This window comes from Rana temporaria, chromosome 5 (assembly GCF_905171775.1).
Source record: "Rana temporaria chromosome 5, aRanTem1.1, whole genome shotgun sequence".
NCBI lineage: Eukaryota > Metazoa > Chordata > Amphibia > Anura > Ranidae > Rana > Rana temporaria.
The window spans coordinates 57,432,564-57,576,742 of record NC_053493.1 but is presented as its reverse complement, the minus strand read 5'-3'; the positions used below and the strand labels follow the sequence as shown (position 1 = coordinate 57,576,742).

The 144,179-nt window shown below is 45.8% G+C and overlaps 2 protein-coding genes across 2 annotated transcripts; both read left to right on the top strand.

The window, feature by feature from the left end:
* Nucleotides 1-56,497: 56,497 nt before the first annotated feature.
* MAP3K8 (mitogen-activated protein kinase kinase kinase 8) lies at nt 56,498-110,572 on the top strand. The gene is made up of 8 exons (XM_040352601.1): nt 56,498-56,841; nt 75,358-75,713; nt 89,910-90,077; nt 96,653-96,914; nt 100,355-100,461; nt 103,187-103,339; nt 104,905-105,148; nt 110,196-110,572. The coding sequence occupies exons 1-8, from the start codon at nt 56,817-56,819 to the stop codon at nt 110,324-110,326; spliced, it is 1,446 nt and encodes a 481-aa protein (XP_040208535.1). The 5' UTR covers nt 56,498-56,816; the 3' UTR covers nt 110,327-110,572.
* On the top strand, nt 80,414-85,755 carry LOC120940042. The gene is made up of 2 exons (XM_040352600.1): nt 80,414-81,677; nt 81,723-85,755. Exons 1-2 carry the CDS (start codon nt 81,051-81,053, stop codon nt 85,608-85,610), a joined length of 4,515 nt encoding a protein of 1,504 aa, XP_040208534.1. The 5' UTR covers nt 80,414-81,050; the 3' UTR covers nt 85,611-85,755.
* Nucleotides 110,573-144,179: the final 33,607 nt, after the last annotated feature.

Sequence of the window (144,179 nt, the reverse complement as noted above, 5' to 3'; positions counted from 1 at the left end):
TTCAAACGAACGCTGTCTAATGTTCCCCGCCGCTGTGATTAACGTGGCGGCGGCGGCTAATTCGGCGGCGGGGGTGGGCCGGATTAAAAGGTCCGCCGGGCCGTATACGGCCCGCGGGCCGTAGTTTGCCCAGGTCTGATATACAGTATATATAATATACATGTTCATATCTGTACACTAGGTGGTAGTATGGAGTATAAATCATTGCATGAAATTCCTGAAATCTCTTTGCAAAAGAGGGAGATGAAAATCAGTCTTTTCTGTGATGCCTCATACACGTGACCAGTTTTCCTGTCGGGAAAACTGCCATGACAGATTTTGGCTGGGAAAACCATTTTTCTATGGGGAAAGCCTGCGATGGACCATACACACAGCTGGGTTTCCCGGCCAAAGCTCTTATGACAGTTTTCCTGCTACCGAGCAGGTCCTCGGTTTTCCCCGCGGACTTTTTACCACCGGGAAAACCGATCGTGTGTACGGGGCATGAGTCTGTAAATATAACCTATTGGTAGTTTAACCACGTAAGACCCGGACCTTTAGGCAGCTAAAGGAACCGGCCAGGTTTTGCGATTCGGCACTGCGTCGCTTTAACAGACAATTGCGCGGTTGTGCGACGTGGCTCCCAAACAAAATTGGCGTCCTTTTTTTCCCACAAATAGAGCTTTCTTTTGGTGGTATTTTATCACCTCTGCGGTTTTTATTTCTTGCGCTATAAACAAAAATAGAACGACAATTTTGAAAAAAATTCAATATTTTTTACTTTTTGCTATAATAAATATCCCCCAAAAATATATAAAAAAAACTATTTATTTTTCCTCAGTTTAGGCTGATATGTATTCTTCTACCTATTTTTGGTAAAAAAATAGCAATAAGCGTTTATCGATTGGTTTCTGCAAAATGTATAGCGTTTACATAATAGGGGATAGTTTTATTGCATTTTTATTAATTATTTTTTTTCTACTACTAATGGCGGCAATCAGCGATTTTTTTTGTGACTGCGACATTATGGCGGACACATCGGGCAATTTTGACACATTTTTGGGACCATTGTCATTTTCACAGTAAAAAATGCATTACAAATGCATTGTTTACTGTGAAAATGACAATTGCAGTTTGGGAGTTAACCACAAGGGGGCGCTGAAGGGGTTATGTATGACCTAATATGTGTTTCTAACTGTAGGGGGGTGTGGCTGTAGGTGTGACGTCATTGATTGTGATTCCCTATATTAGCGATGACGGCGCCACAGTGAAGAACGGGGAAGCTGTGTTTACACACAGCTCTCCCCGCTCTTCAGCTCCGGGGACCGATCGCGGGACTTCAGCTGCGACCGGGTCCGCGAGTCCCACGGCCGCAGTCACGGAGATTCGGACCGGGTCGCGGACGCGTGCCCGCGACCCACGGCTGGAGATTTAACAATCACGTACAGGTACGTGATTGTACCCAGCCGTGCCATTCTGCCAACGTATATAGGCGTTAGGCGGTCCTTAACCTCCCTGGCGGTATGATTCTGTCAGAAAAAACATGCTAAAAGCGGTACCATTATTTGCAAGGAAATTTGGCGTTTTATATTGTAGGTCTGTAATTTTTAGAAATAACTCACTTAAATCTGACCAAACAAGATTCTAATAGGCATCCCAGGTATGACATTTTTTTAAAAACAAAATTATAATATAATAAATAATTATAAATAATTATAACAAATAATAATATAATTATAATAAAAATTATTCAATAATGTAATCAAATCAAAATCACTGAAATTTGCTCAGTTGCAGAATTGTTGCTGTCATTATTTTTTTTTTTTTATGACGAATTTCCCCACAAATCGCTATCGCACAATTCTGCAAGTGATTATAATTTATTATCGCTGTTTTTTAGCTGATCTAAAACTATTTTTGACATAAAGGGACACTTTTGGTTGCTATGGACAATCTACAGTTTGCAGGGAGAAAGAAACGTTTTTATTATATAAAATGACATGCATGACACAGGACAGACCACTAGGGACAGGGGGTGTGTGTTTTTTTTACATACAGTACTGTAATCTATAAGATTACAGTATACTGTATGTAAGGTGTTTGTTTACTTTTTTGAATTTGGCGCCGTTCTCCGTCCCCGTGCGTCGTAACGTCGCAGGGAACGGAGATCGGCGTCACACGGAGGCACTGTGTGAATCGAGCGAGGTCCCGCTCGCTCACACAGCGCGGTGGCATCGCTGGATCCAGGGACAAGGTAAGTAACTTGTGCCTGTGGATCTAGCGAGGCGATCCCGAGTCTGACTCGGGGTGTCCGCTCGCAGCAGGAAAATCCAACCCCGAGTCAGACTCGTGAAGACCGCCAGGCAGGTTAAGTGGTTAAAATACATGAAAGAACATTTGGAAAAAAAAAATGTTTTACTTACGAGAAATGGCTGTTGCCAGGCAGATAGTCCTAATCTGCCACTTCCTATACCGCAACACTCTTCATTCTTCTCCTCCTCACGTTGTCTTCTGGAAAATGTGGGTGCGCTGTCTACTATGTGTGTCCCAGAAGACAGCCGGCCATTCACAAAGCGCTGTGCGACTCGTGCATGCGCAGTAGGAAACGGGCAGTGAAGCCGCAAGGCTCCACTGCCTGTTTCCCTTAGTGAGGATGGCGGCGCCAGCACACGGTGCAAAGGACGGATCGGCCTCGGGGGGCCGACATCGCAGGCACCCTGGACAGGTAAGTGTCCTTATTAAAAGTCAGCAGCTACAGTGTTTGTAGCTGCTAACTTAAAAAAAAAAATTACGGCTGGAACACCGCTTTAAAAATAAATAAAACAAAGCTTTAAAATCTCTTTAATTTCCTGTTGTTGTTTAAAGAAAAGAGAAGTAAAAATGTCATAAAATATAAACACTTGTGACCAGAAATAACAGGAGATGTCACGTGGATTCCCAATGTCAACTGCATGCGGTGCATAGTGAAGAAGAGACCACTAGTGAAGGGCAATAGAAGCCCTTCTTCCTGGACGATGGTATGACTGTGGTACTGGGATGTCTTTTTGGTATATAAAATGTCTATGTTACATAATACCATCAAAAATAATACAAAATATGTATCCCTTTCTTTAAAATAATTTTATAATTGTCTTCTCATATGTGCCAGATGCAAGTTTAGAAATTTTAAGTTTTGATGCAGGTGACTTATTGATGATCACATGTAGACATCATCCAACCTGCATATGACAACCAATCATATGAGAACCAGGAGCCTGGAAAGCATTGCACCCATGATCAGTGGATCAGAAGTGCAATGTCAGGCTTCTGCAGACAAGTCCTGCAGCTTTCAGCACAGACCTTCCTGCGGGCTGACTGTTTGAAAGCTGCAGGGCTTGTGAATGAACCCCAATGGTGTCCATTCAGAACTACAAGCAATAGAAGCTCTTCTTCCTGGATGATGTATGACTCTGGCACAGTGTTGCCAACCCCCCGAAGTGATGTTTACTGGCAGGACGCCATCATTTACAAACGGCACCAACTTTTTTACTGGCAAAAATCATGAAATTTACTAATGGAGCCACATTTTTTACTGACACTGGGGGAAAAGTACCTACAATTACAGTTTTTAGTGCTAAACAGTACAAATATCAACATTTAAACTATAAACACATACCTAGTGCTATTAGCAATGTGTTTAAGTTGGGCAAAAGTCCAAAAACATATTTCTCCATTGACATGAAGGTCAGGTTACTATAACCCAGCTAGCACAGAGTCCCCCCTTACATCAGAGTCTGTAGGATTCCCCCTTACAGTGAAAGGGAACTCTTATGTAAAGGGGAACGCTGCAGATCATGATGTAAGGGGTAACGCTGATGTAAAGGGGGGCTCTGGTGACTAGAGACCACCTTCTGCAGAGTAAATACACTAAGGTAAGGGGGGTTACTAATATAGGGGGGAACCTTTATATCAGTGCCCCCTTACATTATTGTATTCACTCCCCCTTACATCAGCAACTCCCCCCCCCCCCCCAGACTGGCCTGGCGGCACTGTCACTGACCTCTTCTCAGGTGAACTGTGCAGGGCTCAGTCAGACAGCTCCAGCTTGGTGGCTCTCGTTTAATCCTATAGGGTCCTCTCCACAGTCCACACACATGTCTGACTCTTATAACCCCCATCCGGCGCTCTCCTCTCCAGACTCCCCTCAGAGACTGCAGATATGATAAAAAACAAGAGATGGTCAGAGGCTGCGGACATGATACAGGAGGTGAACAGAGGCTGCGGACATGATACAGGAAGTGGACAGAGGCTGTGGACAGGATACAGGAGGTGGACAGAGGCCGAGGACAGGATACAGGGGGTGGACAGAGGCTGCGGACAGGATACAGGAGGTGGACAGAGGCTGCGGACAAGATACAGGAAGTGGACAGAGGCTGCAGACAGGATACAGAGGTATGGTAGTGTCCTCATCACCCCCTCACAGTAGCTTTCTCCTCTGTCCATCTTTACCTCTCCACAGCAGTGTCCTCCCCTGTCCCCTGCACTAGTTCACCCCCCAGTAATATCCTCCTTTGACCCCTTTTTGCTATCCCCCACACACAGAGTTAGTGTCACTCTCCTTAATTCTCCTCGGCTCCTCCTCTGCTGACTGCTGTGGCTAGTGCACTAGGCACCGCCACAGCACCGCCAAGAAGGAGAGGACTGGCTTCTTTTAAAAAATGGCGCCAGGCAGCGCCATTACATTACTGTGCATGCGCCACCTGGCCGAGCGTGTATGAGCTTTCTTGAGCCTGGCTGGCTTTAAAACGGTGCATGCGCCGTTGCATGGTCGGCTTGTGGCTTGTGCCCATAACAGACATTTACGGGCAGCCCGAAAATGGCCTTGCATTTACGGGCTGCCTGTAAATTAACGGGCAGTTGGCAACACTTTCCTGGTACAGGAATGTTTTTTTTTTTGGTAGGTCTATAAGGTCTATGTTACATTATCCCATCATAAACAATACAAAAGATGTCTCCCTTTCTTTAAAATTATTTTATAGTTGTCTTTTCATATCTGCCAGATGCAAGTGCAGAAATTTAAAGTTTTGGTCCTGCATGTGACTTTTTGGTGATCACACACATCATCCAGCCTCCATATGACAACCAATCATATCAGAACCAGAATGAAAGGTTCAGCTCCCGTGATATATAGACAGCATTCCTGGCAAATGAACAATAGCAAAACTTCCCAGCATTCCCTCCCCATAGCCAATAACGAGAATCCAACCATTGTCTTTATCTAAAATTTAAAGTGATAGTAAAGGTATATATATTTTTTCATCAAATAATAAACATGTTATACTTGCCTGCTCTGTGTAATGGTATTGCACAGAGTGGCCACAAAGCTTCTCTTCTGGGGTTCCCTGAAGGCGCTCTTGGCTCCCTCTCTTCTCCTCTTCTGTATCTTCCCCCATAGCATGCATTTGCTATGGGGGCAGACGTGCAGGTTTGCTCCCAAGCCAGGCTATAGGTGGCTATAGATACATACATGGCACAGCCCCCTCTCACAGGATTTGATTGACAGCAGCAGGAACCAATGGCTCCTGATGCTTTGTCTGTGAGAAACAGGAGAGAGAGTAGCACTCATGCTGGTTCAAAATAGGACTCAGGTAAGTATTATGGGGGGCTGGGGGAAACAGATCATGGAATGTTTTTTACCTTATTGCAGAGAATGCATTAGGGCAAAAAAACGTTCATGCCTTTAAAACCACTTTAAAGTGGAGTTCCACCCATAAATATAACATTACATCAGTAGTTTTAAAAAAATGTCATTAGTCCTTTACGAATTTTTTTTTTTTTTTAGATGCCTTTAAAGTGTTGTTGCTAGGCAGAATAGTTAATCCTCCCACTTCCTGCACCTAGGTGCTTAATGCTTCCTAACCTACACCGCACAGACTCCTGGGAATGTAGTGGGAGTAACTTTCCAGGTGTCTGTGCACTCCCCAGTCTCAAAGAATCATGTGACTTGGACAGCACAGGTGCTGAAACCTGATCTGACACTGCTTGTGCAGCACTGAGCATGTGCGAGATCTGCAAGGCTGAAATCCAGGAAGTCATACAGTCTGGCTTCATGATGCCCACACTTAAGATGGCCCCAGTCAATTTCTATTTTATAAAGTGTCTAAATGCTGCAACAACCTAACAAAACGGACCTTCGTTTACAGACTAACTTTACTAGAATACATTAAGCTTGTGTATTACAGGGGTATTTATATTTAAAAAGTGAAATTGTGGCCGGAACTCCGCTTTAAGGTTGAACTCTATGCACATATAAACATATATTTAGTGTAGTAATTTATTCTTTGAGCGGCCTGATCGCTGCAGTGACGGGGACGAACACAGCAGCTCCAGCCACTGTCTTGGGCCCTCATTGAATATATTGATAGCAGCAGGAACTATTGACTCCTGCTGCTGTCGATCAAATCCAGTGACACGGGAGCCGGGCCAAGTCCTGCTGTCTGTGTCAATGGACACAGCAGCAGGACTCAGGAGCGTGCCCGGCTGCCCGCACATGTGCCCGCATGGAAAGCGGCTGTCTGTGGGGGCACTCGAGAAGAGTAGCCAGGAGTGCCGATGGGGGGACCCCAGAAAAGGAGGATCAGGGCCACTCTGTGCAAAACCCTTGCACAGAGGTGGTAAGTATGACATGTTTGTTATTAAAAACAAAAACAAAGCTTTACAATCACTTTATTTGTTTCATTTGTTTAAAGAAAAGAGAAGTAAAAATGTCATAAAATATAAACACTTGTGACCAGAAATCACAGGAGATTTCACGTCTGTTCCCAATGTCAACTGCATGCGGTGCATAGTGAAGAAGAGACCACTAGTGAAGGGCAATAGAAGCCCTTCTTCCTAGACGATGGTATGACTGTGGTACTGAGATGTTTTTTTGGTATATAAAATGTGTCTTACATTATCCCATCATAAACAATACAAAATACTGTATGTCTCCCTCTCTTTAAAATAATTTTGTAGTAGTCTTTTCGTATCTGCCAGATGCAAGTGCATATATTTTAAGTTTTGATCTTGCATGTGACTTATTGATGATCACATGTAGACATCATCCAACCTGCATATGACAACCAATCATATGAGAACCAGGAGCCTGGAAAGCATTGCACCCATGATCAGTGGATCAGAAGTGCAATGTCAGGCTTCTGCATACAAGCCCTGCAGCTTTCAGCCCATACCTTCCTGCGGCTGACTGTTTGAAAGCTGCAGGGCTTGTGAATGAACCCCAAGAGTGTCCATTCAGAACTACAAGCCGGACCACTAGTGAGTAGCAATAGAAGCCCTTCTTCCTGGATGATGTATGACACTGGCACAGTGTTGCCAACCCCCAAAATGAAGTTTACTGGCAGGACACCAAAATGTACAAACGGCACCAAGTTTTTTCCTGGCAAAAAATCATGAATAGTAATTTATTCTTTGAGTGCGGCTGGGTTTTGGGAACCGTAATCCACCGGACACATCGGTTACGGGAGCGGCGCACAGCACCAGTGCTCATGTGCAAAGAAATGTATGTATGTGTATATATATAATATATACAGAGCCAGATTCTCAGAGACTTACGTCGGCGTATCAGTAGATACGCCATCGTAAGTCCGAATCTGCGCCGTCGTGTATTTAAGCGTATTCTGGAAACCAGATACGCTAAAATTTGGCTAAGATACGAGCGGCGTAGGAGACTCCTACGCCGTCGTATCTTAGGGTGCATATTTACGCTGGCCGCTAGGTGCTGCTTCCGTTGTTTTCCGCGTCGAATATGCAAATGAGCAAGATACGCCGATTCACGAACGTACGTATGCCCGTCGCAATTAGTTACGCCGTTTACGTAAGACATATGCCGGCGTAAAGATAAAGCAGGTTTCTAGGTGGCGTAGCCCATGCAAAGTATGGACGTCTGAACAAGCGTATCTTTTTACGCCGTTTGCATAAGTCGTACGCGAATAGGACTGTGCGTAAGTTACGTTCACGTCATAGGCAGTGTTCGACGTATCTTAGGCATTCTATCTGACGCATGCGCACTGGGATACGTCCACGGACGGCGCATGCGCCGTAGGTTCAAAACGTCATTTACGTGGGGTCATGCTTTATTTGCATAAAACACGCCCACCTCTTACCAAATTGAATTAGGCGCGCTTACACCGGCACATTTACGCTACGCCGCCGTAACTTAGGACGCAAGTGCTTTGTGAATACAGCACTTGCCTCTCTAAGTTGCGGCGGCGTAGCGTAAATACGATACGCCCGCCCACACTTACGCCGGGGTACGTGAATCTAGGCCACAGTATATATATATATGTTGCTGAGCCTGCCTGTGCCGCCTGCCCACAGTAATTGTACTGTGGGCGGTCCTAAAGTGGTTAAAGAATACTGTATGTGTAGCACGCTTCTAGGTAGGTAGCAGGATTAGGTCAATTTCGCTCTGGCGCACTAATCAGTGTTGATTGTTTTGGCCTGTTCTATGTTTCAGTGGCTGCAGTATTAACTACTTCCTTCTGGTTGGTCCTCGAGTTCTGGAAATTAGTGAGCAGGAAGATTTTAACCACTTACAAACCGAAAGATTTCCCCCCCCTAATGACCAGGACATTTTTTGTGATAAGGCACTGCGTCACTTTAAGTGACAATTGCGCGGTTATGCAATGTTGTACCCAAACAAAATTGACGTCTTTTTTTCCCCACAAATAGAGCTTTATTTTGGTGGTATTTGATCACCTCTGCAGTTTAAATTTTTTGCACTATAAACAAAAAAAGTGCAACATTTTTGTAAAAAAATAATATTTTTTAATTTTTGCTATAATAAATATCCCCCAAAAATTATGTAAAAGAATACATTTCTTTATCAGTTTAGGTCGATATATATTGTTCTACATATTTAAAAAAAAAAAAAACGCAATAAGCGCATTTTGATTGGTTTGTGAAAAAGTTATAGGGGATAGATTTATGGCATTTTTATTATTATTTTTTTTACTAGTAATGGCTGCAATCTGCGATTCTTAGTAGGACTGCGACATTGCGGTGGACAGATCGGACACTTTTTTGGGACCATTGACATTTATACAGCAATCAGTGCTATAAAAATGCATGTATTACTGTATAAATGTCATTGACAGGGAAGGGGTTAACACTAGGGGGAGATCAAGGGGTTAAATATGTTCCCTCATGTGTGTTTCTAACAGTGGGGGGATGGGACTGACTGGAGGAGAAGACATATCGCTGTTCCTAATCACTAGGAACAGCAGATCTGCCTCTCCTCCCCTGTCAGAACGGGGATCTGTGTGATTTTACATACACACTTCCCTATTCTAGCTGTCTTGCACGCATCAGGTCCCCTGCTGCGTGTGCGCCTGCTATTAAGCCCTTAAAGGCTTAAAGGTGCCGACGTACACCTATGGCGATTTGTGGGATTGCGCCGAACTGCTGCAGTATAATGATGGCGGCTGGTCGGCAAGTGGTTAATCAGCACCTTAATATTAATGCAGCCATGGCCAATCCCTGGGGAAAAGTTGTCCAAATGGTAGCTGGGAGTCTGTATAAATACACCGAGACAGAGAGCAGCAGGGAAATCATAGCCTAAGGTGGGTGCTTCTCCCTTTAGGCAATCCTGCCATGTGCCTACAGGGTGGTGGGGCATTGACAGTGTCACAAGGATATTGGAAGGAGGCAACCAATTTACCAAGGACATTTGTGAGAGAGACTTTGGGCTGAGGCCATCCCTCGGGGGCTAGAGTCATCTGTGTGTGTACAGGGGACATAGGGGGTTATTTACTAAAGACAAATCCACTTTGCACTGCAAGTGCACTTGAAATTGCACTGAATGTGCACTTGGAAGTGCAGTCGCTGTAGTTTTGAGGGGAAGCTCTGCTGATTTTATCATCCAATCATGTGCAAGCTAAAATGCTGTTTTATATTTTTCTTACATGTCCCCCTCTGATCTACAGTGACTGCACTTTCAAATGCATTGGTAGTGCAAAGTGGATTTGTCTTTAGTAAATAACCACCCTAGTCCAATGCAAGTTTTAACCATTGATTCTAATGGTACAAACTTCCCCAAATAAATCCTTTTAAAGCAGAGCTGCACCCTAAAGTGGAACTTCTGCTCATCGGAACCCTCCCCCCCTCCGGTGTCACATTTGACACCTTTGAGGGGGGAGGGGGGTGCAGATACCTGTCTAAAGACAGGTATTTGCACCCACTTCCGGCCACACAGTCTGCGGGTAGACTGCGGGCAGGACGTCAGATAACGCCCGGCCGCCCCCCCCCCCCGTTGTATTCTGGGAAACACACAGCTCCCAGAACATAGCGGAAACCAGTCAGCACGGCGCAGCGCGACTCGTGCATGCGCCGTAGGGAACCAGGCAGTGAAGCTGGAGCGCTTCACTTCCTGGTTCCCTCACCAAGGATGGCGGTGGGGGCAGCAGAGTGACGAGCGATCGCTCGTCCTCTGCTGCCGACGGCGCTGGACTCCAGGACAGGTAAGTGTGCTAATATTAAAAGTCAGCAGCTGCAGTATTTGTAGCTACTGGCTTTTAACCTCCCTGGCGGTCTTCCCGAGACTGACACGGGGTTAGATTTTCTTGCTACTATCGGTAACCCCGTGTCAGTCACGGGCTTGCCTCGCTAGATCCACAGGCACTTTTTACTTACCTTGTCCCTGGATCCAGCGATGCCACCGCGCTGTGTGAGCGAGCGGGACCTCGCTCGATTCACATAGTGCCTCCGTGTGACGCCGATCTCAGTTCCCTGCGACGTTACGACGCACGGGGACGGAGAACGGCGCCAAATTCAAAAACTTAAACAAACACTATACACACAGTATACTGTAATCTTATAGATTACAGTACTGTATGTAAAAAAAACACACCCCCCTTGTCCCTAGTGGTCTGCCCAGTGTCCTGCATGTCATTTTATATAATAAAAACCTTTTTTTCTCCCTGCAAACTGTAGATTGTCCATAGCAACCAAAAGTGTCCCTTTATGTCAAAAATAGTTTTAGATCAGCTAGAAAACAGCGATAATAAATTATAATCACTTGCAGAATTGTGCGATAGCGATTTGTGGGGAAATTCGTCATAAAAAAATAAAAGTAATGACAGCGACAATTCTGCAACTGAGCAAATTTCAGTGATTTTGATTTGATTACATTATTGAATAATTTTTATTATAATTATATTATTATTTGTTATAATTATTTATTATATTATAATTTATAATTTTGTTTTTAAAAAAATGTAATACACGGGATGCCTATTAGAATCTTGTTTGGTCAGATTTAAGTGAGTTATTTCTAAAAATTACAGACTTACAATATAAAACACCAAATTTCCTTGCAAATAATGGTACCGCTTTCAGCATGTTTTTTCTGAAAGAATCATACCGCCAGGGAGGTTAATAAAAAAAAGTGTTGGCGGACATCCTCTTTAATGTTGAGATACAATATCTTTCCCTGAAATAAATTTTACTTTGCAACATTGTTGCTTCTATTTAATCTGTTTTGTTTTCAAGAATGCTAGAATGTTGTTGTTTTGATAAAAGATTTTTTTCTCCTTTCATTTGTTATTCTCCATCTCCAAACAATCTTTATCCAAACTGACACAATCCACAAGCAATACCATTGCTGATGCAAATTTAAAATGAGTCACAATTTTTTGTGCTTTTTATTATTTCCAAATAATCATAATTTAACCACTTGCTTACTGGGCACATAAACCCCCTTCGTGCCCAGGTGAAATTTCAGCTTCCGGCACTGCGTCACTTTAACTGCGCGGTCATGCGACGTGGCTCCCAAACAAAATTTACGTCCTTTTGGTTAAAGGAATATTTAATTTTTTTGTTTCACTTTAAGCATTATTAAAATCACTGCTCCTGAAAAAATGTCAGTTTTTAAAACTTTTTTTTGCATTGATACATGTGCCCTGGGGCAGGACCCGGGTCCCCAAACACTTTTTATGGCAATAACTTGCATATAAAACTTCAAAATTAGCACTTTTGATTGTTCATGTTCGTGTCCTATAGACTTTAACCATTTTTGGCCTGTTCGCAAGTTCTGGTGCGAACCGAACCAGGGGTGTTCGGCTCATCCCTACCCAATAGCCAGTGGGACACGAGCATGGTTGGTACCATAATATGAATGCCTCAAATTCAAAACCTTATTGTATAGAATGAAAATAATCAAACATTAGTAATAGTATTTTCTATGAATGATTGTGCTCAGCTCCATAATGTAGTGGTATGCCCTGCTACCTTCAAAGGTTCAAGCCATGGATTTGAATCTCACCAATGGTATCACCTCCTGAAACCGTGCATTGTACTCAGCAGCATAATTAGTGAATGCGCATCAGTTTGGTTTATTACATCATTGTAACTCTTTAAATGCATGCAATGGTATGTAATTATTCAATAATATTTATCCATCTATTCAAAAATCAAGGAAGAAAACAACGTAGGGTCCCCCCCCCCCCAGTGCATACCAGGCCCTTTGGATCTGGTATGGACTTGAAGGGGAACCCCACACCAAAATGTAAAAATAAAATTGACAGGGGGTCCCCCCCAAAATCCATATCAGGCCCTTCAGGTCTGGTATGGATTTTCAGGGGGAACCCTGTGCCAACATTTTTCAAAAAAAATGGCGCAGGGGGTACCACCAAAATCCATACCAGACCCTTATCCGAGCAAGCAGCCTGGCAGGTCGGGAAAGTGGGGGCGAGAGAGCGCCCCCCCCCCTGAACCATGCCAGGCCACATGCCCTCAACATGGGGAGGGTGCTTTGGGGTCCCCCCCAAAGCACCTTATCTCCATGTTGATGGGAACAAGGGCCTTATCCCCACAACCCTTGCCCGGTGGTTGTGGAGGTCTGCGGGCGTGCAAGGCTCTTGCATAGCTCCCAACTGTCCCTGATTTCGAGGGACTGTCCCTGATTTGGAGAAATGTCCCTCTGTCCCTCTTTCCCCCTCATTTGTCCCTCATTGTATTCTAATCAATATAGTTGTATATAAAATGCACTTTTTATCTTTCAAAAAATGTTTCCCAGTGCTAAACCTTTCATCCAATTTCTAAATTGCTGCATTTGTACATTTTAAAAGTCAATATAAAAGGAATAATAGTGGTAAAACAAAAAGTCCTTGTGGATTTAATTAACTTTTTTTGGTTAATTCTCCTTTAAGGGGGTGTGGCAGGGGCGTGTCCTATGCTACATACATTTTTTAGTAGGTGTCCCTCATTCCCATCTCAAAATGTTGGGAGGTATGCTCTTGTGAGAGTTTGCCAGGAAGGGGGGGGGGTGAGTCATAAGAGGGCCAATAAGAGCTGGAGGTGTGCCTGTGACGGTATTGGTATGATATCCCCGTCAAACAGTCCCTTCTTCCCATAACAGAACATCACAGAATCATCCACACATGAGCCAAGGCTGAATGCTGGAACCAGACAGCTTTAATTTTAAAAAAACAGAGCTTATATGTAATTTACAAACTGTTACAATGACAAATCTCCGCCCCCTCAGACTGGGGCTTCCATACAGATCATGGGCAGACATTTCGGAGCCGATTCTGAAAACACATTTTCTTTAGATAATGACATCAGTGAAGGTAATTACTAGTTGTACAGAATACATTATCTAGACAGCCTGGCCCCGCATAGAAGCGATAATTACCACAATGAAGCAATCAGAATAATTAACATGAGCCCCTTCTAATAACAGTAAACAGTAACCACAGGGCTTCTTCACACAACACACTAGACCATTTACCCTTTGAACTAGGACTGGCTGAGGAAAGGTCATTACCATATCAACAGCCTGTTAGCCGAGGAATGAGTCACACCTGAAATCCTCTAACACACACACAGCATAACGAGCAGGGAGAATTAAACTGAAGCATCCTTCACAGTGCCTCTGTGTAAATCCAGGAAGTGAACAGGCAGCAACTTCAGCTGCCCACAGTTAAAATGATTGGAGCCAGACTTAGTGGAGGGAAATTTCTGCAGCATATTTGGCAAGTACAGAATCACAGTATATATAAAATATTATGCAAATTGTTTGGAGGGAAGCTTCAGAATGGCAAAGATGTTTTTATTACAAATTATGTGATCAGACTGCAGTTCCTCTTTAAACAGCCAATCATTTGGGATCTGGACTAGAGAGACCCCTGTGCAAGTACAAACCCCTTTAGTTGTGATTATAAGCAGTGCACACAGATGGGTGCGCATTGTGGTGAGTTCTATTGCTTAGAACCACTCTGCAGGGGAATCAGTAACATGCAAACTGAGACGACCGCTCACACTTGTGTATTACCAAGAAGAGTTTCCTGCTGGCTGTCCTGTTCACTGAACCTTCAACATTTACCAGCTGCTATGTGTTTTTCTGACCTTCTTCCCAGAAAGAACATTGAATCTCTGCTGCCCACGTCACTACAGCAGCTTTTGCAATGTTTTCCTTTCTCAGGGCACAAGCCTGCTGCCAATAAGAGTATAACTGGAGGAACAGGATTACTGGTAAACTCAAACATTGATTTTATTGCAGCTTATCTTATATGCAGGGGCTGCTTTATTTTCTTATCATTACATGTACTGTATATGTACACACAACTAATACAAGAATCTAAATCTGTCCTGATATCAGCCTACTCATATCCCCTGCAAGGCAGCATTCAAGTTGGGAGAGGGAGGGGGCAGCACTGAGAACCAATCAGGCTCTGCTGCATGCACAGAAAACATGCTGATAGGAGGAGAGATCAGAGTAAACAGGGTTGATACATTAGCAGAATGTTGCATTGTATGATCAGTAGGTTGGTGGCTGCAAAGTAACGCCATTGTATTTTAGATAAATGGTTGTCATTAGCAGGGCTTTTTTTCTCAGATAATAGGTGCAGGAACTCCACCATTTTAAAGTGGAAGTAAACCCTCCTATCGTTTTCAGCCAAGGAAGCGGCCATCTTGACCTCTGTTTAATCTGCAACTGCCATGATGCTGTACATGTGACCTGTTATGAAACCAGCCATGGGATGGTTTGGCAGTTTGGTTGAGAGCACAAACAAATGTGACAGCTAGCATTTCCGGCATGCCGTTAATGTTAACTGTTTTTGTAACTATGAAATTGAAGGGTTTACTTCCACTTTAAGTTACCCTTCTAGGTAGATTCAGGTACACTGGCATAAAGTTAGGGCGGCGTAGCGTAGCCTGTTTAGGCTACGCCGCCGTGAATTAGCTAGGCTAGTAATGACTCTCAATATACTTACCTGATAATTTACGGCGGCGTAGCCTAAAACAAGCGGGCGTAAGGGCGCCTAATTCAAATGGGTTGGGGGGGGGGGCGTGTTTCATGGTAATGAGGCTTGACCTCACGTTTTTGACGTTTTTTTTGTCACTGCGCATGCGCCGGGCGACTACATTTCCCAGTGTGCATTGCGGTTACGTACGCCGCACGGGCCTATTGATTTAGACGTGGACGTAAACGACGTAAATCCCGATTCGCTGATAAGCCGGCCTAACTCTTTCTGAATCTACCTATTCGTTTCTGCTCTTTACCCACCATTGAGCACCATTGAGCATTGTCCCTTGGTTCCACCTCCTACCCACCTCCCAGTACCAACCCTTTTAGAGAATACAGAACCAAGTATCACCTTGTGCTACTAAGTGATTTGCACGGAATTTGTTAATAACAAGAAAGACAGTAAAATAGAGTGCGGTAAGACCCCACGCCAGCAACAGTAGACCCCCAGCAAGAAAGACAGTAAAATAGAGTGTGGTAAGACCCCACCCCAGCAATGATAGACCTCACCCCAGCAACAATAGCTCAACCACACAACAATAGACCCCCCCAGCAACAATGGACCCCCTGCAACAAAATACCACCCCGCCAACAACAGACCCCCAGCAGCCAGCATCAATAGACCCTCCAGGATCCAGCAAAAATAGACCTCTCCCTCAACAGTAGATCCCTCCCAGTAACAATTGACCCCCCCCCCCCCCCCCAAGCAACATAACACTACCCATCAGCAACAATAAACCTACCCAGTAACAATAGACCTCCATGCAAAAATAGATTCCCCAGCAGCCCAGCATCAATAGACCCTCCAGCACACCCCAGGACTCCTTGCTATTACATACATTCATTGCTGAAGGTGCCGGAACTGCGTTCCCCTGCGTTCCCCCAGAAAAAAAGCCCTGGTCATTAGGGATGAGCTGAACACCCCCCGTTTTGGTTCGCACCAGAACAGACCAAAAGTTTGTGTGAACTTTAGAACCCCATTAAAGTCTATGGGACTCGAATGTTTGAAATCTAAAGTGCTAATTTTAAAGGCTAATATGCAAGTTATTGTCCTAAAAAGTGTTTGGGGACCCGGGTCCTGCCCCAGGGGACATGTATCAATGCAAAAAAAGTTTTAAAAACTTCAGTTTTTTCGCAGTGAGCAGTGATTTTAAATGACTTTTTATCCTTCAGAAATGACACTGTGCAGGGACAGTTCTAAGCATGGGAAACAAGCGCTGCTTTACAGGCATACTATAGACACCCCCCCGGTACAAAATTTAAAGGAATATTTCACTTTTATCGTTTCACTTTAAGCATTATTAAAATCACTGCTCCCGAAAAAAAAAAAATGTTTGCATTGATATATGTCCCCTGGGGCAGGACCCGGGTCCCCAAACACTTTTTATGACAATAACTTGCATATTAGCCTTTAAAATGAGCACTTTCGATTTCTCCCATATAGCTAGATTCAGGTACGATGGTGCAAACTTGCGGCGGCGTAGCTTAGCGTGTTTAGGCTACGCCGCCGTAAGTCAGCTAGGCAAGTACATGATTCACAATGTACTTGCCTGCTATCTTACGGCGGCGTAGCCTAAAGCGGGCGGGCGTAAGGGCGCCTAATTCAAATGTGTTTGAGGGGGCATGTTTTATGTTAATGAGGCTTGACCTCACGTTTTTACGTTTTTTCTTACTGCGCATGCGCCGGGCGCCTACATTTCCCAGCGTGCATTGCGGCTAAGTACGCTGCACGGGCCTATTGATTTTGACGTGGACGTAAACAACGTAAATCCCGATTCACGCAAACGACGTAAAAAAATCGAATTTTGACGTGGGAACGGCGGCCATACTTGACATTACTATTCCAATAGGGCCTAGCTCTAACTTTATGCAGCCTATCTCTTACGCAAACGGCGTAAAAGTACTGTGAAGAAGAAAAGGTACAGCGCAATAAAATAAAAAAATAAATAAAAAAATATAATAAAAATAAAAAATGTGAATTGAAAACCTGCACGGGAAGCGCAGGTTTATATAGGGGGTAATGAGATGATTGATTGAACACTGAAAACCAATCAACTAAATGTGATCAATGATAAAAGAATAGTATATGAAAGTTAAACCAATAGATTTAGCATATCATTAAAAACTCTTATAAAGTGCCAAGGTGAATTTCACAAACCAATGTGCAAAAAAATGATGTAAAAGTACTGCGTCGGCCGGGCGTACGTTCGTGAATCGGCGTATCTCCTCATTTACATATTCTACGCCGACCGCAATGGAAGCGCCACCTTTGCCACGAACACCCCAAATTGTTCGCTGTTCGGCGAACAGGCAATGTTCCAGTCGAACACGAGTTCAACTCGAACTCGAAGCTCATCCCTAGTTGTCATCATCCTGGCTGTACTGCCTTGCAGAGGTATATGAATTACAAATGCTCATAGGGAATATAATACACCTATGTGTATTTCGGCTGTGCGTTTTCTTTGTTCACCAAGCTTTAAGCCTTTTATATGAAGAGTTGACCACATAATTATACTCTAAACATTTTTTAGAGAAACAACAAGCATTTCTAGGAAAAAACACAACAAATTACTTTCAAATTCAGTCTCAGATCACAAAGCTGTAATGTGGTCTACAGAGACTGCTGACACTTCATGAACTGCTAATATGTAGTACCCGATGTGGCTGGGGAGGTCTGTTATGCTATAGTGAGATGACAGTTGCACCTTGTCCCTAAGCCTTCAATTATCACTCAGCCAGGTCACATATCAGGATCAGGTTTATACGTATTTATTATATCCATTTATCACTGTTTATGGGGTTCTGTGGGTAATCAGGGGCCTACTTGGAGTGAATACTTGGCCATGCGTGACTTCATTTAGTTATTACTGTAGGGCCTTTTACTAATTAAAGATGTTCACTGTATATTCTGCTGCCAGGATGCCTTGGAGTTAGGATAGGGTTGCCACCTGTCCAGGATTCACCCAGAGAGTTTGAGTTTGGAATCATGCGTCCGGGTTTCAGACTGCCTGAAACCCGGACACATTATTTAGACTGGACTATGGCTTCCCAGCGGGGTTGCTGCCTGCAGTTGTCTAAGCTGAGAGTGTCTGTAAGGCTGCTTTCACATTGCAGCGTCGAGCCGCGGTGACGGTATAGCCGCGCTATTTGTAGCGCGGCTATACAATCGTGTTTACCGTGATATTCGGGCGCTAGCGGTGAGGTTTTAACCCCCGCTAGCGGCCAAAAAAGGGTTAATACCGCCCGCGTTTGCGGGCGGTATTACCGCGCTTTTCCATTGATTTCAATGAGAAGGCGCGGTATAGGAGCGGTAAACACACCGCTCCTATACCGCGGTAAAGATGCGGCTAGCAGGACTTTTGGAGCGTTCCTGCTAGCGCAATGCTTCAGTGTGAAAGCCTTCGGGCTTTCACATTGAAGACTACAGGGCATGATTTTTCATGCGGTATAGCAGCGCTATTTTTAGCGCTGTACCGCATGAAAAACGCCCCAATGTGAAAGGGGCCTTACTCTCTTTCACACTGCCCAAAGCCAGCACTAACAATACCCCCACCCCAAACACCCCTACCCATCTGTGTCTGCCCACACTCCAATCCCCGGCACTGTGCCTCAGAAAAAGAAAGTTGGGGCCAGAAATTTGAAGTCTAGCAGCCTCAGATACATCTAGATGAGAGGTACTGACTGCCAAGGGGTGAGTGAGCTCACCATCCATCCCTGTCTATCACTAAAGTCTCCCCCCTTCTCTCTCCTGCCTCTGAGTAAGTACACTAAGGTAGATCAGAGTACTCAGAGCACCCCTTACATCAGAGTTCCACTTTACACCAGAGGCCACAGTGTTACCCTTTACATCAGAGTCTTCTCCGTACATCAGAGTTCTCAGTGTTCCCCCTCAAATCAGGGTTCCCGGAGCATCCCTTATGTTACAGTCCCCAGAGTTCTCCCTTACATCAGAGTCTGCAGATCCCCCCTTACAGTGAAAGGGAATTTTGTGGACTCTGATGTAAAGGGGGACTCTTGGTATTAGCTTTTTATATGATTAAAAATGTTATTTTAGTGCAAAATATATGTATAGTTTATACTATAAAAAAGAAAAATTGCTGTGCGCCGCTAAAGTGTTCGGGTTTGACGTAAAGAAAATGTGGCAACTCTAAGGCTGCATTCACATCTGAGCGACAGCTGCGTTCGCGTGTAGCGGCGTATTTTGCCGCGAGTACAAAACTTTCACTTTTTTTTTTCTCAAAGTCTTCCCATTGCTGTCAATGGGAAAACGCCTATGTCGCCTGAAAAAAAGGGTCCGGGACTTTTTTTCAGGCGACAGGCGTTCGGCGTCTATGAGATGTGAACCATCTCCATAGACAGCAATGGGAATTCTCCCCTCGAGCGACAGAAGCGTCCGGCGTCGGGCGTTTTGACGCTCAGGTGTGAATGGGGTCTAAGTTAGGAAGGGTTAATGTTGTCAGCTCCCGGGTATTCATAGCACTGCCCCCTTGTGGCGGGCTATAAATTCAGTGCAGGTAACCTTGCTGGGTCTTTAGGAAATTGCATGGAGGAATGCCGAAACATGCAGAACTGTTCTTGCTATTGGGCATATAAATGCAATATATTAACCAATGAGGTTGTGCCGAGTAAATAGATACCCAGCATGTCAAGTCTTAAAATTGCACTGTGAAAAAAGGCTGTTTGATCCTGCCTTCTCTGATCCTCCCCTTCTTTAACTGTCCCCAATCGATCTCTAATAGTACAGAGTCATAGCGGGCATTCTCAGTTTGGTGTGTGTTGCTAGAGAGTGTTTTTTTATGGGAGGGTGCATGTGATCAGCACAGGGCCAATCAGCACTGTCCAGACAGAGGGTCAGAAGTCATGCAGCCTCATAGGACAGTCAGAGGAGAATGAAAACTCCTCCTACAAGCTTTAACCAGACACTGATAGAAGTCACAAGGCTGCTATATACTGCTGAGAAAGGTGTTTATCAGTTTATATTTACTAAAATGATTGTATTTCCATGTTCTGTGTACTGTGTGAGACCAGATAAAGTGAATGCAGGGCTCCGGGTTTAGTAACACTTTAATGCAAGGAATGCATTAAGGTAAAAAATGTTTAGGCTTTAGAACCACTTTAAGCTCTGGCCTTCCAGTCTCATGGGTTACGATAAACAGCATTTATTTATCAAAATCCTGACAATCACAATTTTGAGCTCCTCATAGATTTGACCTGCAGTCCTGCAATGTCTGTAAATTATGTGTTCAGTGATTGTCTATGGAGCCAAAGGTCAGATCAGGTTAGTGGGGTCTTCACTCTGCCCCACAGTGATGGTGCGTCCATAGAGGGCCGCCCCCTCTTGCTCCTGCACCGCCACCGAATACAATACATCGATTCATACATTGCATGAATCGATGTATTGTCGCTGCCGCCCACTATTCAGATGGCCGGCCCCCTGGTGAGCACCATCTGAATAATGGCAGCTGGTTGGCTTTGGAAGTGCCTATCAGAGCCATCGGGCTGTAATCGGCTTCCAAATAGTTAACCAGGGGACGCACCGGGTGTGCGTTCCCCGGTTAACACTGACAGGCGTCTCAGCCAATCAGGTTCACCGGTTCTGGTTACCGCTAACCTGATTGGCTGAAGCGTCATTGAGGGCGGGAGAAGACATCGAGGGATTGATGGCACAGTGGCTGCGTTTGATGGCATGGCACAGTGGTAACAATTGATGGGCACAGTGGCGATAAATGATGGCACAGTGGCTGCGTTTGATGGCATGGCACAGTGGCTACATTTGATGGCATTGCACAGTGGCGACAATTGATGGCACAGTGGCGAAAATTGATGGCATGGCACAGTGGTGACAATTGATGGCACAGTGGTGACAATTGATGGAACAGTGGCGACAATTGATGGCACAGTGGCTGCGATTGATGGCATGGCACAGTGGCTACATTTGATGGCATTGCACAGTGGCGACAATTGATGGCACAGTGGCGAAAATTGATGGCATGGCACAGTGGCGACAATTGATAGCATAGTGGCTGCATTTGATGGCACAGTGGCTGCGTCTGATGGGCACAGTGGCTGCATTTGATGGGCACAGTGGCTGCGTTTGATGGGCACAGTGGCTGCGTTTGGGCACAGTGAGGCTGCAATTGTTTTTTTTTTTTCGTTTGTTTGCGCGCCCCCCAAAAATTTTGAGCACCAGCCGCCACTGCTGCCACCATAAAATGGTCAGTATTATTCAAAAGAGAGAAGGAAGGGGAGATTGAGGCACCAAGCCGCCAATGGTGCAGTAGGATTTTATTGATAAATCGTGTAAAAACAAATAATTATGCACTCACAAACATCTCAGTGTGGTAGGTAATAAGAACAGCTCAGTCTTGAGCCGACAGGGAAACAGTCAAGTCCTGGCAGGAGCTGCTGGGATCGCTGAAGCATGGCAGAAGCCAACACAGGAATCCAGAGAGCCGCTGTGGAAGACTCAGAAGAGCTGTCAAGTGCCAGAGGACACTGCGATCAATGAGGAATGCGTTTCGGAGACGAATCCGCACCTCCATCAGCCTCCTGGATTTTGAGGATCCTGGAAGGGAAAAGGAGGCTCATAAGGACACTTATATTCCAGTTTTCATAAGTACTGTACTTAAAGATACTTGCAGGATTTGTTTCCTTCATTGTTTTCTCTGATGTATTTTAAGCATCCCTATTGGGAGCTGGACCTTCTACACATAGAGGGCTCATCTCCAGTGTCTTCTCTGGACCCCTATCCTTGACTTTTGTCTGCACCCTGCAAGAAGTGCACACAGTCACGGGGGGGTAATACAGCTGGCACTGAACCTTTGTACTGAGGCTGCAAGGCCGAGTGCTTCCCCTAAACCACCATGTAAGGTATTTACATTAATTATTTTCCAGAGACCTGTCACTGTAACGAGGGGGGAGTTGGCACTGTTGTTTAATGTTTGTAATAATCTCTTTGATCTGCAGCGGTAAATAAAGAGGAAGTTGACAAACCACCATCATGCTTCATTAACCTAGTGTGGGTCCTCCCTATGTTTGCTTCACTGGCCCAACCGTGAGTTCATCTACAATAAATTTCCTCTTTTTAAAAAAGATAATCTTGCCCCACAATGGCCCAGATTCAGATAGGAGATACGACGGCGTATCTCTAAGGCCGGCCGGTCGTATCTATGCGACTGATTCATAGAATCAGTTACGCATAGATATGCCGAAGATCCGACAGGTGTAAGTGACTTACACCGTCGGATCTTAGGCTGCAATCCCAGGCCGGCCGCTAGGTGGCGCTTCCGTGTCTTTTACGCGTCGAATATGCTAATGAGCATTTACGCCGATTCAGAAACGAACGCCCGCCCGTCGCTTTTTTTTTACGTTGCTTGCGTTCGGCTTTTTCCGGCGTATACTTACCCCTGCTATGTGAGGCATATCCTATGTTAAGTATGGCCGTCGTTCCTGCGCCGAGTTTTGAATTTTTACGTCGTTTGCGTAAGTCGGTCGCGAATACGGATGGACGTAATTTACGTTCACACCGAAACCACTGACATCCTAGCGACGTCATTGGGAGCAATGCACGCTGGGAAAATTTGCGGAAGGTGCATGCGCATTTAAATCGGCGCGGGGACGCACCTGATTTAAATACTACACTCCCCCTAGCCGCGGAATTTGAATTCCGCCAGGGGATTTACGATCCGCCGGCGCAAGTTTCGAGGTTAGTGCTTTCTGAATACTGCACTAGCCTCTCAAAATTGCGCCGCGGATCGTAAATCAGATAGATTACGCGGATCTAAAGATCCGCTAATCTATCTGAATCTACCCCATTAATTATTAGATCAAAATATATATTTTTTAAAACAATAAGCACAATCCTCATTTTGTCCTTGTTGGGACCTTGTTATTTGCTCTTGGCTTAATTAAAGTTCACCTGTCACTAAGCCTAGAAATGCATAATGGGCCTTAAAGCGGAGTTCAACCCTAAAAATTAACTTTCTATTAACAGCTTGCCTTTAATGTAAAAAAATAAATAAAATTCTACTCACTTCTTTCTGGCTGTTACTAGGCACATTTCGTAATCTGCCTAGTTCCTGGTTCTAGGTGGTTCAACTTCCTGTCCTAAGACCCCATTGCCTCCTGGGAAATGATGACACTCATTTCCCAGGAGTCTCTGGGCATTACTGTGCCTAGAAATCGCCCAGCATGCACCTCTCCCTGAAAACCAGGAAGAAAAAGGAACTGGGCTTCACATGCCCACACATATGATGGATACGACCACAACACGAGCTGGAGGATATAAGGCCAGTGTTTGCGATGATTTCTGGAACGATTGGGGAGCTATTAATATGTTTTAGAGACTATTTAATGTGATTAATTTTAGCGTGCACAAAAAAATAAAAATAAATTATGCCCGGAACCAACTGGTAATACTTACTGCAAAATCCAGGATTCATAAAATATGTCCCAAGTGCATTCTGGTAACTTATTAGTACCCTGGAACAGAGGTGGCTCTCTAATTAGGCAAATTAGGCGGTGGCCTTAGGCCCTGTACACACGACCGGTTCATCCGATGAGAATGGTCCGTTTTCATCGGTCCACTGCTGAAGTGGCCTGATGGTCTGATGTGTGTACACACCATCAGTTCAAAAACCGATCGGGTCAGAACGCGGTGACGTAAAACACACGACGTGCTGAAAACCAGATTCTGGTCCCTACAGGAGGGACAGGCTACTAGGGATGGAGAAGTTGAGCTGAGATGATGCCCATTGCTTGATTTTAACCTTTTCATGACAGACTCCACCACCTGCCTTCATTGCTACATAGATGCCCTTCCTCTCCAAAATATAGATAACAAGCTTAGAAGCACGAAGAGGGTCTCCAGGGCTGAAATGGGATATTCCACTGACATATTTGCAGGATGCAATGGATCTACTTGTAGGCAGGTGGCCTACTGTATTGCATGTTTAGTTAGATGGTCAGCTGTCCAGGTAATAGGAAGGGCTTAATGTTTCTTGCTGCCTTCCCTAAGTATGTTCGCAGGCTTTTTCTGGGGTCCAGCCTTCCTCCCATGTGAAGACAGGAAGGTTCTGGTCCTAACACTTGGCACTCAGGGACAGAAAGTGTAGGGAACATGTGCAGTGGCTTACTGGGACATGTGGCCCACCTTCAGAGTGCCAACTCATTGGGATATCCAAGAACATGCACATCCCCATTCCAATTTTGCCAAGTATGAATTTTTTTCCCTAAGGACTTCACCTGTGCAGGTATGCTCGGGGCAGCCATAGTTAGGTGTAGTTAGGAGAAAGACGTTTATACATGCTGTTTCAAGTTTTCAGTAAAAGTTGTTTCAACTGCTATTAGCCTGGTCTGAAGTTATTCAAGGGCTGCATGTTGGGTCTTGGCATATTCCTGAAAAACCTGGGTCTGCAATAGCACTATGGGGTATTTGTAACACCACTAGGTTAACCTGCAAGGCTAAGAAGAGAAGGTAGTTGCCATAGCCTAGGTAACCGCAATGAAGAGCAGCTATAGAAACCAGATATTGGCGTGGTACCTGGTTAGGTGACAGGTCCTATGGTAGCAAGGGTCGGGGCTCTGCCTTCCTCCATAGCTGTCTGTGTCCTTTGATCACCGGTAGCAGACTAGCGTTACTGGGGGGGCGGAGTCACACATGAGTCCTGTGCTAGGTGTCCTATGGGGTTTAATTCCGTTACTCGGAGTGAGGTAGTGGAGGTCCAGTTTCAGCGGACATGTTCGGTCGTGTGTACGAGGCCTAACAGACCCTCTAACAGAAGCCCCCTCTGTGTCCATCACAGAGGCCCTTCTCCAGGTCCCAATAAAGTACTTTGCTTCTCTTCCTGTATTTTGTTTATTGTTAAGAGATCATGTAAGTATCCCAGGTTAATGAAGACTTTGTGGGGGAGCATCTCTGTGGTTGAGTCATCGCCATAGAAACATTTGTAAAGGGGAGGAGTTAGTAAAAGGACGACGCCCATGTGGGGGCACCTAAAAAATATTTCTGAACCCAGGCGCCTGTGACCGCAGGATCGGCCCTGCATAACTCTTGGATTCGCTGTCCCCACATCGTGAACTTTGCTGGTTATAAGAAATTAAGCTTTTTAATAAATATGCTGTGGCTGTCATTTTTTTTGGTACAAAACAAACAAAATCCTTTCCCCCTTCATAATATTTGTTGCCAAGTTCTTTTTACAATAGGTGGATGGGAATATTTCATGTCCTTGTCTGATGGTCTCTTCTTGTTATTTTTGATGGATACATACATTGGCATACATTGATTTTTGTATAGAGCAGCAGAGTAATTTTATATATATAGATGTATATTCTGTTTTGAAATGAAACAGGATTTCACTTGGTATATAATTAACTGGGTGTTTCTGCCAATGTTAGGTTTCTATTGAAGAAATAGTCTCATCCTTGGAACAATAAGGGTTTAGTTGACTATCTTTGGATATTTTATAGTCTTTAGTTCAATCTTTCCTTTGGAGCTGTGATATCTTGATCTGGGTTTTCCTTAATCAAAGACTTTTATTTACTGACCTCAAACATCAGGTCCTCCCAGGATTGTCAACTGGGGTCGAGTAGTTGCGTAAATCTAACATTACATTTGAACTGATGAAATTTGGTTAACATGATTGTCTGAAGAACCAGTTCCTCGAGGCCATCCTTCTTGTCCTTGCCTTAAAATGGTTCATGAGAGGGGCGAATTTAGTTATTGCAAAGTCAAAGCTCATTATTTTTTATCATTTTATATAGAAATATCCTGACAGTGTCTTCTAAAGACCCTGTAGCTCATGTGGTGACTGCCGAACAGGTTTTAATGCTGGACGGGTCCAAATGGCTCCCAGGGTAACTCAGCTAAGCCTAGGTGAGGCTGAAAGGGTGTGAGGCTTCCTCTGCTGCGATTTCTCTCTCTTCCTCTCTGGCTCCTTCCTTCTGGCTCCCTCTTCCTGGAGGCAGAGCTCCCGAGTACAAATCACTGGACCCTGGACTCTGCTCCCACATGGCCAGGCTCCAGAATATTTATGGGCAGATCTCTCCACCTTCTGGGCCGTCCTCATGCAGGGATTGAAGGAGACGCCATAAATATTTAGGCCTCATATCTGCCCCTCCACCCTCTAAGTTCTAGAACTCTCCAGGAGCTTCTAGAAACCACGGGGAGGCAGCCGAGACTCATCACTTGGAGCTTTGCCAAACTAACTTTAACCACTTGATCACCGGGCCTATTTTGGCACTTTTCTCCTTCATGTAAAAACCACATTTTTTTTGCTAGAAAATTAATCAGAACCCCCAAACATTATATATTTTTTTTAGCAGACACCCTAGGGAATAAAATGGCGGTCATTGCAACTTTTTTTCTCGCACAGTATTTGTGCAATAATTTTTCAAACACCTTTTTTTAGGGGAAAAAACAGTTTCATGAATTAAAAAATAAAAAAACAGTAGTTAGCCCAATTTTTTTGTATAATGTGAAAGACGATGTTACGCAGAGTAAATAGATACCTAACATGTCACGCTTTAAAATTGCGCACACTCATGGAATGGCGCCAAACTTTGGTACTTAAAAATCTCTATAGCCGACGATTAATTTTTTTTTACAGATTACTATTTTCGAGTTATAGAGGAGTTCTAGTGCTATAATTGTTGCACATGCTCTAACGCACGCGATGATACCTCACATGTGGGGTTGGAACAGTGTTTACATATGTGGGCAGGACTTACATGCGTGTTCGCTTCTGCACGCGAGCTACCGGGACAGGGGCGTTTTTATTTTATTTTTATTTTACTTAATTTTTTTATTTTTACACTTTTTTTTTTTTTTTTTGATCACTTTTATTCCTATTACAAGGAATGTAAACATCCCTTGTAATAGGAATCACTGTGTCAGGTCCTCTTTATGGAGAGATGTGGGGTCAATAAGACCCCACATCTCTCCTCCAGGCTTACAAGCATGAAATCGGTGAAAACAAATTCACCGATCACATGCCCACAGCTGCGATTGCGGCTTTGTTTACTTCCAGATACCGGGCGTGACGTCATAAAGTCGCGCCCGGGCCTCCGATCGTCATAGAGATGACTGGTGACCATCTGATTTGGTGATCGTTTTTTTTCTATCGGTTAGGAATCCATCAGTTAAATTTAAAACAAGTTGGCTTTTTTTTAACCGATGGATAAATGACCGATGGCGCCCACACACGATCGGTTTGGACCGATGAAAACGGTCCATCAGACCATTCTCATCGTTTTAACCGATCGTGTGTACGCGGCGTGAGAGTGCTGAAAGCTGAACATTGGCGTGGGCAGGAAGGGGGTTTAAGTGCCCAGTAGGCAAGTGGTTAAAGTAGTGCAGTGCTAAATAGCAAAAAATGGTCTGGTCATGAAGGAGTGAAACCTTCCGAAGCTCAAGTGGTTAAGTTTTTATGATTTTAAATGTACATTAATAAAGTTTGTACTTTTTAATAGAAGATTATTGTGGCACTCATAAAGTCCATGGATTGCGGTCCAAAAAGGTTTTGCTTGCATATATTGAGTCTGTAGATTCCTATTAAAAAACTTCTGAAATCTATGCAGAGAACTGAGACTTATTTTTTTTACAGATGGAAAGCAAAACCTTGTGAAAATTCTTCAGAAATCTATACAGAGAACTGAAACCTGGGACAAAACTACTGTGCAATTTATTGTGCTACAGATTAGCAAAAATGATAGCGTGCTTTAGAAATTCCAATCAAATTGTTAACATAGTTTACAGCCTTCCGCATACATAAAGAGGAAAAGAGAAAAGTACAATAATTCAGCAACAAGGACTGATTGTATGGCTGAACTCTTGGATTGTCACAGCAGGAGTTTTTTTTTTGACTCTAGAATAAGGGTGTCAAACTCAATTTCATCGTGGGCCGCATCAGCATTATGATGGCCGACGAAAGGGCCGGTTGTATTTGTAAAATGAGATGTCCAGCGCATCCCCCCCTTACATTAGTTGTCAAGAGCCACCCCACCATCAGAAGTTGAGTCCCCCACTCTCCCTTACATCACAGTGCACCCCCCTTTCCTTATGCTGCTGCTGGGAAGAAGCTAAATGCATTGCTTGAAAGCAGAAAGTAAGGGCCAGATTCACAAATGAGATACGACGGCGTTTCTCCTGATACGCCGTCGTATCTCTGTTTCTATCTATGCGACTGATTCATAGAATCAGTTACGCATAGATATCCCTAAGATCCGACACGTGTAATTGTTTTACACTGTCGGATCTTAGGATGCAGTACCGCGGCCGCCGCTGGGGGGAGTTTGCGTCGTAAACCAGCGTCGGGTATGCAAATTAGGAGTTACGGCGGATCCACGGCGGTTTTTCGCGTTCGCTACATCGTCCGTAGTCGTTTCCCGTCGCAAATTTACACTTTTTTTTGGTGCCTTAACTTTAGTCAGCAAGTGTATTGCTGTCTAAAGTATGGCCGTCGTTCCCGCGTCGAAATTTAAAAATCAACGTCGTTTGCGTAAGCCGTCCGGGAATACAGTAGTACGCTACGCGCGTCGCCGTTAAAAAAAATGTCATCACGGCGCGCAAAGCACGGCGGGAGTTCGGAAACGGAGCATGCGCGGTAGGTCCGGCGAGGGAGCGCGCCTAATTTAAATGGCACACGCCCATTTAAATTGGCCCGCCTTACGCCGGAGGCCGCGGGCGTAGTTTTCATCGCAAGTGCTTGGTGAATCAGGCACTTGCGATGAAAAATTGCGGCGGTGTAACTTATCTAGGATAAGTTACGCTGCCGCGATTCTACGTGAATCTGCCCCATAGGGTCTGGAGGAGGACCAGAGGAGGGCTGAAGCTCTCTGGCAGCTGCAGAAGAGGTGCGAGGGCCACATGAAATGGCCTGAAGGGCCGGATTCGGCCCGCAGGCCTTGTGTTTGAAACCTGTGCTCTAGAACAAAAAATTCTAACTTAGATACTGTTCAAGTTATTGAGGTTCCCAGGAGTTTTCTGCTCATGAGTCGAAAATTGCCTTATCTACTGTATGTGTGACTAGGACTGGGAGTAAGGTTGCCACTTTTTCTTCAAGCCAAACCTGTACACTTTAGCAGCACGCTACATTTTAGTATACACTATAGGATAACAGACCTGGGACACCTTTGGGTTCTCCAAAGAGAATAATGATGCAGCATGCATAGTGCCCCCTCACCCCCTTGTCAGGCCCTGTTCTAAGCTACATTCATGTCTGAATAATGTGTCCGGGTTTTAAGGAGACTGCAATGATTCAAAACTCAGACTGTCCGGGCGAATCCTGGACAGGTAGCAACCCTAACTGGGAGAATAATAATAAGCTTATGTATTAAACAAATATAAAAATGTAAATAATAACGTAGGACACAAGCATATTATTATATGTCCAGCCACAGCTTTAGGCCTCTTACACATGGGGGGCTTATGGGGGGCCAACAGCCCACCTAAACTTCCTACTGTTTACCATACAGCTGGAATTCACAGCGATTGTGTCATGTCAAGTTAACAGGGGGCGGTACCTGTCATACTCGCCCAATTAAGTCAACATGGCCACATAGCACATTAGTCCCATGTAAAATTGCCATTTATCAAAAAAAATAGAAACAGAAGGGGACAGGATCACGTGACATTGGCTGCTTAGTCACACTTTGAAAAGGAATCCACCCCAGATCGCTTTTCAGAGAATGAACAATTTTAAACTCAGCCTTGTTGAATTTTTTTTAAAAGACACACAGTACCACACTGTAAGGTCGAGCTACAGCCAGGCTATAATCTTTACAATATTTATATATTCCAAACAAGTAGTAAATGAGCTTTAGGCGCTTTTCTACCAGGCCGATTTCTTATTTGCTCACATGTTAAAATCTGCATTGCTAGAAAATTACTATAAATCCCCAAACAATTATTATAATAAAATAATTTCTGAAAGCAGAGGTCCTGTAGAACAAAATGGTGGCAGTTGCAACGTTACACAATATTTGCGCAATTGTCTATCAAACACATTATGGCATAAAGCTGCAGGGGGCTTGGATGAAAAAAATTAAGATTTTACTACGACTTTAAAGCCTAAAAATATGAATGGAAAAATCAGCACAAGGGGCATAATTTACAGTTAGTACGATGTGTCTATTGTGTCAATTCTTCTTGTTTAAGGAGAAATCGTCATCTTTTTCTTTAGCTGTATTAATCTTCACCACACTGGAAGATTATGTTAAGAAAGATGAAGATTTCTCCTAAAACAAGAATCAACAAATCATACTAACTGTAAATTATGTCCCTTGTGCTGACTTTTCTCTTTGCGTTTTCAGCTAAACGTAGGCTTTATTATGAATATACCAGGTACATTTTACCCACTAGCTGACCATACGGCGGCAGGTCGGCTCGGCTGCGCGAGATCACGTAGCTATTCGTCATTTCGCATTGCAGCCAATAAGGGGCGCGCCCCCTGCTTGCCCCTGGTGCCGACTGGCGCGTGCCCAGCGATCGCGATCACCGCCGGGCACCCGCGATCGCTCGTTACAGAGCGAAAACTGGGAGCTGTGTATGTAAACACACAGCTCCCGGTCGTGTCAGGGGGAGAAATGACTGATCGCATGCTCATACAATGTATCAACAGCGATCTGTCATTTCCCCTAGTCAGTCCCACCCCCCTTCAGTTAGAACACACCCAGGGAACATGATTACCCCTTCCTCGCCCCCTAGTGTTAACCCCTTCCCTGCCAGTGGCATTTTTATAGTAATCAATGCATTTTTATAGCGCTGATCGCTACAAAAATGCCAATGGTCCCAAAAATGTGTCAAAAGTGTCCGAAGTGTCCGCCATAATGTCGCAGTATCGATAAAAATCACTGATCGCCGCCATTACTAGTAAAAAAAAAATATTAATAAAAATTCCATAAAACTATCCCCTATTTTGTAGACCTATAATTTTTCCGCAAACCAATCAATAAACGCTTATTGCGATTTTTTAACAAAAAATATGTAGAAGAATATGTATCGGCCCGGTCAGTTAAAGTGACGCAGTGCCGAATCGCAAAAAGTGGGACGGTCATTGACCAGCAAAATGGTCCGGGGCTGAAGTGGTTAATGGTTGTAGATATTTGCTAATATGAGGGCTCTTCAAAAAGTTTACATACTTTTTTTAACTCTGTTAAATATAAAAAAAATTGCGGAAATATTTTGAAGACCCCTTGTATATGGGAACATTTTAACTCCGGAAATTTTTTAGAACTTAAAACGAAAGAGAGAAATAGTTACAACTTGAATTCTATATCAGAAAACTGTATAAAAATATGAACCTTGCTATCTCAGCCAAAATAACGAGGTGACAGTTTGTGTTATATATCAATCTTTTTTTATACCTGGAAACAATCCGAGTGCTCTGTGACTATAAAGGAAAGCCCTCAGGCAGAGGTGTTCCCAGACATTCAGGATGTAACTGAAAAAATAATATTAATCCTCCACTTAGATCAGCATACATGTTTGTAATTATGAAGGATAATAACGTCAACTGGAAAGTGCAAATTTCATACATTTCCATCTCCATTCAAGGGGAAAGCACAAGGACTTTCTTCCAGAGATTCCCCTTCCTTCTGCTCATTTCCGGTCGGTTCACACCGGAGCCGCCGAGGTGCATTGAATGGCCCAAGGAAACCATAATGTATCATCATGGAAATAATATTGGCGCAAGTGGTGTCGTTCAGACTTATGCGCTACGTTGCCTTGCCTATGCATTCATAATTTTTGTGCAACAAAATACAGTACATCCCACTGCATTGCGATGACATTAACTCGGGGACAGACTTGGTCTGGGGACAGTGGGCCAGATTCTCGTAGATATCCGGCGGCGTAACGTATCTCCTTTACGTCACTCCGCCGCAAGTTTAACGGCCAGGTGCCTGATTCCCAAACCACTTACCTGTAAACTTGCGGCGGCGTAGCGTAAAGTCCACCCGCGCAAGCACTCCTAATTCAAATGATCCTGGTAGGGGGCGTGGATCATTTAAATTGGGCGCGCTCCCGCGCCGATCGTACTGCGCATGCTCTGTCGGGTAAATTACCCGACGTGCATTGCGCTAAATGACGTCTCACGGACGATAATGTAAATGGCGTCCAGCGCCATTCACAGACGACTTGCGCAAACGACGTTAAATTTTCAAATTGCGACGCGGGATTGACGGCCATACTTAACATTGAGTATGCCACCTAGGGGGCATGTTTATCTTTACGCCGCGTATCGCTTACGGAAACGACATAAAAACACTACGACGGGCAAGCGTACGTTCGTGAATCGGCGTGATTAGTCATTTGCATATTCTACGCTGACCGCAAAGGAAACGCCACCTAGCGGTCAGCGTAGATATTGCAGCCTAAGATACAACGGCGCTGGCCGTCGTATCTTAGGCATGTTTAAGTGTATCTCAGTTTGAGAATACACTTAAACATACGACGGCCTTAGATTCGGACTTACGTCGGCGTATCTGCTGATACGCCGGCGTAATTCTTTGAGAATATGGCCCAGTGTCCTTAATCCGGTGACTGTCCCTGGAAACCGGGGATGTCTGGTCACCCTATTGTAAGGGAAACCAGCAGTGAGGCCTTGCGTATGTGCCAAGCATGCTGCACTTTGTGAATGGCCCAGTGGCGGGGAAAGGCAAGGTCTCCTGGAAGTGGGGACAGGTACCTGTCAAAAACAGGCAACCCCCCAAAAGGTGCCAAATGTGGCAACGGAGGGGGGAGGAAGCAAGCAAGCAGAGCTTCCCCTTTTGGGTGGAGTTCTGCTTTACGTTTTGCTTTAAACCCATTGCTTTGATAGACATATGGAGCATTGGGGGCATGGTAAAGTGACTGTCAGTGGGCTTTCATAGAATAGGGTGACCAGACATCCCGGGTTCAGGGGACAGTCCCCAGATTAAGGACACTGTCCCCGGATCAAGTCTGTCCCCGATTTTGTCCCAGAATTGGATTTGAACAGGGGCTGGGGAAATTTTTAGACAGTTGGTGCACAATTAAAAAAACTAAATCTGAATTACACACCCCCGCTCCGCCGCTCCTACTAGCAATTTTTTTCCATTATCTGTGCCCCTTTCTTATAACCATGTACTGGTCGGAGCGGAGGGAATATTTCTTAACCACTTAAGCCCCGGACCTTTAGGCAGCTAAATGCCCAGGCCAGGTTTTGCGATTCGGTACTGCGCTGCTTTAACAGACAATTGCGCGGTCGTGAGACGTGGCTCCCAAACAAAATTGGCGTCCTTTTTTTCCCACAAATAGAGCTTTCTTTTGGTGGTATTTGATCACCTCTGCGGTTTTTATTTTTTGCGCTATAAACAAAAATAGAGCGACAATTTTGAAAAAAAATCAATATTTTTTACTTTTTGCTATAATAAATATCCCCCAAAAACATATATAAAAAAAAAATTGTCCCTCAGTTTAGGTCGATACGTATTCTTCTACCTATTTTAGGTAAAAAAAAACGCAATAGGCGTTTATCGATTGGTTTGCGCAAAATTTATAGCGTTTACAAAATAGGGAATAGTTTTATTGCATTTTTATTAATTTTTTTTTTTTACTACTAATGGCGGCGATCAGCGATTTTTTTCCGTGACTGCGACATTATGGCGGACACATCGGACAATTTTGACACTATTTTGGGACCATTGTCATTTTCACAGCAAAAAATGCATTTAAATTGCATTGTTTATTGTGAAAATGACAGTCGCAGTTTGGGAGTTAACCACAAGGGGGCGCTGTAGGAGTTAGTGTTCACTTAGTGTGTGTTTACATCTGTAGGGGTGTGTGGCTGTAGGACTGACGTCATCGATCGAGTCTCCCTATAAAAGGGATCACTCAATCGATGCAGCGCCATAGTGAAGCACGGGGAAGCCGTGTTTACATACGGCTCTCCCCGTTCTTCAGCTCCGGGGAGCGATCGCGACGGAGCGGCTATAAACGAATAGCCGCGCCGTCGTCCCGGATCGCTCCCCGCGGGAATCCGACCGCCGCATGTAGCCGGGGGGTCGGGATTGGACCCCCCACCCTCTAGAAGGCAAGGAAGTATATATACGCCCATTTGCCTGCACGTGCCATTCTGTGGGCGTACATATACATGCGGCGGTCGGGAAGTGGTTAAGTTTCGGTCGCATGTCCATTCATCTCCACTCGCATGTTCTTCTACCTTGGCTCAAGTCCCGGCCCGCCGCCTGCCTGCTTATCTCCTTGCCTTTCCTGGCAGAGTGATTTTCCTCCGCTCCCCACCCAATAGTAGCCGTGGCACGGAGAGTAAGACTTCGCAGGATGTGAGGCGGGCGGTGGCGGCGACGGGCAGAGAGTTGCTGATTCCCGCCATTGCTAGTAAAAAAATAATATGTCCCCGGATTTCATTTAAAAAATCTGGTCACCTTATCATAGAAACCTGGCACTTTGCCCTGTTAATAAAGTGACAGGTTCCCTTTAAATTCTCTTGTTCCTGTATGGTATGCCAACATGGCAGGCCTCTTTTATTTAGCAGCTAGACTGTGGAAACACAATTTACTAGAAATAAACCACGTACAGGTCCTGGAAGAGGCCGGTGAATGCTGGAAATGAATGTTGCAATTCTCCCATTATAAATATCTCAGGAAGATAATCTGACTGGAATCATAGACTCCTTGACTCCCATGAAGAGTGCACGTTTCTGTGGACACCTCCCCCAATGCTTTACATTCTAAATTTAGCCGTTATTAAGGAGGTTCAGTCATGTGTGACGCTAAATCATATTATTACACAGCATTGGGAAACCGTAGAAATCACTCTGACATTTTACTTCCATGTTGCCTTCAGCAGCGGAAAACCTGGCCTTTTTGCACCTTCTATTTAAAATTGGATTGCAGACAAACAATTACATGTTCTTCCTTTTGTGTAGCCAGTACTGTGATCCAGGAGGATGCAGATGGGCACAGTGAGACTGCAGATGGGCACAGTGAGGCTACAGATGGGCACAGTGAGACTGCAGATGGGCACAGTGAGGCTACAGATGGGCACAGTGAGGCTGCAAATGTGCACAGTGAGGCTGCAGATGGGCACAGTGAGGCTGCCGATGGGCATTGTGTACCCTAGGCTTATACTCGAGTCGATACGTTTTGTGGTAAAATATTTGGGTCAGTTTATATTCGAGTATATACAGTATTTATTAAAAAATGTTTAAAGTATAACTAAATGCAAAACTCTTTTTTTTAGTTTTGGATAGAGTGAGCACAGTGAGGCTAAAAATGGGCACAGTGAGGATGCAGATGGGCACAGTGAGGCTGCAGATGGGCACAGGGAGGTGGCAGATGGGCACAGTGAGGATGCAGATGGGCACAGGGAGGCTGCAAATGGGCACAGGGAGGCTGCAAATGGGCACAGTGATGCTGCAGATGGGTACATTGAGGGTGCCGATGGGCACAGTGAGGGTGCCGATGGGCACAGTGAGGATGCAGATGGGCACAGTGAGGATGCAGATGGGCACAGTGAGAATGCAGATGGGCACAAATGGGCATAGTGAGGCTGCAGATGGGCACAGTGAGGCTGCAGATGGGCACAGTGAGGCTGCAGATGGGCACAGTGATGCTGCAGATGGGCACAGTGAGGCTGCAGATAGGTACATTGTGGCTGCAGATGGGCACAGTGAGGCTGCAAATGGGCACAGTGAGGCTGCAGATGGGCACAGTGAGGCTGAAAATGGGCACAATGAGGCTGCAGATGGGCACAGTGAGGCTGAAAATGGGCACCGTGAGGCTGCAGATGGGCACCGTGAGGCTGCAGATGGCCACAGTGAGGCTTCAAATGGGCACAGTGAGGCTACAAATGGGCACAGCGAGGCTGCAGATGGGCACAGTGAGGCTGCCGATGGGCATTGTGTACCCTAGGCTTATACTCGAGTTGATACGTTTTGTGGTAAAATTAGGTGCCTTGGCTTATATTTGGGTCGGTTTATACTTGAGTATATACATGTAGCGCTACCCCCGAAGGAGCCGCTGATTGATTTGGGATCGGCCTATTAAGTTACCTTGGCGTTGTGTAGGGGTGCAATTGTAGAGACAAACAGTGAGCGAAGGTCCAGACAGTGAATAAAGGGTTTTTCCAATGCTTTATTTTTCCGGGCCAACACCAACATCAATTGGAAGGGCAAAGTTGATGAATAGAGAGAGAGGAAGAACCTTGCAGTATCAGGCCTGGATATTTAATAGAGCAGTCAGCACTGCTCTGCATAGTACCAATTTGTAACTCGTCGCCACTCCAACTGAGTGGGTAAAGTGCCCCCGGACAGACCCTTTTTTACAGGCCTGGCAGCCAAGATGTCACTTAGGATTTCTGGGAGGAACAGGCCTCTCTCACAGACCTGGCTCTGGGCCTCTGCCACAGGCCAATTACAGTAACTGAGCTAGATGGATAAATGGAGCGAATCCTCCCAGTAGATTTCTGCATCGGTCACCAGATGACAGCAAACATACCTGTCAGTACTCTGGTCACCAGATCCCCAATTGGTTTGTTCAGGCTCTGTTGGACGACCTGCCTCCGGGTCCCCCTCAAACCGACTCCCCAATAGAACGGCACCCAGCCTGGGATCCTTTCAATAGAACCGGGAACCCAGCAAGTCACTGGGGTCCCCTCTTACCTCCGGATGAGGTCCCAAGTAGTCTGCAACTATGGCCAGGTGGGCCAGGCCGGCGGGGTCCATGGATGTGCGCACCCTGAAGGTGGATGCCGCACCTGGAATGGGGACCCTGCAAAGATTTTAGAACACATGACACCTGTCACAGATATACTCCTCTCCAGCACGCCCTGTGAGGGAAAAAACTCCTCTGATTGGCTGCTGGAGAAACTTACTCCGCCAGAACCCCTCTGGCGCCAACTGCTGGCCAGGGATGACATTGCATCCCTGGACCACAGACTGACCCAGTGGACATTTCTGGAATGACAGAAGTCCCACAATTTGAACAAATAGTGAATGGGAGCAAGGTAACTCTCCCATTCCCCACTAACTTTAGTGTAGTGCCCATACTGAAAGTAAGGGGGCGCTACATACAGTGGCCCGGATTCAGATAGGAGTTACAATAGCGTATCTCCGGATACGCCGTTGTAACCCTGAGTGGCGGGGTCGTATCTATGCGACTGATTCGTAGAATCAGTTGTGCATAGATTTCCCTAAGATCCAACCGGCGTAAGTCTCTTACACCGTCGTATCTTAGGCTGCATATTTACGCTGGCCGCTAGGTGGCGCTTCCGTAGATTTACGTGAGGAATATGCAAATTAGGTAGATCCGCCGATTCAGAAACGTACGTCCGCCCGGCGCATTTTTTTACGTCGTTTGCGTAAGGCTTTTTCCGGCGTAAAGTTACCCCTCATAAAGCAGGGGTAAGTCATGTTAAGTATGGACGTCGGAAACACACGAACAGCGTCGTATTTTACGTTGTTTACGTAAGTCGTTCGCGAATACGGCTCTACGTAAGTTATGTTCACGTCGAAAGCATTGACAGTTTGCGGCGTAATTTGGAGCATGCGCACTTGGAAACGTTCACGGACGGCGCATGCGCCGTTCGTAAAAAACGTCAAATACGTGGGGTCACAATTAATTTATATAAAACACGCCCACATCAGCCACATTTGAATTAGGAGGGCTTACATCGACACATTTACACTACGCCACCGTAATTTTGGGCGCAAGTTCTTTCTGAATACGGAACTTGCGCGCTGTCAGTTTTTATTGCTGTCGGTGCCCCCGCTAGGGAGATTCGTCCTCTCTATTTGTCCTGTTTACCATTATCATTTGCAAGTGAAAGTAAAGGAAAATCCCAAATTTTGGGTTGTCCCCAGAAAAGTAATAAAGGGGAAATCTTCAAATGGGTCCCCAGGAAATGTCTTTAATTTACAGGGATTTCCTCTCACTTCCTGTTTGGCTATCGGACAGGAAGTGAAGGGAAGTCTGGACAATGGGACAGAGATGGCAAAAAAAATCTAAAAAATCTGATGGGGGATAACCCTTCCTTAGGCTGCCCATACATTATACAATTTTATTGTACAGTTTTCCTTTAGATTTACCAAAACCTTATAATATGAGGTCAAACCTAAACACTTTTCATTTGTATGCAATTTGGCAGGACTTTGCACGACATAGTTAAAGGTAAATCTATAGAAAATTGAATAAGAAAATTTTATAATGTATGGCCAGCCTTACGCTTTCCCCGACTTGTTCATTCCCCGACTTAGTTGGGGTAGGCGGTACACTTTGGTGGGGGTAGGTCAGCCACACCCTGTGACCTTTGACCTCTGGGAACCCACCTTTTGACCTTTGGGGGAGGTCCCTGTTCCAATTCCTGAGTCCTAGCCATATTCTTCAATGGGAAACCCTACCCCTACCTCTACCCCTAACCCCAACCCTAAACCCTAACCCTAAACCCTAACCCTAACCCCTAACACTAACCTTGTTCCAATTCCTGAGTCCTAGCCATATTCTTCAATGGGAAACCCTAACCCCAACCCTAACCCCAACCCTAACCCCTAACCCTAACCCGAACCCTAACCTTTGACCTATGAACTTTAACCCTAAGGGCATCTCCACTTAGTGATTCTCCCCACCCTAAACCCCTACCTTTCCCAGATCCCGCTAAGTTTGTTGGAAAAAAACATAAGTGCATCTCCACTTAGTTCTACTTTAAATTCCAACTCCATCATTGTTATTTGCAAGCCTTCTTTCCAGGTGGGTGCTAGACCAGGCTGTATGCTTTGCCATCTGCAGAGAGGTCTCTGGGAGTGCAGGACCTGGCTGTGTCGGCAGGAGTTCCAAGTCTTATAAATGATTCTGCAGAAATACTTTGCAAGGTAGAACAGTTTACATGGATGTATTTTAAGGCTGAACTCCAGGTATGATCTCTATTGCGTAGTTACGTGTAAATATGCATATTTCATGTCTGTTGGACCACTGGGGAAGTTGACAATCACTGTAGTAGTTGCCACTACTACAGGCATGTCCAAAGTCAGGCCCGGGGGCCAAATGCGGCCCCCCTGTTGATTTGATATGGCCCCCCTGGGGATTTGGATATATATATTGTTTGTGGCCCCCAGGGCCACAAAAGATATATACTGTATTTATTGGCGCTGCCTTGGAGGGGACAGGGAGGGGGCAGGACGAGCGCCGTCAGATTACATGAAGAGAATCTCCTGTTTACTCAGCAGTGTCTCTATTGGAAGTCCCGTCTCCTGGGATGCCATTGGACGACTGTTCTGTCTATCGTAGGAGGCAGGACTTTGTATTAAAGAGGCCACAGGGTAAACAAGACATTCTCCTGTTTGTAATCTGTCAGCACTCGTCCCACCCCCTCCCTCTGCCCTCCAAGGCTGCAGATGGGCATCGTTCAGGTGCACTGATGGCAATGGTAAGGCTGCATTTATGGCACATGTGAGGCTGCATTGGTTGCAATGGTGAGGTTGCAATGGTAAGGCTGCATTGGTTGCAATGGTAAGGCTGCATTCATGGCAATGGTAAGGCTGCATTCATGGCAATGGTAAGGCTGCATTCATGGCAATGGTAAGCCTGTGCGTGTTATACGCTGATAAATACGGTATATCCAAATAACACGTGCTCTGGGAGTCGTTGGGGCCACAAATAAAATATATACAGTATATCCAAATAACACACCCAAGCTCATCTCTTCACCACACACAGCCAAAAAAGGCAGAAGAATTCTTGTTGTGCCGTGTATTAGTTCTCAGACGAACACACTTAGACAGAATTTTAATGGTTCAAAGAATGTCAGGCAAAATAGTCGGCCCTCACGCATGTTCACTTAATCAAATCTGGCCCTCTTTGAAAAAAGTTTGGACACCCCTGCACTACTACAGTGATGGATATGATCTCCTGGGTCCAATGTCAAGCAGCTGTCCTTCTGCATATTGACCACAAGGGGTTGCTTTCTGGACACTGCCACCATATTGTTTTCAATACAAGACATTCTATGATTGGATGAGATGGGGTGGTGAGGTAGTGACATCACAATCTCCACCTTGTGCAATCAGAGAGCACCTTACATTCATTGGAATAAAAAAATAAAATACAAATGGCCGGATTCCGAAAGCCCGGCGTAACTTTGTGTGGGCGTAGCGTATCTCAGATACGCTACGCCGCCGTAACTTAGTGAGGCAGGTTCTGTATTCATAAAGAACCTGCGCCCTAAGTTACGGCGGCGTAGCGTATGTGGTCCGGCGTAAGCCCGCGTAATACAAATTATCCAGGCAGTGGGCATGTTGTATGTTAATGAATGGTGACCCCACATAAATGACGTTTTTTACTAACGGCGCATGCGCCGTCCGTGGATGTGTCCCAGTGCGCATGCTCCAAATTACGCCGCAAAGCCTCATTGGTTTCGACGTGAACGTAACTTACGCCCAGCCCCATTCACAGGCGACTTACGCAAACGACATAAACGACGCAAAATTCAACGCTGGCCCGACTTCCATACTTAACATTGGCTACGCCTCATATAGCAGGGGTAACTTTACGCTGGAAAAAGCCTTACGTAAACAACGTAAATCAATGCGCCGGGTGGACGTACGTTTCTGAATCGGCGTATCTCGCTAATTTGCATATTCGACGCGTAAATCTACGGAAGTGCCACCTAGCGGCCAGCGTAAATATGCAACTAAGATACGACGGCGTAGGAGACTTACATCAGTCGTATCTTAGCCAAATTTCGGCGTATCTTTCTTTCTGAATACAGAAAGAAGATACGCCGGCGCATCCTAGAATTTACGTTGTGTATCAAACGCCGACGTAAATTTTTTCTGAATCCGGCCCAGAGTGTCTTCTGAACTGCATTGTGGTGGTCACTATGCAGAAAGCCAGCCACTTGGCACAGTACCCAGAAGATTGCAGCAACCGCTATAGTAGTAGCTGCGACAAAGGGCCTGTTCACATCAGAAACGCATTCCAAATGCAATGACAATAAAAATGAGTGTTTCTCAATGAGTGTACAGTGGAACCTTGGTTTACAAGTAACGCGGTTAAAGAGCATTTTAAAAGACAAGCAACTTTAAAAAAAATCCTGACTCGGTTCACGAGAAGTGCAAGCCTCTGCGGTGTGCAGTACCGCATTTAACCAGAGGTACGTGAGTTTGGAGCCGCTTGAAAATACTCAGAATCACTCGGAAACACTTAGAAATACTCGGTTCCAGAGTGTTTCCGAGCCTTTCCGAGGGTTTCCGAGTTCAGCCGAGTGTTCTCAGAGTATTTACGAGTCTCTCCAGCGCCCCCCACTTCTGGCCACATGCGGTATTGCATGCAATTATCTTCGTTTCCATTGACTTCTATGGGGAAACATTATCCTGGAACAGATTATTCTCATAATCCAAGGCTCCACTGTACTTCACATCATTGTGTTGTGATTACATCTATTTAAATAAAGTAGGGCAGGCTGCATTTTTAATGCGAACACATGTAAAGGCAGCACATTAAAAAAAATGCAGATTCTGTTCAAATTAACCACTTAAGGACCCCTTCACGCCGATATACGTCGGCAGAATGGCGCGACCCGGTCCGAAGCTCCGTGACCGCGGGACCCGATCGCCGCTGGAGTCCCGCGATGGGTCCCCGGAGCTGAAGAACGGGGAGACCTGTGTGTAAACACGGCTTCCCCGTTCTTCACTGTGGCGGCGTCATCGATCGTGTGATCCCTTTTATAGGGGGACACAATCGATGACGTCACACCTACAGCCACCCCCCCTACAGTTGTAAACACACATGAGGTCACACATAACCCCATCAGCGCCCCCTGTGGTTAACTCCCAAACTACAATTGTAATTTTCACAATAAACAATGCATTTTAAATGCATTTTTTGCTGTGAAAATTACAATGGTCCCAAAAATGTGTCAAAATTGTCCGATGTGTCCGCCATAATGTCGCAGTCACAAAAAAAAATTGCTGATCGCCGTCATTAGTAGTAAAAAAAAATGTTTTTTATAAAAATGCAATAAAACTATCCCCTATTTTGTAAACGCTATAAATTTAGCGCAAACCAACCGATAAACGCTTATTGCGATTTTTTTTTACCAAAAATAGGTAGAAGAATACGTATCGGCCTAAACTGAGAAAAAAAAGTTTTTATATTTTTTTGGGGGATATTTATTATAGCAAAAAGTAAGAAATATTGAATTTTTTTCAAAATTGTCGCTCTATTTTTGTTTATAGCGCAAAAAATAAAAACCGCAGAGGTGATCAAATACCCCCAAAAGAAAGCTCTATTTGTGGGAAAAAAAGGACGCCAATTTTGTTTGGGAGCCACGTCGCACAACCGCGCAATTGTCAGTTAAAGCGACGCAGTGCCGAATCGCAAAAAGGGGCAAGGTCCTTTAGCTGCATTTTGGTCTGGGTCTTAAGTGGTTAATAGCAAAAAAAAAAAATTACCACACCCCCACTGCAAGTCAAGACAAAATGCCTTGTCTCTTATGTGGCCGGTTCACATCACTGTTTTTGTTTGCTTACGCTGAAAAATAAGTACTACACACAGCATTTCTTTCCAGAGCAACGCAGTCGCCGCATGCCGGACAATTGAACTCTATGAAATGTCACTATGTGACATTTCATTAAAGTTTGATTAAAAAAAGGTGAACAGTGTGATGCACTGGGATCAGCACTGCCTTCACTGCAATGCACACCAGTGACTACGTTGCAATGCAATGGCTGGTGTGAATGTATCTTTAGAGGGTGTCTATGGTCAAAATGTAAAATCACATATTAATTTCCACATTATATGGGAAGTTTGTAAACTTAGACTGGCCATACATTAATATTTTTTTTTTGATCCACCAGCTAGTTAGACAAATAAAAAAAAACAGATTCCCCCATCCAATACACGTGGGTTGGGGTAATACAGCCTCTGACCTATTGTATGATGAGGGGACTTCCCTGCCATCACAGATTAGTGCTGCTGGCTATAGCTGGCGGCACTGATTGTTCAGAAAAAAAAATGGCAGGCTAGTTGTACAGATGTCGATTGGTAGATCGACTTCTGTACAATCAGCCTGCCCATACATGGATGAAAATGTGTTTGGTCCCTACTTAACTGGCTGAATTGTGATGAGTAGACATTGCTGTGTCACACATTTCACAGAGCCTGCCTTCTGAACTTCAGAGGTGCTGAGAGGAGGAGTTTCAGGAGGCGGAGTCATTACAGGAATCACTGCTTGCAAGCAGCAAGGTACCATGGGATATATAGTCCTAAGGCATTGAAAGTAAACTATGGAGCAGGGAATCCAGGAAGTTGTGGAAAGAGATAGCCAGCAGACAGGCAGAACTCACAGCATGAAAGAAGATCTTTAACCAGTTCCTTACTGTGCTATAGACGAATGATGACTACAGCACGATTTCACATTGCTGGGAGGGCATCATATGACATCCTCCCATATCTGTGCTTCCCGGCGGATACAGCTGATCACAGAGCGGGGTAAAAAACGAATTCACATCGGCTCTTTACCACGTGATTAGCGATGTCCAATCACAGCTGACCACGATGTAAACACAAGCCGGTTATCGTCATTCCTTTACTCATGCTGATAGCCGGCTTCTGTGAAAGAGACATCAGTGTCCTAACAATCAGTGCTGCCAATTAGTGCCCATCAGTGCTGCATATCAGTGCCCACCAGTGCTGCATATCAGTGCAGCCTCATCAGTGCCTCCTCATCAGTGCCTCATCAGTGTCCACCAGTGCCACCTCATCAGTTCCCGTTAGTGCAGCATTTCATTGCCCATCAGTGCAGCCTCATCCGTTCAGCCTCATCAGCGCACATCAGTAAAGGAGAAAAATTACCTGTTTGCAAAATTTAAAATTAAAATATGAAAACTTTTTTTTTTCCTAAATGTTAATTCTTTTTTTGTTTATTTAGCTAAAAATAAGGGGCCAAATCCTCAAAAGGGATACGCAGGCGGAACTGCTGTTCAGCCTGCGTATCCCTGTGCCTATCTTTGGAACTGATCCTCAGAAGCAGTTTTCCAAAGATAGGCAGAAGATCTGACATCTGTAAGAGACTTACACTGTCAGATCTTAGGATGCAGTACCGCATCCGCCGCTGGGGGCATTTCGCGTTGAAATGCCGCTTTGCGTATGCAAATGAGGACTTACGGAGATGCACAAAGCTTTTCAGCTTTGTTTTTTCTGCGTAAGTTTACGTTTGCATACGTAAAATTAGGGCTGCTTTTACAAGGTGTAAACGGTTTACACCTTGTAAAAACAGACCTTTTTTTTCGATCGCCGCGATTTTTTTTTAAATTTGATTTTTTTTTTCCCGCCGTATCTTTTTTTTAACCCGGCGCGATCCTCAAAACTCGGCGTATCGTAAAAACACGCGATGCACGTCGGGAAAAATGACATCACGGGCATGCGCAGTACGTCCGGCGCGGGAGCGCGCCTCATTTAAATTGTAATCGCCCCCTGGAGAAGAGGACCGCCTTGCGCCGGGAGAATTTAAGTTACACGGCCTGAAATTTCTAGGTAAGTGCTTTGTGGATCGGGCACTTAGGTAGAAATTTTAAGGCAGTGTAACTTAAATGGGAAAAGATAAGTTAGGCAGGATCTTTGAGGATTTGGCCCAAAAAGCCCAGTGGTGATTACATGCCGCCAAAAGAATGCGCTATTTGTGTGAAAAAAAGTGCTAAAAAAAAATTGCAGAGCAATCTGGTGAGTGAGAGAAAGGGGGCGCTAGCAAGTGTTGACCTTCTATGTGTAAACAGATTGATATTTGTGTCAATAACAGTGATTCATATTCAGTGATGAGTAAATCCAAATGTACATATTAACAATGCCACAACAATACATAAATGTCCATGATTATTGAAAACTCCCAATTGGGAGGAAAATAATTAATAATTAATGTGCAGAAGAAAAGTCCATAAGTAGAAATAAATGAAAAACTTTCAGGATGATTCCACTTAGTTAATACAGGTTTCCACCTCCACCAGAAAAAGAGTAGATCACCGCAAAAGTGCACATGGATGGCACCTTACCGCAAGATGTTGGCCACCTCAATTAAAAGGGAGGTCAAATAAGGCATAAAATCAACCATGGATTCCAGGCTAACTTCTTGTTGTCTTGATACTGCCAATCTCCACACCACATGAAGTTTGTCAAAAAAAAGAAGAGGAAGATCGCCATAGAATATTACCTTTTATTTAAATGGATTAAGAACAAAACAACGCCAAGTGGCCTCTCACTTGAATAGTACCTATCCCCGGCACTGAGGTTGAATGGCATTGAGTGTAGATGGAGAGGCGGTCCACACTTGCTGGAGGCCTGAAGAGCGGTGTGCAGCGTGCGTATCAGCTCTCAAGGAAGGAGAGCCGGCGTGACCGAAGTACGTTGATCGTGCGTGACCAGTGCGCCTCAAATCTGGTGCTAACAGACACTGGCTGGGAGGGTCACAAACTGACACTGACTTTGCTAGTGACACTAATACAATGATCAGTGATGACACTATACACTGACATTGTACTAATGACACTAGGTAAGAAAGGGGTTAACATCAAGGGGTTAACGGTGTGCCTAACATGTGAAATGTGTGCTGCCTTTACTCACAGATCTGGCTGTTTTTTCTCCCTGTTTTTCTCTGTACACAGAGTTCTATTTGTTTGTAAACAGCTGGCAAACGCGTGCTGTGTCCAATCACAGCCTGGGTCGGCATGGGGCATGCGCATGGTCGGCCTAAACCAGGAAGCAAGCAAGCTAGTGACGTACATGTACCTTGCCTGTACCTGTCACCCCCGCTCGCAATATACAGTCCTGATCACAAGTTTAAGACCACTTGAAAAATGGCAAAAAAATCATATTTTACATTGTTGGATCTTAACCACCCTGGCGGTATGATTATTTCAGATTTTAGGTGCTGAAAGCGGTACCATTATTTGAAAGAAAATTTGTCGTTTTACATTGTAGGCCTGTCATTTTTAGGAATAACTCACTTAAATCTGACCAAACAAGAGTCTAGTAGGCATCCCGGGTATGAATTAAAAAAAAAAAACTAAATTATAAATGATAATACAATAAATAATTATAAATAATTATAACAAATAATAATATAATTATAATAAAAATTATTCAATAATGTAATCAACTCAAAATCACAGAAATTTGCTCAGTTATAGAATTGTCGCTGTCATTACTTTTATTTTTTTATGACGAATTTCCCCGCAAATCGCTATCGCACAATTCTGCAAGTGATTATAATTTATTATCGCTGTTTTCTAGCTGCTCTAAAACCATTTTTGACATAAAGGGACACTTTTGGTTGCTATGGACAATCTACAGTTTGCAGGCAGAAAGAACAGTTTTTATTATATAAAAGTACATGTAGGGCACTGGGCAGACCACTAGGGACAAGGGGGGTGTGTGTATTTTTTACATACAGTACTGTAATCTATAAGATTACAGTATACTGTATGTAAGGTGTTTGTTTACCTTTTTGAATTTGGTGCCGTTCTCCGCCCCCCGTGCGTCGTAACGTCGCAGGGAACGGAGATCGGCGGCACACAGAGGCACTGTGTGAATCGAGCGAGCGCTGCGATCGGTGATGCGGGGTTTCAGTCTGACACCCTGCATCTCCGATCTCGGTAAAGAGCCTCCGGCGGAGACTCTTTACCACGTGATCAGCCGCGTCCAACCACGGCTGATCACGATGTAAACAGGAAGAGCCGTTGATGGCTCTTCCTCACTCGCGTCTGAGAGACGCGAGTAGAGGAGAGCCGATCTGCGTCTCTCCTGACAGGGGGGGGTTCGCGCTGATTGTTTATCAGCGCAGCCCCCCCTCGGATCGCCACACTGGATCACCAGGGAAGGGCAAACAAAAAAAAAGGGGGCAAAAAAAAAAGTCTGGGAAAAAAAAAAGCATGAAAAAAAAAATTGGCACAAATGGGCACTGACTGGCATCATGGGTAAATCAGTGCCACCCCACAGTGTCCATCAGTGCCACCCCACAGTGTCCATCTGTGCCACCCCACAGTGCCCATCCATGCCCAGTGCACACCTATCAGTGCCCATCTGTGCCACCCATAAGTATCCATCAGTGCCACCCATAAGTGCCGCCCATGAGTGCCCACCTGTGCCGCCTATGAGTGCCCATCAGTGCCGACCATGAGTGCCCATCAGTGCCGCCCACGAGTGCCCATCAGTGCCGCCTATGTGTGCCCATCATTGCCGCCTATGTGTGCCCATCAGTGCCGCCTATGTGTGCCCATGAGTGCCGCCTATGAGTGCCCATGAGTGCCGCATACCAGCACCGCCAATCAGTGCCACCTCATCTGTGCCCATCAGTACTACCTCATCGATGTCCATCAGTGCCATCTCATCTGTGCCCATCAGTGCCGCCATATCAGTGCCTGTAATTGAAAGAGAAAACTTACTTATTTACTAAAAAATTAACAGAAAAAAATAAAAACTTAATTTTTTTTCAAAATTTTCAGTCTTTTTTTAGTTGTTGCGCAAAGAAAAAAAACGCAGAAGTGATCAAATACCACCAAAAGAAAGCTCTATTTGTGGGGAAAAAAGGACACCAATTTTGTTTGGGTACAGTGTAGCATGACTGCGCAATTGCCATTCAAAGTGCGACAGTGCTGAAAGCTGAAAATTGGCTTGGGCGAGAAGGTGCGTAAGTGCCTGGTATGGAAGTGGTTAAGAAACAATTCCTCCCAAATTTTGGATTGGGACAGGCAATGCCAAATGTAGTCGTTGGGAGGACCTGGGGGCACTTTAGGTCAGACGATGACCCGTCATACACAGGAATAAAAATGTATGGTATTTAAGTTACACAAGTCTGGTATTGCATGTCATTGGTAGTGACAAGTACACATAGTGAGTCATATATCTAAAGTCAACACCAGTATATATGTAAATACACGCCAGAAAAACTTCAATTAGATTTGTAGGTAAAACAGATTACAAAGAACAAATCTATGCTGCTATGTACTGATTGGTTTCCATAGATTACAATGGCTGACATAAATATTTACATAACAAAATATCTAGAATAGCAGGATTTGGTAGATGACATAACAAACATGACATAAGCAACACAACCTATGGATCTCCATCCACTGTCCACATAATTATAAAAAACACAATATAAAGGTTGGTCCAGTCTGGACCAAGGAGCTGGACAGATTTTTTTTGCGTCCAATCAGATGCAGCCGCTGTTCGGAAATTCTGACACCTGCTGGTGAGGGTTGTCAGAATACAACAGCCAGCACTTTTTTTTTTTGTGTTCAGGCTGAATGAAAAGAATCTAAAGCCAGGCATACATGGATCAAAATTCGGCCGGTACAGCAGGGACCAGCCAAGATTTGATCCATCTATGGCAGGCTGATTGTACCCCAAGATGATCTATCGATCGACTTGGATTTTGGATTTTTTTTACATGCGATTACTGCCGGCGGCTAAAGCCACTAGCAATAATCATTGTGTTCTGCCGGCCGGGAAGGCTCACCACTGAGGCCTTGGACACACGGTCGTTCCAAACCCATGAGAATGGTCCGACGGACCGTTTTCATCGGTTCACCGCTGAAGTGGCCTGATGGTCGGATGTGCGTACACACCATCGTTCCAAAAACCGATCGGGTCAGAACGCGGTGACGTCAAACACACGACGTGCTGAATAAAACGATGTTCAATGCTTCCAAGCATGCGTCGACTAGATTCTGAGCATGCGCGGGTTTTGAACCAATGCTTTTCTGTACTAACCATCGGTTTGGACCGATCAGGCAGCGGTCCATCGGTTCGGTTTTGAAGCATGTTTTAACATTTTGGACCGAAGGAAAACAGACCGATGGGCTATACACACGGTCGGTTTGGACTGATGAAACTGAACCTCGGTCCATTCTCATCGGTTTTGTCCGACCGTGTGTACGGGGCCTCACAGAATACAATAGCTCAGCGCGATTGATTCTTCCAATCACATCGAGTGTATGGATGGGGGAATCAGTTCATTTTTTTTTTCATTAAACCCGCTGGCTGAACAAAAAAAAAAAAAATCATGTATGGCCTCTGTGGTCACCTCTGTGGTTTTGATTTTTACCGCTATAAACAAAAAAAAAGACAGACAATTTTGAAAAAAAAATACAATGGGCCAGATTCTCAAAGGCGTTACGACGGCGCAAAGCCATTTGCGCCATCGTAAGTCCTAATCTGGCCCGGCCTATCTATGCGATAGATATCCCTTAGATCTGACAAGCGTAAGGCTCTTACGCTGTCAGATCTTAAATGCATTTTTTTTCCCGCCGCTAGGTGTCGCCGACGTTGTTTTCCCCGTCGCTTATGTAAATTAGCAATTTACGACGATTCTCGAACGTACGCGCGAACGACGCAGAGAATTTACGACGTTTACGTAAGTGTAAACTTGCCCCTGCTAATATGAGGGGTAAGTTTACGTAGGTCCGTCGTATGCCATGTTAAGTATGGCATCGGGTCAGCGTTGGCTTGTTCCATTGGTTACGTCGTTTTCCTAAGTTGTCCGCGAATACGATTTTACGTCAATGACGCCCACGTCGGCGTCATTGACGTTTTCCGTCGAGAACTGGAGCATGCGCACTGGGCTATTTTAAGCCCGGCGCATGCGCAGTTCGATCGGCGCGGGGGCGCGCTTAATTTAAATACAAGCCGCCCCCTTTGAATTACGCAGCCTTACGCCGGGCCAATTACACTACGCCGACGCAAATTACGGAGCAAGTGCTTGGAGAATACGGCACTTGCTCCAGTAAGTTGCGGCGGCGTAGTGTAAATGGCTTACGCGACGCCGCCGCAGATTCTACAAGAATCTGGCCCCATATGTTTTACTTTCTGCTATAAAACATATCCAATAATAAAAAATAAAAAAATCCAATTTCTTCATAAATTTAGGCCAATATCTGTTCTGCTATATATTTTTGGCAAAAAATAAATAAAAAATCCCAATAATGCCCTGTACAAACGATCGGTTCGTCTGATGAAAACGAACCGATGGATTTTTTCATCAGATATCCAATGAAGCTGACTTTCATCAGTCTTGCCTACACACCATCGGTTAAAAATCCGATCGCGTCCAACGCGGTGACGTAAAACACTACGACTTGCAGAGAAAAATGAAATTCAATGCTTCCGAGCATGCGTCGACTTGATTCTAAACATGCGTGGATTTTTTACCGATGGATTTCCCCACAGACGATCGTTTTTTTCTATCGGTTTTTTAACCATACGAAAAATTTAAAACGGGTTCTATTCTTTTTCACCGATGGGAAAAAAACTGATGGGGCCGACACACGATTGGTTTGTCCGATGAAAACAGTCCATCGGTCCGTTTTCATCAGACTAACCGATCGTGTGTACAGGGCATAAGCATATATTGATTGGTTTGTGCAAAAATTATAACATCTACAAACTATGGGCCAGATTCACAGCGGAGATACGACGGAGTATCTCAGATACTCCGTCGTATCTCTCAGAGTATCTATGCGACTGATTCATAGAATCAGTTACGCATAGATAGCCAGAAGATCCGACAGGTGTAATTGTTTTATACTGTCGGATCTTAGGATGCAGTACCACGGCCGCCGCTGGGGGGAGTTTGCGTCTTAAACCAGCGTCGGGTATGCAAATTAGGAGTTACGGCGATCCACGAAGATTTTTCCCGTCGTTACGTCGTCGCAAGTGTTAGATTTCCATCGCAAAGATAGGGCACCTTTAATATAGTGGAAAAGTACTCCACCATGTTAAAGTATGCCCGTCTTTCCCGCGTCGCTTTTGAATATTTTTTAAATTTTTTCTTTTTCCCGGCGTAAGTCATTTGATCACGTCCCGGACGTGTTTACGATACACCGCCGCAAATTTCCAGGTAAGTGCTTTGTGGATCAGGCACTAAATCGGAAAACTTGCGGCGGTGTAACGTAAATGGGTTACGTTACGCTGCGCCGCGGGTACGTGAATCTGGCCCTATGTGTTTTTACTGCTTATACTAGGGGTAGGGACACAAATTCCATCCCTTCTCTCCAGGCTGTCAGATCATCGTTTTGTCTCTGCCTGATGATCGGTGGGTGCTGGTGGACATTGAGTCTGTGGTACACGCTGATCAGCTCCCGCTGTGTGTAGTCACAGAAGGAGTGAGCCGCTGCTGTCACGCATGTGTGCCCCCTACCTGGAAGAGTTGGATCATGTATATACAGTATGTGTGTGTGTGTGTGTGTATATATACAGGTGAAACTCGAAAATTTGAATATTGTGCAAAAGTTAATTTATTTCACTAATGCAACTTAAAGGCGAACCTAATATATGAGATAGACTCATTACATGCAAAGCAAGATAGTTCAAGCCGTGATTTGTCATAATTGTGACGATTATGGATTACAGCTCATGAAAACCCCAAATCCACAATCTCTGAAAATTAGAATATTACCATATTTATCGGGGTATTGCGCGCTCCGTCGTATAGCGCGCACCCCTAAAGTGGACCCGCATTCCTGTAAAAATTTTTTTTTAGTACTTACAGTTTTGGTGTCTTGCGTGGCGTCCATCGGCGGCCTCGTCGGGTCCGGCGTCCGTCTGCGGCTTTGGTGGTGTCCTCCTCGTCGGGTCCGGCGTCCTTCTGCGGTGTCCTCCCCGCTCGATCCCCGCTTCCCGCGCTAAGTTTGAACCACTGCGCCGGCAAATATACCGAGCGCAGTACACTCGGGTATAGTCAGGCAGGCTCGGCTCCTCTCGCGGTCACGTCCTGTGCGTCCTGTACGTCCAGGACGTGACCGCGAGAGGAGCCGAGCCTGCCCGACTATACCCGAGTGTACTGCGCTCGGTATATGCCGGCGCAGTGGTTCAATCTCGGCGCGGGAAGCGGGTATTGGCTTATATCGCGCACCCACGATTTTGCCCTGATACGCTACGCCCGGCGCATTAATGCGCCGCGCTACGTGGATCTGCCCCTCTGTCTGTTTTTCTTTAGCCCAGGTAAGATGCTTCTGACGTTGTTTGTTGTTCAGGAGTGGCTTGACAAGAGGAATACGACATTTGAAGCCCATGTCCAGGATCCGTCTGTGTGGGGTGGCTCTTGATGCACTGACTCCAGCCTCAGTCCACTCCTTGTGAAAGTCCCCAAACACTTTTGAATGACCTTTTCCTGACAATCCTCTCCAGGCTGCGGTCATCCCTGCTACTTTTCTTCCACACTTTTCCCTTCCACATAACTTTCTATTAACCTCCCTGGCGGTATGATTCTGTCTGGAATTACGTACCAAAAGCGGTACAATTATTTTGCAAGGAAATTTGGTGTTTTATATTGTAGGCCTGTAATTTTTAGGAATAACTCACTTAAATCTGACCAAACAAGAGTCTTGTAGGCATCCCGGGTATGATTTTTTTTTTAAAAACAAAATTATAAATTATAATATAATAAATAATTATAAATAATTATAACAAATAATAATATAATTATAATAAAAATTATTCAATAATGTAATCAACTCAAAATCACTGAAATTTGCTCAGTTGCAGAATTGTCGCTGTCATTACTTTTATTTTTTTATGACGAATTTCCCCACAAATCGCTATCGCACATTTCTGCAAGTGATTATAATTTATTATCGCTGTTTTCTAGCTGATCTAAAACCATTTTTGACATAAAGGGACACTTTTGGACAATCTACAGTTTTCAGGCAGAAAGAAAGGTTTTTATTATATAAAAGTACATGTAGGGCACTGGGCAGACCACTAGGGACAAGGGGGTGTGTATTTTTTACATACAGTACTGTAATCTATAAGTATGTATTGTGTTTGTTTACTTTTTTGAATTTGGCTTTTGTACTCCGCCCCTGTGCATCGTAACATCGCAGGGAACGGAGATCGGCGGCACAGGAGGACGCTGTGAATCGAGCAAGGACCCGCTCGCTCACACAGTGGGGATGCATCGCAGGATCCAGGGACAAGGTAAGTAACTTGTCTGTGGATGCTGCGAAGGTAAGCCGTGCCGCTGCATACTCTGCACATCTACCCCGAGCGTGACTCGGGGATACCGATCCCAGCATGAAAAAAACACCCCGAGTCACGCTCGGGGATACCGCCAGGCAGGTTAAAGGGGTGTTCCAGTCATTTTTTATGTTTATTAAAAGTCAGCAGCTACAAAAAGTGTAGCTGCTGGCTTTTAATAAACACACACTCACCTGCTCCACGTTCCAGCGACGCGCCGGCTGGGGCTCCGCTCCTCTCCCCCCCTCTCCGGCCGGCGTTTTCATTCCAAGTGTGGGCACCCGGCCGTGACAGATTTCGGCTCTTACGCCGTCGTATTTTAGGGTGCATTCTCACGCTGGCCGCTAGGTGGCGCTTCTGTAGTTGTCAGCGTAGAGTATGCAAATTATATACTTACGCCGATTCACAAACGTACGTGCGCCCGGCGGTAGTTTTTTACGTTGTTTGCGTAAGTCGTTTTTGTCGTAACGTTGCTCCTGCTATCAGGAGGCGAAGCCAATGTTAAGTATGGAGGTCGTTCCCGCGTCGCGATTTGAAAATTTTACGTCATTTGCTTAAGTCGTCCGTGAATGGCGCTGGACGCCATTTACGTTCACGTCGAAACCAATGACGTCCTTGCGACGTCATTTATCGCAATGCGCGTCAGGAAATTTTAGGGATGGCGCATTCGCAGTACGTTCGGCGCGGGAACGCGCCTAATTTAAATGATCCACGCCACCTATCGGATCATTTGAATTACGCGTGTTTACGCCGGCCCCTTTTACGCTACGCCGCCGCAACTTTCGGAGCAAGTGCTTTCTGAATACAGCACTTGCTCCTGTAAGTTGCGGAGGCGTAGCGTGAATACACTATGCTGCACCGCTGTAACTTTAGGCGGAGATACCTGAATCTACCCCATTGTGTTTTTCAGTGCATTTTGCAGAAACGCACTACAGTCCATTTAACATGGTTTCCTATGGTACACGTTTGCATCTATGCGTTTTTCAGCCAGTGCGTTTTTGGAAAGGGTTTGGGACTTTTGTCCCGCAGCAGATTGCATTTTGCATGTAATAGACTTCAATGGACCTGCACCAAAAACACAAGTGTTGTGTTTTTACATGCGTTTTGCTTTTTTTTTTCTCCATAACAAACTGTGTAAAGCTGGGTGTAAAGGGTGGGCTGAGAAGCCGGCCGCCGCACCCTAAGCCCCCATTAACACCTAGGCGTTTTGTCGCCTGTAGTGTGACGCCGCAGCAGCCCCGAGACGCTGGAGGGATGAAAACACATTGCCCTCTATGGAGATGGTTCACATCTCCACGCCGAACGCCGAACGTTGTACGCCTGCCGCCTGAAAAAAAGTCCCGGACCTTTTTTTCAGGCGGCTTTCGGCGTTCGGCATAGGAGATGTGAACCATCTTCATAGAGGGGGTGAGGCTGCATTCACAATCGCAGCGTTTTGTCGCCGCAAATCGCGGTACAAAACGCCGCAATTTGTCGCCGCAATTCGCGGGACAAAACGCCGCGATTTTGTACTAGGGTTGTCCCAATACCACTTTTTTAGGACCGAGTTCGAGTACCGATACTTCTTTTTATGTACTCGCCGATACCGAATACCGATACTTTTTTTAAATGTGTCCCCAAATGCAGCCATGTCCCCCCACAAATGCAGCCATGTCCCCCCACAAATGCAGCCATGTCCCCCCACAAATGCAGCCATGTCCCCCACATATGCAGCCATGTCCCCCACATATGCAGCCATGTCCCCCCCATATGCAGCCATGTCCCCCACATATGCAGCCATGTCCTCAAACATATGCAGCCATGTCCCCAAACATATGCAGCCATGTCCCCCACATATATGCAGCCATGTCCCCCACATAAATGCAGCCATGTCCCCCCACATAAATGCAGCCATGTCCCCCCACATAAATGCAGCCATGTCCCCCCACATATATGCAGCCATGTCCCCCCATATATCCAGCCATGTCCCCCCATATATGCAGCCATGTCCCCCATACAGTATATGCAGCCATGTCCCCCATATATGCAGCCATGTCCCCCACATATATGCAGTCATGTCCCCCCCACAAATGCAGCCATGTCCCCCCCATATGCAGCCATGTCCCCCACATATGCAGCCATGTCCCCAAACATATGCAGCCATGTCCCCAAACATATGCAGCCATGTCCCCAAACATATATGCAGCCATGTCCCCCACATAAATGCAGCCATGTCCCCCCACATAAATGCAGCCATGTCCCCCCACATAAATGCAGCCATGTCCCCCCATATATCCAGCCATGTCCCCCCACATATATGCAGCCATGTCCCCCCATATATCCAGCCATGTCCCCCCATATATGCAGCCATGTCCCCCATACAGTATATGCAGCCATGTCCCCCACATATATGCAGTCATGTCCCCCATATATGCAGCCATGTCCCCCACATATATCCAGCGGCCATGTCCCCAAACATATGCAGCCATGTCCCCCATACCTGATCATGATGCCGATGCCGCCCCCCCCCCCCCCCCCGCGTTAATCATTGTGCGGCGAACATTACAGGCAGCTTTCGTTTCAATAGCTGTTTTCCCTGCCACGCCGTGTAAAGGACACTCCCCCTTGCTCGGTCCAAGGGGGAGTGTCTATACACGGCGGGCAAAACAGCTATTCAAACTAAAGGTGCCTGTAATGTACGCCGCACGGTGATTAGCGATATACGACGGCGGCGGCGCGGGGGGGGGGGGGAGTATTCTATTTAGGTATCGGGGGTATTTGCGGGAGTACGAGTACTCCCGCAAATACTCGGTATCGGTCCCGATACCGATACTGGTATCGGTATCGGGACAACCCTATTTTGTACGCCTAGGTGTGAATGCAGCCTAACAACAGGTTTAATATTCGACTAGCATGCAAAAAATAAATAAAAAAACGGGCGATCTGTCATCTGATTTTCAGATCGTGTGTACGGGGCATAATACAGGAGATGTGTTACCGGCCTGATCGCCAGGTGAAAAAATGCAGCCACCATATCTAATGATCGGTAAGCTGCAATATATGACATTTTTGGTTTAATCCTGTTTTAGCTTTTTCATCGTAACATAAATGCTGCTAACCTTTAGCCCTTACATTTCTGTGATAAAATGATGTCATCTTTTAGTCACACACAAGTCACGTATACCACAGAAATACCCTTTGCTGTGGCTCTAGTTTCCTTTCATCATGAGCTCTGGTTGTATGAATATGTAGATTGGGAAGCCCCTCCCCCTGCTTGTGTCATGAGAAGAGGGGGGTTTACTTCTGACTGTCTGGTGCTGCTGATCAGACCTGTTTTGTGTCTTGTAGGATGAGCACACTGTTCCCTTCGTCTCTGCACGCTTCATTGGGACTGGAGGGGTTAATCGTAGCTCCTGCTGCTTCATTCTCATCATTTCCTGGAAGAGTCCAGCCTGCTTCTCGAGAAAAACTTCCTGTCTGGACTTTCCAGCATTGAGCTGCTGGGAGCAGAACACAACACAGGACATGGGTGCTGCCTGCGCTGCCTATCCTGCTCTCCCCATGGGCAGCAAGTGACCCCCACACTGCCCCAGCCATGCCTGGAATGATGGAGTACGCAGGTAAGATGCAGCCCTGGGACGAAGAGCTTACAATCCTTACTTTCTAAATACAATCATTCTGCACAACAGATTTTTTTTTACAAAGGAACCACACTTTTCTTTTTCTTTATTTTATTGGTGAACTATTCCAAACTTAGCAACTTCCCGGAGAATTGTATCTTCCCTCGCCGCAAATTAAGGGTTGTGGCAGACTTGGCGCCCCCATTTGGTGCACATGGAACATACGTATATAAAGAGTAACATTGTCCCACTGGTGATGGTGGTAAAAGTTACCGTATTTATCTGCGTATACCGCGCACTTTTTTGCCCTGAAAATCAGGGAAAAATCGTGGGTGCACGATATACGCCGATACCAGCTTTCCCACACCGAGTTTGAATACTGCGCCGGCATATACCGAGCGCAGTACACTCGTGTATAGTGGGGCAGGCTCGGCTCCTCTCGCGCTCACGTCCTGGACGTACAGAACGTGAGCGCGAGAGTAGCCGAGCCTGCCCGACTATACACGAGTGTACTGCGCTCGGTATATGCCGGCGCAGTATTCAAACTCGGCACGGGAAAGCGGGGAGGACGCCGGACCCGACGAAGAGGACACCCGAAGCCGCAGACGGACGCCGGACCCGACAAGGCTGCCGATGGACGCCACGCAAGACACCAAAACTGTAAGTCCAAAAATCTTTTTTCCACAGGAATGCGGATCCACTTTAGGTGTGCGCGCTATACGGCGGAGCGCGCAATACCCCGATAAATACGGTATTCTTATATGGGATAATACTATCATAAGTGGGACTGTAGAGGAGCTGTTCTCAACCTTGTAACATGGAGGAATCATGGAGATAACTTTCCGGTCTCAGGGAAACCCCCGGCTAATAATGACTTTCTGCAGCTCATGTTACATTAGTGTAAAGCTGGCCATAGATAATATAATTTTCTTTCCTGCAATCACAGGTTGCAATAAAGAAAACGGCTTGATTCCCCATCAACACAGTCAGTGATGGTGGGGGTATGCCTCCTACGGAGTCATTGTGTTCTCCCAGGGAGCCGTCTCTGCCTGGAGATCACTGTGACGTTGATTTACTAAAGCTGGAGCACTCAGAATCTGGTGCAGCTGTGCATGGTGGCCGATCGACTTCTAATATCACATTGATCAATTAAGTTTTGGCAATAAAATCTGGAAGATGATTGGTTTCTATGCAGAGTTGCACCAGATATTACTCGCTTCTGTTTTAGTAAATAACCCCTATTAAGGTTGAGTTACTAAAGCTGGAGCACTCAGAATCTGGTGCAGCTGTGCATGGTGGCCGATCGACTTCTAATATCACATTGTTCAATTACGTTTTGACAATAAAACCTCAAAGCTGGTTTGTATGCAGAGTTGCACCAGATATTGCTCAGTTTTAATAAATAACCCCTATTGATTATTGCTAGCAGCTTGCAAAAATCCAGCATGCTTGTTGCACCCCAGTCGATCCATGGTACAATCAGCTTGCCCATACATGGTTTGAATCTAGGTTCCTGCTGCGCCGGCTGAAATTCAAACTGTCTATGGCTAATTTATGGTCAACACGAAAAATGGTCCTTACATTTGAGGTCATTGGGAAGAATCCCCTTTACAAAAATATCAATTGGTGTCAGTGGTTACTTATCTGAGGCCTCATACACACGTCCGAGGAACTCGACGGGCAAAACTCATAGTTTTGCTCGTCGAGTTCCTTGTGAAGCCGCCGAGGATCTCGGCGAGCCAACTTTCCTCATTGAACAACGAGGAAATAGAGAACATGCTCTCTATTTGGCTCGACGAGTTCCTCGTCGGCTTCGTCGGCCGAAAGTGTACACACCACCGGGTTTCTCGGCAGAATACGGCTCCGATCGAGTTTCTGGCTGAATTCTGCCGAGAAACTCGGTCGTGTGTACCGGGCCTCAGAGGCAGAAGTTGTCGTTTGCTCAAGGAACCCCTAACAACCTCTGGAATGCCGGTTGAGAAAGGCTGGTGTAGAGTATGCCCCAACCAAGGATTAGGACAGAACTGGCAACAATAGTAAAAGATGATCAATAGAAAGAACTATTTTACTGAAAGTTTAGTGGATGCTGAGAGGCAGAGAATCAATAAATGGTAAGTGGCATAGATCTGTTCTTATGCAAAAATGTTAAAAAAAAAATAGGCGGCAGACAACGTATGGACAACTTGATCTTCTCCTGCTGTGTTCTATGTTGGGTTGGATCTGGGCAAGAAGACCCTTGCCAGTTTAGGAGTGTTGGGGGAGACCCTTGCCAGTCAAGGAGTAGAAGAAGGGGGTCAAAGTTGGCCATTAGAACACAATTTCTGCTTTTTGTCTCTACTTTAGTATACCGTATTTATTGGGGTATAGCTCGCTCACGCGTATAGCGCGCACCCCTAAAGTTGCCTCGAAATTCCTGTGAAAAAAAGATTTTTGTACTTAAAGTTTGGTGTCTTGCACGGCGGCCTCGTCGGGTCCGGCGTCCGTCTGCGGCTTCGGGTGTCCTCTTCGTCGGGTCCGGCCTCCTTCTGCGGCGTCCTCCTCGCTAGTTTCCCGCTTTTCCGTGCCGAGTTTGAATACTGCGCCGGCATATACCGAGCGCAGTACACTCGCGTATAGTCGGCAATGCTCGCGCTGACGTCCTGGACATACAGGACGTGAGCGCGAGTGTAGCTGAGACTGCCTGACTATACACGAGTGTACTGCGCTCGGTATATGTCGGCGCAGTATTCAAACTCGGCGCGGGAAAGCGGGTATCGGCGTATATCGCGCACCCACGATTTTGCCCTGATTTTCAGGGCAAAATAGTGCGCGGTATACGCCGATAAATACGGTAATTAGTGAACTCAGGCTCATCTTTTATAAAGCTCCGTACACACAGGCAGAATGTTGGGAGACATTTGTCGGTACCCAAAATACCGGCCGACATTCTACCCGTGTGCATGTCAGTCTGTCCGACATGCGGCTGGCTTCCCGTCGAACGTGCATACTGGAAAACCAGCAGCAGACCGACTCCAGATCAGCACTCTCAGCCAATGGCAGAGAGTGCTGATCGAAGTGTTCTGGCAGGGGTGGGTTAGAGGCAGGGGGTCATCACCCTATCAGAACACAACAGCTCAGCGGGGGAGATCACTGGACTAACCTTGCATACACCCGAACTGTCAGTAGTGTGTACCTAACGGTCACTTTGCACAATAAACATTCATGCTCACAACACACGTTAGGCCCCGTACACACGACCAGTTTCCTCGGCAGAATTCAGCTTCCGACCGAGTTTCTGGCTGAATTCTGCCGAGGAAACTGGTCGTGTGTACACTTTCGGCCGAGGAAGCCGACGAGGAGCTTGACGAGGAAATAGAGAACATGTTCTCTATTTCCTCGTTGTTCTATGGGAGCTCTCGGCCCGCCGAGCTCCTCGGCGGCTTCAGGGCTGAACTGGCCGAGGAACTCGATGTGTTTGGCACGTCGAGTTCCTCGGCCGTGTGTACGAGGCCTCAGAGTTGGTTCACACTGGGGCAGCACGACTTCGGGGGCGACTCAGGCAAGGCATCCTGAAGACGACTTCAGAGGCGACTTGTAAAATGACTTCTGTATAGAAGCCAATGCAAGTCGCCCCGAGTCGCCCCCAAAGTTGTACAAGAACCTTGTCGCCTGACAAGTCGCCCCAGTGTGAACCGGCTCTTACCATCTGTTTGTACAATCTTCTTTAGATCTACCAATGTAGTACAAGGGCCTGTCTGATTCTAAATTGCTTGGCTAGTTTGAAGAAGTCCCCACATTTCGTAGTCTCAGTAGGTCTAAAGTTGATTGCTCAAATTGAATGCTCAGATTGTAACATGTATGGTGGTGAGCCTTAGCGAAGAGGCTTTACCTTTTTTGTAAAACCCCCCAGTGTCTTCAATAGCAGTAATTCTGCTTATACGTTTTGTACTGAGCTTTTTCCAGAAAATCCAGCTTGCCTCGCTTCAGGTTCCAGGAATGACATTTTCTTTAGGAATTGGCAGAATATGATATAATACTCACATTAATTTTTTTTCATACATAAAGATACATTCTTTTGGCCTGGAAAACACGTGTTCAATTACACTTAAAAACTGCAAACTGCACATAGTGACTCATTATAAAACACATTTCAAAAGGTAAATTAAAGAGTCATGTGTATTGTGCAGTGCTGGAAACGTGCCTTCAACGTTCAGATAAGTGTTATCAGAATTCCCATTACATGGTATAACCAGGAACAAAACCTATGAAGGTCCTGCATTGTGAACCTTATCTAACCAGGAATGGAGCAAAATGGAGAAGGGCCAAGTAGGTGTACACCAACATCTGTCAGTCCTTTCATTTCCAAACGAGAACGCATCATGCGTCATGGCAAGTTTATTAAAACGGGATACAAGTCATTTATCAATGGAAATACTAGTCGTCAATAAACTATAACTGATAAGCCCAGATAATCACTGGAAATTGTGTGTAATGAGTGATTGTTGCGAAAAGTTAGGCCCCGTACACACGTCCGAGAAACTCGACGGGAAAAACACATCGTTTTGCTCGTCGAGTTCCTTGTGAAGCTGCCGAGGATCTCGGCGAGCCAAGTTTCCTCATTGACTAACGAGGAAATAGAGAACATGTTCTCTATTTGGCCCGACGAGATCCTCGTCGGTTTCCTCGGCCAAAAGTGTACACATGACCGGGTTTCTCGGCAGAATACGGCTCCGATCCAGTTTCTGGCTGAATTCTGCCGAGAAACTCGATCGTGTGTATAGGGCCTAACTCAAATATGTTTGGGGATGATGATCCTTGGGGAAATTAGGACTCTCTCTTGGGACAGCTGATCACTATTCACTGGTCCTGGGTGCAGTCCAAGGACTGATCCATGTTATTGTCTCAGCTTCACATTGATTTAGGTCCCTTACCATTGCACAATGGGTACTGGCCCCTGGGCATCCAATCCTGGCATTGTAGTGTGCCCAGGAGGCAAAGGCGGAACTTCCAGCTGCACTACCTGAAGCCTGTTGTTAATGTCAGGCTGAAATATGTGGCTGGGCACTGTACTGAGTGAAACGCGTGTTTTGGACCCTATGCATTCAGGGACATACGCCTGGAGCGCAGAGTACCTGCATTCCAGGCATCTATCACTGAACGCATGTGGAGCTAATTTAGAGTAGCACTCAGTACATTGTTCAGCACCGGGGCAACGCATTTCAGCCTTCTGGGGCTGGATGCTGCACCTGTGCCTCCCGGAATTGGACACATATGGTCTTGATTTATTATTTCTCTACCTCTTATGCCGCGTACACACGACCGTTTTTCATGAAGTGAAAAATTGCATTTTTTAAAATGGTCATTAAAAATGATCGTGTGTGGGCTCCAGAGCATTTTTCTCGACGTGAAAAATGGACATTAAAAATTTAGAACATGCTCTAGATTTTCGCGTCGTTTTTCATGTTGTCGCTTTTCACGTTGTGAAAAACGGTCATGTGTAGGCTTTAACGACGGGAAAAAACGTGCATGCTCAGAAGCAAGATATGAGACTGGAGCACTCGTTCTGGTAAAACTAGCGTTTGTAATGGAGGTAACACATTTGTCACGCTGTAACAGACTGAAAAGCATGAATTGTCTCTCACCAAACTTTTACTAACACAAAATCAGCAAAAGCAACCCAAAGGGTGGCGCCATCCGAATGGAACTTCCCTTTATAGTGCCGTCGTACGCGTTGTATGTCACCGCGCTTTGCTCGAGAATTTTTTTTCACGATCGTGTGTATGCAAGGCAGGCTTGACGAGAATCACGTCGAGAAAAACGTTGTTTTTCTAGGATATTAAAAACGGTCGTGTGTACGCGGCATTAGGCCACTGAAGGACCAATCGAGTCTGCCTGAAAAACTGACAGGCAGACCCGATTGGACCTTTCATAGCTCTCTATGGAGTGGTGGATGTCAGTGGACATGTGTTCGCTAACACCCGCCCGGCATCCGATCCAGTCTGGGCCACCAACAACAGAAAAATGGGGATCCATTCCCCATCTGCCTAACGGATCGGATGACAGTCGATACATTTCCATCCTACTGTCCCATAGAGACTAGAAGGATGTGTCCATATCCATTCCGCATAGCAGAGCGGACATGGACCCGTCATCCGCCTGTTCAGCAGGGATCAGTGGCGAGATTCCTCACTGAGCAGGTGGATCCGTTTGACAGACTCTGCTCTGTTTGAAAGGGCCCCAAGTGTCAATTGATGTTCTGTGTACAGGCATTGCTTATGGTGACAATTTGTATCAAACGGTGATGTTCTCCCTCAGGGCTTGTTCAGATATGCATCCAAGAGGTAATAAAAGCAGGCAGTTGAGCATCAGTTTTACCACCTCTGCCCAAACCACCCACTTAAATAAGGGTATGTACACATGTTGTTCCAAAAATGTGACCCCTGCCCAACGATTGTGATTTGCGGTACTGCCCACCCAGGCCCGTCGCTACAGGACAGACAAAACAAACAATTGCTTGGGGCCCCCGAGCTGGCCTGGGGCCCCCAACTTCCCCTTCTCAGGCTGTAGCGTGGCCGAGCTCCTCTTCCTTCCACCTGGTGTCCTGTCAGTCTGACCGGGTACCGCGCGTGGTACAGGAGATTCAGTTTCCTGTTCCCGGCCGGACTGACAGGAAGTGCACACTGAGTGCTCACTTCCTTTCAGTCCGGCCGGGAAGACAGGAAACTGAATCTCCTGTACCATGTGCGTTACCCGGCACTATCTGATAGGGGACTGGGGAAGAGGCAGGGGGAGGAGGAGCTCGGCCACGCTACAGCGCCAGCCCACATGGAAGAACGGGAGGTAAGAAAAAAAGAAAAATAGAAAAAAAAAATTGTGTAGCGTTAACGTAGGCTTTGCATGCGGGGGGGGGGGGGTGCTTGGGGGCCCCCATTTTGCTTGGGTCCCCCAAATTCCTTCAAACGGCCCTGTGCCCACCCATCACAACTCATTCAAGTAAATGGGGTTCCTTCACAACTCCCTGCATCTGATGGCGATACAAGATGGCTATAAGTAGTATATATTACATCAAACATTTTTCCCAGACTGGAGTTTTTCCTGCTAGCTTGTAGAATAAACTCCATGTCTGCTCCTCCGTTGTCAAGTGAATGTGAGCACTAGGTGATCAAAGGAGCGCTGAATGATTGTATAGTTTACCCATGTAGTTCAGCTCTGGCAGGGAAATTATGGAGAGTTTATTTTAATATGAATGAATTCCTAGCCAGTGATGGCAGAATGTTGGAGGTGGCTGCACTTTGTATAAGATCCCGGAGGACCAGGCCGAGGCGTCTGGAGAGGTCTGTCACCTAGGAAACGACATCAACCCTCCCGGAGCTGCTATTTAATGCAGAGCCAGGCAGGGTGTTGTTGCCAGATGGAGAGGTTTGGATAGTAATTATTGGAGCATAAATAGCCGGGCCCTGGTACTAAGCATGAAGTTCAGGTCCTGGTGGCTGCAAGGTGGTCCAGCTCATCTGGTCTACTAATGGGCAAATATGGACAATCACATTTGTGGGATTCCATAGCTGGGAATGCAGAGCCATGAATGAATCCATGAGATCACCCGGTATCCTGGTGTTGTCTGCAAACAGTCCAAACTGCATAACAACTACATTCCAATCACCTAGTGTCATGAAGATAAGACGTCTGCAGAATAATGAGACTTGAAGGCTGCCATTGCTGACTTGGCTTCGGAGGTGAATGCTTTCTCCCTTTACTACTTACTGGGCTTTTGACCTGGACTAGGTGTGTCCATACCAGGTGTCCTGACATTTACTTATTTTGTAATTCTTCACAGTAATTCTAGAGACACTAAACTATGATATAAAGCTGTAGTAAAGTTTATAAGAAAAAAAAAATTCCTCCTGTAAGGTAATGTCATAATGTGCTAGTATGCATTGCTTACTAGCACATTGTGAAAGACTTACCTTGAAACAAAGCCAGTTGCGTCCTGTGACCGCTGACAGGGCTTCCATTTTCACCCGGTCTTCCTTCTGGGTTTGCAGGCTCTGGCCGCTTGAATGTCTGAGACGCAAAGACGTCGCTCCCGCGCATGTGTGTGGGAGTCACGGTCATGGCACAGGGCTCTGTTCCTTCAAAGAGCATGCACCACTTAAGGACCGCCTCCTGCAGATATACGTCGGCAGAATGGCACAGCTGGGCACAAGCACGTACCTGTACGCATAGGTGTGCGCAGCCTATTGCTTTAGGGATTGCACCCCAAACCTTCAACACATATGCGTTTGACATATTTACCAGCCTCTTCCCCACTCTCCATTCTGAAACAATGGGGGGAAGGGGGGAGCAAGGGAGCACATGGGGGACCCAGGCAACAGAAGGAAATGGAACAGGGAAAGGAGGGGTGCCATATTTTAGTACTGATCCCCTATATTTTCTTCCTGTGGCAGCTGAATGTTGACAAAAGGGAGAGGAGGAGAAGCCTACTTTTAGCTGCTGCAGGAGGAAAATACAGATCAGTTCTACTAAATTCCACTCCCACCACCCCTCCTGTCCAGGTTCTGAGGGTCGGCAAGGAAGGATTGTGGTTTACCTATCACCTGCCCACCAATGACAGGTTGCTAAACCCAGGATTAGGGTGTGCCCAGGCACACCCCTTGCGCACACCTATGCCTGTACGTCCGCTTTAAGTGCCCAACCGTGGGTCGCGGCGCACGCTCGCGACCCGGTCCGAAGCTCCATGGCTGCGGGACCCGATCGCCGCTGGAGTCCCACGATCGGTCCCCGGAGCTGAAGAACGGGGAGAGCTGTGTGTAAACACAGCTTCCCCGTTCTTCACTGTGGCGCTGTCATTGATCGTGTGTTCCCTGATATAGGGAAACACGATCCCCGCCCCCCTACAGTTAGAAATACAGATGAGGTCACACTTAACCCCTTCAGCGCCCCCTAGTGGTTAACTCCCAAACTGCAATTGTCATTTTCACAGTAAACAATGCATTTTTAATGCATTTTTTACTGTGAAAATTACAATGGTCCCAAAAATGTGTCAAAATTGTCCGATGTGTCCGCCATAATGTCGCAGTCACGAAAAAAATCGATGATTGCCGCCATTAGTAGTAAAAAAAAAAAATAATAAAAATGCAATAAAACTATCCCCTATTTTGTAAACGCTATAAATTTTGCGCAAACCAATCGATAAACGCTTATTGCGATTTTTTTTTTTACCAAAAATAGGTAGAAGAATATGTATCGGCCTAAACCGAGGAAAACATTTTTTTTATATATATTTTTGGGGGATATTTATTATAGCAAAAAGTAAAAAATATTGCATTTTTTTCAAAATTTCGCTCTATTTTTGGTTTATAGCGCAAAAACTAAAAACCGCAGAGGTGATCAAATACCACCAAAAGAAAGCTCTATTTGTGGGAAAAAAAGGACGCCAATTTTGTTTGGGAGCCACGTTGCACGACCACACAATTGTCAGTAAATACGACGCAGTGCCGAATCGCAAAAACTGGCCAGGTCCTTTACCTGCCTAAAAGTCTGGATCTTAAGTGGTTAAGTCAACGTCTACCAAACAAGTGAATATCTCCTAAGAGGTGCACGTTTACGATATATTCATTTTACTATAGGTAAGCTTTATTACAAGCTTACCTGCTTACCTGTAGGTAAAAATCTCAAAGTATTGTTTTTCTACCTCTTAAAAAAAAAAGTAGACGACTCAAGTATGTAGTGCTTGTAAACCCTATAAAAAAAAAAAAGTCCCTGCAAGACAAAGGCATAATGAGCTAGTATGCATAGCATACTAGCACATTACGAATTACTTACCTTAGATTGAAGCCCCCGCAGCGGTGCTCGTACTCCCCTCCGGCCGGTGACATGAATCCCGGTGGTTACTTCCAGGTATCTCACCTCCGGCGCTGTGATTGGCTGTGTAACCTGTGATTGACCAGTAACATAGCCTGTGATTGGCCAGTAACGGCACACTGACTGAAGCAACGACACATACGTGCCATTGCTTCAGTTTGCTCTAGTGCGCATGTGCCGATGACATTGGCACATGCAGGGGACAGAGGATATCTCCTAAACTGTGCAGGTTTAGGAGATATCCTGGGTAGCTACAGATAAGCCTTATTATAGGCTTACTTGTAGCATAAAGTGGTTGTAAAGGGTTTACAACCACTTTAACTAAAACAAAAAGTACCTTCTGTTTTTTTTCAACTTCTCCAAATTTCCAAATCCTTCCTTTTTTTTTTGTTTTTTAGCTATGCACAGCTGCACCAGATTCTGTGTGCTCCACTTTTAGTAAATCTCCCTCAATAAGAAGTCACTCCTTTTTTTTCAACTCTGTCCTGGGAAATGTACACACGAAGCTTGGATCACTATGTTATTTGCCAAAATTATTCTTTTCAGCCATGTGACATCTATTGGGTTTATAGCATAGTGAACTGAGCATGTGGACTCCGATTATCATGGTCACTTTTTCTTGTATTGGTTTCTACATATCAGCTCTGTTCCAAATTGCTGTACAAATAAAAAGAAAACAAATTCTGCAGTAGGGGAATAACCAGACTTTTCCCTTATGCAATGGGACTTTCCCTCTTGACCTTTAGTAATGTGTTTTTTTTTTCTTGTTTTTTTGTTTTTTTTAGCTGCAGGGTGAAGATAAGCTCTGCAAGGCATAGCAAGGCCAGGAGTAGTATTCAATACTAACCAATCATATTAATTTTTTTACTTAGGTTTCCATAACATATTGTACTTTATATATCTTTGCTGAGTTTTTTTTGCTGCTATTTTTATTTTATTTATTTATTGTTTACGTTTTTATTTCAAAACAAGTTGAAGTATACATGCGTTTAGGCAGACAGTCTTTGGTATTACAGTTTTTTTGTTTTTAACCACTTCAATACCTGGCTTTTATACCCACCTCAATACCGGGCCTATTCTGGCACTTCTCTCCTACATGTACAAATCATCATTCTTTTGCTAGAAAATTACTCAGAACCCCCAAAACATTATATATGTTTTTTTTAGCAGACACCCTAGGGAATAAAATGCCGGTCATTGCAACTTTTTATCTTGCACGGTATTTGCGCAATAATTTTTCAAACGCCTTTTTTGGGGGAAAAAATGGTTTTGTGAATTAAAAAACAAAACCGTAAAGTTAGCCCAATTTTTTTTTGTAAAATATGAAAGATGATGTTACGCCGAGTAAATAGATGCCTAACATGTCACGCTTTAAAATTGCGCACACTCGTGGAATGGCGCCAAACTTCGGTACTTAAAATTCTCCATAGGTGACGCTTTGAAAATTCTAACAGGTTACCAGTTTAGAGTTACAGAGGAGTTCTAGTGCTAGAATTATTGCTCTCAGAAAGAAAATAAATTAAAGCCACACATGCTCAATTCACACCTGTACAGTTTGCTTTTGATCCGTTTCTGCAGTGCTTTGTGCATACGAATTTTGATTCTTTTGCACTCCTATGCTTTTTTTATTTTTTTTGCACAATTTTTTAGACAGTTTAAAAAATGCAAATCACTGGAAAAACGTAGCTACTTGCTTTTTTGCAGCTTCTCCATTAAACTCTGTTGAACCAAAAATGCAATCGTTTGGCTTTAAAAAAAAGTCTCTGCCTCTTTTTCCAAAAATGCAACGACTGAAAAAAGCACAGATGTGAACGTGTCCCATAGGAAACCATGTTAAATGGACTGTAGTGTGTTTCTGCAAAAAGCAATAAAAAATGCACAGGTGTAAACCGAGCCTAGTAGGGATGGGGGCGAGTCTGCCCAGGATTAATTCACCAATGGTTTCATGAATTTTAAAATGAAGTAAACCAGAATTTACAGTAGAATCCTGCTGAAGTCCTTGGGGTGCGGATTTTGTTAAAGGGGAATTCCACCCACAATTTCACTTTTTAAATATAAATACCCCTGTAATACACAAGCTTAATGTAGTCTAGTAAAGTAAGTCTGTAAACTAAGGTCCGTTTTGTTAGGTTGTTAGAGCATTTAGTTAGTTTATAATCTAGAAATAGACCGTGGCCATCTTAAGTGTGGGCATCATGAAGCCAGACTGTATGACTTCCTGGATTTCAGCCTTGCAGATCTCGCACATGCTCAGTGCCTCACAAGCGATGTAATAGGTTTCAGTCAGGTTTCCATAGCAACGGGAGTGTCAGAGGAAGTTGCCGCCCATTCTCTATGCAAATAGGCTATTTGCAAGGACAACTGGGATACATGATGCCTATACCAGAAACCCTTGCGAATAGCCTTGTGACTTAATAGCCTAGGCTAATAAGGAGGAGGAAGTAATGAAGGACTGCAAAATAAAAGTATTTACAAGCAACAAAATAAATAAAAAGTGTCCATTCTGAACACTATGAGATTAGGGCATGCAGCACAGACAAACATTAAAAAATGGGTGGAATTCCACTTTAATTCTGGCCATTTTAGGGCTAATAGGCAAATTACTGTTAAATCAAATGGCATGGGAAGCTGCTCACTGATTTTGGAGACCTTTAACTTTTCCATTCCCCCCCCTTCCGGTGCCACATTTGCCACCTTTCAGGGGGGAGGGGGAACAGGTACCCGTTTTTGACAAGTACTGTTCCCCTCTCCCGCAAGTTCGGCCCCCTCCTCCGCCACCGGACCATTTAGAAGGCGCAGCACGCTTTGCGCAGCAGAGAACCAGCTGTGAAGCCAAAAGGCTTCACTGCCGGGTTCCCTTACCAGGAATGGCAGCGGCTGCACCTGACAGCCGATCCGAAGATCGGCTGGGGTGCCAACCTCGCTGTCTCCCTGGACAGGTAAGTGTCCATATATTAAAAGTCAGCAGCTGCAGTATTTGGAGCTGCTGAGTTTTTAATTTTTTTTGTGGGGAGCTGGACCTCCTCTTTAACTTTTATTTTATCTATGGGTATAGGGTGGTGTGGTGAATGTAATATCATTACGGTTGCACCTCTTTTTTTTTTTTTTTTTTCAATGCAGCATGCTTTGGACAAAAGGCAGCTCCAAGAACAGGTTAGGAACATGTGATTGCTCCACTTCGAGAATCCTAAACCTAAAAAAAAAAAAAAAAAAAAAAAGCCCCATAAACATTGCCTAAGACCTAAGCATGCAATGATGTCACTTCACAAGTCCATGAATAATTTCATTTAATTTTCTCTGGGTGGATTTGTGAGCCATTTTTCTGTTTATATACAGATGACACACTATTGAATGGGAGCGAATAAGCAGTAGTTTCTGCACAAGTTTCACCTACAATGTAATATGTGAAGTTCTTGTTTTCAGAGGTTTCTGTTCTCTGTTTCTGGCTTTGCATTCTTTGCAGTAAAAAAAGGAAAGGAAAGTGAAAGTAAACCCACAAGTTTAGCTTTGGAACTCTTGTGACCTTTTAAAGGAATTTATCAATATAGAAATTTGGGAACTTGCGTTGTCCACTTGTTTTTGAAGGTCCTTGACCCAGGGCTGCCATCAGGGCCGCTGATAGGGGGGGACCACCAGCCCTTCTGTAGGGGGCCCGGGCAAACAAGGGGGCCCGGACAGCAGAGGGAATCATTGTGGACGTATGGAGGGACAATTACAGTATTACTTCCCCCTTCCTGTTCTGCCTTCTTCTGATAGCCCTTCTGTGCCCCATGTCACTGTGATGCCCCCCATGGCACTGCTTGCTTACCTGTCTCATAAAAAATAAATAAAATACATTTTAGTGCTTGGGAAGTCAGGTTTCAAAATATAAGGGGGTTGATGGACTCAACTAACTAAACTAAAGGAAAACTATTTTTTTTTGTCAGTGCCCCCCTTATAGGACGATCCACCCTCTCTATTTGTTCTGTTTGCTGTTTGTCATTGAAAGTAAAAGAAAAATCTCAAATTTTGGGTAGACATCAGAACAGGAATAGAGGGGAAATCTTTCAATGGGGACACTAGTCCTGGTGACACCCTGGGCTTTTCTCACTTTGGAGGGATTTCCTCCAACTTCCTGTTTTGCCTGCAGGACAGGAAGTTAAAGTGATTGTAAAGGTTTAATTATTTATTTATTTTAAATGACAAACATATCATACACACCTCCACTGTGCAGCTCGTTTTGCACAGAGTGGCCCCGAACGCCATCTTGTGGGGTCCCCACGGCTGCTCCTCCCTACATCAGATAACCCCCTCCAAGAAGCGTTCTCTCAGGGGGTTACCTTGCGGGCGTCCATAGCCGCAAAGTGCAGGACTCGGCCCCCGGGCCTGCATCATTGGATTTGATTGACAGCAGCGGGAGCCAATGGCTGCGCTGCTATTAATGCATTAGGATGCATTAAGGTGAAAAAACAACCACTTTAACCTCCCTGGCGGTTTTCCCGACCGTGGCTTGGGGTTAAATTTCAGTACCATTAGCGGTAACCCCGAGCCACACTCGGGATTGCATTGTAGGATTCTGGTGCAGTATACTTAACTTGTCCACAGGATCCTGCGATGTCCCCCCGCTGTGTCTGCTGGCTGTGTCCTCCGCCCGATGCCTCTGTGTGCCAGGCTCCGTTCCTTGCGAGCGTCGCAACGCACGTGGGACGGAGCCTGGTGGCAAATTCAAAAAGTACTAAATTCATAACACATACAGTACACTGTAATCTTACAGATTACATTACTGTATGAAATCATTTCACCTCCCCTTTTTTCCTAGTGCTTTGTCCAGTGCCCTGCCTGCAGTTTTATATTATATATACTGTTCTTTCTGCCTGGAAACCTGAGATTGTCCATGACAGCCAAAAATTGTCCCTTTACGTCAAAAGTGGCTTTAGAACAGCTAGAAAACAGCGATCGTAAATCGGAACACTTGCAGAATTGAACGATAGTGAATCATGGGTAAATACATTTTATTATTATATTATTATTTTGTTAAAATTATTTATAGTTATTTTATCATCATTTTATGATTTTGTGTTTTCAAACTTTATTATACCCGGGATGTCTACTAGACTCTTGTTTGGACAGATTTAAAGCGGGGGTTCACCCAAAAAAAAACATTTTTTAAATTGCATCTAGCAGATCCAGCATACTAAGGACAAAACATTTCGGCAGTTATTTATTTTTTTTTCCTCGGTACATACCTTTATATCCTGATGTTGTCTAGGGCTTCCGGGTTCCGATGACTGCGTGACTGGGCATTCCTATCCTTCCGTTCGATGATTGACATCTTGTGAAACAGGTGACCTGTCGCACAACGCGCGTCACCAGACGTCGGGAAAGAGCTGAGCTGCGAGTCGGCACTATACGGCGCCTGCGCAGTCAGCTCTACACGGTGGGCGCAAGCGCCGTATAGTGACGACTCTTAGCTCGTTTATTTCCGGAAATCTGGTGATGTGCGTTGTGCGACAGGTCACCTGTTTCACAAGACGTCAATTATCGAACGGAAGGATAGGAACGCCCAGTCCCGCAGTCATTGGAACCCTGAGGCTGGGATAGGAACGCCCAGTCCTGGAGTCGTCAGAACGCGGAAGCCCTGGACAAAATCCAGATATAAAGGTAAGTACAGAGCAAAAAAAAAAAAAAACTGCCAAAATGAAATGTCCTTACTATTGTACTTTTAATGTAAAAAAATCGTTTTTAGGGTGAACCTCCACTTTAATTTTGTATGCAAAACAATTGTACCGCTTTGAGTCGCAAAAATCTGACATTCTCCCCCATGGGAGAGTGGACTTTATCCTGCTGTCGGCTAAATCTGGGTCACAGGAGTGGCCCCACTTCTCCTTTAAATGATCAACTGGATTAGATTGGACAAACATCAGAGTAGTAACTTCCTTTCCCCTCCAACTTTTCAGATTCGCATCTTGTGCGTGTCCGGAATGTAAGCAAATTCTGCGTTTGCCCAACATGCACATACATGCACTGCCCTTTAGCAGATGGGTGGTGGTTGTCATTAATTGTTAATGGCACCCTCAGGCATTTGCCAACGTGTACGCCAAACAGCTTGGTGCTGCAGCTTGAATTTAAAAAAGGGTCAGAGACTTTTTTTTACATGTTTCTGGCGTGTGGGGCCCCCTATCAAAATCAGAGGGCTGCCCCATACACAATGTGCAGAAACTCATGCACACTCCATTGAACCTGTGCAGTGGATGCCTGATTTGGACTCTGTAGAAACATGCTGAACATCCATGATTCAGTGTATTTAATCATCCATCTTTCATAGTTTCCCTGGAGCAGGCAGCGATCTGCACGTCCTAGGGTTCTCTCCCAATCAGGCTAGGGCTTCCAGCTGCCCGGCCCCTTATTCACATTTTCAGTAAGTGCTTCAGGAAAGCCGCTGCTTGCACCACTTATTGTTTGCAAATTGTGACCACTTCCTCAGTGTCACAAGCATAGGAAAGTGACAGATTGAACAGACTGGTTCCTGTAAAGCCCCGTCTGCAGCGAATTGTGACAACTTCTGCTTTGTGTTTTGTTTCAGCTAGGAAAGAAACCTATGTGACTTGGAATATAATAATTGTCCTGTTGTTCCAAGTCAGGGCGTGACAAAGGGGAAGCAGAATATATATGAGCATTTAGGCAAATTTCAGAACCGGTTTATCTTTTTTATGGAGACAGAGAAAAATCCTCTGCTCAGCTGCAAATGCAAAGATTCAGCACTTCCAGCAAATGGGTGCAGGTTCTCTAGGGGTCCGGTGCCCTCATCAGAATCACCACTTGAAGGAAAGTGAGCTGCTCTCCATTATAAAATCCATAGCAAATATTTTATTAATCCATTCGGTGCATTGACAAAGCTCCATCTGCACCTCCTCGGTAAAGAGCTTCAAGTGGAAGAAAAGCCCAAGTCTAACAATTCTTTAAAATGTTTCCTCCCCCTTCTCCTATCTATCCTACCTAACCTTTATAAAAAAAGATCTGTATACTTACCTATTTTTAATCTGCTCATCTGATCCTGAAGCAACGGCTCAGGGAATGCTCAACAGTGGTTGGGCAATGACATCAACCATAGGCTCCCATAGCCCAGCCATTGTTGGAACATTTTTAAAAATAGTAAGTAAGGCTACTTTCACACTGGGGCGTGGGGGCATCACTGTCATTTTAGCGGCACTTTTCGGCCACTAACGCGGGGCTTTTAACCCCCGCTAGCGGCCAAAAAAGGGTTAAAAGCTCCCGCAAACTGCCGCAAACAAAGATTTCAATGGCATGGGCATTTGCCACAATGCCCCAAAGATGCTGCTTGTGGGACGCCCAAAAGCGCCTAAAATACGCCCCAGTGTGAAAGTGGCCTTAGATTTGTGCTTTTCTTTTACTTTAACCACTTGCAGACCGCCCTATGGCAGTTTTACTGCTACAGGGCGGCCACGCTGTCTAGGATCACGTGTGTGTATAGTGCATGCCCACAGCGTCTTGCTCCTGCTGTGATTGTACACAGATGTCCCGTTGGCACCCGCCGATCATTCTGTACACAGGCAGAACGGTGATCTGCCTATGCAAACAAGGCAGATCGCCATTCTGTCAGTAGGGAAGGCATTGATCCCGCAAAGCAGGCACATGGATCCATGCTTTTCCCTAGTAAAAAACACCTCCCGACACAGGCTAGGCACAGAGCTAACCTTCGATTGCCCCTGATGTTAGCCCCTTCCCAGCCAGTGTAATTTAGTACAGTAAGGCCTTGTACACACGATCAGTCCAAACTGATGAAAACGGACTGAAGTTCAGTTTCATCAGTCCAAACCTACAGTGTGTATGCCCCATCGGACTTTTGTCCTTCAGACCAAAGTTTTAGAACTTGCTTTAAAATCGGACTGATGGACGCCTGACCGTCGGTCAAAACCGATGGTTAGTACACAAAAGCATGGATTCAAAACCCGCGCATGCTCAGAATCAAGTCGACGTATGCTTGGAAGCATTGAACTTCGTTTTTTTCAGCACGTCATGTGTTTTACGTCACCGCGTTCTGACCTGACCGGTTTTTGAACTGATGGTGTGTACGCACATCAGACCATCAGTCTGCTTCATCGGTGAACCAATGAAACTGAACTTCAGTCCGTTTTCATCAGTTTGGGCTGATCGTGTGTACAGGGCCTAACAGTGCATAGTTTTAGCACTGATCACTGTATTAGTATCACTGAACCCCATAAGTGTCAGTTAATGTCCAATTTGTCTGCTGGAATATCACAGCCCTGCTATAATTCTCTAATCACTGCCATTACTAGTAAAAATAAATAAACAAAATAAATAAAAAATTTCCATAGTTTGTAAAGGGTATAACTTTTGTGCAAACCAATCAATACACTGGCCTAAATTTGAAGAACTAGATTTTTTTTTTTTACATTCTTTTATTGGATATGTTTTATAGCAAAAAGTAAAAAATACTATTATTTATTTTTTCAAAATTGTCGGTCGTTTTTTGTTTATAGTGCAGGAAATAAAAATCACAGTGGTGATTAAATACCACCAAAAGAAAGCTCTACTTGTGGGAAAACAGGATCACTCCCAATTACAGCACCTTCACACTTCAGATCAGTCCCAAGTTCTAGGAAACAAAGTATCGGCCTAATGCACATTAAAGCAATTGTGATTTTATTCTTTTAGGTATTGCTCTGGAAAGCAGTGCCGTCATGGATTTTATTAGCACAAACGGCGACCAGAAGGAGGAAATGGAGCTGTTGCTCCCCTATTTCAATGTGTCTGATGTGGTCACGATAATGGAAAACCTCTACCGAGATGGGGAAGTATGTTCCGTCGGCAAGAGCAAAGTAAAAGCGTGTCAAGAGACTTACTACGAGGAGAGGACGGACTCTTTATTCCTCAGTGGGCAGGAAACCTCTCTGCTGTCTTCTGTTAGATACGGGACTACTAAAGAGTTACTCAGATTCGCCAACCAGCTGGCAGATGCAAAGCATTTACACCAGTGTTTGCAGCAGGCATGTGGAATCATACTGAACAAGGTAAGACAATGTACCTACAGTGCCTCTTATTGTTGAACTCCAAGCAGATAATAAACCAGGGGTAGGCAGCCCTTTGAGCCCCACGTGCCAAGATTTTTTTTAAGGAAATTGAGTGCCAGTTCTAAAAAGAAAAAAAAAGAAATGTAATTTTACACTTTCAATGACGAAAAGGAAAAATATTAGTTGAATAATAGTAAGAAACGAACATTTGCGCTTCCAAAAATCAGTGATCACTTACCCTGGTTTCAAAAGACGCGTGCTACAAGGCATGTATGGTAAGGTAGAAATGAATATGCCAGCCAAGGACTTCTCCAGATCGCACCAATTCTTGCACCTTCACACTTCAGATTACCCCAATTTCGATCAGTCCTAGTTCTTGCATCTTTACACCTCAGATAACCACAATTCATGCACCTTCACACCTCAGATCAGTCCTAGTTCCTGCACCTTTATACCTCAGACCAGTCCATATTCCTGCACCTTCACACCTCAGATCAGTCCTAGTTCCTGCACCTTCACACCTCAGATCAGTCCCAATTTCTGCACCTTTTTACCTCAGATCAGTCCTAGTTCCTGCACCTTCACACCTCAGATAACCCCAATTCCTGCACCTTTATACCTCAGATCAGTCCTAGTTCCTGCATCTTTACACCTCAGATAACCTCAATTCCTGCACCTTCACACCTCAGATCAGTCCCAATTCCTGCATCCTTCACATCTCAGATCAGTCCCAATTCCTGCATCCTTCACATCTCAGATCAGTCCCAATTCCTGCACCTTCACACCTCAGATCAGTCCTAGTTCCTGCACCTTCACACCTCAGATCAGTCCTAGTTCCTGCACCTTCACACCTCAGATCAGTCCTAGTTCCTGCACCTTTATACCTCAGACCAGTCCCAATTTCTGCATCCTTCACACCTCAGATCAGTCCCAATTCCTGCATCCTTCACACCTCAGATCAGTTCCAATTCCTGCACCTTTATACCTCAGATCAGTCCTAGTTCCTGCACCTTCACACCTCAGATAACCCCAATTCCTGCACCTTCACACCTCAGATCAGTCCTAGTTCCTGCATCTTTACACCTCAGATCACCCCAAATTCCTGCATCTTTACACCTCAAATCAGTCCCAATTTTCTGCACCTTTACACCTCAGATCACCCCAATTCCTGAACCTCCACACCTCAGATAACCCCAGTTCCTGCACTTTTACACCTCAGATAACCCCAGTTCCTGCACCTTTACACCTCAGATTAGTCCCAATTCCTGCATTCTTCACACCTCAGACAACCCCAATTTCTGCACCTTCACACCTCAGATTAGTCCCTGTTCCCTGCACCTGAGGAGAGCGTCCTGTACAGGGCCGCCATCAGGACAGGAGCGCCGGCTGGGGACCTGAAAAAAGCAGCAACAGGGCTGCTCCATGCAAAACCATTGCACAGAGCAGGTAAGCATGTTTGTAAAGGCTATTATTATTTTTTTTATTAAAATAACAATCACTTTAATTTTACAATTACGTGGGCTTTAAGAAATCACACTAGAAGCTCAAGTTTGTCCCAATTAGTAGTAAAAATTGTCATAATTCAGCTGCTGAAATTCATAGAAAAGTAGTCATGCAAACATTGGCACCCATGAAGCCCCCACTGATCTAATCTCTCTATTAAACCTAGCTGTCCTACTTTAACAACCAATGCCTGCACTGATAAATAACACATAGTGAAGTTAGCACTGAGCTATCTGTTGAAAAGAGTGTCTACACACAGAGTGGTGTTTACAACCGGAAACTGTTGTCTTGCCGTGGGCTAAATTGTATACTCACCACACCTAGTACTAGCATTCATGTTTGTTGCTTCACACGGCATATCTCACCTCATCTGCTTGCAGTTTGATGCGTCAATGCTAATGATTGCATACATGATACTTAGACTAAGCGTGTTTATTCTCCAATTACATCATAATTAGCCAGTTAGCTTCCCTGTGACTTAACTTTTCAGGTTCTTGACATAAACCAAGCTGCACCCTATGTATAGGAAGTTTAGGGCAAAGCTTCCTTGAGGAAGGGAAGGCAACTATAATCTTCAGGCCTCGTACACACGACCGAGTTTCTCGGCAAAAACCAGCAAGAAACTTGCAGGGATTTTTTTTTTGCCGAGGAAACCGGTGTGTACCTTTTTCGACGAGGAAACTGTTGAGGATCCCGTCGAGCCAAAAAGAGAGCATGTCTTCTTTTTCCTTGACGGGAATGGAGAAACTTGCCTTGTCGAGTTCCTTGACAGCCTAACAAGGAACTCGACGAGGAAAACGATGTGTTTCGCCCGACGAGTTCCTCGGTCGTGTGTGAACGAGGCCTCAGAAGTTCTGCAATGACAAACTCATTTATTTATTTATTATTTTATTATTTTTTGTATATTTTTTTTCCATTACATGTTTTGTTTATATAGAGATTTATACAACAGCTCTGCTCAGGCAAATATCTGAAGGAGCTCTGCACTCATTGCCTGCTATAGATATCAAAATTCTTAACCCCCCTGGCGGTATCCCCGAGCGTGACTCGGGGTTGATTTTTTCTACCAAAATCGGTAACCCCGAGTCACGCTCGGGGTAGATATGCAGAGCCTGCAGCGTGCGCTGGCTTACCTTGTCCTGGATCCAGCGATGCCACCGCGCTGTGTGAGCGAGCGGGACCTCGCTCGATTCACACAGCATCCTCCTGTGCCGCCGATCTCCGTTCCCTGCGACGTTACGACGCACGGGAGCGGAGATCGGCGCCAAATTCAAAAAAGTGAACAAACACTATACATACAGTATACTGTAATCTTATAGATTACAGTACTGTATGTAAAAAAAACACACCCCCCTTGTCCCTAGTGGTCTGCCCAGTGCCCTACATGTACTTTTATATAATAAAAACCTTTTTTTCTGCCTGCAAACTGTAGATTGTCCATAGCAACCAAAAGTGTCTTTTTATGTCAAAAATGGTTTTAGATCAGCTAGAAAACAGCGATAATAAATTATAATCACTTGCAGAATTGTGCGATAGCGATTTGCGGGGAAATTCGTCATAAAAAAAAAAAAAATAATGACAGCAACAATTCTGCAACTGATTACATTTCAGTGATTTTGAGTTGATTACATTATTGAATAATTTTTATTTTAATTATATTATTACTTGCTATAATTATTTATAATTATTTATTATATTATAATTTAAAATGTTGTTTTTAAAAAAATGTCATACCCGGGATGCCTATTAGATTCTTGTTTGGTCAGATTTAAGTGAGTTATTCCTAAAAATCACAGGCCTACAATATAAAACGCCAAATTTCCTTGCAAATAATGGTACCGCTTTCAGCATGTTTTTTCAGAAAGAATCATACCGCCAGGGAGGTTAAGGCCTGATTCACACCTATGGCATTTTTAGTGCTTTTTGCATTTTGCAGATTTTCACTACAGAACATGTTCCATAGGAAACCATGGCAAATGGAATGGAATGCAAATCTGCAAAATGCAAAAAACACTAATAGCTGGATTCAGGTAGCCCTGCCTAACGTTAGGCAGGCGTAGCGTATCTCATATACGCTACGCCGCCGTAAGTTAGAGAGGCAAACGCTGTATTCACAAAGCACTTGCGTCCTAAGTTACAGCGGCGTAGGGTAAATGTGCCGGCGTAAGCGCGCCTAATTCAAATTGTGAAGAGGTGGGCGTGTTTTATGTAAATAAAGCATGACCCCGCGTAAATGACGTTTTTAACGAACAGCGCATGCGCCATCCTTGGACGTAACCCTGTGTGCATGCTCCAACTTACGCCGCAAAGACTCATTGCTTTCGACGTGTACGTAAATTACGGCCAGCCCCATTCACGGACGACTTACGCAAACGACATAAACATTTTTAAAATTTGCCGCGGTTCCGACGTCTATAGGTAACATTGGCTGCGCCATCTTTTTGGTGGAATATCTTTAGGCCTGAAAACGCCTTACGTAAACGGCGTATCTTTACTGCGACGGGCAAGCGTACATTCGTGAATAGGCGTATCTCGCTGATTTACGCATTCTAGGCGTAAATCACCGTACACGCCCCTAGCGACCGGCCTAAATAGACAGCTAAGATACGCCGGCGTAACTCTACCTGAATCTGGCTCTAAAAATGCATAGGTGTGAATCGGGCCTAAAGCCCCGTACACACGACTAGAATTTTTTCATCGGACATTACGACCGTGTGTATGCCCCATCGGAATTTAAATATAAAACATGTTCTATTTTACACCGATGGAATTCCGTCAGAATTCCGATGTGCTTTTGGCTGGGCAAAAGCCTGATCGTGTGTACGTGGCATAAGGAGGGCGAGGAGCTTCACAGCTATGCCTTCTGAGACAAATGAGCCTGTTGCCGGGGAACCCTTCTTAACCACTTCTGTGCTGTCACGCAGCTTTTACTGTCTAGCAGTTATTATATGTTATGTTATTTGGTATGATCCTTACCCCCTGCTGTTCTGGCTAGTTTGGTTGCTCCCACCCACCATTTCCTGCTCTAAACCCCATCTTTGCTTAGTTGCTTGAAAAGTCTGCAGAGTGTGGGAGCTGTGTATCTTCATTGGAAATTTACCTATGGAAAAGCCTCTATGTTTATATCCTTGTTACCTTGAAGCATAAAGAAGCATTGGAAAACACCTCTGGAGTCTTTATTCATTGAGTAAGCTGTCTGTTAAAGTCATCATTCAACCTGCTGCATACATCCTTACAGACTGGGTCTACAAGAAGCTTGTCACAGGTACAACCGATGCTTGAAACAGAACAGTAAATTTCCAGTAAATTTCCAGAAGAATCCATCACACAGCTATCTCTGCAGCTTCAGAAACGTGAGTAACCACATGTGTGTGTGAAGAACAAACATCCTAACACAGGAAACCATCTGCAGGCTGTGCACTGAGAGTTAGGCCTGTGTGTGACTCCTGCAGCCACCTTTACTCTGTGTATGAAGCCAGCCTTCTACTGAATGCTCCATAACTGTTCACTGCCAGGGACTTTTGCCTTTATTGGGGAGCAATAAGTACCTTTTGAACTGCTCAAAGACTGTATCATAGCTTCATCAAGTCCCTAGGATTTATCATTGTCAAGCTGTTTTGGTTGTGAATCCAATACCTGAATCTACTGAAATAACTGTGTATTCCTGCCTGTATAAAGTGATAGTGAGCTGAGCCATCCAGTCTGAAACAGTTGCAGCACTAGATGTCACAAATATCCAGCTCCTCAGTTCAATCTGCCTAATATCAGAAGTCACTACAGAGCTCAGCTCTGGCAGATTTGTAACAAGACACCAAAACTACAGTACTTGTCATTATGTCTGACAGAGATCCCACAGAGTCACCTGCATTTAACCAAGATAAAGCAGACTCCTTACTTCATTCTGCTCGTCCCGCTAGAGGCCCTCATCCATCCTTGAAGGCAAAAGAGTTTTATGAAGAAAGTAAGGAAGCAACATCTAGTAACCTGACTGCATTATGGCATAAGACTTTAAGTTGTATAAAAACCGCTAATGAAACTAGCAACAATCCTGAGCAATTGAACACTGCTCTCTCAAGGGTTAAGAAGGCATTTGAGAATTATAAAAGACTTTCTGAAAAGTTCTATTCCCTATTGTCACATTCCAGCATGGAGGAAGCCGCAGTGGAATTAAAGGACTTTACTTCTACTGACCAGCAGAGGCATAGCACATATCTTGAAGCAAAGGCACAGATAGAAGGTAGATTAGCACAGCTACATGAAACTACATCCTGTAAATCTGCTTCTTCCAGACACTCAGGAAAATCTTCTAGATCTGCCCGCTCCTATCATAAATCCTCTTCTAAGTCACTGCGGTCCTGCTCTGTAAGGTCAACACTGAGCGACCAAATAGTCAAAGCTCGCCAGAAGGTCGCAGCAGCCCAGGTTCAAGCCGCCTGCTCTGAAAGAGAAGCAGCCATCAAAGCAGAAGCTAAACGCATTCAAGCAGAAACAGAGGCTCAGCTAGAGGCTCAGCTAGAAATCCTTCAGAAGAGTAAAGAAAAGGAAGTAGCATTGGCGGAATTATCCGTCTTGGAACAAGCCCTATTGGAAGAAGAAGGAGCAGCTTGTCCCAGCTTGGCTGCTTGTCAAGACCCCATTGAAAGGACCCTACAGTTCGTCTTAAGCCAGAACCACGACATCACAGTCCCACCTACAGTTGGAGATTTTTCTCATAATCATCCAGCATGTGGACCAGAAGGCAATGTGTCACAAAATCAAGCTGGTCAACTAGACACACCTGCTAACAGAGACACTCCGCAACTACCGCATGTCACAAAATCAAGAGAGTCAACCTACGCGGCTCACGTGCCACCCTATGCGAAAAGAGATTACAAGGGTACAGCAAAAGACTACAGGATGAACTCTATGACCCCTGTGATACAGTTCTCTTCAACTTCAAATGCTCAGAGACCTTCAGACGTCAGACCCTTAACTAGATTGAACCCATCTGCAACACCTTTCGCTCCACCAACCAGCCAACTTCAGATACCAACCATGGCTCAAGTCGGCGCACCATCAGTATCCCCGGTGGCTATAAAAACTGAAAGCATCAACGCTACGGAGCTCAGCAAGAGTATGGCTTTACAAGAATTGATCACAACTGGACTGTATAAATTTGATGACCGCCCAGAGAACTACAGGAGTTGGAGATCTACATTTAAGGCGGTAATCAAGAGCTTGCCCGTTGAACCTCAAGCAGAACTTGATTTACTAATAAGGTATTCGGGGCGACAATCTTCAGAACAAGTAAAGAGGCTTAAATCTGTTTACATCTATAACTTTAACGCAGGCCTTGATGCTGCCTGGGAACGTCTAGATCAAGACTATGGGAGTCCCGAAGTCATTGAATCTGCCTTATTCCAGAGACTAAACGACTTTCCTAAGATCTCTGTTAAGGACAATCATAAGCTTAGAGAGCTAGGGGACCTCCTTCATGAACTTGAAATTGCTAAGCTAGATCCTAGTTTACCAGGTCTTAGCTATTTAGACACTGCTCAGGGCGTGAATCCTATTGTAGCAAGGTTGCCTAGTTATCTTCAGGGAAAGTGGACTAGTGTAGGATCAAAATATAAGTATGAACATCATGTTTCCTTCCCTCCCTTTTCTTATTTTGCAGAGTTCGTGCGGAAGGTTGCAAAATCCAAGAATGACCCAAGCTTCTTCTATCCAGATACAACCACCACTCCTTTAACCACTTCAAGGGGTATTGCCACCAACAGTAAATTCAAGGATTTAAAGTATCCAATTGCCGTGAGGAAGACAGAGGTAGCATCCACCGTCTTGGCTACAGGCATTAAGGCAAGCAATCTCAATCAACAGTGTCCTATCCATAATGCGCCACATTCTCTCTCCAAATGCCGTGCATTTAAGGACAAGCCTATTGAAGAACGCAAGTCATTTCTTAAAGAGCATAATATCTGTTTCAAGTGTTGTGCATCCTCCGATCATTTAGCGAGAGACTGTAAGATCACCATCAGATGTTCTCTGTGTAACAGTGCCAAACATGTGGACGCTCTTCATTCAGACCTGTTCAAAAGGAAACCTTCACCCGGCAGCAACCCCAAGCCTACATCAGATGATGGCGGGGAGAGAACTGAGCAACATGCCAACCCCGTAACCACAAGGTGTACAGAGGTATGTGGAGAAGGGCTTCATAGCAAGTCTTGTAGCAAGATATGTCTTGTAAGGGTTTTTCCTGAAGGATGCCCACAAAATTCCCTAAAAATGTATGCCATACTTGACGATCAGAGCAATCGCTCATTGGCCAGTCCAGAATTCTTTGACCTATTCAACATTCATGGAGAGGCCTGGTCCTATACCTTGCAGACATGTGCAGGAAAGATCAATACTTCTGGAAGAAGAGCCCATGGCTTCATAGTGGCATCAGAATATGAGGACATAGAGTTTCCTCTTCCAACTCTAATAGAATGTGATCAGCTACCGAACAACAGAGAAGAAATCCCCACCCCAGAGGCTGCACGTCATCACCCCCATTTAAGCCACATTGCTGACTACATTCCACCACTTAACAAGGATGTTAAGATCTTGATTCTACTAGGGAGAGACGTTCCTAGAGTCCATAAAATAAGAAAGTTATGTAACGGTCCAGACGATGCTCCTCAGGCCCAGAAACTTGATCTTGGATGGGTGATAATAGGAGAAGTCTGTTTAGACCAATCTCACAAGCTCTTGGATGTAGCTTCCTACAAAACCAATGTTGCCTATCGGTCGATGAAATGTCCATTGCATCATTATGTGAAGGAAAGACTTGATTTTAAAAATGAAGTTCCATATCAAGCACTCCAAGGTATAAACTGCAAGCTCACTTCTCAGACGGACCTTGGTGATTCAGTGTACCAGACTACTTGCGATGACAACAAGATTGCCCCTTCAGTCGAAGATAAGGAGTTCATCAAGATTATGGATGAAGAGTTCTTCAAGGACAATTCCAACAGTTGGGTAGCTCCATTACCCTTCCGAGTACCAAGGCTTACTCTCCCTAACAATCGAGGACAAGCTTTAACCAGATTTGCTGCACTTAAGAAAACTCTCTGTAACAAACCAGAGATGCAAGAGCACTTTCTAGCATTTATGCAGAAGATTTTAGATAACCTTCACGCTGAACCAGCACCAGACCTGCTGCCTAAATGGGAGAAATGGAGAAACTCCATGAAAGTACTGAAAGAACCTAATATCCCACGCTGCTATTCACCCGCTTCAACTTCAAGAAGTCTGAGGAAAGAGATTCACGTCTTTTGCGATGCATCTACCGAGGCTATAGCGGCTTATCTCAAGATCATAGATCCCTCCGGGAGATCCTATGTCGGTTTTCTACTAGGAAGAACCAAGTTAGCTCCAAAACCTGCTCACACTTTTCCAAGATTAGAATTGTGTGGCGCAACCCTAGCTGTTGAAGTCGCAGAATTCCTGCAAAATGAAATGGACTCTGAAATTGATCAGGTTAAGTACTACACCGACAGCAAGGTCGTACTTGGCTACATATGCAACAGCGTAAGGAGGTTCTATGTGTACGTGGCTAACAGGGTAGAACGAATAAGAAAAGTCAGTAGACCTGAACAATGGAACTATGTCCCAACTGGTTTGAATCCCGCAGACATTGCAACGAGGTCAGTGTCAGCAGTTGTCCTCACGCAAACCAATTGGTTTTCAGGACCCAAGTTTTTATCGGACCAGTCTTCTACAAACTCAAAGGAAGATATCAATTTCCACCTGGTGGATCCAGATACTGATCCAGAAATCCGCCCTGAAGTGATAACATTGAGTTCCAACATCTGCTCAAGAAGAAACTTGGAAGCAAGACGCTTTAAACGTTTCTCGTCTTGGAAAAGATTGGTCAAGACTATAGCAAGATTGAGACATATTGCCCAGACTTTCCGCAAGCCCAATCAGACATCGTCTTGTCATGGATGGCACACTTGCAAGGAGTCACCCAATGCGTTAGAGTATGAGAACGCAGAATTATTCATCATACGTCTTGTGCAAGAAGAAGTCTTTGCAGAAGAGATTAAATGCTTGAGAGGCAATAGACCAGTCTCAAAGAGTAGCCCACTATTCAAACTGAATCCAATAATCGACAATGAAGGCATGCTTCGAGTCGGTAGACGACTAAATAAGTCAAACCTGCTTAAAGACCAGCAAGCTCACCGTATTCAGTGGCCAGTTGGACTTATTACAAAGGCCATCACCAGTGATGATGGAAGAGTCCGAAGTGTGGAAGTCAGGATCGTTAAGGATGGGGCTTCAAAAACCTTCCTGAGACCAGTCACAGAGACAGTCCTAATAATGCCTGCTTCCAAAAATTCTGATTCAGTGTTATGTGAAGGAGTCACTTAAGACCTTTAATAAAGCTAGCTTATAGACTTGAGAAGGCTAGATAGCACGTTACTGTATGCAATGTTAATAATATGTAAAAGAAAACAGAGTATAGTGGTATCTCACGATACCAGGCGGGGAGTGTGCTGTCACGCAGCTTTTACTGTCTAGCAGTTATTATATGTTATGTTATTTGGTATGATCCTTACCCCCTGCTGTTCTGGCTAGTTTGGTTGCTCCCACCCACCATTTCCTGCTCTAAACCCCATCTTTGCTTAGTTGCTTGAAAAGTCTGCAGAGTGTGGGAGCTGTGTATCTTCATTGGAAATGTACCTATGGAAAAGCCTCTATGTTTATATCCTTGTTACCTTGAAGCATAAAGAAGCATTGGAAAACACCTCTGGAGTCTTTATTCATTGAGTAAGCTGTCTGTTAAAGTCATCATTCAACCTGCTGCATACATCCTTACAGACTGGGTCTACAAGAAGCTTGTCACAGGTACAACCGATGCTTGAAACAGAACAACTTCAATTCCGGCCACTTTCACCCCCTTTCTGCCCAGGCCAATTTTGGGCTTTCACATTTTAAACAACAATTGCGCAGTCATGCAAAACTGTACCCAAGTGACACTAACTGAGCTTTCTTTTGGTTGTATTACATCGCCACTGGGTTTTTTATTTTTTGTAAAAGAGATAATAAAAATAAGACCCAAATTTTGAAAAAAAAAATCGTAGTTTTTGTTATAAAATGTTGTAAATAAAGTTCTCTCCTTAACTGACGGGCACTGATGAGGCAACACTGATGGAAACTGATGAGGCAACACTGACGGGCACTGATGAGGCAACACTGATGGGAAGTGATGAGGCAACACTGACGGGCACTGATGACGAGGCACTTAGACCCCATACATACTATTATGCTTCGTACACACGATCACGATTCCCGAAGAGAAAAGTGCGATGTGAGCTTTTTGTCTTGAATTCTGACCGTGTGTATGCTCCATCGTACTTTTTCTGTAAGAATTCCTGCCAAGAAAAGATTGAGAGAAGGATCTCAATTTTTGTGACAGGAAAAATTCCTATCGGGAATCGAGATCGTCTGTATGCAATTGGGATGCGAAAAAACCTGCGCATGCTCAGAATCAACCAGAAGAGCCAAACTGCCTATTGAACTTCATTGATCTCGGCTCGTGTTGTACGTCACCACGTTCTTGACGGTCGGAATTTCGTCCAAGATTAGTGTGACCGTGTGTATTCAAGACAAATTTCAGCCGTTTTCCTGCTGAAAAAAACTGTGGTTTTCTTGTCAGGAATCGCAATCGTGTGTACGAGGAATTCGATTTTCTGCAGATTTTTGTCTTCAGATTTACCAAAACCATCTAATAGGAGGTCAAACCTTAAGGCCGGGTACTAACGAGCAAACATGTACGATGAAAGCGGTCCGTCGGACCGTTTTCACCGTACATGTCTGCCAGAGGGCTTCTGTAAGATGGCTGTACTAACCATCGTACAGAAGTCCGCGCGTAAACAATACGCGGGGCGTGTCCGCGTCGTCGCCACGACGATGACGCGGCGATGATGCAGCGACGTGGGAGGGCCTGCCATTTAAAGGCTTCCACGCATGCGTCGAAGTCATTCGACGCATGCGAGGGACGGCGGGCGCTCGGACATGTACGGTAGGTCTGTACTGACGACCGTACATGTCCGAGCGGGCAGGATTCCAGCGGACGGTTTTAAAACACGTCCAGGAATATTTGCCCGCTGGGAAAAGGCCCGGCGGGCAAATGTTTGCTGGAATTCGGCCCGCTCGCGCCTACACACGACCGAACATGTATGCTGAAACTGGTCCGCGGACCAGTTTCAGCATACATGTTTGGTCGTGTGTACGGGGCCTAAGGCCCCGTACACACGAGAGGATTTATCCGCGAATACGGTCCAGTGGACCGTTTCCGCGGATAAATCCTCTCGAGGATTTCAGCAGATTTTCATGCGATGGAGTGTACTCACCATCGCATTGAAATCCGCGCCGAAATCCTCTGGCGATGACGTGTCGCGCCGTCGCCGCGATTATGACGCGGCGACGTGCGCGACGCTGTCATATAAGGAATTCCACGCATGCGTCGAATCATTACGACGCATGCGGGGGATCCCTTCGGACGGATGGATCCGGTCAGTCTGTACAGACCAGCGGATCCATCCGTTGGGATGGATTCCAGCGCATAGATTTGTTTAGCATGTCAGCAAATATTTATCTGCTGGAATCCATCCCAGGGGATAAATATCCGCGGAAAAAGATCCGCTGGCGTGTACACACCATAGGATCTATCCGCTGAAACCCATTCGCTGGGATTTTTCAGCGGATGGATTCTATCGTGTGTATGGGGCCTAAGAGTTTCAATTTGTATGCAATCAGGCAGGCCCTTGCACTACATGGTTTTAATAAATCTGAAGGCAAAAATCTGCAAAAAATCTGTTAGTGTGTATGGGGCTTAATATGCAGCGCTGATGGGCGGTGTTCTGTCAGATTAGGTAACCCGTAATAGAGCTGCACGATTAATCGTGAAGAATCAAAATCACAATCTTTTTCCCTTCCCGATCTTCAAAACAGTATGTCACGGTTCTCTCTAACAAGTGCAGAGTTCTCACAGCTGGATAAACAAAATCCAGGCAGCCTGCCAAGTTTTAATACAACACAAATAAGTAGAAACAAAGTATCTCTTCATTCTTTTATCAAAGGAAAGAATTCCCACGCGTAGATGAAAGAAGTTTAACCATTTAGATACCTTTTCTGACATTTGTTGCTTACAAGTAAAAAATCATTATTTTCTGCGAGAAAATTACTTGGAACACCCAAACATGATATATATATATATATATTTTTTTTAACAGAGACCCTAGAGAATAAAATGGTGGTTGTTGCAATATTTTATGTCACACCATATTTGTGCAGCAGTTTTTCAAATGCAATTAAAAAAACTATTTTAATGAATAAAAAAAAAAACGAAACAGCAAAGTTAGGCCAGTTTTTTTTTTTTTTTTGTATAATGTGAACGAAGATGTTCCACCGTGAGAATCGTGATCTTTATTTTAAGAAAAAAAATCGGGATTCTCATTTTAGCCAGAATCGTTCAGCTCTACCGTCAAATCTTGTAACGGAAGTGACGTTCCGTAACGGCCATCTTGGTACACTCCGCACTCAGCCGCAGTAAGCCTACAGTCTGAAGTCGCCAAGCGGACATCTTTTTTGCACCCACCGGAGTCTTGCATTTCCCACTTATTTTTACCAGTAAAATATCGTGAAATACAGTATTTAGAACTCCGTGACACTGGGCTAGATTCAGGTAGGGGCGCGCACTGCTACGGCGTCGCAGCATACCGTTCTTACGCTACGCCTCCGTAAATTACTGGAGCTACGCTTCATTCACGAAGCATTTGCTCCGTAATTTGCGGCAGCGTTTCGTAAAAGGGGCTGGCGTAAGCGCGCGTAGTTTAAATGATCCCGTAGGGGGCATGGATCATTTAAATTAGGCGCGTTCCCGCGCCGAAAGTAAAATTTCCCGACGTGCATTGCGGTAAATGACGTCGCAAGGACGTCATTTGCTTCGACGTGAACGTAAATGGCGTCCAGCGCCATTCACGATCCACTTACGCAAACAACGTAAATTTCGAAAATATACTTACCATTGGCTGCTCCTCCTAATAGCAGGAGCAGCCTTACGATGAAAGCGACGAACGCAAACGACGTAAAACACGACCGCCGGGCGCGCGTACATTTGTGAATCGGCGTGAGTATGCAATTTGCATACTCTACGCTGACAACTACGGGAACGCCACCTAGCGGCCAGCGTCAGAATGCAGCCTAAGATACGACGGCATAAGAGCCTTATGCCAGTGGTATCTTAGGCTACAGTCGGCGTATCTAGCTTCTGAATACAGAAAGTATATACGCCGGCGCTACTTAGCAATTACGCTGCGTATCTATGGGTACGCAGGCGTAATTGCTTCCTGAATCTAACCCACTGTTTTGATGTTGAACCTTGTATACCTCTATACATAACACCCATGTATCAATATCTATGCTGTATTGGTGATTTCTTCTATCTTGACCTTGAGATATTGGGGGAAAAAACACTTCAGTTGTACTTTTTTAGTTATGCATTTTTTATTATAATTGTAACTGTGACAGTATGTTTATCATTATATGTATAACGTCTCTTTCTCATTTCTAATACTGTAGAGAAGTATGCACAGTTTTAATATATTACCAAACATGAATAGGTAAGAGGCAGAAATGAATGAATATTTAATCTCCCTCCCGCAGATGCTCACCATCAATGACGGGCGGTACCAGACAGACACCGACGTGCTGCTATTTCCATGGAAGATGACATACCAGAGTCACGGCTCAGAGCTTATCCCCAGGGGGGCTTTCGGGAAAGTCCACTTGGCACAGGATACAGCGAGCAGAAAGAGGATGGCGTGTAAGCTGGTAGGTTGCTGCAATTATGTTTTCATCAAACTGGATGTTTGTCGTCCCCCCCCTCCCTTTTTATTTTACTGAAAACCCAAATGGTTACACAACCAAATGCTAACTACTGAGAGCCGGTTAGATCAAGCTGCCTCATCGTATATTAAGGTAAAATGAGGTTTCGTCCGGTAACTGACACCACTTCAACAATCAAAGAGAGAGAATACATTTTAGGTGTTTTTAATGCTGGAGGCAAAAAAATTCATAACAGGTTTGTACACTGAAAAATGATTCTTCATCCTTTTGTAGTACTTTTATGCAGTAGTAGTGCATGTCTTCTAAACATAGGGGCAGATTCAAAAAGATTGGCGTAATTTTTGGCGGGCGTAGCGCATCTCATATGCGCTACGCCGACGTAACTTAGAGAGGCGAGTACCATATTCAGAAAGAACTTGCGCCCTAAGTTACGGCGGTGTAGTGTAAATGGGCCAGCGTAAGCCCGCCTAATTCAAATTATCAAGGCAGTGGGCGTGTTGTATTACAATGAGCCGTGACCCCATGTAAATGAGCGGCCGATCGAACGGCGCATGCGCGTGCATGCTCAGAGTCACGTTGCAAATACTCCCTAAGATACGTCGGCTCAATGCTTTGTTGATGTGAACGTAACATACGCCCATCCCCATTCACGCAAACGATGTAAAATACGACGGTGTTCCGACGTTTCCAACGTCCATACCTTAACATGACTTACCCCTGCTTTATGAGGGGTAAACTTACGCGGTACCGACGCCTTACGTAAACGGCGTAGCTAAATCCGACGGGCGCAAGTACGTTTTTGAATCAGCGTATCTAGCTCATTTGCATTTTCTACGCGAAAATCTACGGAAGCGCCCCTAGCGGGCAGCGTAAATATGCACCCAAGATACGACGGCGTAAGAGACTTACGTCAGTCGTATCTTGGACAAATTCTGGCGTATCTGATTCTTTGAATCAGGCGCATAGATACGACGCCTCACATTCGGACTTACGACGGCGTATCTGGAGATACGCCGTCGTAAATCCTTTGTGAATCTGGCCCATTGTATTTACCTGGTGATCCTGCCAGTTTCTGTCGTCCCTATACACTTCCTGCGGTAAGGGGATAACACTAAATACAAGCTTCTATTTCTGAGGTAGAGTCATCCTCTTCTGTGTGCTTTTGGTGTAGAACAGTGGTCTCCAAACTGCGGCCCGGGGGCCAGATGTGGCCCTTTGCTTGCCTTTATCTTGCCCTGGGGGGCAATATTTCTCTCACTGACTAAGGGGCACTATTCCTCCTACTGATATACGGCAGTATTCTTCTGACTGACACCAAAAGTAGGGCATAATTCCTGACACCAATGATGGGTCACTATTCCTTCTCCTGATACCAATGATAGATCATTGTTTAGTACCATTGACACAGGGCCATTTTCTACTCCCTCTGGCCACATTCCAGCCCCCCTAAAGGACGGTAAACTGGCCCTTTGTTTAGAAAGTTTGGAGACCCCCTGTGTAGAACATCATCACACCAATTCCACGTACAGAATGCTTGCAGGGGTCCATTTTCATACCTGCTGGCTAAAGCTGGCCACCAAACCAGGAGAATTTTGTTAGAAATGTTTTTTTTTCAGAACGTGTGCTCAATTATCTAAGCATTAATTGGGTTTAAATTGACGATTGTTTTTGACTTGAGTGACAAGGAAAATAGAAGGAGGAAAATAGAATTAGGAGCAGAGGCGTAGCTTGAAGCTTGTGGGCCCCGATGCCAAAGTTGACCTGGACGCCCCCAATACCACCCGCCGCTTCCACTGTGCATGCATATCCACCGCACGCCAAGAAACTCAAAGTGGCTTAAGAGTTTTGAGTCCCCAGAGTTCCTCCTTACATTAGAAGACAGGGATCACCTGGACAATCAGAGGACAGGGATCACCCCTGGCAGGTTACTTGGCAGAGCTCCTTTCCCGTCCCAGCACTGTATACAGCTCCCCACACTACACATTGCTGAAATCACATTCCCTTACACACAGTCTGTCAGCCACGATTTTCACAGGGTGTATCTGGCTCTTATGTTGCCGTTCTGACCTGTGGAATTCTCTGGTCGAAAACGGCAGTGTAGTTGCAGTAGGAAGATAACCCTGTGCAGATTGTGGCTGTGGTGTAAAGAAACGTTATTTTAGCCCTGCGGAGGAGCAGTATAGAGTGCTGTAATGGGAAAGGAGTTTAGCAGCTGGGCATAGCATCCAGGGCAGAGGGGGTGGTCAGGGGGCCTTGGGGGGGGGGGGGGCAAAGCCATGTTAATAGAGAAGTTACAGGGTTACAAAAACATTTATACTTACCTAGTTGGATGCAGCACCGATCACAGCTGTATCTACGACTGAGAACTGAGCGATTAAAGACAGATGATCGCTCAGTTCTCGACAACCAGTGACTGTCAGTCACTGGCTCTCTCCTGTGCCCCTCCAGCACTCACTAGAGCACCGGGCTGTGGAGGGGGGCAGGAACGGCTGGCTCAGCCTCCTAGGGCCTCGCTAAGAGACTGAGCCAGCTGCTGCTCCAGGCCTCTAGGGGAACCCAACATTAAAGTCAGGATTGATCCAGAGCCTGGACCACCTGAGTGACATATTTCCTGAGAAATCAGAGTTTTAATAGTAACTCTATTTATTTCCTTGTCTTTTTCTCCTTCATGCGATTTAAACAAATAACACAATTTTATTGTTGACCTTTCCGTACAAGGAAGTTTATCTGCTGCAAACTTCCTCATCATATGATTGCTCAACTACAGTTCTTTCCATTGTAGCAGTACAATGCATATAGAACAAGATAGAAGGGATATTAGCAAAGAGCACAAATCAAGGTGAACGAGTCCATATAAACCAATCAGCAGTTGTCCGTTATAGCTGGGATTCATTTAAAGCTGAGCTCTGGAAAAAGCAAAAATTGTGTAAATACAAGAGAAATATATTCATATTTTTTTTTTTCTGGAATCAAAAAAGGTGTTTATTGAACAAGCTTAGAGAGTTTCCAATGTACAAACAACGCCGCTGCCATCTTGCTTCACCCTACCTATTCCGTGGAAGCTACCGCGCATGCGTCAAAGTCATTTCGAGCAAGCCTGGGTTTCCACGGCGACAGGTAAGTATACACACTCTTGAGTTTCTCGTCGGGAAACAGGCCGATAAGAATCTCGACGTGAAAATAGAGAGCAGATTCTGGGCAGATTTACAGACGAGAAACCTGAAAGCCTCGTACACACGCTCGGTTTACTCGGCAAGAAAGCTCTGCCAGCAGTTTTCTTGCTGGTTCTTGCCGAGAAAACCGAGCGTGTGTACGAGGCTTGAGACTTTCCCTCTGTGCAGAGCTTCCTGTCAAGCCTCGTACACACGTCCGAGGAACTCGACGGGCGAAACACATCGTTTTGCTCGTCGAGTTCCTTGTGAAGCCGCCGAGGATCTCGGCGAGCCAAATTTTCCCATTCCCGTCGAGGAAAAAGAAGACATGCTCTCTTTTTGGCCCGACGAGATCCTCGGCGGTTTCCTCGTCGAAAAGTGTACACACGACCGGTTTCCTCGGCAAAAATAAAAACCAGCAAGCTTCTTGCTGGTTTTTGCCGAGAAACTCGGCCGTGTGTACGAGGCCTAATACAGACCAGTCACTGCTGCTCTCTCTTCTTGTGCAGGGTGTCTGGTCTTGTCTCCACCCCCTCCTGTAGGCAGTCTGTAGTGGTTGGAGCCTGGTCCCTCCCACAGGTCTGCTCTCTGCACAGGCTATGTACAACACAGTGAAGATGTCCTCACTGCTTACCCAGTTATTAACCTGTAAAAATAAAGGCATTTGGTGCACACCAAGTAAATGTTTATCTTTCATGGCTATTGAAGAATATTTTTAATTTGGAGGAGTTGTGTCTGGCGTTTGAGCTTTAGGTTCCATTCACACTTGTAGGACTCCAAAGTTGTGCCAACTTTGGAGTGCAACTTTGACGCAACTTTGGATGGGTGTGACTTAGTTACGACTTTGGCTTTGACCAGTGACCATTGACAACTATTACATTGTAAAACAGTCAGGTACGACTTTGATGCAACTTTTGAAGGTTAGGATTGAAGTTTATGGCTCTTGCGTTGCATGAAAGTCGGACCAAAGAAGTGCATGAACTACTTTGAAGTCGCTGCAACTTTAAGTCGCACATATATTGATGTCCGAAGTTGCATGACAAGTCACACAAGTGTGTGTGGAGCCTTAATTGCATAGGTTACTATTCTGTTTTACTCCCCAGCGGTATTACTCTCTACAGGTCCTTGTACTGTCATAATAAATGTTCCTGAGGATGAGTGTTGAAATGCAGAACAATGATGCAGCACATTTGCTTACTATTCAAACTTTAGAAGTTCAGGATATGGGATGATTGATGATTAATCCTGCCAATAATTCTTGTCATGTGACCGTATATCTGTGTACACTGTCACTGTCTCTATATACATGCTATACTCTGTATGCACACTGTATAAATACATATAATATACATGTGTGTGTATGGAGTGTATGGAACTTCTGGATGACTAAACACTGGGAAAGCAGCAGAGATCAGATGGCAATAAATACTTGAGCTATCTTTATTTGTTTTCAGAATGTAAATGGTGTCTACATATTATGTAACCCTTTACACAGTACGAGTAAATGGATCTATACACATACACAGGCATGGAGTCATGGAAGAGTAGGGTTCCAAGATTAACCACTTCAGTACCAGGCACTTATACACCTTCCTGCCAAAGCCAATTTTCAACTTTCAGCGCTGTCACAATTTGAATGCTACAAATACATTTTTTATCATTTTGTTCCCACAAATATGGTGGTATTTGATCACCTCTGCGGTTTTTATTTTTTGCGCAAAAAATAAAAAAAGACAGAAAATTTGGGGAAAAAAAAGGTTTTCTTTGTTTCTGTTATTTTTTTTGTAACAATGATGGGCACTGATATGGTGGCTGCACTGATGGGCACTGATAAGGCAGCACCAATGAGGTGGCACTGATGAGGTGGCACTGATGATGGCCACTGATAGGCGGCACTAATGGACAGTGATAGGCGGCACTGATGGGCACTGATAGTTGGCACTGGTATGTGGCACTGATGGGCACCAATAGGCGGCACTGATGGGTAACTTTGGTGGCACTGATGGGTACTAATGGGTGGCACTGATAGGTGGCATGGATGGGAACAGATGGGCACGGATGGGCACTGATAGGTGGCACTGAGGGATGTCACTGATGACACTGAGTGGCATTGCTGGACATCACAGATTTAAAGGTCTTCACAATGGTGCCAATCAGTGCCCATTTGTGGGCACTGATTTGCACATATTTGGCATCAATTTGCATATGTGGATGGCCATGTGGGATGTACCTGGCCATCCGCATGCTTGGGGCTTCCCTGGTGGTCCTGGCGGCTTCCCTGGTAGTCCAGTGTGGGCATCCGTGGGGGGGCTGCGCTGATAAACAATCAGCACAAACACCCCCTGTCTGGAGACCCGCCGATCGACTCTCCTCTACTTGCGTCTGTCAGGCTCTTTACCACAATCGGAGATGCAGGGTGTCAGACTGACACCCCACATCACCGATCGCCGCGCTGCGCGCCCCCACGGGCACGCGCCAGCATGTTATCCTGCAGCATGTCAATAGACATCCAGTCAGGATAACAAAACCACTTCCCGGACGTCAATTGTCTATTGACCGGGCAGGAAGTGGTTAAAGATGCACCAAAGATCTCAGCATGGTCATGGTAGTAGGGAAGGTGGGGGAGGCGTACAGTGTACAGACATTACAGTGGAACTTTAGTCAGAAGATTCCTGCTAGATCACTCCAGGCTGGCCCCTTTTGCAGGTATAGCTATGTAAAGAACTATAAATAAGTGCATGAATCGTATAAATTTCAGTCTCACTCTGCTCTGCACATGCTCAGTTGCTCTGTGGTTTTAGGCACTGTGCTGAATTTGTAGAGGCCGATCTGCTGACTGCCTAAAGATTTACTGCTGCTCAGGGGGCTCTGGGCTTCAGCAAAATGGCAGCCTAAAGATTTACTGCTGCTCAGGGGGCTCTGGGCTTCAGCAAAATGGCAGCCTCCAGCAAGAAGAAACAGGAACAATGCTGGAGGCAGTTTACAGCACAAAGTAATTTTGGTAGGATAATTATTATTGTTGAATGTATATATCTTGCTAAATAACATTTTTTTAAATCAAGTTTGTAAAATTAAGCAGAATCCCCTTTTGATCAGTTGAGATAATTCACAACAGAGTGAGATAAAGCAAGACGCTTCTTCAGATTACAGGGCATTGCTCTGTTTATATGATAATTATTCCATATTTCTATGTTTTTTTACCTGCTGAGGATTGTTGTTATTATAAGGAGTTATGTAATAGGGCTGTGAGTATATGAGCTCCATAGGTGTTCCTTGTAGGAAGATAACCACACCTGAAAAGCAGGGTGAATGATACATGATTAATCCAGCAATGAGCAATCCCCGACTGTCTTCATCATCACATGCCATTTCCACCAATCACGTTTGTCCTCTCTCCCTCTACCAAAGATCCCGGTGGAGCACTTCAAGCCGGCAGACGTGGAGTTTCAGGTGCAGTTTCAGCACGAGAACATCGCTGAGTTATATGGAGCCGTATTATGCAACAACATGGTTCACCTGTACATGGAGGCCGGGGAAGGAGGGTCCGTCCTGGAGAAGCTGGAGAGCTGCGGCCCTCTGCGCGAGTTCGAAATCATCTGGGTGACCAAACATATCCTAAAGGGGCTCGACTTTCTACACTCCAAAAATGTCATCCACCATGACATCAAACGTAAGTGTGCCATACTTTCAATCCGCTGCTCGCCATTTTGTTGTGGAATGTTTGAAAGTGACACTGAGCCCTGGTTCACATTGGTGCGATTGTCAAATCCACGGCAATTTCCAGCAATGGCACCGTCCTAAATGGTGCGATACTGCACTTGTGGCACCGCAACGATTTTAAAAAGTGGTTTCTGTACTACTTTTTGCGATTTCGGGGTGCAATTTCTATTGACATCTGTGCAGAAACCCACAATGATGTCTGAAATCGCAGCCGAAATCGGGAGTGAAATTGTGCGAGTTCAGCGTGAACCTGGGCTGAATGACATCCTTATTCTACCAACGTACTCCATACACATCCACTTCCTAATGGCATACCTCCCAACTTTTCAACTTCAGAATGAGGGACAAATGAGCATACCCCCCAAACGAAGTTGTTGAGCGGGGGGGGGGGGTCCACGGATATGTCGCCAATCGCGGGACCGCAGGATTTATCGCGAATCTCAGTAAACGCAGGGGGGGCAACGAAATCGCAGGACAATGGCACTGCTGGCGGGACCGCGGGATTTACCGCGAATCGCGGGACATTCCCGCGAAATCCGGGACGGTTGGGAGGTATGCTAATGGCCCTGTAATCTATTTTTCATGAAATTTGTTTCTGAGGGCTCATTTACACTTGCTTTGCTGTTTGAAGCATGATCTGCATTTGTATCGCTCTTCAGGCAGCAATAGACAGGTAGGTGATGTGGTGCTGTATTGCCTCCTCACTGCCTGCTTTCACCCTCTAAATACCAAACAACCACCGCACATCTACATGCATTGTACAGGTTTGTGCCTCTGCAGCAAAAGGGGGGGGCATTAAAATTGCGGCTTCCCCGCAGGGTTTTACCGCCCCTCAATCACAAGTGAAAATAAGCCCTTACTGTTTTTTTTTTCTAATGTCCTTTTCCCTCATTTTCATTTGTTTGAAATGAGCAGTGCACATTAGTTGTGGTCATGTGTACTGCTCTGTGCAAACTACAAAGTCCATAGTCCATATCAGGAAGAAACACGAGAGGGTGGCTACATACCTGCATACAGTGGGATCACGGAGGATGGATGTAGTCACTCAGGAAGGCCCCTTTCACACTGGGGTGGGGGCTGCATCGGCGGTAAAGCGCTGCTACTTTTAGCGGCGCTTTACTGTCAATTTCGCAGCGCTATTCGACCGCTAACGGTGTGCTTTTACCCCCCCTGTCTCTTTAAAAATCTCTCACATCAAAAAGTGAAACAATTCATAGGGGGACTTGGCAGGGAGAGGAGCCAAGAGCGCTGGTGGGGGACCCGAGAAGAGGAGGATCCAGGATGCTCTCTGCAAAAACCATTACACAGAGCAGGTAAGTATAATGTGTTTGTTAGTATTTAAAAAAAAAAATCTGCTTTTAATATCACTGTAAAAACTGAGGATTTATTATCGCTTTAAGATACATATAAAAACTCAGATCTAAACAGTTCCTATGAAATCTAGGAAATGACATGGTAACACATACTGTAGTATTGTGTTCTTTATTTAGCATTCTATACAGGAAAAAACCTCATACTATTTCCTTTTGATCCTATCATGATTCGATCAGCTGAACCGCAGAAATTGACTCTGCAGTTTTCTGTTGAACACGTGACTTTTATATTGTCAGTGTCTAACCAAAAAATCCTCGGTTTAGTTTCTTCAAGAAAACCCATCACACTAAGGCTGTCATCTCCTTCTGAAAATGCTAGTTGCCTGGCTGTTGTAGCATCTTTACCTGTTCCACATTGTTGATTCAGAAGGTATTGACGTAAGAAGATCAGTAAGACAGACAGACGAGTAGCATTTTCAGGTACTGCGTAAAGCTGCTGGTCATTGGTGTGCGCAGCCTTTGGCATTAGGGTGTGCACCCCAGAGCACAAACACACAGTATTAGCAGAGCAACGGATGGTGTCAGTAGAGCAAAGATTGGTGTCAGTAGGGCAGTGGACAGTGTCGGTAGCTTTTTTTTTTTATCGTTTCTTACAATTTAATTTTTTTTTATTATTTTTACAATATTATTATTATTATTATTATATTTTATATATATATATATAGATATATATATATATATATATATATATATATATATATATATTTTTAGGAGCCCCGTTATGGCGTGTTGGTGCAATATCAAGGATCTAAACAGACCCTTGATGTCTCACTTTTGAGAAAGAAACAGGACACAGAGATTCCCCAGTCCCCTTCTCTGCAGTCTGCAGTAAACATAGTTTACTATGCTTCAGTTAAGAATGAAGATTGAAGATTGGTACAGATCACTCGCTGTGTTTTTTTCATATAATTTAGGGATGTGGTGACCTAAAACTTTTCTGTAGATCTTTGGGGTTTTCGTTCAGCCTATTGCATTAGGGTGTGCACCCCAGACAAGTGTGTATATCAGCAGAGCAGTGGACGGTGTCAGTAGGGCAAAGATTGGTGCCAGTAGGGCAGTGGATGGTGTCGGTAGCTTTTTTTTTTTTAATTTTTTTTTTATAGTTTCTTACAATTTTTTTTATTACTTTTACAATATTTTTTTATTATTATTATTTTTTTTAGGAGCCCAGTTATGGGGTGTTGGTGCAATATCAAGGATCTAAACAGACTCACCTTTGAGATTTTTGAGACAGAGAAAGAAACAGAGTACTGAGATTTTCCCTTCTCTGCAGCCTGCAGTAAGCATAGTTTACTATGCTTCAGTTAAGAATGAAGACATGAGCGGTTCGGTACAGATCACTCACTATGTTCATTCAGAAAAGGAAGGGGCCAGTTAATTAATTATTTACCAGCCCTTTCCCTGCTCCTGAGAGGGGAGGGAAGCTGGCAGCACTGCAGGGGGGAGACAGTAAGCAGGGGAATCGGCACAGCAGGGGGTGATTAGGGTGTGCCCAGGCACACCCAGCACACCCTGTGTGGACGTCTATGCTGCTGGTAGTTATGCAGGTACTTGCGTAAACATGTGCATGGGGCCTATAAATGCATGTAGTAATTTTAAAAGGTATAATTCACACCGTGCATATATGTGAATTTTGTTTCGAGAAATTAGAATTCTGTGCGTCCATGGGCAGAATGGATACTCTGAACGCATGTAAACAAGTACATTAGGGTAGGAGTATCCAGTGCTTTTGTATATATGTCCAGGCTAATGCTGTAGACTAGAGAGTACAAAATAATGTTTAGTAAACCCCCAACACCCGATCAGCGGCCATTGAAACTCAGAATTTTATTAAAATGAATAATTTTAAGATGGCCTGAGGTATCTTCCGTATTTATTGCTCTGAGGTAAGTGGGTTGTTGTAGGTTGTGGAATTTGTACGTTATGCGTTGTTAATAAGCCTGTGTACATTGATATGTTCATGTAAGGTGAACCCGGTATAATGTGTAACTTCTGCTTATTGTTCTTATTATTGCAGCGAGCAACATTGTCTTCATGTCCACAAAAGCCGTCCTGGTGGATTTTGGCCTCAGCATTCAGATGACCGGTGACATGTTTTATCCAAAGGATTTGAGGGGAACTGAGGTAATTGGCGGCGATGTGTCCTGTGACTTGTGGCTGGGAACACTCGGCCTATTCATAGTTTGGGGCCTATCAATAATCCTCAGCGGGGGAATGACATTGTGGAAAGAGGGAAGGAATGTCTGCCACTTCAGGTCGCTCCTTTCTTCCTCTTTTCCAGCTCAGCAGTGTGTTTATACCTCTGTAAATGAGAACCCACAGGAAAAAGTCATGAAAAGCACACATTGCTGTCTCACTTCCTCATCTGGAAAACAAGTTGTTTATTTCCACTTGTTCTGATGATTGGTCATGCTGAGGATGCTGGGTTGCTGGATTGTCATGCTGATCCATTTTCTTAATGCAAGAATTATCACTTCATTCTGACTTTCTTTAGAGCCGGTTCACACTGGGGCGGCACGACTTTGGGGGCGACTCGGCAAGGCGTCCTGAAGACGACTTAAGAGGCGACTTGCAAAATTACTTCTGTATAGAAGTCAATGCAAGTCGCCCCCAAAGTCGTACAAGAACCTTTTTCTAAGTCGGAGCGACTTGCGTCGCTCCTATTAGACTGGTTCTATTGAATAGAATGGGACGCGACTTGTCAGGCAGCTGAGTCGCCTGACAAGTCACCCCAGTGTGAACCGACTCTTACTGCATGCTTTGGCTGAAAGGTTATGGCCTTGTTCACATGGGCCTACTACAGCATAGTCCTGTACGAGGGCTGTGTGAGGCCTCGTGTACACGACTGAGTTTCTCTGCAAAAACCAGCAAGAAACTTGCTGTTTTTTTTTTTTGCCGAGGAAACCGGTCGCGTGTACATTTTTCGACGAGGAAACTGTCAAGGAACTCGACGAGCCAAATAGAGAGCATGTTCTCTTTTTCCTAGACGGGAATGGAGAAAATTGGCTTGTCGAGTTCCTCGACAGCCTAACAAGGAACTCGACGAGCAAAACGATGTGTTTCGCCCGTCGAGTTCCTTGGTCGTGTGTACGAGGCCTGAGGTTCCATTCACATGGGGTACTTTACTACGGGCCCTGTGCAGGTCCATGTTTTCCCGCCAAAGGGATGCACAGGTGTTGCAACATCCCCCTGCTGGCACCCCATTCCTCTCTACTGGGACCTAATGCATTCTCTGCATTAAGTTAAAATCCTTCTGTGCTGCAGAATCCCACCTCACCCCCCATTATACTTACCTGAGCCCACTCGCTATCTAGTGCTGTGCATGAGAGCAGTGTCTCTTTCTGTCCTCACAGTGCAGATTGATAGCAGCAGGGGCCATCGGCTCCTGCTGCTGTCAATCAAATCATGTGCTGCGGGTAGGGTGACCACATTTCCAAACTGACATTCAGGGACACCCTGCCCCCCTCACCTTCCCCAAAAGAAGATGAGAGGGGGCGGGGGAAATGTAGTCTCGGGGTTGATGGGGAATTTGGCGGCTGGTTATTTGTCAGCTGAATGTACCACTTGCCACCAGATGCAGTGCTGCTGTCACTCCCTCTGCATGAGCCACGTGCATTGAAGGAAAGGAGTGGAGTCGCTATCTGGAGAGTGAAGATCACATCATTCCCTGCTGCTTGCCGCTGGGTGCCGGAGAAGGAGGAGGTGCCGAGGTGGGTGGGGACAGCAGTGATGCACTAGGCACAGGCCGCACTCCCGGTCTCACTGTCTGAGAGTAAATTGTCACTGGTTGCAAGACGCCAGGCAGCGCCAGCCCTAGCAACCAGTTCCGGAAATATAGTTACTAGTTAGTAGGGGGTGACTGTGTCCTCTATTTCATTCCGTGACACTGTATTGTCCTGGAATGAAGGTGCCAGGGACCCAGGACAGACATGTCAATTGCAGGACAGTCCCGGGCAATCCGGGACACGTTGCCACCCTAGCTGCAGGAGGCAGGCCTGTTTGTGTCTATGGATGCTGGTAGTGGGGCTCAAGATTGAGCCAACACGAGTACCCCCCCCCCCCCCCAGCATGCGGGTTGCTGGGGGGTACTCAGAAAGGGGAAGGGGCCAGGAGTGCCAGCAAGGGATCCCAGAAGACAAGGATCAGGCTTCTCTGTGCAAAACCATGGCATAGAGCAGGTAGCATAATATATTGGCTTATTTTTTTTATTTTTATATATAAAAGTTTCTTATTCCTTTAAAGGATAAGATCACCTATGGGAACATGTTACATGTTCCACCCGTTTTTTACGGTGGAACAGATATAACATGTTCCCAATGCTGCAGCCGCTGCCCGATTACCCCCCCCCCCCACCCCTCCCTGTGACAGCGGTATGGGGAGAGGTTCCCCTACTAACTGTTGTATTATTAATTCTCACAGCTCTGTGTGTGAATGAACTACAGGCCTCAAAATCCTTTGCAGCTGTTGGCTTGTAGTTCTCACTTAACTACCACGGTGCTGTGGAGCGCCATGGTAGTTCATTGATTCTTCCTGCCAGATTGTATCTGCTTGCCCATATGGGATGTACGGGCACACAGATACACGGACAGATCTGGAGGGGACCTGCATGGCACCAGTGGAATGCTTTACAGGCTCCGAAAAAAATAAATGCACATGTTTTTACCTACAAACAAATTTGCAGTTATTATTTTTTTTTCTAAGAAGTGAACTTATCCTTTCAGTCTTGAATGTGCAGTAAGGTGAATTATTACAAAATACTGAACACGCACAATAGTGCTGATATAGTGAAAATATAGTGAAAAAATAAAAAAAGGTAAAATAAACATTTTTTTTTTGTGCTTTTTGACAGATCTACATGAGCCCAGAAGTGGTTCTGTGCAGAGGACACTCTACAAAGGCAGATATATACAGTATGGGTGCCACCATCATTCACATGCAGACCGGAAATCCACCCTGGGTGAAACGATACCCCCGATCATCATATCCCTCCTACCTCTACATTGTAAGTTGGGTTCCTTTTGTAATGCAGAGATGGATGCTTTAAACTTTGCATGTTGGTTTCAGAGTGTATGCACACCTGTGAGCCTGAAAATATGTGCGTTTAAACACATTTGCATGTTCTTTTTACACATGTCATTTTTAGAAATGTTTTTACTGTGCTGCATTTTTAAAGTGAATCCCTGGTTTTTGTAAAGCCAGTGCATTCTTTCCCAATGCATTACAAGTACATGTGTTTTACAAGCAAGTAATATATTGTATCTTATCATTCCTTTGATGTGGTGGCTGCATTATTTTTTTATTTCCAACCCCATAGTTTTCACCTGGTGATCTGACCAGTAACACACCTCCTGTATTAGAGTGCCCCCACTCTGGATTTAGGAGCACATGGATTCCTCCATCCATGCTATTTAGTACGGTTGCGGGATATTGACTGAGCCCTTGTACACACGACCGAGGATCTCGACGGGCGAAACACATTGTTTAGCTCGTCGAGTTCCTTGTTAGGCTGTCGAGGAACTCGACGTGCCAATTTTCTCCATTCCCATCGAGGAAAAAGAGAACATGCTCTCTTTTTGGCTTGTCGAGTTCCTCCAAAGTTTCCTCGTCGAAAAATGTACACACGACCGGTTTCCTCTGCCAAAAAAAAAACAGCAAGTTTCTTGCTGGTTTTTGCCGAGAAACTCGGTCGTGTGTACGAGGCCTCATTTCTCTTTTTCAGCCCACAGGACTGAACTAGAGAAATCTAATGCCCCGTACACACGATCGGTTTTCCTGTTGGAAAAACTGCTGGAAAAAGGTTCTCTATTTTCCCGTCAGGAAAAAAACTGATCGTAATTTTCGATCGTGTGTAGAAATCCCGGCGCGCTAAATTCCGACGCATGCTCGGAAACAAATCAACGCATGCTTGGAAGCATAGAACCTTATTTTCTCGGCTCGTCGTAGTCTTTTACGTCACCGCCTTCTTGGCAGTCAAAAGTTCACCAAACTTTTGTGTGACCGTGTGTATGCAAGGCAGGCTTGAGAGGAATTCCGTCGGAGAAAAACATCCAACTTTTTCCCGATGGGAAAACCGACGGGGCATGAGTGTGTATGGCTGGCCTTACACAAACAGTACTAAAAAGTGTGTTCAGATGTGTGTGCCAGATATAACATAGTAGAAAAATTAGATTATGTTAAAATGTAGTCTTTTTTTTTTCTTTTTTTTCAAATACCTTTTATTGTAATTTTTTTGTTTGTAAAACAAAACACACAGAAACAAAAACGTAAACGGACAGTATGCAAAAAAAGAAAGATTCAAAACGTGAGCACAATCACATGCATTTACAAAATACAAGGAAGCTTCCACCCATGTAATAATTATTACTTGTACAACATAGCAGTGAAATAAATCAGCAAACATTCCTTCTGAAGGTGCCACAGTTAAGGCACGGGGAAACCCCTGCCAGCATTAGACATCCAAATGTAATAGAAGATCACATCCATTAAAATTGAGTCTTGCCTCATAAAATCCTCGAACGACAGTCTACAATAATTGTAATACGAAAAACAATTCTGCTTGTCCCATAGATACACAAGCAAGCACCCCCACTAGAAGACATTGGAGAAGATTGCAGTCCCGTCATGAGAGATCTACTGGTCTCAGTATTGGACAAGAATCCAAACCAGCGTCCTTCTGCAGCAGAGCTTCTGAAACACGAGGCCCTCAACCCTCCTCCGGAGGACCAGCCGCGCTGCCAGAGCCTGGATACGGCCCTCCTGGAACGCAAGAGACAAATGAAAAAGGAACTTGAGCTGCCGGAAAACATTGCAGGTATGTCTGCATATTAAAAGAAACCAGCTGAGATAAAAATTTTGGAGCTACCATAGCAGACTAGCTTCTGAAGGGGCAGGATTCCATGCTGTGATCCTGATCCTTTTTTTTTTTTTTTGCTCCTTTGCTGACCTGGGAGAGAGCTTTTGTATTTCAGGCGGCCCAACACTTGCTCACGAAGTAGAGCAATATGGGTGAGGATGGCAGCAACTTTAAAACCAAGACAGCAATGGCAGCCCTCCATATTTAAATTCTGATAGGTTTCCTTTAAAGAAATTGTCGATCTTTTTGAAAGCTGAAACAAGAAACAGTTAATTCTTACCTGACTTGCACTGCTGAACAAATTACATCGAAAAGAAAATCTTGCGGAAAGATGAACCACCACCCCCCCCATTTTCTCTGTGACTCCTTCCTTCTCCTACACTGGCCCCTATATTACTTTATCCTATAGTGACATAGGGATTGCAGATGGAACCACGGAGTAAATTGGGGGAAGATGGAATCTGAAACTCACTGAGGCTGGGTTCATACTATTGCGAATTGAATGTGGAATTTTGCATCCAATTCACAATAGCAGGAGATTTTGACCTGCTCTCTATGGAGCCTGTTTACACATCTTAGCAGCCGGTCTGGCCCAGGTCTGAATTCAGCCCAAAATTTGGGCTGAAATCAGACTTGAAACGGTGAATCGGCACGCATCCGGACCCTTGCTGTGAGCCTCATATGTTAATGGAGCTCAAGTGATAAAATTATCAAATCTTTCAGCAAGATTCTCTCTTCAATGAGTTTGGTTTAGCAAACGGGTAGCAGGACAGGTAAGGGTGTTTAACACTGCTGCGCTAAGGCCAATGTGGTTTAGCTGCGCTTTGCCATAGACTTCTATTATGTCCCTCAGTTTTGTTGGGCATTCTTAAAGCAAACCAAAAGTCCTGCATGCAGAAAGCTGCTGGTATCAGTTTTTCAAATTGGTGGTAAAGTTCCTTTAGCCTTGGTTCACACTGCTACAACCCCATTACTGTGCGATTAGCAGTGCGACTATGTAGTGTGACTTGCTTGTGACTTTCAAGCAACATTAGAGTCTATGGGACTCTAAGGCCTCGTACACACGACCGAGGAACTCGACGGGCGAAACACATCGTTTTGCTCGTCGAGTTCCTTGTTAGGCTGTCGAGGAACGCGACGTGCCAATTTTCTCCATTCCGTCGAGGAAAAAACGAACATGCTCTCTTTTTGGCTCGTCGAGTTCCTCGACAGTTTCCTCGTCGAAAAATGTACACACGACCGGTTTCCTCGGCAAAAAAAAAAAAAAAACCAGCAAGTTTCTTGCTGGTTTTTGCTGAGAAACTCGGTCGTGTGTACGAGGCCTCAGTCACATCGAATTTGCATCAAAGTAAATGGCTTTTAGTCCAGGTTCACACTGGGCTGTGGGAATGAATCCGTGCGGGTTCAGCTGAACTCGCACGATTTCACTCCCGCTTGTCAGTTCTTATTTCTGCCACGATTGCAGAGACACCGTCCCGAAATCGCAAAAAGTAGTACAGAAACGACTTTTTGAAATCGGTGCAGAGTCGCACCAATTAGGACGGTGCAATTGCTGGCAAATGCATCCGATTTGACAAATCGCATGTCAAATCGCACCAGTGTGAACCAGGGCTTAAACATGTGATTTCTGATGGATCACTTACTTGTTTGCACATAACCATCACTCTTTGCAATGTCAATGATGATGATTAAATTATCCCAGCAGTCAGTTTTTTTTCTTGTTTTCCCCCCACTATGGAAAGAGAACTGTGAGTGGAATTTGTGTTGAGCGAAAAAGGGAAGTTACAATATGCTCTTATCATGTCTAGGTTTTCTTTTTCCATTCATGTTTATTGAGGCTAATATTATGTAGCGACAGCTTCAAGGGAAACATTACAGAGATTAATGAATAGATTTAGAAGAAAGCGCTGGGGAAAAAAGCTGAGTTTGTGCCGTTTTACAACGAAGTGTCCGCCCATTTCACTACATTATGCTAACAATATCGACCTAAAGGAAACTTTTGCTGAGATAAATATGTAAACTGTAATTTCAAACCTTCTGAAAATGCTAAAAGATAGATATCAGAGTGTGGTTAGTCATTCGGAACGGAGACAAGTCCTAGTGGTGTACCACAAGTCTCTGTACTAGGTCCTGTAGGTTCTGTTCTATTTGATCTGTTTTGTAAGTGATGCAACTGTAGGTTTGGTGGGTAAGATGGACATTTGGAGGTGTCTATTACATGTACTGTGTGTGTGTGTGCATAAAAAAAAGAAAAAAAAATATATATTGGCCCGGATTCAGAAACAATTTACGTCTGCGTATCTATTGATACGCCGCGTAAATTCTAGCATGCGTCGGCGTCTCTTCTTTCTGTATTCAGAAAGCAAGATACGCCGAAATTTGGCTAAGATACGACTGACGTAAGTCTCTTACACCGGCGTATCTTAGTTGCATATTTACGCTGGCCGCTAGGTGGCGCTTCCGGACATTTACGCGTAGAATATGCAAATTAGGTAGATACGCCGATTCAGAAACGTATGTCCGCCCGGCGCATTTTTTACGTCGTTTAAGTAAGGGTTTTTCCGGCGTAAAGTTACCCCTGCTATATGAGGCGTAGCCAATGTTAAGTATGGACATCGGGCCAGCGTCGAATTTTGCATCGTTTACGTAAGTCATTCGCGATTAGGGCTTTGCGTAAGTTACGTTCACGTCGAAACCAATGAGGCTTTGCAGCGTAATTTGGAGCATGCGCTCTGGAATACGTCCACGGACGGTGCATGCGCCGTTCGTAAAAAAACGTCATTTACGTGGGGTCACACTGAATTACCATAAAACACGCCCACATCTTCCTATTTTGAATTAGACGGGCTTACGCCGGCCCTCATACGCTACGCCGCCGTAACTTAGGGCGCAGGTTCTTTCAGAATCTGCCTCACTAGGTTACGATGGCGTAGCGTATCTGAGATACGCTACGCCCGCACAAAGTAATGCCGGGCTTTCTGAATCCGGGCCATTGTATTTATATTATTACTAGCTGGATCACCAGCAGGAGGTCCTGAGTCCCCAATATCGATCTTTAGATATCACTAAAGGGATCATCAGCAGGAGGAAGGAGATCCTGTCTCCTCCTATATAGATCTTTAGATATCACTGGAGGGATCACCAGCAGGAGGAAGGAGATTCTGACTTCTCCTATATAGATCTTTAGACCCCTTTCACACTGGGGCATTTTTCAGGCACTTTTGTGCTAAAAATAGCACCTGTAAAGCGCCTAAAAAATGCCTCCCATGCAGTCCCAGTGTGAGAGTTCACAAGCAGCCACCGCTCCTGCCATTGGAATCAATGGGCACCGCTGCCGAAGCGCCTGCAAATCGTCATCATCAATTTTGGCAGCGGCGCTTTGCAGGCACTATAAACCCTTTATTCGCCTGCTAGTGGAGTTAAAAGCACCCCGCTAGCATCCGAAAAGGTGCCCCTATTACAGCGGTAAAGTTCTGCTTAAATTAGCAGTGCTTTACCGCTAAGGCCCCCCGCCCCAGTTTGAATGTAGTCATAGATATCACTGGAGGGATTCCTCTATATAGATCTTTAGTTATCACTAGAGGGATCACCAGCAGGAGGAAGGAGGTCCTGATTCCTCTATATAGATCTTTAGTAATCACTAGAGGGATCACCTGCAGGTAGAAAGGTCGTGATTTCACTATATCAATCTTTAGTAATCACTAGAGAGGTCACCAGCAGAAGGAAGGAGGTCCTGATTCCTGTATATAGGCAGAGCCTCACCTGCCACGAACATAAACAAAAATGAAAAAATGGGGCAGACCAATGGATGGACCACTTGGTCTTTTTTCTGCTGTCGCTCTTCTATATTTGCTGCCATGCTGGTCCAGTGGCTTTAAAACTTTTAGCCAGCGAGTCCAAACAACACTACAGCAGCTGAAATCAACATATCTGACCTGCATGCTTGTTTGAGATCACCGATTCAGGTATTACTGAAGTCACTAAATCAGCATGACAGGCATTTCAGAAGTTGGCATCAGCCATGGCTGCAAACATAACCCATCATGGAGGAAAATATCAGAACAGGGGTAGTTCTAGAGCAGGAATGCCCAACCTTTTGAAGAGTGAGGTCCACTTAAGAGACTTGGTAACTGGTCGCGGGCCACAATGAGTGGAGCGGGCGGATGACAGGTCTGTGTCCACTGCATATGGAGAGCAGACATGGACACAGCCCACTCTACTCTATGGGCCCTTCGATCCGATCCACCCAGGCGGAAAGGGATGGATCCCTTTCTATTTTTTTTTTTAGCAGATCGGGTTGGAGGTAGAAGGTAGGCGGTGCTCTGTGGATCAGTTTGAAAGCAGCCTAGCAACCACTGCAGAACAGATATGTCCATATTTGGTATCACTCCACCTATAACAGGGGCCCGTGCTATACAGGAAGCATTGTCTTATGCGGCTCTGCTCCACAGCCACTTGCTTTCTCTTCTGCCGGCTTCATTCACAACACTGATGCTCTAGGATGATGGATCAGCGATCCGCGATCTGGGCTTGCCAACCAGCCATCCCAGAGCAGGAGGTCGTGGGCCACATCAGATCAGAGGGTTCCGCGGGCCACATGTGGCCCCCGGGCCACATGTGGCCCCCGGGCCACAGGTTGGGCACCCCTGTTCTAGAGCATCACGGGAGCAGTCTTTTTCCTGGATCAGACCTACTCTGCTATATAGCGTATGTGAATTTTCTGAGGAGGATCAGTGACCACATGCAAATATTATGTTTTTGAAATCTTTCACATGGACCATCTGTTAGAAGCAGAAGACTAATACACTGTGTCAGTTTAGCTCAGCATTTATACAGTGATGATCTGGAAAGTGGGGTAACCCATTTTGACCAGTCAGGTTAAATATTTCCTTGGTCATAATAATGAAAGCTGATTTCTGATTGGTTATTTCAGTCTACAGTACTTTTGCATTTCTAAATAAGCTGGAAAACGAGATGTCTTCTGACACCCTTTGTTCCCTTTCAGATTCTTCATTGTACACCAGTGAGGAGTCCGACATGCAGAAGAGACAGCGGTCACTTTCCATTGATCTTGGTGCTCTTGCTGGTTACTTCAACCTGGTCCGAGGCCCTCCGACTGGGGAATATGAATGCTGATAATATGTATTCATTGAAGGGACTTCTGTGGACTTGTATTCTCAAGCATCAATAATAGACAGTTGAGAAAAGCTACTTTGAAGAAGGAAAAACAAAGAGTACCTAAAAATTAATGAAGGACATGTACAGTATATAGCAGTGTTGTGAACTGCACATTGTATACTTCACATTTGATGTTTCTTTTTTAGCATTTTTCTCTATGGAGATACAGATCACCTTTACATTTACAAAGTTGCCTCTTGAATCGGATGCAAGCTTGTGGCAATTGCTTATATTACACAATTGACTAAATGATTGTTCTCCTTTCCAATTTGACGGTCACATTTGATCGTGTTTATTCAGGCATTCAAAACTCAGTAAGTAGGGAAATAGTTATGTCTGCCTCATTGATAATGGTTAGGCATCAATTGGACCTCTTTTAAGAGTCTGCTTTGGGTATAAATAGGAGTAATTTGTGATGATGGCTCAATTTTTAACGGTATTACTTCAATTAATTAGTATTTAAAGGGGTTGTAAAGGAAAACATTTTTTTTTCATAATAAGCATCCTTTACCTGCAGACATTCCTCTTTTCACTTCCTCATTGTTCAATTTTGCTCAGAAGTTGCTCTATTTTTTCTCTGTTCTGTTCACTTCCTGCTTGTCTGATTTTACTGACCACTGTGACGGGAGGGTTTACTGCGGTGGTCAGTAACGTGCTCATCCCCTCCTGGGAACTACATCTGTGCCGCAGGACGCTCTCTACGTGTTAGAGACTTCAAGGAGGTGTGAATTACTGGGCGAGCCGCAATTCATACTGGGATATGTAGTTCTTACATGAACGAACGATGCAAACCAGGAAGTGAATGAGATAACAGAAACTAGAATGCCGGAGGTGATATAGATAAAGGAATTTAATAGGTATTTACTCGTTTTTTAGCAAAAATGTGTTTTCCTTTACAACTCCTTTAAGTTTTAAGAAGCAAATATTTCAGTCTTTTATAGCTGTCAGAGACTGCACCAGCAAAGTTCCCTCATAAAATGTCCCTGCCAAGTGTGTCTCCTTTCTTTTGCTGCATTCTCCTTATAAAATAAGTGAGGCTTAGCATAATAGCTGTCAGGCAGAACGATGGACTTGAAGTCTCATTGCTATAATCCTGAACGTTGCAAATCATCTATGTATCTAATACACCATACCCAAAATTAAAATGTCAGATTTGGGTGAATGTAATCTTTTAATATTACATTTTTATTATGTTTATGTTACGGTTTTCCACAAATTAGAGTAACGCTCCTGATTCACCCTATATTTATTGATGATCTAATTGCACAAATAATAATTAGCACTGTCTTGTATTATCAATTCTGTGTGCAGATGTTTTATGTTTAAATGAACAAGAAATGTATTTGTAGATAAAGAGCACATTCCTATGGAATGCAAAGTTCATGGTTATATATAATATGAATATTATTAATGTTTGACAAGACATTTAGTACATCCTGATGGATGGGCGGGAGAGACGACGAAGCAACCCTCGGACCTACGGAGCGTTGATCGCACCTCTGTCACCAAAGGGTTAATAGTGCTTGTTCTCATGCACCGTGGATTAAGTAGATCATACTGTGTATGATATATGGGGACATTTCATGATGACTTAGATGGCTTGTCAATTAGCATTCGTTCTAGAGTGCCGCTGTGATCTGTATCTAGATAAAGTAATAAATATTATCACAAAACAGTATGGTTTCTCATTATTATTTTTTTTATCTGCAAGACATTAACACAACTAAGTGCAAGCTCCCTTCCATCACAAAAAAGATAAAAAATTGCCTATACATATGCATATTTAGAAAGCAGTGAATGTGGCATTCACCAAACATTCACTGCAGGTGAATAAATAACTACATTCATATACCTGAAGTGAATGTTTGTTGAATGCCACATTCAGTTTCATTCACACTGGGGCGACTTGGGATCCGACTTGAAGTCGCCTCAAGTCGTCCCAAGTCGCGCTGTCGAGAAAAACAATGCAAGTGAATGGGAGCGGTGTTAATACACACGACTCGAGTCGCTCCGACTTCAAAATAAGTTCCTGTACTACTTCAATCCGACTTTTAGGCGATTTGTACTCATTGATTTCAATGGAAGTCGCCTCCAAGTCTGATCCAAGTCTGATCACTGTTAACTGAAGCGACTTTCCAGGAAGATAACATACATTTCTCAGGCAAACCTCTCCCTCCCCTAGAGCTGATTGTTGTTTGATTGGCCACTGGAAAGTCTCCTGTCCTGGAGACAACTTCAAGTCGTGTTGTAAATCGCCTCAGATCGCCCTGTGGTTCATGCTCAAGTCGTGTTGGAGTCGCCTCTGAAAGTCGCGCGGAAGTCGCGTGGCCCTAGTGTGAACCACTGCTGCTTTAGGCAGGTCATACACGGGTTAAAATCTCAGCAGGTTCAGCAGGAACTGGCCAAGATTCGAACCGTGTATGGGAAGGCTAAATGTACCAAGTTGATCAACTTGGGTACAACCAACATGCTGGGTTTTACCTGCGATTATCGCTAGTAGCGGCTATAGCATCTAGCAATAATCGCTGCCCCGCAGCCACCAGGAGAAGACAATAGCCCCGCAAGAGGGATTCTTGCATCAACACTGTCTGTGATGATGGGGGAATCAATCAACACATGCCCTTAGCTTTGTCCTGGGGTACATGATGATCCACAGCAGTAATTTTTTCTAGTCTGACATTTTTTTTTTTTTTTTAAATTTTTATTTATACTTAGCAGGAAACTGGTCCACATGAACCACAACACATACATTACAGTAATTGCATCTTCAATATAAAGGACAAGGGTTACATATATACGTACATAGGAGGACGGTATATCGGGGGCATTATCTGGTACCAAAAGAGATGTAGGCCACGCCGTATAGATTCCAAACCCCCGTATCATCCCTGCGTCCTCTGGAGTATGTGCCTCACTCGCCCTCTTTCAAGGGGTCAAGTCTGGTAAGGAGTCGACCGTATGTAAGGAACAGTGGGCTCAGTTCCCCCTTTTTCCGTTTTCTAAGCGTTAGTCAGTAGAGAAAGGAGCGTTAAATAGAGAGTAAGTGCCGCCATATTGGCGACTAAAGAGGAATTGAGAGATGTTGTGTGGGAGGGGGGTAGTGGGATAAAGGAGAAGTAGGATAAGGGTGGGGTGGGGGGAGTAAGGGGGAAAAAAAAAGGGGGGGGGAGAGTCGCGAGTACGGAGTTCACCCGTTCCGGGGGTCACCGGGTCTCCGTGGTCCCATCCAGGAGTTCCGCCTGTCCGTTAGTCTCCCGGTCAAGTGAGCAGCGTTCACTTTCCGTCACCAACTCGGACTCCACTCTAAGGGCTTGTCCTTCCTCCGAGTATCTAAAAGAATTCCACAGCCTCCACGTCTGGGTGTATCGTTCGGTCCTGTCTTGTTTCGTCAGTGTCAGATCCTCCATTGTATTAATGTCGTCCACTTTCCGCAGCCACATGGCCACTGTCGGTGGGTTTGGAGACCGCCAGCATAGCGGTATACATGCTTTTGCCGCGTCTAGGAGGTGTCTGACAACTGACTTCTTGTATATTCGCGTTGGAGTTTCGTTTACGTGGAGGAGAAAGTATGCTGGGTCATTTGGGACTGTACGGTCCGAGAACATTTGCGTTATCCGCCGAATTTCCCCCCAGTACGTCTGCAGTCGTGGACAAGACCAGAAGACATGGAGCATTGTGCCCTCACCTGTCTGACACCTCCAGCAGAGGTCTGGTAATGATGGGAACAGTCTATGTAGCAGGTCCGGTGTTCGGTACCATCTCGTCAGTATCTTAAAATTTGTTTCCTGTATCTTTGCACAGATCGATGATTTGTGTGTAAATCTAAGTATGTGACTGACCTGAGTGGGCGTAAATTGGCAGTCTAGATCCCTCTCCCATTTACCTAGGCTCGGAATCCGGTGGTCTGCCGGCGGTGTGATCAAAATTTCGTGCATTAGTGACAGGGCATGTGGGAGCGGTTCCGATTCACCGCACACCTCCTCCAAGGCCGTAAGGGTGTGTCCAGGCCCATGGGGCGGGGCCAGCGTGCGCAGAAAATGGCTCAGCTGTCCCGCTCTCAGAAAGTCCAGCCGGTAAGGGCCCGACGGATCCATGAGTTCTGCCGTCGTTCTCCATCGGCCAGCGTCGCTAAAGTGTGAGGCCTGGTAAAGACCCGAGTCTCGGAGAGCGCGAAATTTGCCATCTGTAAGGCCCGGCGTGAAAGTTGGGTTACCCAAGATCGGGCGTAGGGGCGAGGTAGCCGATGCTAGGTGATACCGCGTAAATAGCCTCGCACAGACCGTGATGGTGTTGCTAATCAACGGGTGATTGTCTACGTCTCTTGATTTTATAGTTTGGCACCAAGGGGCGGACCTTAACAGTACGCCACACTGCGCCTGTTCCAAATGTGGCCACAGTTTGGTCTGTGTGTGACGGCACCAGTCCACTAGTCGGTTCAGCTGCGCCGCGTAGTAGTACATCCGCACGCTAGGCGCCGCGAGGCCACCGTTATTTTTGGGTAGGTAGAGTATCGATCTGCTGAGCCTAGGATGTTTGCCCGCCCACATAAATGTCCCGAACATCGATTGGACTTTCTCAAAGTAAGCCGCCGGTATGCGTATGGGGAGCGCCTGTAGTAGGTATGTGAATTTCGGTAGCACTGTCATTTTGAGAATACTGCATCTCCCGAACCACGAGTGCAGTCCCGCAGACCACTGATCTAGCTGCTTCTGAACCGTTTGAAGCAGCGGGGGGAAGTTGAGTTTAAATATATCCGAAACTTTCGGTGGAATACGGGTCCCGAGATATGTCAGGGCCGTATCCGTCCATTTTAAATGGAAATTTTGTTTAAGGTTCTGCAGTCGTGTCCGGGGGATCCTCACTCCCATCGCTTCGGACTTGGACATGTTTATTTTCAGGTGTGATATCTCGCCGTACGTGTCGAATTCTCTCATGAGGGCCGGTAGTGAAGTCGCTGGGTTTGTCAGGGTGAACATCATGTCGTCCGCATAGGCCGATACTTTATGTTGGCGGCCTCCTATGGCTATCCCCGTAATGTCTGGGTTCAATCTGATCCGTCTCAAAAACGGCTCAAGCGTCAAGGCAAAGAGCAAGGGCGAGAGCGGGCATCCCTGCCTGGTTCCGTTTGAGATCGGGAAAGGGTCCGACGTCACACCATTCGCCCTCACTCTGGCCGACGGATCCGTGTACGCCGCTGTTATCCAGCTCATCATTTGCCGTCCCAGTCCTATATGCCTGAGAGTCGCGAACATAAATCGCCAGTTCACTCGGTCAAACGCCTTCTCGGCGTCTGTCCCTACAAAAACTGCGGGCGTTTTCGTGGTGTTGGTGGCGTGCAGTAAGTTTAAGACTTTGGTCGTGTTATCTCTGGCCTCTCTGGTCGGCACAAAGCCCACTTGGTCTGGGTGTATCAGGTCTGGGAGGTGTTTCTGAATTCGCGTGGCGATAATTTTGGTGAATAGTTTTATGTCCGAATTAAATAGCGATATAGGGCGGTAGCTGCCGCATTGTCCCGGGTCCTTCCCCTCCTTATGTATCACTGCTATCTGCGCTTGCAGGGTGGAGGAGTGGAAATTCCCTCCTGCACTCAGTGTGTTAAACAGGTGTAGCAGTCGGTCTCCCAGGGAAGGGAGCAGGGTCCTATAATAAGGAGTCGTGAATCCGTCCGGGCCTGGGGCCTTTCCCGGCTTGACGGTCTTCAGGGCTGCCTGGAGCTCTAGCATGGTGATTGGCTCGTCTAGTAGGTCAACCACTTCCGGAGTAAGCGTCGGCATTTGGGAGTCGGAAACATAAGTCAGGGACCGGTCTGTACTCAGGTCTGTGGAGTTAGAGGGGAGATTATACAAGTCTCGGTAGAACTCTTTAAATTCGTTGGAAATTTGTTTAGGGACTGACACTTTGCCACCTGTTTTCGTTGTAATGTGCGGGATATACGACGCTGCTGTCTGCGTGTGTATCGCTCTGGCTAACATTTTCCCGCATTTGTTTCCCGACTCATATACTGTCCGTCTACAGACCTGCATCGCCGCCTTAGCCTTATGACGCAACAGGTCTGTAATCTGTCCTCGGGTGGTGTTTAAGTCAGAGGTTACCTGCGTTGTCTGTTGTTGTTTGTGTTGGGTCTCAAGGGATTGCAGCCGCAAAAGCAGCGCATCTTAGTCTGACATTTTTATCTGTATTTTGACATGTTATTGTGACTATTTATGCTTATTTACATTTTGTATTAAATTTATATTTTTATGACCTAGTTGTCATCACTATTTATGGTTGCCCGAAAAATCCCACCTTGTTTAGAGGTATTCATTTTTTCATCAAGCAAGTTACTTTCCTAACAAAAGAACTCGCTGCTCCAGGTGAGACAGGAAGCCTAATGATATCACAGGTGCCCGCCTCGGCTCGCCTCCGCATACGAGCAACGCTGAAGAAATGGCAGCACTCCAAGATCCATCAAAATAGACGAACATCCCAAGTGTTACAAACAGTTCAAATGGTAGATGTGTTTCACACAAAGATGTGCTTATTCATTACTCGTGGTTGCAGGACAGAAATTTGCTCAGTGTATGGCTGGCCTTAAGCCTCATACACACGATCGGACTTCCAATAGACTTTTCCGTGGATTTTGCTTTGAAGGGTGAACATACACACGGGTATGCATACACACGGCAGGACTTTTTCAGCCAACAAACACGAACGTAGTGACGCAATAGACGTACTACGTGTTTTTTCTGCTCTTTACCGCCACCCTTTGGGCAACTTGTGCTATTGTTGTCTGATGTTTAGCATTGGTTCTGAGCATGCGTGTTTGTACTTTGGACTTCAGTCCGATGGATTTGTGTATACACGATCGGATTAGCCGACATAGGACATTTTTTGCCGGAAAATTTGTCTGTTCTCACATCGAACATTTGTCTGATGAAAAAGCTAAAAAGTTTGTCCGAAAGAGCGTACGCGCAGTTGGATTGTCTCCAATAACAAGTCCATCGGAGGTTTGTTGTCAAAAAGTCTGATCACGTGTACTGCTTTTTTTTTTTGTTCTGCCCGTGACATATAGTGATTCTACCGCAGTGCCTATTGTACTTTGACAGCTAGCCCCACCCACTGTTATAATAGCTGAAGAATAGCTGCATCTGATTGGACACAGATGCTTTTTCTCAAACAATTTTCCACCCAGCTCCTTAATTTTTTTTTAATCAAGGGATGTGGAGTGGGAGAAGGCTGAAAAGACCACCCACAGAGCAAATTTCAGCCAGTTCCTTAGGATTATCAATGCTATGAGTACTACCCCTAGAGAAGGATCAGTGCAAGGGTGACTTCCATAAAGGATCTACTGTATATAGGATCACATCACATGTGATGACCCTAAAGCCGCGTACACACGACCGTTTTTCACGACGAGAAAAGTTTTTTTTTTTTAAATTGGTCATTAAAAACCATTGTGTGTGGGCTCCAGAGTATTTTTCTCGATGTGAAAAATGGCCATTAAAAATTTAGAACGTGGTCTAATTTTTCTCGTAGTTTTTCACGTTGTGAAAAACGGTCGTGTGTGGGCTTTAATGATGGGAAAAAAACACACATGCTCAGAAGCAAGTTATGAGACGGGAGCACTCGTTCTGGTAAAACTAGCATTTGTAATGGAGATAGCACATCGTAGACTGAAAAGCGTGAATCGTCTCTCACCAAACTTTTACTAACACAAAATTAGCAAAATCAGCCCCAAGGGTGGCGCCATCCGAATGGAACTTCCCCTTTTTAGTGCTGTTGTATGTGTTGTACGTCACCGCGCTTTGCTCGAGCATTTTTTTTCACGATCGCGTGTATGCAAGGCAGGCTTGACAAGAATTGCGACGAGAAAAACGTTGTCTTTTCCATGACATTAAAAACGGTCGTGTGTATGAGGCCTAACAGACAATAAAATAATGAATCTGTGTTAGGCATAACATGAATGGAATTCCTTCGATAATCAGCAATGCATTGAAGGCAACAAAAGAAATTGCATTACCACAATAAAAAGAACCTGTGTTCAGGCTATGCACACAAATAGCAAGGGGGAGTGTCTATACGCGGCGCGGCGGGGAACAGACAGCTATTCAAATGAAAGCTGTAATGTTCCCCGCGCTGATCAACTAGGTGACAGCGGCGTTGCGGTATGCGGCGGCATTGCGGCGACGGGGGGGGGGGTTTGTAGTATCGGATCTGGCATCGGGGGCATTTGCGGGAGTACAAGTACTCCCGCAAATGCTCAGTATCGGTCCCGATACCGATACTGGTATCGGGACAACCCTAGTTATAACCCCTGTCAGTTTTTCAGGTAGATGGGCGCATCTTTGAGGCAGCGTAGCGTATCGTATTTACGCTACGCCGCCGTAAGTCAGAGAGGCAAGTGCTGTATTCACAAAGCACTTGCCTCCTAAGTTACGGCGGCGTAGTGTAAATGGGCCTGCCTAAGCGCGCCTAATTCAAATGAGGATGAGGGGGGCGTGTTTTATGTAAATTACTCGTGACCCGACGTGATTGACATTTTTTACGAATAGCGCATGCGCCGTCCGTGGACATATCCCAGTGTGCATTGCTCCAAAGTACGCCGCAAGGACGTATTGGTTTTGACGTGAACGGAAATTACGTCCAGCCCAATTCACGGACGACTTACGCGAACAACGTAAATTTTTCAAATTTTGGCGCGGGAACGACGCCCATACTTAACATTGACTAGGCCACCTAGGGGGCAGCTTTATCTTTACTCCGGCATACCTCTTACGGAAACGGCGTATCTTTACTGCGACAGACAAGCGTACGTTCGTGAATCGGCGTATCTAGTCATTTGCATATTCTACGCCGAACTCAACGGAAGGGCCACCTAGCGGCCAGCGGAAATATTGCACCCTAAGATACGACGGCGCAGGCCGTCGTATCTTAGCTAGGTTTAAGTGTATCTCAGTTTGAGCATACACTTAAACATACGACGGCTTAGATTCCGAGTTACGACGGCGTATCTACTGATACGCCGGCGTAACTCTTTGTGAATCTAGCCCAAAGTAACTAAAGGCAAAACATTTTTTTCATTCTGGATAAAAAAGTGGGAAGGTTATAACTAGGGTTGTCCCGATACCACTTTTTTAGGACCGAGTACAAGTACCGATACTTTTTTTCAAGTACTCGCCGATACCGAATACCGATACTTTTTTAAAAATGTATCCCCAAATGCAGCCATGTCCCCCACATATGCAGCCATGTCCCCCACATATGCAGCCATGTCCCCCACATATGCAGCCATGTCCCCCATATATGCAGCCATGTCCCCCCACATATGCAGCCATGTCCCCCCACATATGCAGCCATGTCTCCCCATACCTAGATGCCGCCGCCGCCTAGTTAATCAGCGTGCGGGGAACATTCCAGCTTTCATTTAAATAGCTGTGTGTTCCCCGCCGCGCCGCTTATAGACACTCCCCCTTACTCGGGATTGGACGGGTGATCTGCACTTTGATAGACAGATCGCCCGTCCAATCCCGAGCAAGGGGGAGTGTCTATACGCGGCGCGGCGGGGAACAGACAGCTATTCAAATGAAAGCTGTAATGTTCCCCGCGCTGATCAACTAGGTGACAGCGGCGTTGCGGTATGCGGCGGCATTGCGGCGACGGTGGCGGGGGGGGTTTGTAGTATCGGATCTGGCATCGGGGGCATTTGCGGGAGTACAAGTACTCCCGCAAATGCTCAGTATTGGTCCCGATACCGATACTGGTATCGGGACAACCCTAGTTATAACCCCTGTCAGTTTTTCAGGTAGATGGGCGCATCTTTGAGGCAACTACTACGAGTTGTTGTGCGACACACACGTTTCAAAGGTTTTTGCGCTACTTTTTTTTCCGCCTTCGGTGTGGCTTGTTCTCGTATGGTTCTCACCGGTTGCATGACGCTATAAAAAAATCACATTGAAAAGTCGCATTGTAAAGTGCGTGACCTTGGGGTCGCAATAGTGGAAACCTAGCCTTAGGCCCCGTACACACGACCGGATCTGTCCGCTGAAACTGGTCCGGCGGACCGTTTTCAGCGGACTGTCCGTCCGTGTGTACAAGGCCCTACATGCAACAGTCGGTCCGCCTTTACAGAGGGACAACAATGCACATCCAAGTCGCACCCTTCCAAAGTTGCCCAACTTTGTAGTCGGAAAAGTGTAAATGGTGTTCTGAGGTCAACTCAAAATTTGTGATTTTTTTTTTACTTTCAATTTCAATGTATACGATAAGCAGGACACATAGAAGGGGTGAATCTCCCTACTGGGGCTACAGACAGCAATAAAAACCTGACAGGTGTTCTAATCCGTCTCCACTCTGTCCATCACAAAAAAAATGCTTTGCCTTCAGTCACTCTTTAAAAAAAAAATGTACACAGACTTCTAAAGGTAACAAATAAAATCTATAGGTATTGCTGCAGTTGTATGTAACCCTTTTACTTTGTTTTGTTGGGGAAAACATGCTAGTGCATACTAATCCTGTTACTCCGATCTCTTAAGCCAGCCATACACTGAGCAAATTGTGGCCTGTCCTTGATAAACAATCTGAAATCCCCCCCCCCCCCCCCCCGCCCGGCATCCTTTAATTGAAAAATCAAAAGGGCCGGGAGGAAATTTGACAGCCAAACAGCAGCTACATCCAATCAGATGCAGCCACTGTTCAGGTATGTCTGTCAGGATAGAATAAATGGCACTGTAGATTCTCCCACCTGTGCTACATTAACCACTTGCCGACCACTGCATGTAAATATACGTCGGCAGAATGGCAGGGCTGGGCCTGTACGTTGCTTTGAATTTGCCGCCGTGCGGGCAGCATGTGCGTGCCCCTGCCACGTACTCGCTGAGTGTGCCTGCGGGTCCCGCAGACTCGATGTCCGCCGGGTGCCCGCGTTCGTCTCATGGAGCGGCAGAACGGGGAGATGCCTATGTAAACAAGGCAGTTCCCTGTTCTGCCTAGTGACAGGACAGTGATCTACTGCTCCCTGTCATCGTGAGCAGTGATCACTGTCGTATCACTCGTAGCCCACCCCCCCACAGTTAGAATCACTCCCTAGGACACACTTAAGCCCTTCATCGCCCCCTAGTATTTAACCCCTTCCCTGCCAGTGTCATTTACACAGTAATCATTGCATTTTTATAGCAGTGATCGCTGTATAAATGTCAATGGTCCCAAAATAGTGTCAAAAGTGTCCGATGTGTCCGCCGCAATAATCGCTGATAAAGAAAAACAATAATAAAAATGCCATAAAACTATTCCCTATTTTGTAGACACTATAAAGTTTGCGCAAACCAATCAATATACGCCTATTTACAAAAAATATGTAGAAGAATTTGTATCGGCCTAAACTGAGAAAGAAATTTGTTTTTTTTATATATATATTTTTTGGGGGACATTTATTATAACGAAAAGTAAAAAATATTGCTTTTTTTCAAGATTGTCGCTTTTTTTTTTGTTTATAGCGCAAAAAATAAAAACAGCAGAGGTGATGAAATACCACCAAAAGAAAGCTCTATTTGTGGGAAAAAATGGAGATCAATTTTGTTTGGGTGCAACGTCGCACGACTGCGCAATTGTCAGTTAAAGCAACGCAGTGCCGAATCGCAAAAAAAATGGCCAGGTCATTGGGAAGCCAATTCTTCCAGGTCTGAAGTGGTTAATAACAAAATAAAATCTGTCATTGCATGGCCAGTGAAGAGGATTTCTGCAGATGATGATACACATTGTGTTTTCTGTGTTGACCTTTATGTTACCTTATTGCACAACTACCACAATGAAGAATAGATGAGAATGCCGATAGTGATTACACAATACAAATTCGGCACCAACAGAGAAGGAAGATGGGTGTGGAGTATCAGTTTCAGCTCTGCTAAAAATACCAGCCAGTAGTAGGTGCAGATATTAAAGGGGTTGTAAACCCTCAAGGTTTTTCACCTTAATGCATTCTATGCATTAACCACTTCAGCCCCAGAAGGATTTACCCCCTTGATGACCAGGCCATTTTTTTGCGATACGGCACTGCGTCGCTTTAACTGACACTTGCGTGGACTTGCAATGATGCACCCAAACAAAATTTACGTCCTTTTTTTCCCCACAAATAGAGCTTTCTTTTGGTGGTATTTAATCACCTCTGCGGTTTCTATTTTTTGCTCTATAAACAAAAAAAGAGCGTTAATTATGAAACAAAGGCAATATTTTGTACTTTTTGCTATAATAAATATCCCCCCAAAAATATATAAAAAAATAAAATTTCTTCCACAGTTTTGGCCGATACGTATTCTTCTACATATTATCGGTAAAATAAAATTGCAATAAGTGTATATTGATTGGTTTGTGCAAAAGATTTGGGGCCAGATTCACGTAGCCCGGGCGCAGCGAAACGTAACCGATTTAGGTTACATCGCCGCAAATTTTCTGTCTAAGTGCCCGATCCACAAAGCACTTACCTGGAAATTTGCGGCGGTGTATCCTAAATCCGTCCGGCGCAAGGCGGGCCAATTCAAATGGGGCGGGTACCATTTAAATTAGGCGCGCTCCCGTGCCGGACGTACAGCGCATGCTCCCGACGCAAATTTCCCGACGTGCTTTGCGCGAAATTCCGACGCGCCAACGTTTTGTGAATCGCGACGTGAAAAAAAGACTTGCGCCGGGAAAAAAAAAAAATCCAAAAAATTCAAAAGCGACGCAGGAAAGACGGGTATACTTTTACATGGTGTAGTAATTTTACACTTTGTAAAAGGTGCCCTATCTTTGCGACGGCAAACTAACACTTGCGGCGACGTAACGACGGGAAAACTTTTTGTGGATCGCAGTAACTGCTAATTTGCATACCCGACGCTGGTTTACGACGCGAACTCCCCCCAGCGGCGGCCGCGGTACTGCATCCTAAGATCCGACAGTGTAAAACTATTACACCTGTCGGATCTTATGGATATCTATGCGTAACTGATTCTATGAATCAGTCGCATAGATAGAAACAGGGATACGACGGCGTATCAGCAGATACGCCGTCGTTTCCCTTTTGTGAATCTGGCCCTTAGCGTCTACAAAATAGAGGATAGATTTATGGCATTTTTATTATTGATTTATTTTTTACTAGTAACGGCGGCAATCTGCGATTTTTATTGGGACTGTGACATTGCGGTGGACAGATCGGACACTTTTGACACTTTTTTTTTGGATCAGTGACATTTATACAGCGATCAGAGCTAAAAATAGCCACTGATTACTGTATAAATGTCATTGGCAGGGAAGGGGTTAACACTAGGGGGGTGATCAAGGGGTTAAATGTGTGTCCTAGGGAGTGATAACTGTGGGGGATTGGACTGCCTGGGGAAGGAGACCGATCGTTGTTCATACTTGGTATAAACAACAGATCAGTCTTCTCACCCCTCACCGAACGTAGATCTGTCAGACATCACGGCCGCCGAACACATGCAGAGGCTACGCCGTCACGCCGCCTAGTGGTCTTAAAGTGGCCGACGACAGCTACGGCGATTTGCCCACCTGCCACATTATAACTGCGGAGGTTGGTCCTCAAGTGGTTATGGTAAAAACCTTTTGCAGTGCATCAGGGCCCCCCTTTTTCTTATCTGAACACGATTGCTCCAGTGACGGGGACGAGCAGAGCAGCTCCAGCTGCTGTCGCGGGTCCTCATTGGCTGAATTAATAGCAGCGGTACCATTGCTCCAAAGCCAGTGACTGGAGAGCCGGGGGGGAGGGGCCAAGTCTTGCTGTCTGTGTCAATAGATGCAGCAGCAGGACTCGGGAGTGCTCCCGCACGGGTGCCTCCAGAGCCACAGCAGGCTGCACCATGTCAGCCAGCCACCGACCCACCCACTGACCCACGGCAGAGAGCCAGTCCAGCCACCAAAAGCAGGGTGCCAGGCAGCCACCCACAGAAACCAGCCACCCACGGTGACCAACCCACAGCAGGGCCAGGGTGCCGGCCACCCATGGTGACTCATCCACAGCAGGGCCAGGGTGCTAGCGAGCCACCCACAGTGACCCACCCACACCAGGAAACCAGGCAGCCACAACAGGGTGCCAGCCAACCACCCACAGGAGCCAGCCAGCCACGGTGACCCACCCACAGCAGGGAGCCAGTCAGCCACCCACAGGAGCCAATCAGACATGGTGACTATCCACAGCAGGATGTCAACCAGCCACCCACGGTAGGGTGACCACATTTCCATACAGCCATTCAGGGACACCCCCCCCCCAGCAAGCAGCGGTCGGTGACATCACAAGGAGGCAGTGCCGCCATATGACGTGGCCGAGAGGCCCCGCCCCTTACCTATTTAAGCATTTGTTTCATGTATGGAAGCCCAACACTGCAGCTGCAGGCAGCCACTTAGATTCACAGAGTGTAATTGTTCTTGCGATGTTGGGCTAACATACATGAAACAAATGCTGTTTATATCTAAGGCACTAAAGTTGTATATAAAACCCTGTACTTTATACCACAAAAGAAATACAAATGACACAAGGGATCTGGGGTAAAAACTGCACATACACTGACCTACCCGACTACTACACTGACCTACTGTACCTGATTCCTACACTGACCTACCTGACCACTACACTGACCTTCCTGATCCCTACACTGACCCAATTGATTGCTGCATTGAAATACCTGACCACTACACTAACCTGATTCCTACACTGACCTACCTGATCATTACACTGACCTACCCGATTCCTACCCCGTCCATTGGGGGAGCATGTCAGATCCTCAGCTCTAAGGGACTAATGCTGGGACCTGTAGTCCTTCATTAGGAGGATGAGGCCAGTGGCAGACTGGCAGTGCTGGGGGCATGGGTTAAGTGGCAGTGCTTGGGAAGGGATGGGATCACTAACTCTCACTTGCTGTCACCTGTTAGTGTCCATTTGGGAGGGGAGAGGGGCTTGGTGAGGGTGGGAGAAGGGGTGGGAGAGAGAGAGAGAAGGGGTGGAAGAGAGAGAAGGGGTGGGAGAGAGAAGGGGTGGGAGAGAGAGAAGGGGTGGGAGAGAGAGAGAGAGAGAGAGAGAAGGGGTGGGAGAGAGAGAGAGAAGGGGTGGGAGCGAGAGAGAGAGAAGGGGTGGGAGAGAGAGAGAAGGGGTGGGAGAGAGAGAGAGAAGGGGTGGGAGAGAGAGAGAAGGGGTGAGGTAGAGAGAGAGAGAAGGGGTGGGGGAGAGAGAGAGAAGGGGTGAGGGAGAGAGAGAGAAGGGGTGATGGAGAGAGAGAGAGAGAGAGAGAGAGAGAAGGGGTGAGGGAGGGAGAGAGAGAAGGGGTGAGAGAGAGAGATAGAGAGAAGGGGTGGGAGAGAGATAGAGAGAAGGGGTGGGAGAGAGATAGAGAGAAGGGGTGGGAGAGAGATAGAGAGAAGGGGTGGGAGAGAGAGAGAGAAGGGGTGATGGAGAGAGAGAGAGAGAGAGAGAAGGGGTGGGAGAGAGATAGAGAGAAGGGGTGGGAGAGAGATAGAGAGAAGGGGTGGGGGAGAGAGAGAGAAGGGGTGATGGAGAGAGAGAGAGAGAGAGAGAGAGAGAGAGAGAGAGAGAGAGAAGGGGTGGGAGAGAGATAGAGAGAAGGGGTGGGAGAGAGATAGAGAGAAGGGGTGGGAGAGAGAGAGAGAAGGGGTGGGAGAGAGAGAGAGAGAGAAGGGGTGGGAGAGAGAGAGAGAGAGAGAGAGAGAGAGAGTCAGAGAGAGAGAAGGGGTGAGGGAGAGAGAGAGAGAAGGGGAGAGAGAGAGAGAGAGAGAGAGAGAAGGGGTGAGGGAGAGAGAGAAGGGGAGAGAGAGGGGGTGCGGGAGAGAGAGAGAGAGAGAAGGGGTGGGAGAGAGAGAGAGAGAAGGGGAGAGAGAGAGAGAAGGGGTGAGGGGGAGAGAGAGAGAGAGAGAGAAGGGGTGGGAGAGAGAGAGAGAGAAGGGGTGGGAGAGAGCGAGAGAGAAGGGGAGAGAGAGAAGGGGTGAGGGAGAGAGAGAGAGAGAGAGAGAGAGAGAGAAGGGGTGGGAGAGAGAGAGAGAAGGGGTGGGAGAGAGAGAAGGGGAGAGAGAGAGAGAGAGAGAGAGAGAGAGAGAGAGAGAGAGAGAAGGGGTGAGGGAGAGAGAGAGAGAGAGAGAGAAGGGGTGGGAGAGAGAGAGAGAGAAGGGGTGAGGGAGAGAGAGAGAGAGAGAGAGAGAGAGAGAGAAGGGGTGGGAGAGAGAGGGGGGTGGGAGAGAGAGGGGGGTGGGAGAGAGAGAGAGAGAGAAGGGGTGGGAGAGAGAGAGAGAGAGAGAGAGAGAAGGGGTGGGAGAGAGAGAGAGAGAGAAGGGGTGAGGGAGAGAGAGAGAGAGAGAAGGGGTGGGAGAGAGAGAGAGAGAGAAGGGGTGAGGGAGAGAGAGAGAGAGAGAGAGAGAGAGAAGGGGTGGGAGAGAGAGGGGGGTGGGAGAGAGAGGGGGGTGGGAGAGAGAGAGAGAGAGAGAGAGAGAGAGAGAGAAGGGGTGGGAGAGAGAGAGAGAGAGAGAGAGAGAGAGAGAAGGGGTGAGAGAGAGAGAGGGGGATGGGAGAGAGAGAGGGATGGAAGAGAGAGAGGGGGGGGGGGTGGTGAGTGAAATTGACCCCCTAAGCTGGCCTGCAGTCCTTTCTGTACCCCCTGTCCCAGCCCCTGTCTGTGGGTAGGTGTGTGTGATGTATGCACCTACCTCCAGACCATCCTTGTCCTCTCTGTCAGCCTTGATGACAGGCACAGCTGGAGAAGTTGGGAGAAGGTGTGCAGGCTCTGGGAGGATGCCACTGCTGCTCAGGTCTTCTCTCACTCCCTCTCGTGCTGTTCCTTCCAGTCAGCCTCCTGCTGCTCCCTGGGGCCACCACTCTCTGTTCTTCTCAGATGATGCTGCTGCTCTCCCTCTCAGATCAGATGCTGTGTCCCTCTCTGGTATGTCAGGGGGCAGCCTCGGAGCTCAGCTGCTTTGGGTCCCAGGAGGCAGACAGAGCAGAAGCGCGGAGGAGGAAGTGAAATCCTCCCGCGCTTTCAGTTCTGAACAGAGGGGGTGCACTGCAGCCGTGATGTCACTGGTTGCTACAAGCCAAGCGGCTGTAGCAACCAGTGAGCACAATGAAAGTCATGGGGAGGTGGTTCTGCATGCCGCAGACAGCGCTACCGCGGCTCAGACTCTGCTGAATTCATAATGACTTTACCCAGTGCTTCATTCCGGGACATTGTATTGTCCCGGAATGAAGGCATCCGGGAACAGGGACACAGATGCCAATTAAGGGACAGTCCCGGGCAATCCGGGACACGTGGGCACCCTAACCCACGGTGACCCACCCACACCAGGGATCCAGCCAGCCACAGCAGGGTGCCAGCCAGCCACCAACAGGTGCCAGCTAGCTACCCACAGGAACCACCCATAGAGGACGCAGGAGCCAGTCAGCCACAGAGGATGCGGGAGCCAGCCACACCTACAGCACCCATAGTTAAGGTTAGAGTAGCGCTACACAGTGCCAATTTTATTTCTACTTATTCAACCTTTTGTGAGAGGTTGGGGCTGGGGTGAGAGTCATGGCACAAAGAGGGGGTCCCATTAGACTGTGTTGTAGTCTCTAATGGGGCCTGGAGGGGACACTTTCTAACAGACTGTCCAAGGGACACTGTTAGAAAAACACCCCCCTCCAAGTCCCATTAGACTCTGTTGTTAACCACTTGCCGTCGCCGCACCGTCATAATACGTCCACAAGGTGGCTCTCCTAGGCGAGAGCACGTAATATGACGTCCTGCCTTTTAGCCGCCACTAGGGGCGCGCGCGCGCTCGCGCCCCCCGCTCGCCCCCGACTCCCGTGCGTGTGCCCGGCGGGCGCGATCGCCGCCGGGCACACGCGATCGCTCGGTACAGAGCAGGGAACGGGAGCTGTGTGTGTAAACACACAGCTCTCGTTCCTGTCAGCAGGGGAAATGCTGATCTTCGGTTCATACAATGTATGAACAGAAGATCAGTGTTTCCCCTAGTGAGGCCACCCCCCCCCCCACAGTAAGAACACACCCAGGCATACTTAACCCCTTCCCCGCCCCCTAGTGTTAACCCCTTCACTGCCAGTGGCATTTTTATAGTAATCTAATGCATTGTTATAGCACTGATCGCTATAAAAATGCCAATGGTCCCAAAAATGTGTCAAAAATGTCCGAAGTGTCCGCCATAATGTCGCAATACCGAAAAAAAAAACGCTGATCGCCGCCATTACTAGTAAAAAAAATATTAATAAAAATGCCATAAAAATACCCCCTATTTTGTAAACGCTATAACTTTTGCGCAAACCAATCAATAAACGCTTATTGCGATTTTTTTTTACGAAAAATATGTAGAAGAATACGTATCGGCCTAAACTGAGGAAAAAAAATGTTTTTTTATATATTTTTGGGGGATATTTATTACAGCAAAAAGTAAAAAATATTCATTTTTTTCAAAATTGTCGTTCTATTTTTGTTTATAGCGCAAAAAATTAAAAACGCAGAGGTGATCAAATACCACCAAAAGAAAGCTCTATTTGTGGGAAAAAAAGGACGCCAATTTTGTTTGGGAGCCACGTCGCACGACCGCGCAATTGTCTGTTAAAGCGACGCAGTCCCGATTTGCAAAAAGTACTCTGGTCTTTGGGCAGCAATATGGTCCGGGGGGTAAGTGGTTAAACAGTGTTTTTTAAAAAAAGTTGTACTTTGTACAAATTGAAGGGGCGGGGCCAGGGGTGGGTCATTGAAGGGCCAGGGATGGGTCATGGGCAGAGCCTGACAGGGGGCCCTTGCTTTATTTGGTCTGGGGGCCCTGGGTGTTGTCAGTCCACCCCTAGGCAGCAAGGCGCGCCAGGGAATTGGGACCCACATGACTGGCTTGGACTGCAAGTTTACTTTACCCCAGGACAGGAGCATCACTTCACACCCCCAGGATCGGAGGAGGCCATGCATGGACCTGCTGAGCTGGCACTGGCAAGGGCAGCTGCCATCACTGAGGTGAGAGACCCTGACACCTGCAGCTGAACCCCACATCCAATCTACCCCCCCCCCCCCAATACACCTTATTTACCTTGCCCCAGGCCAGTGCCCACCCAGTAACCTAAAAAAAAGCCCTCAACACTGTGGGTCCTGCTGGCAGCTGGCCATGGCCAGCAGGACCCACAGGCCATAGACAGCGGCCAGCAGGACCCACAGTTCCATAGCCAGCAGGACCCCCAGTTGCACAGGCAGCTCCCAGCAGGACCCACAGTGTGTGGGTCCTGCTGGGAGCTGACCACGGACCTCTGGGTCCTGCTGGTCACTAGCCTAGGGTGACCAGACATCCCCGGACTGAGGACACTGTCCCTGGACCAAGTCTGTCCCCGTTTTGTCCCCGCGAGATGGTGCAGTGGAAGGGCGCCCAGGGTCTGTGCCCATTGGGCTGCCTCAGAGGGGGAGTGCCATCAGATTTCACAGAGCGGGGATCTCCTGCTTACCTGGCAGCCACTGTCATGCGAAGTCCCGCTTCCTGGACTGGCTCCTATGATAGACAGCACACTGATGACGTCCATCATAGGAGCGGCCACACTGGGTAAGTGGGAGATCTCTGTGTAATCCAGCTGCTCTCCTCTCCAATCCCCATGCACTGAACAGACTGCATTGATGGGTACTGGTGAGGCTGCGCTGATGGGCACTGGTGAGGCTGCGCTGATGGGCACTGGTGAGACTGTGCTGATGGGCACTGGGGATGGTGAACTTCAGTGATTCAAAGGGCCACTTGACTGGACTTTCCCCCCAGGCCTAAGGTTGCCAGCCCTCCCCTGATTGTACTCCTGTGACCCTTAGGAGAAGCCCAGCCTAAAAAGCTCAAGGCAAGGAGGTGAGGATGTGCTAAGGTCGGTGCATGACAACAAAGTATGGAATTGAACCGGATTATAATATTTTGGTTCTCATAGCCTTAGATACACCTTAAAGGCATTGTAAAGGTTTGTGTTTTTTCACCTTAATGCATCATATGGATCTGTGTGTTGTCCCAGGCAGCAGGGGTGGACTGACAACTTATGGGGCCCTCGGGCAATAGGAGATTATGGGGCCCCCAGGCAATAGGAGATTATGGAGCCCCCGGGCAATAGGAGATTATGGGGCCCCCGGGCAATAGGAGATTATGGGGCCCCCCGGGCAATAGGAGATTATGGGGCCCCCCGGGCAATAGGAGATTATGGGGCCCCCCGGGCAATAGGAGATTATGGCCCCAGGCAATAGATTATCGGGCCACACAGTACTGTATATACACACACAGTATACATACACACACTGAGAAGGCACTAGAGAGGAGGGGCAGCTATAATCTTGGGATTTTTAGACCAAAAGGATGTCGGTAAGGGACATTTCAGGGACAGATGTAAAAAAACACAGATTTTTACCTACCTGGTTTTACTGAGGCTGGCAAACCTGATGGGGACCCCTTGTGGCATGGGGCCCTAGGGAGGAGGGTTAGCAGGCAAGGCAAAGCTAGGGGGTGATTGGGCTACGCACTTGGAGCCACTGCTCCTTCTATTGGCCTGATCAGGCGCGTAGCCCAATCAGCCCCTTGCTTTGCCTTGCCTGCTGACTCTCCTCCTGGAAGTGTTCCCCGGAAGTAATCAGGTGAACTGTGATGTCACGTGTGCTCCACGTGTAAATTTTCCTGAAAATTTTAGTTTGACAAACAGAAAATATATAATATTTGGGTGTTCTAAGTAAATTCTAGCACACCTTTCATAACAACCTTTCATACTAGAGGCGTTTTAGCGCTATAAATAGCGCATGCAAAGCGCCTAAAAAACGCCTCTCATGCAACCCCAATGTGAAAGCCCGAGTGCTTTCACACTGGGATGGTGCACTTGCAGCACGTTAGAAAAAGTCCTGCAATCAGCGTTTTTGGGGCGGTGGAGGAGTGGTGTATACACCGTCCTTCTACCGCCCCTGCCCATTTAAATGAATGGGCAGTGCTGCCAAAGCGCCTGCAAAGCGCTTTGGCAGCGGCGCTTTTAACCCTTTCTTCCCCCGCTAGCAGGGGTTAAAAGCGCCCCGCTAGCAGCTGAAAAGCGCTGCTAAAACAACGATGAAGTGCCGCTAAAACTATCGGCGCTTTACCGCTGACGTGGCCTGCTCTCAGTGTGAAAGGGGTCTTCATTTCCCCAGTAGGCAAGTTGTTAAAGAGGCTGCTAGCAGGTTTTTCGGTGAGCTCAGTACCTTTAGCAGGGGAGACGGTTAGGGCTAAAATCCATATCATAAAAGATCTACATTATGTACATACGAGCTTGTTTGTGCACTGAGCCAGGCAATCAGGAACAACTGAATGGCCATAGATACACTGACTTACTACAGGCTCATTGTTCAGGTTTAGTAATGTTTTGTTGAACAGCGCTCCCTAGTGGATGTATGGCATAATCATAGGAGCGAATCTCAGGAATGAACCACGCTCACAATGTATATTAAAAAACAATTTTAATTTAAAGCGGTTGTATACCCTGTAAATTATTATTATTTTTTTTACACCTGTAAAGGAAAAGCCATAATGAGCTGGTATGCACCGCATACTAGCTCATTATGAAATACTTACCTTAAAACGAGGTGAAGAGAACTTACCTGGTCCACGCCGAGCAAGATGTCATCTTGCTCCGGCGTGTCTTCCGGGTATCGCCGCTCCGGCGCTGTGATTGGCTGGAGCGGCAATGATGTCACTCTCGCGCATGCGCATGGGAGACTTCAATTCGGCAAGGTCCGGCGGCTGCCGGTCCTTTAGCCAAGGATCCCCGCTGTGCATGCGCCGCTGCAATCAGCGGCGCATTGCGGGGGGAATATCTCCTAAACCGTACAGGTTTAGGAGATATTCTTTATACTTACAGGTAAGCCTTATTATAGGCTTACCTGTAGGTAAAAGTCAAAAAGTGGGGTATACAACCACTTTAAAGTATCGTTTAGCCGTGGAATTCACCGCGGCTTCCAGGTAGGGAATCCCGCGGGAGTGGGCGTTCATATTGTCATGCCAATTGATTGACATGCTAAACGACAGCGCACACAGACGGCTCTATTCGGCGCCTGCGCACCGGCGCCGAATAGAGCCGACCTGAGCTTCTTTCGGGAAGTCGTGTGCGCCGTCGTTTAGCATGTCAATCAATTGACATGACAATAGGAACGCCCACTCCCGTGGAATTCCCTACCCGGAAGCCGCGGTGAATTCCACGGCTAAACGATATCTACGGCAAAAAAAATATAAAGGTCAGTGTCATTTTATATGCAGCACGGTGCTGGATGTAGTGTTAGAAATTTTTTATAGGGTGAACCTCCACTTTAAGATAAATATAAAAAAAGAGATAAAAAGAGCATTACTGTCTCACAACCTGCATAGCCTTTATCATACATGTAGCGCCCTGCTCTTGTTGAGTAGGCGCTATTTTGTAAATTTAGTTATCTGAGCTGTAGTTTAGCTCAGATTTTCATGCAAAAATATGGGTCTCTGTTCCAGCTCGGCTGTGTTGCGCATCTTCCACCTGACTGTGGGTGTCGCTCTCACCAGGGGTCAAGGTTGGAATTGCAATGGGCTGGGTGTATTGGGTGCCTCTTGCCCAGGAAACAGTTCAGTGGTGTGGTCCCCGCCGCTGTGCATTCTGGGGAGGGGTACTTAAGGGGCAGACGCCGATCTGGTGGGGTCTTTCGATCCTGATCTGGTGGCCCTCCTGGCCTCAGGGATGTATTAGTAACTTTTTTGGTCTCGGGCAGTGGCGGCTGGTGCTCAAAATTTTTGGGGGGGCGCTAACGAAGAATTCGCACCACTGTGCCATGCCATCAAACGCAGCCACTGTGCCATCAATTGTCACCACTGTACCATGCCATCAAACGCAGCCACTGTGCCATCAATTGTCACCACTGTACCATGCCATCAAATGCAGCCACTGTGCCATGCCATCAATTGTGGTCACTGTGCCATCAATTGTCACCACTGTGCCATGCCATGAAATGCAGCCACTGTGCCATGCCATCAAATGCAGCCACTGTTCCATGCCATCAATTGTGGTCACTGTGCCATCAATTGTCACCACTGTGCCATGCCAAACGCAGCCACTGTGCCAATTGTCACCACTGAGCCCATTCATGCCGCTGTGCCAATTGTACCCACTGTTTCACTGTCCAGTCATCCATCCACCTCAGAGCTTTATATTATAACCTGCTGGGACTTGTAGTTCTCCATCGTCTCCTGGGGCTCAGGTGCATGCAATCCACCATCTTTGTCCAGTTTTTCTCACTGCTGGGACTTGTAGTCCCATAGATGGTGGATTGCATGCACCTGAGCCCCAGGAGAAGATGAACTACAAGTCCCAGCAGGTTATACATACAATAAGGCTCTGAGGTGGATGGGTGTGGATGGCATGCACCTGAGCCCAGGAGAAGATGGGGAACTACAAGTCCCAGCAGGTTATAATATAAGACACCCATCCACCTAGGAGCCTTATATTATAACCTGCTGGGACTTGTAGTTCCCCATCTTCTCCTGGGCTCAGGTGCATGCCATCCACCTCAGAGCCTTATTGTATGTATAACCTGCTGGGACTTGTAGTTCTCCAATCTCCATCTTCTCCATTAGCCCCAGGAGAAGATGGAGAACTAAAAGTCCCAGCAGTCTAACTACAATAAAAGGCTCCGAGGTGGATGGGTGGGGATCAGGCAGTGAATGTGCATTTTAAAAAAACAATAATAGGGGGTGCTTCCTGATGGCAGACATTTAAAAAAAGTTTTCAACCAGCGGGAGGGGGGGGGGGGGGTGCTTCCTGACGGCATGTTGAAGTCTCAATAAGCGGGTGGGGAGGTGTGCCGGCCGCCGATGCTGTTGCTGCTGCCGCCGAAGCACAGAACAGTACAAACTGGGGTGAGGGGAAGACATGGAATGCAGCTTACCTGTTCCACGAACGGGCGCACTGAGCTGGATAGTGCCGACGTCACTTCCTGTTTGTCCAGTGACGTCGGAACTAGCACAGAGACGGGCGGGTGCACATAGAAAGTGTATGCACCCGCCCGCCAATGACAATACTACTGTCCATCGCGCCGGAAGCATATGGCGCGCTGGGAAGCGCCACAATGGCATATTTTGGCTGCCAATGTAGCGCCACGTCTGCAATCCCGTGATTGCACAGACGTGGCGCTACTCCTACCGCACTGTGCCCAGCGCCCGGCGCGCGGACACAGTGCACATAAGGACCTTTTTAGGATTTTTTTTTTTTTAAAGGCACAGGTTTAAATAATTTTTTTTTTTTTTTCTGACTGGGGAGGGGGGGCGGCGCCCGGGCGCCCCCTATGGACGGGCCGCCACTGGTCTCGGGGCCTACTGGTCCAGGGATGGTCCTGTGCTGCCTCTGCAGGAAGGAGCCGAATAATTATGGATTCAATTAGAGAATGCGTCCTGACCAACGTACCTCACCGTGCGGCCGGCTCGGCTGAAAGATCCTAGCACCATGAGCTGTGTAATCTTTTTTGGAACTTTGCAAAGTGTTTGTGTAGTTACCTGGTCCTGTGGCAGAGGACCGCGTAACGACTCGACAGTATTCATCAAGTCTGTGCCAGAGACTTAACCCCTTAACGCCCGCCGCACGCCTATATACATCCGCAAAATGGCACGGACAGGCAGATGGGCGTATATATACGTCCCTGCCTTCTAGCGGGTGGGGGGTCCGATCAAGACCCCCCCCCCCTGCTGCGTGCGGCGGGCGGATTCCCTCGGGGAGCGATCAGGGACGACGGCGCGGCTATACGTTTATAGCCGCTCCGTCGCGATCGCTCCCCGGAGCTGAAGAACGGGGAGAGCCGTATGTAAACACGGCTTCCCCGTGCTTCACTGTGACGGCGTATCGGTCGAGTGATCCTTTTTATAAGGGAGACTCGATCGATGACGTCAGTCCTACAGCCACACCCCCCTACAGTTGTAAACACACACTAGGTGAACCCTAACTCCTACAGCGCCCCCTGTGGTTAACTCCCAAACTGCAACTGTCATTTTCACAATAAACAATGCAATTTAAATGCACTTTTTATGCTGTGAAAATGACAATGGTCCCAAAAATGTGTCAAAATTGTCCGAAGTGTCCGCCATAATGTCGCAGTCACGAAAAAAATCGCTGATCGCCGCCAATAGTAGTAAAAAAAAAAAAAATAATAAAAATGCAATAAAACTATCCCCTATTTTGTAAACGCTATAAATTTTGCGCAAACCAATTGATAATGCTTATTGCGATTTTTTTTACCAAAAATAGGTAGAAGAATACGTATCGGCCTAAACTGAGGAAAATTTTTTTTTTTATATATGTTTTTGGGGGATATTTATTACAGCAAAAAGTAAAAAATATTGCATTTTTTTCAAAATTGTCGCTCTATTTTTGTTTATAGCGCAAAAAATAAAAACCGCAGAGGTGATCAAATACCACCAAAAGAAAGCTCTATTTGTGGGGAAAAAAGGACGCCAATTTTGTTTGGTAGCCACATCGCACGACCGCGCAATTGTCTGTTAAAGCAACGCAGTGCCGAATCGCAAAACCTGGCCTGGGTATTTAGCTGCCTAAAGGTCCGGGGCTTAAGTGGTTAAGGGAGCTTTGCACCAGCTGCTAGGCCAGCGAGAGAGGCCTATCCGGTGGTTGCCAAATCCAGTGTGGGACAGTTGCCCTCTCGATCCAAGAATATACCCGCAATCCGCAAAGCCAGGTACCTGAATCTTCCCTAACCCTCTGTCCCTCGAAAGGAACTTGTTAAGAAAACGTTTGAAGAAAAGGAAACCAAGTGTTGGTGTGGACATTTGTAACTCTTCAAGAAGGACCCCTAGGACAACCATGGTGAACAGTAAGGTAATGGCAGACCCAAATCTAAACCAGCAGCTCCTTTGTGGGTAGTGCTACATACACTATATCACATCCAGTGATAGTACATAGACAGGGATGGACTGGCCATTGGGACTACAGGGAGTTTCCCGGTGGGCCGATGGCTCAGTGGGCCGGCTTCAGTGACAGCGGAATGCCGCGTCCCTCCGCTCCTCTGTCTCTTCCTCCCTGCAGCGCTCACCTGGGGGAACAAAGAAGCAGGGGCAGGACCAGAGGAGCAGGGACGACTACAGAGGAGCATGGGGGGGATGGGACAGACAGCTGACTCAACAGCTATGGCCTGGGAGTTTCTCACTTCTGCCTAATCTTGTCCCATAAGGGGGGCACCAAACTGATTCTTTGCCCCGGGAGAAATAATGTCTAGCTTTCTCACTGGTACTGCCTATAAGAGTACAAGTACCAGCCATTCTACTCTAATAAGGTAGAATGGCTAGTGAGGGGAGAGAGGGGGCTTGGGTGACCGGGGGGGGGGGGGGCGGGAGTTGCCAGGCCGCCATGGGAGAGACCTGTCAAAGTGGGCCAGTCTGGATGAAGTCCAGGGCCAAATTTCTGTCCCAGTCCAGCCCTGTACATAGATAAATGTAAATGAGAATGTTACAATATAAACAATTGAGAATAGATCGTAGTCATAATGTATTGTTTCAAATGTGAATTCTCAATGAGTTTTGCGGTAAAGTTTCACCAGGAGTAGTTTTGGTGCTGATAATGTGAAAAATGCAGTATAAGTGGGGAGTTTGGGACTTTTACATGTGCCTCCTTCCCGGTTTCAATGAGACGAATTTCCCCTTTTTTTTGTGTCTCATAAACATATAAATCAACATGTACAATGAAATATACAGATCATTATACAAAACTCAACATACCACTATTACTCAAGCCCTGTACACACGATCGGATATCTGATGGAATCTAATCCGATGGATTTTTTCATCAGATATCCGATAAAGCTGACTTTCATCAATCTTGCCTACACACCATCAGTCAAAAATCTGAACGTGTCCAACGCAGTGACGTAAAACACTACGACGTGCTGAGAAAAATGAAGTTCAATGCTTCCGAGCATGCGTCGACTTGATTCTGAGCATGTGTGGATTTTTGACCGATGGACTTCTACAAAGACAATAATTTTTTTCTATTGTTTTTTTATCCATAGGAAAATTTTAAAACATGTTCTATTTTTTTTCACCAATGGAAAACAAACCGATGGGGCCCACACACGATCGGTTTGTCCGATTAAAACGGTCCATCGGTCTGTTTTCATCAGACAAACCGATCGTGTGTACAGGGCTTAACAGCTGATGTGTATACATGGGGCAACAGTGTGCTGACATGGGAGAAAGTAATTTCCGCTCCTCCCGCCCTCACTGGAAATGTGCAACGAGACCTGGGGGTGCATGTTTAGATGACACATCCACCCGCTGCCGCTTCTGGCATTTCTGTGAGCGGAAGTGGGTGTGGGGGGGTGAACTAGGCGCCATATAAATGAAGTGTAACTCCAAGTTAACAGTGGACATGGGGAATGCCTTCCCCGCCAGTGGAGACTGTTGTGTTAAGATCAGTTCAGAAGGTATGTGGTTATTTTGTCTCCTTGGGAGATGTACTCGATAGCCAAATGCAGTGTTATTCTCTTGCAGTCCCATTTGTTCTTAATTTTATGTTAAACTGTCCAATCAGCAGAGAGCTGTTGGAGGAATCTGCCCCTCCCCTCTCCACCCTGCCCCCAGTCCACATGCCAGGAACACAAATACAAAACATCTATTCCATAATACATTTCTCCTAAAGCAGACAGACACAAAAGAACAATGGGACACAGCCACACCCCAAACAATCCCAGCAAACAGTATACAACAGCATGAGACCACACACAATATATACATATATACAACATTCCAGTGTGGCTGTACAGTGAGTCCAACTAGCACAGATCAGACTGGGGTTCTCCGTCACTCTGTGTCCATTAGGGATTTACACATAGAAGGGGCCGGTGGAGCTGGACACAGATTTTCCAGAGCTCTCCAAGGTAAGCTGGGGTTCACAAGCCCCCCACCTAAAGTGACTCCCGTCACAGGTCATGTTGTAGATGGGGAGGGTCTGGGGGGGTGTATAGATTTGGGTCATGTTGTAGATGGGGAGGGTCTGGGGGGGGCGGGGTGTATAGATTTTGGTCATGTTGCAGATTGTGGAGGGAGGGTCTGGGGGTTGTATAGATTGGGTCATGTTGTAGATGATGGAGAGAAGGTCTGGGGGTATAGATTTTGGTCATGTTGTAGATTGGTGGCGGAAAGGTCTGGGGGTGTATATATTGGGTCATGTTGTAGATGATGGAGAGAAGGTCTGGGTGGGGGGGGGGTGTATAGATTGGGTCATGTTGTAGATGATGGAGAGAAGGTCTGGGTGGGGGGGGGGGGTGTATAGATTGGGTCATGTTGTAGATGATGGAGGGAAGGTCTGGGTGGGGGTGTATAGATTGGGTCATGTTGTAGATGATGGAGGGAAGGTCTGGAGGGTGTATAGATTGGGTCATGTTGTAGATGATGGAGAGAAGGTCTGGGTGGGGGGGGGGGGTGTATAGATTGGGTCATGTTGTAGATGATGGAGAGAAGGTCTGGGTGGGGGGGGGGTGTATAGATTGGGTCATGTTGTAGATGATGGAGGGAAGGTCTGGAGGGTGTATAGATTGGGTCATGTTGTAGATGTTGGAGAGAAGGTCTGGGTGGGGGGGGGGGTGTATAGATTGGGTCATGTTGTAGATGATGGAGAGAAGGTCTGGGTGGGGGGGGGTGTATAGATTGGGTCATGTTGTAGATGATGGAGGGAAGGTCTGGAGGGTGTATAGATTTGGGTCATGTTGTAGATGATGGAGAGAAGGTCTGGGTGGGGGGGGGGGTGTATAGATTGGGTCATGTTGTAGATGATGGAGAGAAGGTCTGGGTGGGGGGGGGGGTGTATAGATTGGGTCATGTTGTAGATGATGGAGGGAAGGTCTGGAGGGTGTATAGATTTGGGTCATGTTGTAGATGATGGAGAGAAGGTCTGGGTGGGGGGGGGGGGTGTATAGATTGGGTCATGTTGTAGATGATGGAGGGAAGGTCTGGAGGGTGTATAGATTTGGGTTATGTTGTAGATGGTAGTGGGATGATCAGGGGGTGTATACATTTGGGTCACTCTGTAGACACCATGGCCCGGATTCAGAAAGAATTTACGTCGGCGTATCTATTGATACGCCACGTAAATTCTAAGCTGCGCCGGCGTTTTTTGTTTCTGTATTCAGAAAGCAAGATACGCCAGAATTTTACTAAGATACGACCGGCGTAAGTCTCTTACACCGTCGTATCTTAGGCTGAATATTTACACTGGCCGCTAGGTGGCGCTTCCGTAGATTTCCGCGTTGAATATGCAAATTAGGTAGATACGCCGATTCAGAAACGTACGTCCGCCCGGCGCTTTTTCTTACGTCGTTTACGTAAGGCTTTTTCCGGCGTAAAGTTACCCCTCATAAAGCAGGGGTAAGTCATGTTAAGTATGGACGTCGGAAACGACGAACAGCGTCGTATTTTACGTCGTTTGCGTAAGTCGTTCGCGAATAGGGCTCACGTCGAAAGCATTGACAGTTTGCGGCGTAATTTGGAGCATGCGCACTTGGAAACGTTCACGGACGGCGCATGCGTCGTTCGAAAATAGCGTCAATTACGCGGGGTCATGAGAGTTTTACATAAAACACGCCCACTACTAGCCACATTTGAATTTGGCGGACTTACGACGACACATTTACACTACGCCGCCGTAACTTAGGGCGCAAGTTCTTTCTGAATACGGAACTTGCGCCCTAAGTTACGGCGGCTTAGTGTATCTGAGATACGCTACGCCCGCCAAAAGATACGTAAATGTATCTGAATCCGGGCCACGTCAATAGCATCTACTCCAGATGAAGTAAATCAGTATTCACAAAACATGTAGGGCCAGATTCCCGTACATCCTGCGGCGGCGTCGCGTAAGCTATTTACACTACGCCGCCACTACTTACAGGAGCAAGTGCCGTATTCTCCAAGCACTTGCTCTGTAATTTGCGGCGGCGTAGTGTAAATGGGCCGGCGTATGGCCGCGTAATTCAAAGGGGGCGGCTTGTATTCAAATTAAGCGCGCCCCCGCACCGATCGAACTGCGCATGCGCCGGGCGGAAAAAATAGCCCAGTGCGCATGCTCCAGCTCACGACGGAAAACGTCAATGACGCCGACGTGAGCGTCATTGACGTAAAGCCGTATTCGCGGACGACTTAGTAAAACGACGTAACCGATGGAAAAAGACGACGCTGACCTGACGCCATACTTAACATGGCATACGGCGGACTGGCGTAAGGTTACCCCTCATATAGCAGGGGTAACCTTATGCTTACGGAAACTACGTAAACGACGACTACGCGGCGCAAATTTGTTCGGGAATCGGGGTATCAGGCTCATTTGCATAGTCAAATGAGAACTGAACGTAAACGCCACCTAGCGGCCGGCGTCGCATTACATCTAAGATCCGACGGTGTAAGTGACTTACACCTGTCGGATCTAGGCCGTATCTATGCGAAAATGATTCTATGAATCACTCGCATAGATACCCGGGGCCAAAAACAGAGATACGACGGAGTTTCCTGAGATACTCCGTCGTAACTCTTTTGAGAATCTGGCCCGTAGAGATTTATGATACACCTTTATTTCTGGGTTTATTTGGTACTTTGTGGAAGTTTGTAAACAAGATTGAAACCAGACTATGAACTGTTCATAGTAAATCAGTTTGTTGTTTTTAACTGTGAAGACATTTCAGGTCCCTTTCACACGGGACGGATCCGCTCAACGGAGTCCGCCAGCTCAGCGGGAGATCGATCCGTTGATCAATGCTGAGCCGTCGGAAGACAGGTCTGTCTCTGCACACTGAGTGGGGAGGCATCTGTCAGAGCCCCGCTAATTTCTATGGGGAGATCGGACGAAAACAGACAGCATGTCCGTTTTCATCAGATCTAATCCAATCCGCCAGACGGATACCATACGTCTGTTTTTAGCGGATCGGATGGCAGATGGGTGTCAGCGGACACATCTCTGCTGACAACTGCCTGCCCGGAGGAGTCAATGGGTGGCCCGCCTGAAAAATGGACAGGCGGATTTGAGCGGGCTTATCGTGTGAAAAGGGCCTTATTGTGTTGTTGTTTACAATACAAAACAATTATGAATTATGTTTATTTTTATTTTATACCCTAAAAAAATCCCGTGGGCATTTACAAATATTTTTTATTATGTAATTCGTTTTTTGTTCTCTTTTTTTTTTTCTAGCTAGTTGGTAAGTGTGCTGAGAAATACTTACCCTGTGCAAAGCCCCTCCATGTGCTGCTTAAAGGATCACTAAAGGAATTTTTTTTTTTAGCTAAATAGCTTCCTTTACCTTACTGCAGTACTGGTTTCATGTCCTTATTGTTCGTTTTTGCTTTGAAGTAGCTGTAATTCTGCTGTGATCTCCACACTTCCTGGTTGCCTGTTTCCTTATAACCATGGTACTAGGAGATTTTCACGGTGGTCTAAGCTGTCATTACTGTGTGTCTAAAACTCCTCAGAACCAATCAGATTCATTTTAAAAACAAAACACTGCCCTGGATTTGTTTGTTTTTGTTCTGTGAGTCTTCCCGACTCACCTCTCACCCGGAACTTCATGTATGTACCTTTAAAACCAAAAGTGAAACTAGAGGCACATTATATGATAGATTAAATTCAATTTTTAATCATTTTTAAAAGGAATCAGTTAACTTTTATGTCTCTATACCCAATAAACAATCATTTCAGCAAAACATTTTTTTTCCTTTAGTGACCCTTTAAGTGGGGTGCACACTATGAGAAAATCTGAAAACAATTCCGTACAAGGCATGATCGATTCATTTTCGTATTGTGTGTACACAACTTTCGACATCCAATTAAGACTTTCCGAAAGCACAAACTTCCAAAAAATTTCCGGTACGTGAACAGAACTAGGTTGGACTTGATGGACTTGTGTGTTTTTTCAACCTCACCTACTATGTAACGGTGTAACTAATGATTTTTGTTTCATTTGTATGGTTCAGAAACAAATATCAAAAGAAAATCCTTTTTTCATTTGAGAATTTTCATACAATTAGTAACACCCTCAGTTTTGACCTGCTGTGAAACATCGAGGAAAACCAGATGATTGTTCATCTGATTTTCTTATAGTGTGTACTGTAGGATGACCAGATGTCCCCGTGCAGAATTAAAAATAATGGGCCAGATTCACGTACAAGAGCGCCGGTGTAACGTAACCCGTTTACGATACACCGCCGCAAGTTTCCAGTTTTAGTGCCCGATCCACAAAGCACTTACCTGGAAACTTGCGGCGGTGTATCGTAAAGACGTCCGGCGCAAGGCGGGCCAATTCAAATTTGCATGTGCCATTTAAATTAGGCGCGCTCCCGCGCCGAACCTACTGCGCATGCTCCATTTCGCAATTCCCGTCGTGCTTTGCGCGCAGTGACGTCATTTTTTTTTGAACGGCGACGAGCGTAGCGTAATTCCTTATTCCCGGACGGCTTACGCCAACGACGTTCATTTTTAAATTTCGACTCGGGAACGACGGCCATACTTTATACAGCAATACGATTGCTGTGTAAAGTTAGGGCACCTAAAACGACGACTAACTTTGCGACGGAAAACTATACTAGCGGCGACTTAGCGATAGCGAAAATCCGTCGTGGATCGCCGTAACTCCTAATTTGCATACCCGACGCTGGTTTACGACGCAAACTCCCCCCAGCGGCGGCCGCGGTACTGCATCCTAAGATCCGACAGTGTAAAACAATTACACCTGTCGGATCTTAGGGATATCTATGCGTAACTGATTCTATGAATCAGTCGCATAGATAGAAACAGAGATACGACGGCGTATCAGGAGATACGCCGTCGTATCTCTTTTGTGAATCTGGCCCAAAGATTCTGAATTAAACCCCCCCCCCCCACTCCGCCGCTTCTACTAGCTTAGGGTGTCATTTTTTCCATTATCTGTGCCCCTTTCTGATGATCATGTGCTGGTCAGTTTTAGGCGCATGCCCATTCAGCTCCGCTCGCATGTTCTTCTGCCTTGGCTCAAGTGTTGGCCAGCCGCCTGCCTGCTTATCTCCTTGCCTTCCCTGGTGGAGTGATCTCCCTCTGCTCCCCACCCAGTAGTAGCCAGGGCCTGGGGAGTGAGACTTGACAGGCTATGAAGAGGCGGCGATGGGCAGAGAGTCTCTGATTGCCGCCATTACTAGTAAAAAAATATATATGTCCCCGGATTTCATTTTAAAAATATGGTCACCTTAGTGTACTGGGCATTACGGCCATTTTTGTTTAGCTTGGTTTTCTCAAATTTCTTGGAATTGCTGAATGAAATAACTTTGTTTTGCCGGTAGATGGCAGTAGCACAACACAGATATCTACAAACTTCCAAATTCTTTTAAAGCCAGGATTCACAATAATAAGCAAATACAGTAAAATCTTGGATTGCGAACATAATTCGTTCCAGAAACATGCTTGTGCCAAAGCACTTGTATACCAAAGCAAATTTTCACGTAATACATAATGATTCCTTCGTTCCACAACCATTTATTCATAGGTCCTTCAGTTTATAGTCCGTATAAAAAGGTTATAGCAACGTGACCAGGTTGTGTAACCATAAAATGTCTATCCACAAATGGAAGCCTCCACAGGGGATTAGAAACAAAATCCAGCAGGAGCTACAGAGTATAAAAGAGAAGAGAGGCGCCTCTAAGTGTAGTAATATGTTGCTAAATGTTGTACCTTCATTAAATGTAACCATATTGCTACACTAATGCCCCGTACACACGATTGGAATTTCCGTCGGATATTCAGATGGGTCTTTACGACGAAATTCCGCTCAAGCTGTCTTGCATACACACGGACACACCAAAT

Bases quoted from the DNA above. Each gene is read 5' to 3' on its own strand.
- MAP3K8 (XM_040352601.1), top strand. From the start codon at position 56,817: ATGCCTGGAATGATGGAGTACGCAG. The intron at 56,842-75,357 runs GTAAGATGCAGC...TTATTCTTTTAG, and splicing joins TGGAATGATGGAGTACGCAG to GTATTGCTCTGGAAAGCAGT. The intron at 105,149-110,195 runs GTATGTCTGCAT...GTTCCCTTTCAG, and splicing joins GCTGCCGGAAAACATTGCAG to ATTCTTCATTGTACACCAGT.
- LOC120940042 (XM_040352600.1), top strand. From the start codon at position 81,051: ATGTCTGACAGAGATCCCACAGAGTCACCTGCATTTAACCAAGATAAA. The intron at 81,678-81,722 runs GCAGAAGCTAAA...GCTCAGCTAGAG, and splicing joins AAAGAGAAGCAGCCATCAAA to GCTCAGCTAGAAATCCTTCA.